Here is a 142,311-nt window from a genome sequence, read left to right as displayed (position 1 = left end):
CCCCCCCCCCGGGGGGAAAAAAAGAGACCCCAACAAAAAAAAAAAAAAAAAAAAAAAAAAAAGACTGATGAACTGGAAGATAGACTACATTATATATAAGTATTCTATCAAGGATCAAGGTCAAATGTTCTGAATTTGATAACTGTGCTATGGTTACATGAGAGACTCTCTTTGTTCTTACAAAACATTGAAATACAAAGGGGTAAAGGAGCCTGATTTATGCAATCTACTCCCAGATTATTAAGGAAAAGATGGAAAATAAAAATAACATACATATATAGAGAGAATGAAAAAGAGAGAAAGAATAAACAAGTGAATGTGGTAAAATGTTTTGTTAAGTGTTGAAAAACATTGAGTAAAGGGAACAAGGGATTTCTCTGTACTATTCTTACAACCTTTCTTTAATTTGGAAATTATTTCATAATAAGTTAAAAAAATCAAATACCTAAGAATAAATGTGATAAAATATATGTAAGACCTCTACACGGAAGACATATATATTAAAACAAAAAACCCTAAATATTTGAAGAAATAAGCCATATTCTTAGATTGAAAAAGTCAATATTGTAAAGATATCAGTTCTTCCCAAAGTTACCTATAGAGTTAATGTGATTTAAATTAAAATCTTAGCAAAATGTTTATGGAAATTAAAAAGCTTATTCTAGAATCAAATGGAAATCCAACGGGCCAAGAAAAGCCGAGAGAGTCTTGAAGAAGAACAGAGTAAGATGACTTACTCTACCAGATGTCAAACTTGATTTTAAAGCTACATTAAAGGAGTGTGATGTTGGTGCAAGTTTAGACGAATACATAATGGAACATCTAGAAGCAGGCTCTCTAGATTAATGACAAAGATGGCACTCGAGTGCAATGGGAAAAGGCGACCCTCCAACGAGTGGTGCCAAGTCAATTCCATATGGGGAAGAAGTGATACCAGACCCTTGTCATCATTCAAAGACCAATTCCAGGCGGGTTTTAGGTACAGCTAAAAGGCAAAACCACAAGGCTTCTCGAGAAGGTAACTGTGGCCAGACACGGTGGCTCACGCCTGTAATTCTAGCACTTTGGGAGGCCAAGGCTGGAGGATCATTTGAAGCCAGAAGTTCAAGACCAGCCTGGCCAACATGGCAAAACCTCATCTCTACTAAAAATACAAAAATTAGCCAGGCATCGTGGTACACACCTGTAATACCAGCTACTCGGGAGGCCAAGGCACGAGAATCGTTTAAGCCCAGGAGGCAGAGGTTGCAGTGAGCCGAGATCACACCATTGCACTCCAACCTGGGCGACAGAGTAAGACTCTGTCTCACAAAAAGAACATAACCGTTATTAAGCTCTGTCTCTCAGCTCCACACCTACACTTCTTTGTCCTGCTTTATAATTCTGGGGCCAGGACTCTTCATTTCCCCCTTGCCGGTTGGCTTCCTGCTAGAATTTGCAATAGGAGCTGCTAGAAAGAGATGGAAATTCAGGACGAGCAAAGTAGAGATGGTCTCTGCACTATTGCCATCACCTGGGCAGCATTCTGGTTCCAGCCTTCAGCTTCTTTCAACAACCCTAGAACCAATCTCATCACAGCCCCTCAGGGCTATCAGCACCGCGGGACAGCAGTTCCCCTTAGAAGACTGAGCCTCCTCGCTGTGAGAGATCCCTTCTCCGAGCTACTAGGTTTTGATACCACCACCCTCTTGCCTTTGCTCCTCTAGTCTTTGAGGCAGTACCCATTTCTGAAGCTATTGTCTCTGTTACCTTAGGGCTCCTGTTTTGGTTTTCAGACTCTGAAACCTATGTGACCATTTCTCTTTATTAGATTCTCTCCTGAAATTTATAGTGTGATTTCTATTTTCCTAACTTGACCATGACTAATACATACACGAATATCCTTATGGCTTTAGGGCAGGGAATGATTTCTTAAGCAGGACACAAAAAGCACTAACCATAAAGGTAATGGTTGATAAGTTAGATTACATTTAAAATATCTAAAGACGGTTTTGTTTTCACTTTTATTTTAGGTTTGTGGGTACATGTGATGGTTTGTTGCATAGGTAAATTCATATCTTGGGGGTTTGTTGTACAGATTACTTCATTGCCCAGGTATTAAGTCCAGTATCTAATAGTTATCTTTTTTTTTTTTTTTTGAGACAGAGTCTCTCTCTGTCCCCGAGGCTGGAGTGCAGTGGCATGATCTCAGCTCACTGCAACCTCCGTGTCCCAAGTTCAAGTGATTCTCCTGCCTCAGGCTCCTGAGTATGGCTGGGACTACAGGTGTCTGCCACGATGCCTGGCTAATTTTTGTATTTTTAGTAGAGATGGAGTTTCGCCATGTTGGCCAGGCTGGTTTTGAACTCCTGACCTCAAGTGATCAGTCTGCCTCGGCCTCCCAAAGTGCTGGGATTACAGGTGTGAGCCACCACGTCTGGCCTAATTTTTGTATTTTTAGTAGAGATGGGGTTTTACCATGTTGGCCAGGCTGGCCTCAAACTCCCAACCTCAGGTGATTTGCCCACCTCGGCCTCCCAAAGTGCTGGGATTATAGGTGTGAGCCACCATGTCTGGCCTAATTTTTGTATTTTTAGTAGAGATGGGGCATTACCATGTTGGCCAGGCTGGTCTCAAACTCCCAGCCTCAGGTGATTTGCCCACCTTGGCCTCCCAAAGTGCTGGAATTACAGGCGTGAGCCACCACACCCATCCCCAAATAGTTATCTTTTCTGCTCCTTTCCCTCCTCCCACTCTCTTCTGTCACGAAGGCCCCAGTGTCTGCAGTTCCCTTTGTGTCCATGCGTTCTCATCATTTTAGCTCCCACTTGTGAGAACATGTGGTATTTGCTTTTCTGTTCCCGCATTAGTTTGCTAAGGATAATAGTCTCCAGCTCCATCTATGTTCCTGCAAAAGACATGATCTCATTCCGAAGATAGCTTTTAATGGATTAAAAGGCAAGTGACAGATTAGGAAAAGCCATTTGCCACTCATTTAACAACAAAAGAAGGACCTTGCATCTGGAAAACATCCTACAAATAAGAGCAGAAAATTGAGTTTTAAAAAAATGAGCAAGACTTCAAAATGTACTTCACAAAAGATGGTATCCAAATGTCTAGTAAACATATGAAAAGACACTCAACCTCGTTTGTCATAGATGGAATGCAAATTAAAATCGTGAAGAGATACTACCACTACATACCATCAGATAAGCTGAAATTAGAAAGACTGGTGGTACCAAGTGATGGTGAAGATGCAGGGAACTGACCTCCTGTCCACTACAGGTGGGAAGATAAATTAGTGCCACTGTTTAGGAAAGTTGTTCAGCACTAGATACCAAAATTGAACACATGCCTACCACCTAGTAATCTCACTCCCATTTACATATCCAATGAAATGACTGCCCTTTTTCAGTGGAAGATGTGTGCAAGAATGCTCCTAGCATCATTATTCATAATAGTGAAAAACTGGAAAAACACACATGACCAAATACAGTAGAATGGAAAATAAACTGTAGTATATTCATACAATAAAATACTACACAGAAATGAGAATCGATCACTGCCTAATGAAACAGTAAGTATGAATTTCAGAATTTAATCTTGAGGAAAATAAAGTCACTGAAAGAGACGTACAATGTGATGTATGTAAAGTTTAAAGTAAAACAAACAGGCAAAACGAAACTATAGTACTTGGGGATACATGCTTAGATGGTAAAACTATAACAACAATCAGAGAAGCCACCACCACATATATCAGGATGGTGGTCACTTCCAGGGAGAGAAAGCGGGTAGCAATTAAAAGGGGGCATGAAGGAGCCTTCTGGATGCTGGCAATGTTTGAATTTTTTAACCTCATTGTATACATCTTTGTTTTACGATAAATTATAGAACCATACTTTACATTTTCATGCTTTTTTTCATGTATGTTGTACTTCACCATAAAAAGATTACAATGTAGACAATAATACACATTTCTTAATCACATTTCTTAGGATGACCGTTAGAATTAAATGAGCCAGGGTGTACAGAAGGCTTTGCTAAGTGCCATTCAGCCAGCACTCATCACATAATGGATATTACTATCTGATGTTCCGCTACTGAGCAATGAAAATAACTATTAATGCTGGGCTGGGAGACAGCAAACTCTAACGAGAGGACTTAAAATTGTTTCTAGTATATTCTCAAAAACCACAGGTAGAGGCTGGAGGTAAGATTTAAGTGTGTTTGCCACAGGTAAATAAATGCCAGGAGACAAGGTAACTACCACAATGCTTGGCACATAAGAGTCACTCAATAATTACTAGCAATATGGATGGATGGATGGATGGATGGATGGATGGATGGATGGATGGATGGATGGATAGATGGATGGATGGATGGATGAGCAGATGGATGGGTGGGGTGATGGATGAATGTAATTATGGGCTGATGAACAAATGGATGAGTGGATAAATTTTTGAATGGATCGATGGGTGGATGGATTGATGAGTAGATGGATGGGTGGATGGGTAAGCAGATGAATGGATGAGTTGGTGAATGGATGGATAGGTGGATGGGTGGATGGATGGGTGTAGATAGATGGATAGATGGATGGGATGAATGAATAAATGGATGGGTGGGTGGATGAATAAGTAGATGGATGGGTGAATGGGTGAGCAGATGAATGGATGGGTGGGTGAATGGATAGATGAATGGATGGAATGAATGAATAAATGGATGGGGTGAGTGGATGGATGGATGAGTAGATGTATGGATGTATGGGTGAGCAGATGAATGGATGGGTGGGTGAATGGATGGATGGGTGGGTGGATGGATGGATGGATGGTTGGATGGATGGATAGATGAATGGATGGGATGAATGAATAAATGGATGGGGTGAGTGGATGGATGGATGAGTAGATGTATGGGTGGATGGGTGAGCAGATGAATGGATGGGTGGGTGAATGGATGGATGGGTGGATGGATGGATGGATGGATGTAGATGGATGGATGGTTGGATGGATGGATGGACAGATAGATAGATGGGATGAATGAATAAATGGATGGGTGGGTGGATGGATAAGTAGATGGATGGGTGAATGGGTGAGCAGATGAATGGATGGGTGGGTGGGTGGATGGATGGATATAGATGAATGGATGGATGAATGAATGAATGGGTGGGTGGATGAGTGTATGGATAGATGAACTGAAACAAGAGTGGTTTTGATGAAAATCTTGCAACCCCAATGGTGTAAATACTTGCTCCATGCAGTTTTCTCTCTGCCCAGAGCTAAACACAACACCATATATGATACAGTGTAATTTTAGGCTTTGTGGTAACAGGAAAGTTGGTGGCCATTTTTGCAGGCCTTTCCATGGTCATTCCTGGCTGTTTACTGGCCAGGGGAAAGAATTATGTCAGCCTGGATCTCTAACCTACCACCAAGTGGGAAGAGAGTTTATTTCACCTACGAATTTAATGTTCTGCCAAGGCCATCAATCCAGGCTGTGGGCAAAGCATGAGAGTAATTTTTCCACTCAGACAATCCCCTACAGGGAGCAGAGGCTAAACTAATGAACATCCAGTGGATATTCAAACAGGAAGAGAAGACACTAGGCTAAGAGCATGTTTTCCTAAGACAGCCTAAAATGACAATCAGTCATCTGAAATGAGGACCACTGAGGCCACAATTTCCAGTCCAGTATTATGTTTAATTGCAGACTTCAGAGTGTTGTTCATTCAAGGGAAACATCCCTAAATTCACCAAGTGGTCCCTATGGTCTACTTAGTGTGGCCTGTCTGGTCCTTAGGACTGGAAACAGAAAAGCCCATTAACTGCACAGGCACATGCTCCTGCCACATGGCACAGGCCTTGTGCATTTCTGTACTTTTTATTCCTGTTATAAAGCAGGACATGCCTGCTCATAAAATCTAAATGTCTCCATGATCCCTTCACCCCTCTTCCTCAATCTGAAACTCTCTTGTAGTAACACAATTAAGAGTTGGGTCTGTTTCCTTCTGGATTTTTTTATGTGCACACCCACATTTCTTTTACAAAAAAAATAATAAGGTCAAAATATCTATGCTACTCAGTAGCCTGCTTTTCTCACTCAGTGCTTATCATAAAGAACTTTCCATCGATGTACTTTGAACTCTATCTCCTTCTTACTGATGGTTGCATAGTAAAGCAGGTCCTCAATCCTACCCGCCGGTCCCTTTCTCATTTTGAACTGTCCATGTCTGGGCTTAGGTGAGCTTTTGCTTTAGGTGTCAATCCCTATAACTCTCTTCTGAGACCTGTCCTTGGGCTCCCAGAGCCATTTTGCTAGGAGGAGCTGAAGGATTACGAACACCTGGCTCCTCGTCTCCAGTGGGTGTAATCTACACTCCAGAGTCCCGCATGGGGATCAGGTGGGTGCCAGACCCGATCTGAAATCACATCCTTACTTGTTCCTTCCACCTCCCTCCCCTGCTTTCCTACTCCTTCAAGAGGCTGTCCTAGGAACTCTTCCATAATAAATCCCATACACAGGAACCCTCATCGCAGGGTGTGTCCGAGAAGATGACCCACAGCATGCAATACTCCATGGCACAGGACACGCCATCATTTACCTAACCAGTCTCCTATTAGTGGACTGTAATGTCTTCGATTTTTCCCATCGCAGACCACTCTGGACACGGGCTGGCACACTAACCCTACAACAGGGTCCTTAACTGCCCTCCACCCTGGCCACTCTTACAAGTCACTTCCATGATCGAATCACTTGTCTGACCTCCTATCGTCATGGTTTAAAAATAAGAATGTAAACATGGCTGCAAGGAACCCACCACCTTTATTAGTGACCATGAACATCAATGACTCAGTGTGCTTGTTTATTTTTCCCAGAGTTAAGTTAGGATCAAAAAGTTCAGCCCACACAACTTCCTGAAGCCCCTTGAGCTCAGACTCCCAGGTAATCAATGGTTGTTGTCACACAGCCTAGATACAATAGGCTGGATCCTGCTGATGTGTTTTCAGATCAGTGACTCAGAAAGGGTCCTACGTACGAGAATCTGGGGTCTCACACAGCAGTGCCTGTCTCTTCCCAACTCCTCAGATGGCCCCAACTAAAGATGAAATTGTGATGATGGAAAGATTTCATTTATGATGCTGCTGTTGGGAACAAATTGTGAGGACGGTGAAAGGAAAAGAAAGAAAAAATAAAAATATGATGCTGCTGTGATGTTTCTTAGGAATTTTAGAAAAGAAAGAGCTCAAAGTAGGTTGAATATTTCTTTTTGAAACGTGAAGCTAAGATATATAGAAATCTATTTGGAACGCTTTTGTCTAGGAAACCTCTGAAAATAAGCTGAACTCTTGCTCTCTGGCGAAGCACCAGAGTGGAGTCTCCCTTCGCACCGTTCCCTTTGCACAGAACCCACCACAGCAATCATCTGAAGCCTGTCTTCCTCCCATGGGTGGATTTGAACGTCCTATCTGAGTCTGAAAGGCCCTCCCATCTCTGCCTACAGGTTTCTACTCACTGAATAGTTTCTATGTGAAGTTTCAGGATTGCAAAATGCAGAAGCTTCATCACGTTAAATACGGCTGGGAGGAGCCACGCCTCATTTTTAAAGCTTTCCAGGGCAATGAATGAAGTCAGACCACTGACAACGGCCACCTTGTGAAAAGGGAGGTGTGGTGGCTGCCACGTTCCATCTCCCACGCGCATGGCAGCCTGGCTGGAGATGAAGTATGCAAAGAAGGTGCTGCAGACCTGAATTTATTGGCACAACCCTGGAACCAGCTGGGGACCGTGTAGAGCCTCAACCCCTCTGGGTACTGTCATGCACATCCTTGGAAGCACAGACTCCATCCTTTTTTCTTTTTCCACCAGGGATGATGAAACTGAAGGCAGGTTCAGTTATCTACACTCCCCCAAGTCCTCGAGTGACCCGCCACTTCCTATCCCAAAACAAAATCCTGCTTAGTCCCTGGGAATTCATGTCCTCTGGTTTAGGAGTACTGCATCAAGCCACCCAGGAAAGGAGATTTAAACCTTCTCCAGAAAAGTACCAGTCCGGATGCTGAGAACAGAAGATAGAGTGGGTTCAAAGGGTACAGGCCCTTAAACTCTCAGGGTTAGAAAGGAACCTAGAGATCAGACTCTGATGGGGCCCGGAGCAGAATGACTATTTTTCTGAGTTTACGTGGCTTACCCCAAACCAGCTCATTAGTGGCAAGTCAGAGGCTGCAGCCTACGCCCCTTGTTCCTGGCCCGGGGCTCTTCCCGCTGAAGCACGTGGCTAATGAATGCTATTAGAAAGACGGCGAGCCCAGGAGGAACCGGGTAAATGTCAGGGCTGCCCTCCCACCCCGCCAACACTCCCTTCCAGGATAATGATGATAGAATGCTGCTGTGACACGTCGCCCGCACACAATGAGGCTGAAGAACTGAAGAGGAGGCAGCTGGGTACTTTTCCATCAGCTTCGCACCCTGCCTATCCAGTCCGCTTCTCTGAGCCTGGACATTGGAGCTTCCCCAGCCCGACTGCTGTTGTTCAGAACACAGAGTTCCCGCTCACACCTTCACACAGCCAACAGCCCTGACAAATTCTGTCCCATCAAGCACATCGTTTGTTTGGCCTGGCAGAGTTCTGGCTACTAAACAAACGAAACAGAAAAGTACACTCTATTCCTCCCAGGTTTACACAATCAGATAAGGGAGACACACCCACTGAAGTAATCTTCCCCGAAAATATATCTTGCATTTTTGCATTATTATGGATTCATTAAAAAAACAAATTAAATTTTGCTTCGCTTACATGGGGACGAGAAAAAAACAGAGATTGGGCCGGGCGCGATGGTTCATGCCGGTAATCCCAGCACTTGTGGGAGGCCGAGGTGGGCGGATCACCTGAGGTCAGGAGTTTGAGACCAGCCTGACCAACATGGAGAAACCTCGTCTCTACTAAAAATAGAAAAATTAGCTGGTCATGGTGGCATGTGCCTGTAATCCCAGCTATTCAGGAGGCTGAGGCAGGAGAATTGCTTGAACCCGGGAGGCGGAGGTTGCAGTGAGCCGAGATCACGCCACTGCACTCCAGCCTGGGCAAGACTCCGTCTCAAAAAAAAAAAAAAGAAAAGAAACAGAGATTGGCCAGGTCCAGTGGCTCACGTCTGTAATCCTAGCACTTTGGGGATATCACCTGAGGTCAGGAGTTCGAGACCAGCCTGGTCACCGTGGTGAAAACCTGTCTCTACTAAAAATACAAAAATTAGCCAGGCATGGTGGCACGTGCCTGTAATCCCAGCTACTCAGAAGGCTGAGATAGGAGAATCGCTGGAACCCAGCACGGGGAGGCTGCAATGAGCCAAGATCATGACACTGCACTCCAGCCTGTGTGACAGACTGAGATTCTTTCTCAAAAAAAAAAAAGAAAAAGAAAAAGAAAAAAACAAAAGAAAATATCATAAGTCAAAAATGCAGTTGAGAACACCTATCCTACCAAACATCATAGCTTAACCTGGCCTCTCTCAAACATGCTGAGCACACTTACTTTAGCCTACAGTTGGGTAAAACCATCAAAGTCTATCTTATAATAAAGTGTTGAATATCTCATGTAATTTATTGAACACTGTACTGAAAGTGAAAAACAGAATGGTTGTGTGGGAACTCGAAGCACCATTTCCGCTTCTACGAAATGCATATCTCTTTTGCATCCTTGTAAGGTGGAAGTGTCATAATCATCCATTGGAGACCTCTATATTTTACCCAACTGACACTGACCCGGGAAATCCCACATAACCACAGCATAAGGGAAGCTTCTGGGAGTCCTCCGCAGCTCAGGTTAACGTGGTCTCTTTCAGCCAGGTGTCATTAGCAGCCGCTTGCCGCAGAGCCACAGAGGTGAGGAAGCGGTACCAGTCTGGACTCTGGAATGCTTGGTGCAGCCCTGGGTCTGCTCCTGGATGCCAGGGTCACCTCTCTGGGTATCCAGAGAATGCTCTGCCCTTCAGGGGGCTGAACTGGTGGCCCAGAGTCCCTTCCAGATCCCTTCCAGAAATTCCACTCTTTAACTCCTAAACATGAAGGAGTACATTGTGGATTAGATTGAGTGGATACCTCAGAAAGGGTTAAAGAGAAAAAAAAAAAAGAGCCATCTGAAAGTAAATGGATGAAAAAGACCCTGCATTCCTCATCACCCTTTTTTTTTTTGAGACAGTCTCACTCTGTCTCCTAGGCTGGAGTGCAGTGGCGTGATCTTGGCTCACTGCAACCTCTTCCTCCTGGGTTCAAGCGATCCTCCTGCCTCAGCCTCCCAAGTAGCTGGGACTACAGGTGCGCACCACCATGCCTGGCTACATTTTTAAATATTTTTTAGTAGAGACAGGGTTTCACCACGTTGGCCTGGCTGGTCTCAAACTCCTGGCCTCAAGTGATCTGCCCACTTCAGCCTCCCAAAGTGCTGGGATTGCAGGCGTGAGCCACCGTGCCCAGCCAGTATATTACCTTTCAGTGAAGGCTTCCTGACGGCTATGCTTTCTCTTGTCCAGGTGAAGTCCAAACTTCCCTCCCAACCCCTCATCCCCCACCAGGCTGTGACCGCATCTCTTTTTCTTTCTCCTCTCTGCACTAGCAGCTGAGGCAGGAGAATGTTGAAATCAAAGATGGTGGGAAGACATGTCTGAGCTCATGTCACAGCACACACCTCCCCCGCTGGCTGTGGGCTGACACACTGTCACCCTGACCTGGGACAAATCCAGCTCCTTCAGGGTGCCACTTCCCTGATGCATGGCCATGGACCTTAGCCAAGCGTGTTTGCGACCTGGCCTGGTAGCTCGTTCACCTCAAAGCAATTGCCCAATTTGTTAAATTTTCAGAGAGCACTTTAGTGGAGAGAGTAATTTGTTTTTCAGCCTTCAAAAGGCAGCCAAGCTTATGAGAAGCCACCTAGGAAGAAAACTACCAGTCAAGCCTTTTCGAAAGGAGCTGTTACAATTTTATGATTTTTAATTACAAGGGCAATAGATGTCAATGTTCTCATTGTAAAAGATACAAATATAGGCCAGGCATGGTGGCTCACGCCTATCATCCCAGCACTTTGGGAGGCCAAAGCGGGTGTATCACGAGGTCAGGAGTTCAAGACCAGCCTGACCAAGATGGTGAAACCCCATCTCTACTAAAAATACAAAAAAATTAGCTGGGCGTGGTGGCAGGTGTCTGTAATCCCAGCTACTCAGGAGGCTGAGGCAGAGAATAGCTTGAACCCAGGAGGTGGAGGTTGCAGTGAGCTGAGATTGCGCCATTGCACTCCAGCCTGGGTGACAGAAAGAGACTCCGTCTTAAAAAAAAAAAAAAAAAAAAAAAATCCAAATATGGAAGTTTATGGAGTAAAACATAAAGGTCCTTTTATCATCCTTCTCCCCCACTTCTCCAAAACTATTTACCTCTATTAACAGTGTGACATGTATCCTTCTAGTATTTTTCTATGCACTGGCATATATACACAGAGAGAGAGACATGAATGGAATTATATGATACAACGATATGTACTAGACATATTTTCAAATATCTGCATATATACGACCTCATTATTTTTAATTATCACAAAGTTTTCCATAGTGTTATACCATATCTTTTAACCAATTCCAAATTGATGGCCATTTGAGTTATATCAGATATTTTTATAATCACATATGGTTATAAATGTGTGTATTATATATATCTCATTCTTTTATGTAAATAAGACACTTCAATCATTTCTAAGTTTGTCCTTATTATAAATAACTTCTTTTATAAGCCTTTGTCTGCATGTATGCCTTGGGACAGATTTCTGGAAACTGAATCAATGAATCAAGAGAGATTAACTTGTTAAAATGAAACACATGCTTAATTATCCAATTACCAATCCAAAAGTATACACTATTGTTAATTCCAAACTACATCAAAAGAAAAAAGTCACAAAGGATCTTACAGAGAAAGTTCTGGGTATCTGTTACCAATTATACCATGAGTTTGGCATGAACCATCTCAGCCATTCTCAGATAAAATAGAGTTGGACGTATGTGTCACAAAAGCCAAAAGTCTCTCCTATAAATACACCAGGATAACAACTTAAGCCAAAGAGTTTTACTTCTGTATTAGCCACTCCGTAGGGGCAGCAGGTTCTTGCAGCCAGTTACACAGATGGTGTAGACAAAGCGTCTAGGCTTTAAAGATGGACAGGCACGAATTTGAATCTATCCCTACAAATCAAAATTTATTCTCTCATAAGGCGCTTTTTTTTTTTTTTTTTTTTTTTGAGACAGAGTCTTACTCTGTCGCCCAGGCTGGAGTGCCGTGGCGTAATCTTGGCTCACTGCAACTTCCACTTTCCAGGTTCAAGCAATTCTCCTGCCTCAGCCTCCTGAGTAGCTGGGATTGTAGGCACCTGCCACCACACCTGGCTAACTTTTGTATTTTTAGAGAGACGAGGTTTCACTATGTTGGTCAGGCTGGTCTTAAACTCCTGACCTCATGATCCACTCTCCTTGGCCTCCCAAAATACTGGGATTACAGGCATGAGCCATTGCACCTGGCCAAGGCCTCTCTTATTCGTCTCCTTCCATCCCAATCTGACGCTGCCCTCCTCTCTGCACACATCCCTCTTCTCCTAAATTTAACTTTTCCTGCCTTGGCCACCAGATTCATCTTCCCCACACACCAGTTTATCCCTCTCTTCCCAATGCCTAATAGGAATAGTTTTGCTTCCAGCTGAAATGTGGAAGGTTGTAACAAACCATCACACCCACAGCTGCAACAACTGAAAAAAGAAAAAGGAAACTGGATAAGCTAACAACGACATATTTTTCAAAAACCTATTGGGAACTATAAATTCAAAGAACTCCTGAGAGAGCAAGGACTTTCCTGGGTGAATGGAAACGGGCACCCTTCCCTGGAGACGACGGCTGAGTCTGGATGGGCAGGTGGTGGGGGCTGGTTCTGCCACAGACTAGGGGAGATGCAGGGACTTTTTGAAGATTCAATGAGATAAAAAGATATCAGTCCAGTACTCTTTCCACCCCATCCTTGCCCTCTGAATATCCAAAGTCTATTTACATTGATTTCAACTTGTGAAATATTTGAGCTGGAAAATATCTTTTGGGTTTTCCTAGTTCAATGATTTCAACCTAAGCTGCAGATTAGAATAGCCTACAGGACCTCTAAAAATACCCATGGGGATGGGGGACAAAGCAGTATCCAAACCAATTAAAACAGAATCTCTGTGGGGTGAGGCTCAGACCTCAGCACTTGTGAAAGGTCACAAAATGATTCTGGTATGCAGCTAAATTAAGAAGCACTGGCTTAGTTCAACCTACTCATACCATCCTGACTAAGGCAGGTTTTAGTCCCTTAGTCCATTTGCCATTTGGGCCGGTTATAACAAGATTCCCTGAGACTGGGTAATTTATTAAAACAGAAATGTATTTTCTCACAGTTCTGGAGGCTGGGAAGTCCACAAGGTGCCAGCATCCGGTGAGGGCCTTCCTGCTGTGTCCTCAGATCGCAGAAGGTGGGAAAGGGGAAGAGAGAGCCAGGCTCTCCATCAAGGCCTTTTATAGAGTGCCTAATCCCATTCACAAGGGAGGAGCCCTCAGGGCCTAATCACCTCTCAAAGACCCCACCTCTTATTACTGTCCCATTGGCAACACCTGAAATTTGGAGAAGACACATTCAAACCATAGCACATCTCTTATATTTTATGTGTTAAACTATTTTATATCATAACCTTTTAACTCCTGAGGGCTCAGGCTATTTTTGGGTCACCCTTGTCTCTTCCACAGCACCCAACATAACACTTTCCCTGTAGTAGAAGTCCAATAATTGTTTGTGAGGTGGTTGGTGCAATATGCTCCCAGGAGATTTAGCCTTTAGGAATGCAGCATCAGGAACAAAATGCTTTTTTAAGTGTTCATATTTTTAAATTGTAAATTGGCAAATAATATTTATATATGGATAGGGTACAAAGTGTTGTTATGATTTATGAATACAATGTGGAATAACTAAATCAAGCTAATTAACGTATATATCACCTCAAATACTTATCATTTTTGTGGTGAGAATATTTAAAATTTACTCCTTTAGCAATTTTGAAGTGTACATTATTATTTTCTATAGTTACCATGCTGTACAATATCACACACACACACACACACAAATATTCCACCTGCCTGAGATTTTGTACCCTTTGACCATCAGCTACACATTTCTCCCATACTCCAGCCTCTGTAAACACCATTCTTCTCTCTGCTTCTTTGAGTTCTACTGTTTTGGATTCCACATATAAGTGAGGACATGCAGTATTTTTCTTTCGGTGCCTTGATTATTTAATTTATTTAAATGTTTTCCAATTCTATCCATGTTGTTGCAAATGACAAAGTTTATTTTTATGGCTGAATAGTACCCCATTTTGTATATATGCCATATCTTCTTTATCCATTCATATGTTGATGAACATTTATGTTGGTTCCATAACTTGGCTATTGTGCTGTGATGAACATGGAAGAGCAGACATCTCTTCAATACAGTGATTTCAAATATTTTGAGTAAGTGCCCAGAAGTGGGATTGCTGGATCATATATTAATTCTACCTTCCCTATTTTGACGAACTTCTATATAATTATTCACAGTGGCTGTACTAATTTACATTTCCACCAACAGTGTACAAGGATTTCCTTTTCTTTTCTTTCTTTTTTTTTTTTTTTTTTATTGAGACCGAGTTTTGCTCTTGTTGCCCAGGCTGGAGTGCAATGGCACAATCTCGGCTCACTGCAACCTCCACCTCCTGGGTTCAAGCGATTCTCCTGCCTCAGTCTCCTGAGTAGCTAGGATGACAGGCATGCGCCACCATCCCCAGCTAATTTTGTATTTTTAGTAGAGCCTGGGTTTCTCCATGTTGGTCAAGCTGGTCTCAAACTCCCGACCTCAGGTGATCTGCCCGCCTTGACCTCCCAAAGTGCTGGGATTACAGGTGTAAGCCACCACACCCAGCCTAAGGGTTTCCTTTTCTCCACATCCTCACCAACACTTGTTATCATTTGTCTTTTTGACAGTAGCCATTTTGACAGGCGTGAACTAAAAATCTCATTGTGGTTTTAATTTTCATTTTCCTAATCCACATGAATGCATTAATGATGCATTAATCAACATTAGTAATGTTGAACATATTTTTATATATCTGTTGGCCATTTGCATGTCTTCTTTTGAGAAACATCTATTCAGATCCCCGGCCCTTTTTTTTTTTTTTTTTTGAGATGGAGTCTTGCTCTGTTGCCCAGGCTGGAATCCAGTGGCGTGATCTCAGCTTACTGCAGCCTCTGCCTCCCAGGTTCAAGTGATTCTCATGCCTCAGCCTCTTGAGTAGCTGGGATTACAGACGTGCGCCACCACGCCCAGCTAATTTTTGTATTTTTAGTAGAGATGGGGTTTCACTGTGTTGGCCAGGCTTGTCCCAAACTCCTGACCTCCAGCCATCTGCCCGCCTCGGCCTCCCAAAGTGCTGGGATTACAGGCATCCTTGCCCATTTTTTAATCAGATTATTTGCTTTCTTTCCGTAGAGTGGTTTGAGAAATGCATTTTTAAAAACCACACATTTAACACTTCAAAACAAGGAGAGAGAATAACATTTCCAAGCCAGCAAAATGAACAACTTTATATTGGCCCAGGAAAACTGGAGGTGAATATATTTCCAGGGAAATCATATCAATAACAATGAAAGAAACGGTCAGTTTTCATTCTCAACAGGCCCTGTTCCACTGGGTCTCTTACCTTTCCGGAAACTGATTGACTCTTCTCTAATCAAGGTGAGTCCAGGAAAATAACAAAGGCATTGGCTTGATGGCCACTTGGCAACCATTGTTACCTGATTTATTCCCTGCTCTACTCATGATGACCTGTGTGATCTGGGGCAAATATTTTGACCTCCTACATGTTTAAACCTCTCAGCCTGAGTTTTTTCATATATTAAATAGGAAAATATACATAACCAGCTCATAAAGTGGTGGGGAAGATTTCATGCGATGCTCTAAGACTAAAACCCACAGCAGGTATTCTAATAGGACCCTTGTTTCTTCTTTGAGACCATTGATTTATTCATTCCCTAGTAGGAAAATCAGGTTCATATGAGAGACCCCTGTCAAGATGAGGAAGGTTCATTAGGAGGGGTTTGAAGGATACACCGTCACGGAAGTGGAATGAAGACGGGGCTCTGGACTGGCCGGGAGAGGAGAGGGAGGGGTTCCTTAGGAGGGGTCTGGAGGATACACCATCACAGTGGAATGGGACAGGGCTCTGGGCTGGTGGGGAGAGGGGAGCCGAGCTTTTCCCTTTCTGAAGGGAGAGCTGAACTCTTGAACCGATTGGATGTATTTTTCCTCTGTTTGGCCTTGGCCTGAACTCGCCAAGAAGCAGTAGGCGGATGGATGTCACTGCCTATTTCCTCCCAATTGTTTTTACAGGCCTACATTTTAGAAGGCTAATTGTTAGAGTCCTCATCTTTCTTCCCCACAAGAAGAGGGCTTTGTTCAACAATTAAATCAGGCTGTCTCAGAGGCAAAGTCTTTCCATTTTAGACCAAGGTTTGGCTCCAAACATAAAAGAAATATTGGCTCTATTTCATTTAACTGACAATGTTTCCTCCCTCAGAGCCTGAACCGAAGTTTTCTACCCAAAAGAAACACTGGCCCCACCGTGATGTATCCTAACATCCAAATACCAGGAGGTGAGATCCCTGGTGGCCAAGCCGAGAATGAAGACAGTCGTTTAGACATCTTGCTTCTGCTTCCAGTGAATGAATGAAGCCAGCGTTGCCCTTGGTTTATCGACATAATGACCTTCATCTGACTTCATTTGGGACTTGTTGCATTTCCGGGTCTGTGCAACAGACCCACAGGGCAAGGGCACCGCACCAGCCTCAGGGTTAGGGATGCAAGCTGTTGCATCTCACGTGGCTTCTTCAGCACCCAACTTGTAAAATGGACATTTTCCTCCAGCGTTCTAAAGCTGCTGTCTAAAGCAATTGTTTAAGATAGGAACAGCAGACACTGGGGATTCCAAAAGTAGAGGAGGCGGTGGGGGAATCAAGGGTACTTTGTTCACTTCTTAGGAGATAGGATCATTGTAAGTCCACACTTCAGCATCATGCAATATACCCACATAACAAACCTGCACATCTCCCCTCTGAATCTAAAATTTTAAAAATATTAATATGTAAATAATAAATAAAATAGGCCGGGTGTGGTGGCTCATGCCTGTAGTCTCAGCACTTTGGGAGGTGGAGGCGGGTGGAATACCTGAGGTCAGGAGTTCGAGACCAGCTTGACCAACATAGTGAAACCCCATCTCTACTAAAAATTTTTTTAAAATTAGCCAGGCGTGGTGGCAGGCGCCTGCAGTCCCAGCTACTTGGGAGTCTGGGGCAGGAAGAATCCCTTGAACCCAGGAGGTGGAGGTTGCAGTGAGCCAAGATCACACCACAGCACTCAATCCTGGGAAACAGAGTGAGACTCCATCTCAAAAAAATTAATAACAATAATAATTAATAAATAAAATAAATAAAAATGTACATCAAGAAAAAAATAAAGTGATTGTTATTGGATTAAAGGATTGTGTTCTGTGCTTTTAATCTGAGTGTAAACTGCTCCAGTCCTTTCTTTGGGAAATTCTGTCCAAATTTCCTTGTGCAAGTTACATGGCAAATTCACTCTGTAAACAGGAGACCCTCAGGAAGCCTGGGCCTAGCCGGGTGAATGGCCATCACCAGAGAGCAACCCAGGGCACCGGGGCCATGGGGAGGAAGTGGGAGGCTGAAGGGGTTGCGTGGAGGGTCTTCGAGAAGAAGGAAGAGGAGGGGGCTTTCAGGAGAGAGAAGGAAATTGTCTTCTTATCGGTTAGTGGTAGCTGCCATATCCGGCATCCTACAGCCTTCCCCCTAATGCTGCTTAGAGCTTCTGACGCCTTCTAGGGCACTGTTTACCCTCTCACTCTTTCCAGGTAAGTAGTTTTAACTGAAAAGAGAGCTACATCAGGCTGGTCTGAGCGCAGTGGTGCTTACAACTAATTGATCACAACCCATTACAGATTACTTTGTTCCTCTCCACTCCCATTGCTTCACTTGACTAGCCTTTAAAAATAAATATAAGGCTCACACTTGAAATCCCAGCATTCTGGGAGGCCGAGGCAAGTGGATCACTTGACCCCAGGAGTTTGAGACCAGCCTGGCCAACATGGAGCAACATGGAGCAGAAATTTAGTCTCTACTAAAAATATAAAAATTAGCTGGGTGTGGTGGTGCACGCCTGTAGTCCCAGCTATGGGGGAGGCTGAGGTGGGAGGATCCCTTGAACCTGGGAGGTTGAGGCTGCAGTGAGCCTTGATTGCACCACTGCACTCCAGCCTGGGCGACAGAGCCAGACCCTGTCTCGATAATAATAATAATAATAAATCAAATAGGCCGGGTGCAGTAGCTCACGCCAGTAATCCCAGCACTTTCGGAGGCTGAGGCGGGCAGATCACAAGGTGGTCAGAAGTTCCAGACCAGTCTGGCCAACATAGTGAAAACCCGTCTCTACTAAAAATATAAAAATTAGCCAGGAGTGGTGGTGTATGCCTGTAATCCCAGCTACTCGAGAGGTTGAGGCAGGAGAATTGCTTGAACTCAGGAGGCAAAGGTTGTAGTGAGCTGAGATCGTGCCACTGCATTCCAGCCTGGGCAACAGAGCAAGACTCCATCTCTAAATAAATAAATAAATAAATAAATAAATAAATAAATAAAAGAGCTAGACCAGAAGTCAAGTTGTTCAGTCCCAGCAGCTGTGACACCCGACCTCGCTTTCCCTCTGTGAGCCTCAGTTTCCCCATCTGTAAAGTGGTGGAGTTTAAACTTGCAGATCTTGAAGATCCCAGCTCCAGCAATCTGGGCTTCTAAGACTAAAAATCTCATTTTATGGTGAGTGTGTGCTAGGAACTGTTTTTCTCATTCATCTCTTGTAAAATGAACTCTTAACTTTCAGCACAATCTTGGGCCATTAATAGGAACTCTCCCTCTAAATTATGAATGAACAAATGAACCTGATTTAACCCAGCCCTTCTCACTTTTACATAACACCCTCTGGGTGATGAGGGCATCTCCAGTCATCCAACGTGCCTATATCCTTAGCTGCCCTTTCTAGCTTCTCATCCCCCCTTAATCCTTTGTAAGCTGTGGATTTAGAAAACCAAGAATTACTTGTCCAGGTCTAATCTGCTTGCAATAGAACTAATTTATTACCGTGTAAGAGAACAGCAACAGAATCTTAGCCCAGATTCTCGAATGGGCTGAGGTGTGCTTTGTAGGAAGACCTGCCCCAAAGCACCTGCTGAATATAGCTTTTCTCGATGCTGCACCTGAATTCTCAGGCCTGCCCCAAATTGGAATACAGTTAGTGTTTTCCTCAAAAAGAATGAGCAGCCAATGGTCCAGAAAGACGATGGTCCCTCCAGAAATTCCCTTCCCCATGGGCTTCACTAATATTCCTGCGGCCTGTGGTGATTAAGCTGCCTGGGAAACAGGAAGTTTGATAGTCACTAAATGGCCTTCACTTCGTATTCCCTGTGTGTGGTACATTCTCAGCCCTGGCAAGCAAGCTGATGTCTGCTCTTCATTTGACAGCCAAACAGCTGAGTCAAGGCCATGCTCTCCCCTCAATGGGATGAGGAAGAAATTGCTGACACCAGCTTTGGGGACAGCGGCTCACACCTGTAATCCCAACACTGGGGAGGCTGAGGTGGAAGGATCACTTCAGCCCAGGACTTCAAGACCAGGCCCCATCTCTACAAAAAATAAAAAAATTAACTGGGCATGATGGCGCACACTAAGTAATCCCAGCTGTTTGGGAAGCTGAGGTGGGAGGATCGCTTGAATCCAGGAGTTCAAGGTTGGAATGAGCTATGTTCGTGCCACTGCACTTCAGCCTTGGGCGACCTAGCAAGACACTGTCTCAGAAAAAAAGAAAAAGAAAGAAATAGCTGACACATTTCACTCCTAAGCCCTGGCAGTTATAAAATGACAGAACAATAATTTCTCTCATACCTTCCCCACTCCATTTGAGGAGATCTGCAAAGTTGAATTAAAGAAAGAGAACAACAGACCCCAGAAGGAAAACGTCTCAGCCTCTATGGGGAGCGTTGCAGGAAGCAGCTGCCTCCACTGACGGCACTAGGGTGACAGTACCCAGAGCCTGCCCAGGGCTGTGTCCTGGTTCCCTTCCCAGGGGAAGAAAGGGCATCTTCAAAGCGAACGCTGTGCGTTTCCTCTTCCTTTCTTCCTCCTCTCTCTATGCTTGCCATTCCTGACTAACTTCATCCATGATGCCTTCTGGGATTTAATAACTAAGTAAAGAAAGTCTTGGGTTAAGTTTCCTTCAAATCTCAGAACTGACAAAATATTCTCAGTATGTTGTCCCAGGACCAGCTGCTTGGGGCGTGCAGCAGTTCCACTTCCAAGGATTACAAAGTGGTTGTTAAAGGGATCTCTCTTTTTTTCTCTAATGAAACGCTCTCTGGAGCACTGGCTTTCTTCACAGCTCTCTTGATTGTCTTGGAACTCGAAGGACCTGAGCATTCCTAGCGAATCAATTAGACATTAGTTCTGGTAGGGGTGGTGCCAAGTCATCCAGTGCTTTTTTATCCCTAATACTTAGAACAGTGACTTGCATATAACAGGCATTCAACAGATACTTGCTGGTATAGACAGCCTCCTCCAAGTCATATTATAAAAGCCTCACTGGAAAAACTAAAACGAGCCCCTTTGGGCTGGTCAGTAACTGAATCTGCTATAAAGTAAATTATAGAAATAAAATGTCTAGGCTGGGCACGGTGGCTCACACCTGTAATCCCAGCACTTTGAGAGGCCGAGGTGGGTGGATCACCTGAGGTCAAGAGTTCGAAACCACCCTGGCCGACATGGCGAAACTCCGTCTCTACTAAAAATACAAAAATTAGCCGGGTGTGGTAGTGGGCACCTGTAATTCCAGCTACCTGGGAGGCTGAGGCAGGAGAATCGCTTGAACCCAGGAGGCGGAGGTTGCAGTGAGCTGAGACCGAGCCATTGCACTCCAGCCCGAGCGACTTCATCTCAAAAAGAGTCTCCAGAGCGAGACTCCATCTCAAAAAAAAATGTTTACAGAATACTGCTTCAGGGCACTACAGTGGGAACAGTTTCACCCCACAGGTGTGCCTGCACATGTTAGAGATCGTGCATAATATAGTTAAGGCACATGAGGAAAAACGAAGTGAGGATGTGGCTGGGCGGAAAACGAGGGTGGAAAACGAGGTACCTGCTTCTGTATATACGGGTGACGGTGTGCCCTGGCCAGGCCTGTCCTGGGCAGGAATATTAAGTGTGAAATATTCTGGAGAGTGGGAGGCAAGGAGTTCATGGAAATCCGAGCTTGCATTGCAGAGACTTAGTTCAGAGACTTAAGAACTCATCTACAAAAGAATGATCATGAGTCCACAGTGGTCTATATAAATGACGGAATAAGTAAATATATAGGGAGAAGGGACAGATTTTCCTTATGAAAGAATTACAAATGATAAGTGTAAAAGGAATAAGGAAAATTGAAACTCACTATTAAGGGCCTGGCAAGGTAGCATATGCCTATAATCCCTGCACTTTGCGAGGCTGAGGCAGGAAGAATCACTTGAGGCCAGTTCAAGACCAGCCTGGGCAAAACAGTGAGATCCAACTCCATAAAAAATTTAAAAATTAAGCAGGACATGGTGATTCACACCTGTAACCCCAGCTACTCAGGAGGCTGAGGTGGGAGGACTGCTTGAGCCCAGGTGTTAGAGGCTGCAGTGAGCTATGATTATGCCACTGCACTCCAGCCTGGGTGACAGAGTAAGACCCCCATCTCTTAAAAAAAAAAAAAAAAAAAGAAAGCCACCATTAGAACACCACAATACAAATAATATCTGCTGCAAGGAAAATACACTAATGGATGCTAAAATTAGAAGGTGAAACTTTCAGGAGAAACAGGGTATTTACATCCCCTCAAAGTATCTCCTTCATTGGTGGTTTTTGTGTGTGGAGATGGGATCTCACTATGTTGCTCAGGCCAGTCTTGGATTCCTGGGCTCAAGCGATCCTCCCACCTTGGCCTCCCAAAGCACTGGGATTACAGGCGTGAGCCACGGCACCTGGGCTGGTGGTGGTCTGAACACATGGCCACGGATTCTTTGATACTGCTCCCTTCAGGAGGTGGAGCTCACTGCCCTCCCCTTGAAAGGGAGCTGGACTAAGTGACTCATTCCTAAAACATTGAAAGTTGAAGGGAAAAAATACCAGCCTGGCAAGAGTTGGCAGACACCACCTTCGCCAAAGATCAAAGTTAACATCCCCAGAAGGAAGTCCTGTGTGACTGTGTCCCCTCAGAGAGGATGTCATGAGAAGGACGCTTCACTTCGGTGGGATTCTCCCCGAAATCCCTAAACTAGACTCAGTCCCATCAAGAGAAAACATGAGACAAACACAAACTGAAGGACATTCTACGGCCGGGTGCAATGGCTCATGCCTGTGATCCCAACACTTTGGGAGGCCGAAGCAGGTGGATCATGAGGTCAGGAGTTTAAGACCAGCCCGGCCAACATGGAGAAACCCCGTCTCTACTAAAAATACAAAAAAATTAACCAGGCTTGGTGGTGTGCACCTGTAATCCCAGCTACTCAGGAGGCTGAGGCAGGAGAATCACTTGAACCTGGGAGGTGGAGGTTGCAGTGAACTGAGATCGCACCATTGCACTCCAGCCTGGGCAATAGAGTGAGAATCCATCTCAAAAAACAAAAAAGGAACATTCTACAACATACCTGACTAGTACTCTGCAAAAGCATCGAGGTAATAAAAATAAAAAGGAAAGAGTGAGAAGTTGTCACAGATTGAAGGAGTCTAAGGAGATAAGGTGACGTCCTGGACTCTGGATCCTGAAACAGAAAAACGGCGTTAGTGGAAAAACTGGTGAGACCTGAATGAAGTCTGCAGTTTTGTTGCTAGCACTGTACTAACCATGTTAACTCTTAGTTTTGACGAGGGCACCATGTTGTTGTAAGATGTTTGTATTACGGGCAGCTGGGTGAAACGTAGACAGGAACTCTCCGTACTGTCTTTGCAACTCTTCTGTAAATCCAAAATTATTTCAGGCCAGGCGCAGTGGCTCACGCCTGTAATCCCAGCACATTGTGAGGCTGAGGCGGGCAGATCACCTGAGGTTGGAGTTCGAGACCAGCCTGGCCAACACAGTGAAACCCCATCTCTACTAAAAAATGCAAAAATTATCTGGGCGTGGTGGCGAGCACCTGTAATCCTACCGACTAGGGAGGCTGAGACACAAGAATCGCTTGAACCCAGGAGACAGAGGTTTCAGTGAGCCGAGATCATGCCACTGCACTCCAGGCTGGGGGACAAAGCAAGACTCCATCTCAAAAATACATACATACATAAAATAAAATAAAATAATTTCAAAATAAAAAGTTTTCCAAAAACCATCTAGTCTAAGCCCTTTCTTGTGCATGTAAGAAATCTAGGAATGCTAACTTACAAACTCCCTGCATCCTAGCACTGAGCATGTGATAAGTAGGAGCTTGGCCTGTTGTTTGCAAAGCAGAAAAGGACTATTGTGAATGTAAGCAAACTTCTCAGTCTGTTTTAGAAAAGGGAGAATGTGGAAACTGGGGATCCGAAAACATTCCCTTAAAATTATCTATGCAAATGTACCCCTTAGAAAGTCTTCATGGTCAGGCACGGTGGCTCATGCCTATAATCCCGCCACTTCAGGAGGCCCAGGGGGGCAGATTGATTGAGTCCAGGAGTTCGAGATCAGCCTGGCCAATGTGGTGAAACCCCATCTCTACTTAGAATACAAACATTAGCCAGGCGTGGTGGCACACACCTGAAGTCCCAGCTACTTGGGAGGCTGAGGTGGGAGAACGGCTTGAGCCCAGGAATTCAAGGCTGCATGAGTCGACATCATGCCACTGCACTCCAGCGTGGGCAACAGAGCAAGACTCTGTCTCAAAAAAAAAAATATTAGAACATCTTCATGTTCTCCAGGGATAGGAAATCCCTGAGGATGCTGTCTGGAAGAGGTAGGGAGTGAAAAACACATAACCTTACAGAACGGACATCTGGTCCCCAAGGTTATGTGAGCATCCTGAGTTATGACCCACTCCAGAAAATCTGTTGTTCATCTGGACACTGACAAACCTCTCCACAGCCCCAGGGACAGGAAACCCTGCTTGCTAATTAATATGCGACTCAATTCCCTTTCCTGTGGTCTGCTGACTCACGCAGGAGTATCCTGGCAGTCTGTGGAGCCCTTAGGCTGTGATGTGGCTAACAGCACCTTCCGGGAGTCTAACAGACCGGGTTTGCCTCAGTTATGGCTGAGCAAAATCAAGCAGGGTCCTTAAGTTCTCCTGGCTACAGTTCCATATCTGAAAAGTGGGGATAACAGTGTCTACCTTGCATTTGAAACGCCGGGCATGCATGCTTAGAAGAATAACTACCGCAGCAGCACTCTCTCTGTGCCAGGAACTGTCAGGCGTGTTTCATTCATATTTAGTCCTCCCCAGTGGGGCAATTCTCAACCCCTAAAGTCAGAAATACCATCTGATGCAGCAGCAATCCCATTACTGGCTATATACCCAAAGGAATACAAGCTGTTCCACCTTAAAGACACATGCACGCGTATGTTCATTGCAGCACTATTCACAATAGCAAAGACATGGAACCAACCCAAATGCCCATCAATGATAGACTGGATAAAGAAAATGTGGTATATACCATGGAATACTATACAGCCATAAAAAGGAATGGATCCTATTCTTTGCAGGGACATGGAAGGAGCTGGAGGCCATTATCCTCAGCAAACTAATGCAGGAACAGAAAACCAGATACCACATGTTCTCACATATAAGTGGGAGCTAAATAATGAGAACACATAGACACATACAGGGGAACAGCACACATTGGGGCCTATCAGAAGGTGGAGGATGGAAGGACGGAGAGGATGAGCAAAAATAACTAATGGGTACTGGGCTTAATGCCTGGGTGATGAAATAATCTGTACAACAAACCCCCATGACAAAAGTTTACCTGTTTAACAAGCCTACCCATCCGGCATGTGTACACCTGAACTTAAAATAAAAGTTTAAAAAAAAAAAAAGATTCAGTCCTCCCAATAAGCCTGAAAACTATGGCATTCCTTTACATCTTTTTTTTTTTTCTTCTTCTTTTATTTTTTGAGATGGCATCTCAGCCAGGCTCAGGGACTGACACCTGTAACCCCAGCACTTTGAGAGGTCAAGGCAAGTGGATCACCTGAGGTCAGGAATTCAAGACCAGCCTGACCAACATGGCAAAACTCCTTCTACTCTAAAAATATATAACTTAGCCGGGCTTAGTGGCACGCACCTGTAATCCCAGCTACTCAAGAGGCTGAGGCGAGAGAATCACTTGAACCCAGGATGTGGAGGCTGCAGTGAGCTGAGATTGCACTACTGCACTCTAGCCTGGGCAACAGCGCCAGACTCTGTCTCAAAAAAATAATAAAGAAAGAAATAAAAGTTTCTCCAAAGACATTTCTCAGGGACTGCACCAGGGGTCCTCTTTAGTCCCAAGGGCTGAAGTGCCATGTTTTGAGGTGAGTCTGGTGTCTTTATGGGGGTTCTCTTTTCACCTGGTCTTAGGAGTATGTCAGAACCTATAGGCTGAAACCAGCACCTTCACAGATTATCTAGACCATCAATTAATTGACTGGAAAGACTGGCTCACACACCGAGAACAACTGAATCCAAAGCCACTTATGCTGTCTTGCAAAATGTGAGCTTAAAATGAAGTTTATAAAACAGTCTTTAGCTGGGCCTGGTGGCGCGTGCCTGTAATTCCAGCACTTTGGGAGGCCGAGGCAGGCGGTTCACTTGAGCTCAGGAGTTTAAGACCAGCCTGGGCAACATGGCGAAACCTCATCTCGACAAAGAATACAAAAATTAGCTGGGTATGGTGGCACATGCCTGTAGTCCCAGCTACTAGGGAGGCAGAGGTGGGAGGATGACTTGAGCCCTGGAGATGGAGGTTGCAGTGAGCTGAGATCCCACCTCTGCACTCCAGCCTGGGAGACAGAGCTAAACCCTGTCTCGAAAAACAAACACACTTTAGAACTCACAAGCATTGTGAGATTCAGATTTTGAAAACTCACAGAAGGCTTTGAATTTATTTTTGTTAATATAATATTTTTGGTTCAAAAAAAGTTACCTTCAATGACATGTTTGCTCACATTTCCTTTCTTCTATAAACTCTTTCTAAGCCTCCTCTCCAAGCTGAATGAACGCCTCACTCTTCACCAGCACATCGTCTGGGTCTAGTCATCCACTTAGTGACAGAGCCCACTGTGGGCCAGGTTTGTATGGACGATGAGGAGGCACAGGGAGCTGCCCTGCTCTCGGAGATCTTAGGCTCAGGTTCAGGAGACAGAGGCCAAGGCAGTCAACACACACAGCGAAAGGCGTGCATGGACTTGGGAGACAGGGGAGTCTTTTTTGGTGTAGGCTTTGACAACCGAATGGGGGTAGGGAGGAAGTGTCGGGGAGAACCCTGGATAGCTGGGGAGACGTCCCAGGGGAGGGAACGGCACTCTCGAAGGCCCTGCGGTGGGTGTACGTTGGCAAGTTCAAGGACCTGCAGGAGGTCAGGGTGGCCGGAGCTGAGGGAGTGAGAAGTGAAAGGAACCAAGCCCAGGCAGCGAATGGAAATGACTGGTGTGTACAACGTCCACCCTCCCCGGCCCCGGCCCTCCTCTCTCCAACAGCATCCACCCGCTTACTGAATCTTCTGTATTTAGTCAGGGACTGTGGACCTAGCCCATCTCTCGGATGAATCTCAGGGCTGCCCCAAAAGGTCACAGAGCCCCTGTAGATCCCCACAGCCTGGCTGGCCCAGGACCTTACGATACATAGATATCCTCTTTGGGAGCAGTCTTTTCATTTTCTGGGTAGTCAGCCTGAAGGCTAGGCCAGATTTCTGTCAAGGCCACTGCTCTATCCCTGCACCTGACACATCTCACGCCATCAAACGTGACTCAGAGCTTGAGGAGGTGGCCTCAGGTTCACCAAAATGCTCTGCCCCATCACACTGTGGCCAGATCACAACCCTGGGAGTCATCTCGCAATGGAGGTGCCAAGTCTTTGCCGCCTGTTCTCTTCACAGCCTGGGCGGCAGGTGCGTAAAGGATGAAGGAAGACTCACTGGCAATCAAGGCTATCTCTGGAGCGTAGCAGTGGGGGGCTCTGGAAAAAATTCCGACCAAGCAAGACGCTGGTCATGCATTCCGGCTGCAGAAGGAACCGCTCCAGGGCTTCCTCCACTCGGCGGGTATGCCACGCTCCACCCTAAACCCCGTCCCATCTGCAAAGATGCAGATGCTGAGGCTGAAAGTGAAATAACCGGCTCAACCTCTGTCAACCAATGAGAGGCAAAAAAGTCATAGAAGCTTGAGTTTTATTCCCTGTAGAAACTTGGAAGGGGGCCAGAAGGGGATGGGGAAGGGCGGGTGAAAGGAACCTAAAATGAAAGATCCCTTCTGTGGTGCCGCTGGGGCAAGAACTGCTGCTGTTTAAAAGGGTGTGGGGAAGGGGTATAGAAGGAAGGGAGTAAAACTGACATAGGGCCAGGCACAGTGGCTCACGCCTGTAATCCCAGCACTTTGGAAAGCAGAGGTGGGCAGATCACCTGAGGCCAGTTCAAGACCAGCCTGGTCAACACGGTGAAACCCCATCTCTAATAAAAATACAAAAATTAGCCAGGCATGGTGGCGCACACCTGTAATCCCAGCTACTCGGGAGGCTGAGGAATGAGAATTGCTTGAACCTCGTAGGAGGAAGTTGCAGTGAGCTGAGATCGTGCCACTGCACTCCAGCATGGGCGAGAGAATGAGAAACTCAGTCTCAAAAATAAAAATCAAATAAAAATTAATAAAAATAAAACATGAAGTCTATCAATTAGAAGAAAGACTGAGACAGCTCATTCTCCCCAAATGCAGGCAGGAGACACTCTGTACTTGAACATCCTGTTGAAGGGAAGATAATGAAGCGGTGAGTTGGCAGCTCCGTGGTGCATCTGCCATAAACACCAATTAAAGACTCTTCTTTCCCCCATGAAAAGACCAGAGGTTCACTTCGTCCATGTATTTCAACCAAGTATTTTATTGGTCTGGCAACTGCAAAATATACAAATTTCTGAAAGGCATCTCCTGTTGGAAAGCTAGCAGAGCTTTATATCCCAGGTCATTAACTCAGACAAATACATAGAACACAGAGAAGTCATAAGTCACACATAGAAGGCTCCCAAACCAATTAACAACAAAACCCAATCTCTACGGCTTTCTATTGTTTAGGCTCCTTATACATATTAAATAAATAAATAGCACATCTGCTATCAAAATAATACAAAAATAAATTTCAAGTATTACAAACGAAAATATCATTGGTGTGGTTCCAAACAGTTTTTCTTCTCTCCCAAAATGAAGAGCTTTGCCCGTGGTCTCAGGACAGAATAAGGAGAGGGGGAAACTCACCCAAAAACAAATAGACAAAGTTAAAAATATTGGTCCCCGTTATTTTTTTTTGTGGGGTGGGGAGTTGGTAAGAATCGGTAGACGCCAAAATTCATGACTGTAGCTCAAACCCACCCCTGCCCCGTCCAACGTCCCCTCAAAAGGCAGGTCACTGGCTTGCAAAGTGGGCAGTGTTCTCCTTTCTGTAGACTCTCCCTCCCTGTCCAGATTCATGTTCCCTCTCTTCCCATCTAGGCCCTTCCCAAACTAAAGGCCCGTGTTAGGCCAAGGCTTCTGTATTTAGGTATTGATTTTAGGTAGTCAGAGGGGAGAGGGGAACACAGCTTTATCAAGCCCCCATCTGTATCGAACTTCAGAGTTGATGTTCAAAGAATGAGGCCTGCGAAGGGGACACGAGAAACTATTCTCGAGAGCAAAGCAACAGGCCTTTCATGTCAAATCGAAAAATACAACCAAGTGAAGCACAATCATGCACCCATGCACGCCCACCCGCTACCCACACACTCTGATGAGACTCAACATCCAGGGAGAGAGAGAAAACTGTGTGAGTCTGGAGTTGCACGGGAATGCAGACAGACATCCTCTCCAGCAGATGCCAGCCAAAGCGGGTGTGATGGGCAGGGAGGGCTTGAATGGTTCAGCGTGAAAATCCCCCACTTGACTGTACGATATCTGAAGCACAGCCTCAGTTCCTACTCAATTCCAACCGGGAAAAAAAAAACATGCATTCTTTAAAAACTTTTCTCGAAAAACAAACAGCAACAGTTCTTCTTGAAAAACAAAGAGCAACGGCTCTTCTTTCCACGCCCAGTTTCAGCTGCCTAAATCCCCCGCCCTCACCCAGGACCTGTCCCTTGAGCTGGGAGGAGGATCTCGGGGCTCACAGCAGAAGGCAGGAAAGAAAAGTGACCTTTGGCACCAGCTTTGAGACGTCCTGAAAAGGGTCATTTGGACAAACTCTGCTGCCTGCCGAGTTTCCAAATGGTTTCATCTGGGCACGAGACCCCCCCCCCGCCCCACCTACCCCAGGGTTTGAGGCAATGACAAGAAACCAACAGGCTGAGACGACAGGTCCCATGCTTTCCATCACCACAGAAATGTCACGGATGCCATGAAGGGAAGGCCAGGACAAAGTCCACTCTTCCGACTTCCCCAAGGCACTGGCAGAGTGCCAGGCACAAGGCAGACGCTCCAAGACAGTGTGCAGGCAGCTCTGGAAGCAGCAGCTGGGAGTGAGGCCTTGCTCGGGCCACTGTCCCCACCTGGGAAGAGCAGGGACAGTAATGCAAGTGCTGGGGAAGGACGCCAGGTGCTTCGCTCCCCACCTTCAGAGGCTCCAAGCCCCCCCAGGGCAACACACCCCAACATCTACGTTCCTGAAGAGAAGGTGTGACGCTCAGGTCACACTTCCGCCATCAAAAAAGTGCAAAAGCCAGCAGCCCCAGGAAAGTGTATCTCAGTTCCCCCCAAGTCCAGGTTGCAGGAGAGAGGGGCCCTGGAGGGCCCAGTTCTCACATTTCAGCAAAATACTTCCCTCTCCCCGTGCGGCCAGCCTGCCCTTGAACATCTTTGGAGGCAGAACGCAGGCCTGGAAGGTGTGTGGACCCGCGGGACAGCCGAAGTGTGGACCACCCAGCCAACTTGCATATCGGCTCAGGGACTTCTTGCACAAGATGCCCCAACCCAACACCTATCCAAGTCCATTCCCATGAAGCGTCTTCCCAGGTCAAGATGCATCAAACAGCCACGTGGAAGTTTTTACCCATTCCTTGACCTTCAGCCACTAGGAGCTTGCCTCCTTTAATTTTAGGATTCTGCCACCAGTGTGGTCTTCCCAGCTCCAAATGTGCCAGGAGATCACAGAAACAAAATAAAATGGCACAGTGTCCCCAGTGGCCTCTTGTCAGGACCAGCACTCATCACTCTCCCCAGGCCTTGTAGGTCTTCGAAGCTGGACACTCCTAGGAAACCCAGAGAGTGGAGGTTGGGACCCCGCGGCTAAAGGCAGGGTGCCAGGGACCCACGTGGCTTTCCGGTGTCCAGCGGCTGAGGGGACACAGAGGGTGCCAAGCATGGTTCTCTTCGGCCAAGGCTCCCCCGCTGCTCCATCCCACCCTCTCCAGAAGAAGTCCTCAGGATACGCTGCGCCTCGGGCAGAGGGCAGGACACAAGCTAAGCTGCAGAAATGGAAACGGAATGGAACCAACACGTCTGCTTCAGTGTTTCCTGGAGGAGTCGGCGCTGCTCCGGGAGCCTTTCATGTTCTGTTTTCAGGAGAAAAGAAAGGTGGGGAGGGAGTCAAGATTTGCAGCTGGCTGGCTTCTAAAGCAGAAGATGCCGAGTCATGCAAGGGAGAATTCTTCCCTCCCTCCATCCCAGACAAAGAACAGGACCTAAGAAAGGTGCTGCCAATCCCACAGGCGGAAGACAGCCCAGGTGGGCCCCAGAACATGACGGAAGATAACCCCAGAGTCTCAGAGAAGGGGCTGGGCGCCAGGCCAGGAGCCCGCCTGGTGGGGGCCGTGTGGCTCCGGGAGGACCATGAGCTACGCAGTGCTAGGCGCCAGGGACCACAGGAGCCTCATGCTCATGACCCCATAGAAATCCCACAAGGGGAACCTCACTGGCCCCAGCCAGGCAGATGAGCCTGGGGCCTCCAAAGACACACAGGCCCCCTCCTCTCAACTCAGCCCACAGCAGAGCCACACTCCCAGCTCCTGCATCCAGATTCTGGGAACACAGCTTGACAGGCAGAACACAGGTGATACATGGAATGGCTGGACATGGTGGGGAGGCCCAGGCAGGAAGCCAGGCAGAGGGGGCTGTCGCTAAAACCCTGCCCCACTTCTGATCACAATGGCCCTCGCAGGGAGTCCCACCCCTAGGGCACTGGCCAGTACCAACTGCCCCCCGAAAACATGTTCCGATATTAGTGGGGAACATGACTGACTGCAGCCACTGCACAGCAGGCCTCCTTCCCCGACCTCCTTCACCTACGCCTCAAAAAACAAGAAAACATACAATGTTTAAAACTATTCTCTCCAATCCTCAGTGTCTCCACCCAGACTGCTCTAAAGACGGTGGGAGAGCCCAGGCACACAGGGCCACCACGGCCCATACCCACCCCACACAGAACTGGGGGTCCGAGGCTGCAGCCATCCACAGGGAGGAAAGTCACAGGGCTGGGCAGCATCAGAGCTCTTGCCCAGGCCTGGGCTGGACTCAGGAACCCAGGTGATGGGTGCCCGCTGGGAGGTAATAGGTGCCTGCTGGGGGGTGATGGGTGCCTGCCGGGAGGTGATAGGTGCCTGTCAGGAGTGATGGGTGCCCACTGGGGGATGATGGGTGCCCACTGGGGGATGACAGGTGCCTGCCAGGGGATAACAAGTACCTGCTTGGAGGTGATAGGTGACTGCTAGGGGGTGATGGGTACCCATTGGGGGTTGATGGGTGTCTGCCAGGGGATGATGGGTGCCTGCTAGGGGGTGATAAATGCCTGCCGGGAGGTGATAGGTGCCTGTCAGGGGGTGATGGGTGCCCATCGGGGGATGATGGGTGCCCGTCGGGGGGTGATGGAAGTGATGGGTGCCTGCCGGGAGGTGATAAGTGCCTGCCAGGGGGTGATGGGTACCCATTGGGTGATGATGGGTGCCTGCCAGGGGATAATGAGTACCTGCTGGGAGGTGATAGGTGACTGCCAGGGGGTGATGGGTGCCATCAGGGGATGATGGGTGCCTGCCGGGGGGTGATAGGTGCCTGCTGGGAGGTGATAGGTGCTGCCAGGGGGTGATGGGTGCCATCGGGGGATGATGGGTGCCTGCCGGGGGATGATGGAAGTGATGGGTGCCTGCCGGGAGGTGATAAGTGCCTTCCAGGGGGTGACGGGTACCCATCGGAGGATGATGGGTGCCTGTCGGGGGTGATGGGTGCCTGCCGGGGGGGGATGGAAGTGACGGGTGCCCGCCAGGAGGGGACAATTCTCTCCAGAGAGCCCTGGGTCCTCATATCTAGGGAGAGCCCCAGCCGGGCTGTGGGATCAGAGAGCAGGGCTGACATTTCCCTCCACATCCGCTGGCTCCGACCTGTCCTCACCACCACCAGCCCACGGCTTCCGGCACCCACAGATGATGGCGATGCAACAATGACAGTGGAGAGCCTGCAAGACCGGGTGACGTCCACGTCCTTCACCCAGGGGCCCCGGCTCAGGACACGTGGGGGGTGAGAGACAGACTAGAAAGGACCTCACGACAATGGTGCTGCACTTCACACCCTCGGCATGGAGACAAATGAGCCCCGCACTGCACGATGGCCAGTCTGCACACAGACCCAGGTGCCGTGACGCGGTGCAGAACGGAGGGACATGCACCCAGGCATTTACCTTCCACGGTTAGTAAGGAGAAAACTTTGAGAAAATGTGACAGACAGTTCGTCTTTCAAGCAGAGTGGGGAAGAGGAAGAAACAGGTTGGAAAAGGAAAAAAAAAAAAAAATCTTTAGTAGGGTTTTCTAGTGTGCATTTGAAATTTTAAAAATGAAGGTTGCATCACAAATGCCAGGTGATCTCTCGATCCCAAGCAGCCGGCACAGCCCCTAGGAAGGCACTGCAGAGCACCGGGTCTGGACAGTCGTTCACCCCCATTTTACTGGGAAACCAAGATCACAGGGGTCAAAAGACTCTAGGCCAGGTGCAGTAGCTCACGCCTGTAATCCCAGCACTTTGGGAGGCCGAGGTGGGTGGATCACCTGAGGTCAGGAATTCGAGACCACCCTGGCCAACATGGTGAAACCCCATCTCTACTAAAAATACAAACATTATCCAGGCGTGGTGGTGGGCGCCTGTAATCCCAGCTACTCAGGAGGTTGAGGCAGGAGAATCACTTGCACCCGGGAGAAGGAGGCTGCAGTGAACCAAGATTGTACCACTGCACTCCAGCCTGGCAACAAGAGCAAAACTCCGTCTCAAAAAAGAAAGATTTCAGGCCACTGCCTTGAGACCCCAGGGGTTTCCCCTTCCCAAGTCTGAGTGTTCCTGCTGCCCCAGAGAAGAAATCCCTCAGGTTACAGAAGGGTATCCAAATGCTGACCCAATGCCAGCAAGCCCAGAAGTCTCCACAGGCCCAGGGCACCAAGTTCCTCCCTGACAAGAACAGCACTGCCGTCTGCCATGCACTTCCTAGGGGCCAGATGTTCTGCTAAGTCCTGTATCTAGAGTCTCATTAGGAAACCTTTATGAAGTTATTATCTCCATATTACAGATGAGGAAGCTGAGGTTCTAGAATTGCTTTAACGTGCCCGTGCCAAGGACAGAGGCCAGGAGGAGTAGAACCAAGACGCAGACCTGGCTCGGTCTGACTTTCATCATAAATTCTGGTCACAGAGCCCAGGTGGACTCCTAGAATCCGATGTGGCTACAATCCTAGACGTGGGGTCACGCACCCAGAATGGATGGGACAATGGGACTCCAGAGTGAAATTCCGACCTGAGTCAGGTGTGATGGGTCCACAGGATGTATTTTTGCTGAGCAGGAGGGATTCTAGCAAAGGCACTATAATGTCAGTCTTGGAGATGGACAAGATCAGCTTTAGCGGGTCGGAGGCTATCCCCAAATGGTTCTTCCTAGTACAAAGATTTCTTTCCTGGCAACATCAGGCCACGGGTCTAACACAGGGGTCCCTAACCTCTGGGCTGTGGACCAGTACCCAATCCATAGCCCATTCGGAGGCAGGACACACAGCAGGAGGTGGGCGGTGGGCGGGCCAGCCAGCACTAACACCCGACTCAGAGGAGCATATATGAACCCTACGGTGAACTGTGCACACGAGGGATCTAGGCTCTGCGTTCCTTCTGAGAATGTAATGTCAGATGATCTGAGGCAGAACAGTTTTATCCCCAAACCATCTCCCACCCTGCTGTGGTGGGGAAAATTCTCTTCCATGAAACGGGTCCCTAGTGCCAAAAAGGTTGGGGACTGCTCGGCTACAGGATCAGGACACGCACAGATATAAAACCTTCAGGCTCCAAATGCAAAGGCAGGTTTCCCACAAGGAGAAGCCCAGGTCCTGAAGTGCTGCACACTGGCCTGGCACATCACAGACACTGGCCCTGAGGATGGAGGGCGTGCCCCCAGAAGCTGGAAGTTAAGGGCAGGCCCACCTTAGGTAAGCAAAGCCTGGCCGTGGGAAGCAGCTGCAAGGGAGTGGCTGTGGGGGGACACGAGGGTCCAACAGCTGCCTATGCCTTGCAGGCTGCAGGGCAGGGGCCTCAGGACAGTGGCAGGGAAAGGTGAACCCTGCTGGAAGCACGGGGCAGTCACTCGGCCCCTCACCCATTAAACGGGGCACTGACTGTCCTTCCGATCTCTCAGGGTGGTCTTAAGGAACGTGGGCATGGGGGACACTGGTATACCCTCTGGCCCTTCACCCCTTCGCCACCAAAATTTGAGTGCCATGCCCAACCTCTCCCGTTTCCAAAACCCAGCCATGCTTTTCAGTCTCAGGCTGCACTCCTCATTACACCTCTCCAGTTTCTGCATAAAGTAGCAAAGGTAACTTAAGGAGCAAAGAGGAAATAAAGGGGAGGTGTGTTTTTTGGGGGGCACGAGGGTGACACTTCATGGTGGCTTGTCATTAAAGTTCTGCGGCAGAAAGGCCTCTGCTCCCGGTGGGGGCAGGATCCCAGAGTGGTGGGAACACAGCCCCAGCTATCCAGGGGCTGCCAGAACTAAGACTCAACCTGAAACTCTGCAGAGAGCTCTGGGAGGAGCAGAGGTGACCACATGGGTTAGAGATGGAAGCCGCACCCACCCCTGGGTGCTCCCTTTCTTAATTAGGCTGACTATGACGCTGAGCAGGCTCCACCCCAGGACAAACGGATCCTCAAGAAGGGCTCCACTTGGAACTCTTTCGGGGCATGGGGGGTCCTCATGGGGAGGGAGAGGCTCAGAGCTCAGGCCCCAGCACACTCCCACTATTCACACAGGTTTGTTTTACAGATTAGGCTCTGAGTAAGTTTTCCTTTCAAAACAAGACACTCCTGGGGCAGGAGGGGGCTTTAGGGCTAATGGCACCTGGCGCAGATGCAGCTCGCCACCGAGATCTGATTCGGAGAAGGAAATGTGGACTTATGCTGAGCCCTAAACCACGGCCATTACAAACCACGACCTGCAGCCCTGAGAGGGTCACGGAGAAGCCAGCTGTCGTGCGGCGGTGTTGGAACACACGCAACCGTAGTGGAGCCACCACCACCTCCTGCACCCTTTTCTAAAAACATCCAGGAATCTCTCCTCCCTGCTCCCACGCCCATCTCCTCCTTCCCCATGAAGACCTCGGATCACAAAACTGCTCTCATCCTCAATATTTTAACAGGCAGGAGGCCAACTGAGCAAGCAGGAAGAAAGCGGTGAAGCAGCAGCAATGATCGGAGAGATACTTACAGACAGGCTTGCCCTAGCAAAGGCTGCGGAGGAGAAGCAGAGAGAGAAGTCAGTCAGGAGGTGCGATCTGCAGGGACGAAGCCCTGCAAAACCCCAGGCCAGCCCAGCCAGCAGCTTCAGACGTCCCTAAGAACCTGGCCAGCCTGAAGGACTGTCCTCCCGACACCAGGGGCAGCTCTGAAGCAGATGGGAGGATGCAGCCCCTGCCACTGCGTCCTCCACGATGGAAGTCTGTGTAGCTCAGGATGTCAACCCCCTTCCCCAGCCTGGTCCCCCCAAGCATCAAAGCAGCGGCCTCTGAACTTCCAAATACAACCGCACATTTCCATCAGAACGGACGCCACAGGGACACCATTTCCGTTCTGCTGGCTTTTCATGAAAACCCTCAGATCTGAGACCTGCCAGGGAATATTTATGGGGGCTCTCCCAGTCCTGCCCCCGTCATGTGGAAAGCTAAGGAGACTGAGGGCCTGGGAGGAGAAGAATCTAGGCGATTACATGCTGCACTCATGTTAGTGTTGAACTACCACCAAAGCCAGGCCTCCAGGCTTCCGCTAATCAAAGCCACCTCACCGTGTCTACGTGTCCCCACCACGTGCCCGACACTGGGCCTGATGCAGGGCACGAATCCCCCCATCTGATCTGCATTCTGCACTGCCACTGTTCCCCCATTGCCTGGATGAGAAAACTGAGGCCTGCAGAGGTTAAGTGACCTGTGGAGGCTACGGCATCTCGCAGGTCACATTCCAGACACCACCAGGTCTAAGGAAGTCTCGGAAAAAGCGGGAAGAGGGGGCAGACTGAAGAGGATGCTCAGAGCCGGCAACAACATCCGGCTCATCCACAAACCTGACCAGACGCTGCACTAGGCTGATTTGTGGGGCCAGGCCTGGTGGGTGGAGGTGGGACAGACCCTTGGGTGGTACCTGAATTTGAGCCCAGAAATTTCTACATCTCACATACTTGCAAGGGTTCCTGGCTCTAAAGGAAAAGACCAGTTTTCTGAAAACAAATCAATGTCTAATAACCAAAATCTTCCAGCCTGTAACCTTCAAAACTAATGCACCCAGCCTTGTTTAGGTTTCTCACTACCGCTGGGATAACCGTGTTATTTATGGGAGAAAGTGGCCACTCTCTTTGTTTTAGAAATAACCATTCACGAATGTGAACGGGTCTTGGACATCTCACTCTTCCTTCTGCACTGCCTGCTTCTGCCCTGTAAAGACCCCATCCTCAGAAAGGAGGCGAACGCAGTCACAGTTGTCACCAGCAAGGAGAGTCCCCGGGGCCTCAACTTCGGAGGGTGCTTCTCATGTTCTCCCTCAACACACACGTGTGTGCACATGCCCCCGTGACACACGTGCACAGACACCTACAACACACACATGCACACCCACACACACACCCCCACGCATTCCTGCAAACACACACGCAATCGCAGATCTGCGGCGTCACACCCGGCATGCGTCCCCCAGGCAGGAAGGAAAGGGGAGTGCACTGACTTGTCCGGGCAGCTGCGTGGGCACCTCCGGGGGCAGGCAGCTGGGCAGGGCGGCCGAGGTGGAGGCCACATGCTCCTCAAAGCTGTTGATGCGAGGCTTTTTGGTGGGCTCGGGGCTGGCTAGCGGGGTGACACTATTGCGTCTCATGAGCGGGTTAGGTCCCTTCTTTGCATCCTAAGCAAGACAAAGACAAAAGAGAGAAAGGCGACAGTTACAAAGAAGGGGAGGAAAATTAGCCCCAACAAAGTTTATCTGCTCCTGGATTTTAGGGAGGCAACAAGACTGACCGAGGGGAGTGGCCGGGACCATGGACCAGGGACCGCGGACCAGGGACTGTGGACCAGGGACCACAGACCAGGGACCACAGACCACGGACCAGAGACCACGGACCATGGACCAGAGACCACGGACCAGGGACCACAGACCAGGGACTACGGGCTGCTGAGTGTGTGGCAATTCCCCAGCAGCAAGAATGGGGGTGATTCCCTCCCATGCCCCTTCCTCGGATGGTTCCAAAGGATTCCCCACACAGACAAACACGGTGCTTGCAAAGCAAGGAGGGAAAGAATGATAATCACAGCAGAGCATGAGGTCGGAGAAAAGAGCTTGGCTTCCAGCCTCTCTGAGAGCTGAGGACGGGCATCTAGGAGGGACAGGCTGGGCCTGAGGCTCCCAGGATGGGGAGGGGAAGGCACCTGTGCTGACTGCCTTCCGCCGACCTGAGGCCATCTGTACTCCACAAAGGGCACCCTGGCTCGGGATGGGGCACGGAGGCTACAAAACCAGCCTGGAGACCAAAGGGGCAGAAACCTCGCAGCAGGAAGCAGGTTCTGCCGGCCAGGACCAGACCCGGCCCTCCCACGGGAGGGACAGCGTGATGGGGTGCGGGCCTCCAGCCTCAGAACCAGGGTCTGTCTCCGTCATGGCCCTGCCCCATTCCCTGCAGGGAAGAGCTCCAGGACCGGCTCAGGCCCAATCCCATAGCTGGGGCAGTGGTTCCCTGACCGGGGCTGTTGTCATATGGCTAAAGGCAGGACAGCATCCAGTGACCCACATTCCGAAGGGGAGGGGGTGATAGGGACCAAGGCGGCCAAGGGACCCCGTCCTCTCTCAGGTCAGCCCACCAGCCAGGCAACTGCCAACGACTGGGCAGACACCTCATCCCTTCATGCCAAAATCTGACGGCCAAGCTTCTTGGGACAAGGACAGTCACCTGTTTTGGGAATGCCATGATGGAAAGTCACGCTCGGTCTAAGAGAAAGGTCTGACTAGTACTAGCAAAGTGTTGTACTTTTGGCAGCCTGTACACCGTGAATTCAAACTCACTTTCACAACGCACATCCACCTGGGCAGAGGTCCACTCTACTCAGTCAGAGGCAGCCTGGCCCACCTTCAAATGTCAGGCCTCCCCACAAGGTAGAGAGCAGCCGCACGGCCAGGCCTCGAGGTCTCCCGAAACACCTGCCCACCCGCCATCCCCCAGGCCTCCGCTCTCCACGCCACTCCTCTTTTAACACCGTGTTCTTGGCGGTTCTGAGCCTAATGACATGCGCGTGGCGGCGCTGACCTGCTGCTCCTGTTTGAAACAGTAACTCTGGAGACTGAAAGCACGGGTTTTAGCTGCCAGAAAGGAAAGGCACCAAGAACTGTGCTATGCTGATGTTAAAAGAGAACAGAGGCTGGGCACAAAGGCTCACACCTTTATCCCAGCACTTTGGGAGACTGAGGCAAGAGGATCACTTGAGCCCAAGAGTTCAAGACCAGCCTGGGCAACAAAGCGAGACCCCCATCTCTAAAAAACCGAATAAATTAAAATTAGCTGGGCATGGTGGTGCGCACCTGTAGTCTCAGCTACGCGGGAGGCTGAGGTGGGAGGATCGCTTGAACCCAGGAGGTTGAGGCTGCAGTGAGCCGTGATTGCGCCACCGCACTCCAGCCTGGGGAACAGACTGAGACCCTGTCTCAAAAAAAAAAAAGAAAAGAGAGAGAACGTATCTTCCTCACTAATATTCACATCTTGAGCTCAGCAGAAATGGGAAGAAGAGAACACAGGAAGGAAGAAAAAAAAAGAAAAGGCTACAGAACAGATGGGCAGAAACACAGAGGTGCTGAGGAAGGCAACCAGCAGACCCACGGCCACATACAGGCCAGCACCTGCAGGCAAGCGGCCCTGGGGCCTCCTGAGCACCCATCACCCACCAGGGCTATCGTGTGATGATGGCCAGGATGAGGCTTGGGGCCTCCACTCACCTCTGACCTCTCCCGGTGCGTGCTGACGGACTCCACATTCAGATAGATGGATTCCACACGGCAGCCTGGAGGGCGTGGGATGGGGGCAGAGGAAGCTGCTGTTAAAGGGACAGCCCCGCTTACAGCCCACGGCCACAAGAAGCTGCTGTGGCCACCTTCAGGGGGATAGGGCTTGGCAGGGGTTGCTACTCACCATAAGCGACAGGCGTCAGTTTCAGGACAGTGTGAAGAGGGCATTTCAGGTAGGGCATCTCCTCTGAAATGGAAATTGTACACCCACAATTAGAAATGAGACACAGCCAGGCGTGGTGGCTCAGGCCTATAATCCCAGCACTTTGGGAGGCCAAAGCAGGTGCATCACCTGAGGACAGGAGTTCGAGACCAGCCTGACCAACATGGCAAAACCCCATCTCTACTAAAAATACAAAATTAGCCAGGGTGTGGTGGCATGTGCCTGTAATCCCAGCTACTCAGGAGGCTGAGGCAGGAAAATCGCTTGAACCCGGGAGGTGGAGGTTGCAGTGAGCTCATGCACTGCACTGCAGCCTGCGCACACAAGAAACTTTGTCTCAAAAAAAGAAATGAGACATGAGGGTGGGGGAGGCATAGAAAGACCTCTATGGTCCCCCCACAAGGACCCTCGGAAGCACTGTCGGGCCGGGGCATCTGTCCCCAGCCACAAGCTGCCCCGGGCAGCAGATGGCCCCAGAAGAAGACTAGCCCAAAGAGCACCATCAAACCAAACCAAAACACTCGCCCTCACAATGACTTAAGAGTTGGGAAAAAAAGTCACTCCCAAACAATGTAGGTCTGTCTAGGGATTCAGCTGCAATGGATTGGACATGCTAAGACTTAACATTTCAATCTGATTGTCAGAGTTTTCCGGGCTGTTTGTTCCTTAGAGGGTACTGAAGAGAAGAGCAGCCCCTACCCCAAGACAAGACCCTGGGATGTGTGGAGCCGGGGGTGGGTCTCGGGGAGCTGTTTATGAAGCAATGAAGTCCCAGGCATCAACCTGGGCTCCACAGCATTTCCCGAGGGCTTCAAGGAAGCACTGGACAGAGAGGACCTGAAGCAGCCAGGAGCTGACACCTGTGCCCTTCTCCTAACACCCCATGGCACAGCAGCCAACACAGGACAGGCCACGGCAGGTCTGCGGCTGACCCCTCGAGTGCCAGTCCCCTCCTCCCTCCATCCCGGGACCGCGGCCTGCCCGAGGTACCTGCGCTCTTATCCAGGAAGTAGGCCAGCAGGCAGCGCAGGACGGCCTGGTGGCAGATGACCAGCACGTTCTCCTGCCGCTCCAGCTCCATGATCACCGGCTCCAGGCGCTGGACCAGGTCCTGGTAGGACTGAGCACAGAGGGCCGGGCCCACGTGAGCTCAGGGCACTAGGGAGGGGCTCTGCTGCTGGCCATGGCCTGCATCAGACCGGCCAGAGAGCCATGTAAAATCAATCACCCATCATCAGCAGTGGTTGAGAAGCGGCAGGGTTTAACGTGGACTACTGCTCAGCCATCAACAGAGTGAAGCCCTCCCCCGCTCCCACACGGGGGAACCTGGAAAACCCAATGCTGTGTGAAAGAACCGGGCCCAAAGGCATGCGTGGCATCTGATTCCATTTACATGGAATGCCCAGAATAGGCAGATCCAGATGCAGGAAGCAGACGGGCCGGTGCCGGGGCTGGGTGGGGCAGGCGGGAGCGGCTGCTAACAGATCTGGGTTTCTTTGTGCAGCAAGGGAAAGGCCTGGAGTATGTGGTGATGGCTGCACGGCACTGTGAGTACGCTAAAATGCACTAGATCATAACTTTAACCTGATGAAAATGGTCCATTTTATGTGATGTGTATTTTCTATCAATTTAAAAATGTAAAAAGCAGCATAAGGGCTGTGACTTTAGAAAAAGACCAGAAAAGGCTCTCTGCTGTGCTAACCAGGGCCCCGGTGTGTAAGGCCCGGTCTGAGGCCAGAGGACAGTAGGGCAAGAGGCGTGAGGCACGACACTGCTCAGCAGGGCACGAGCAGGGAGGACACACCCGGGCAAGGAGGACACACCCGGCCTAGGAGGATCCCATCTGTAGAGGAGCCAGCAACATCCTCAGCCACAGCCACCCAGGCACCGTGCTTGGGGAGGCACAGATGCTGCCCAGGGGATGTAGAGCCACCCCTCCTGCCAGCCTGCCCACCACCCTGCCCAGTAGACCATCACACACCACCTTCCTCCTCTCCCACACGGTTCTAGGTCCCTAGGGAAAAATATCTCATTTCTGCTTATGGGAAAATGCACTTCTCCCCAGGCTGTTAGAAGGTTCAGTTTGGGGGGACTCAATTCCGAGGTGGAGGGTGTAGGAGCCCCCAGAACCCACACGGAAGCGAACTCCCTGGAGGGGTGGCCCAGCCCTGCACAGCAGTGGCCGTGTGCGCTGGGGTCCCTCAGCCCGCCCCGGCCTGCGCTGCGCTCACCTCCCCGGTGGGGTAGCGGTAGTAGTACTTGTCCTGCTCCCGCAGCGCGTACTCCTCAGGGTAGGTGTCCCTGATCTCCTCGTAGGTCAGCTCCTCACAGACGCCCTGTGGGGACACAGTGGTCACTCAGGGGAACAAACCACAGGGGTGTCTAGGGCCTCTTGGGAAGCCGTCCCATGCCCGCCTCCCGGGACTCACCGCGTCGATCTCATTGAGCGCCTTCCACTGCTCATACGGCAGCCGCAGCGCCTCGGCCGTCTGGATGGTGCTCTTGAGCTGGCTGGTCCACACGCGCAGGTCCTTCAGGTTTTGCTCCTCCACGAACTTGCTCAGGGCGCTGGCAAACTGAGAGGTGGTGGAGAGGAGCCACTCATTCCAGATGCCTGCAGCTCCTCCAAGAGCCAGGGGCTGGAGCAGGCAGCCCACGTGGGGCTGTGCGCTACCTGCTTACACCGTGGGGGCCCCAGGCCACTCGGACAGCCACAGTAGCACACACCCTCCCCAGAGACCAGCCTCAGCTCTTCCTGCGCCTCCCCTTCCTAGTGCACAATTGCTCACACATCACACACATGTGCAGAGATACACACACCACACACAAATACACACACACATACATACAAAGTAACACAAAGACACACACACACACAAAGCCACATGGATAGGCATAGACACACACACACACAGAGATGCACACAGATATGCATAGCGACACACAGGCACACACAGATAACACACACAGCAGGCATACCAAGTAGCAGCAGCAGCAGCGCACACCTCCCCGCCCACCCTGCAGACCCTGCAACCGCCCTGCAGCCAGAACGGCCCAGGCCGCAGCACACCCCGCACCTTCTTGCCCCGGCTGGACAGGCCCGAGTCGCCCCCGATGCGGCCCTGGAGGTTGTGCTCGTTCTCGCCGTGCCGGCACAGGTAGATGGTGCGCGGCTGCACGTGGATGTTCATCAGGTAGTACACGATGCGGCTCTGGATGTGGTCCTGCACCCGGTTCACCAGGAACCTCCGGCCCACGTCAATCACCTTGATCAGCGACAAGTCCCTGCAGAGAGACCCCACCAAGGACCACAGCTCAGGCCACTGCCCACAGCAGGACGCACTGGCCTGGCCCGGCCGGTCTCCAGAAGATGCGTTCCCCAGGGAACAGCAAGGCAGGACTGTAGGCCCCTCCAGAGCACAGACCGAATCCTTCTAAGGGGCAGAGCATGTGCGTGCGGCAACTCTCTCCCACAGCTGGCGTCTGGCTGTGAGACTGGCTTGCCTCCCAGAAAAGGGGGAGAAAAAATAAAGAAAATGGAGATAAAAAGAAAGGGGCCTATGCGTGGCTCATGCCTATAATCCCAGAACTTTGGGAGGCTGAGGCAAGAGGATTGCTTGAGTCTAGGAGTTCAAGACCAGCCTGGGCAACATAGCAAGACCTCATCTCTACTAAAGAAAAAAAAAATTAGCTGGGCATGGACACCCACACCTGTAGTCCCAGCTACTCAAGAGGCTGAGGCAGTAGGATTACTTGAGCCCAGAAGTTTGAACCTGCAGTGAGCTATGATCATGCCACCACACTCCAGCCTGAGAGACCCTGTCTCTAAGCAAGTAAGCAAGTAATAAGTAAGTAAGTAAGTAAATAAGTAAATAAATAAATGGAAAGAAAGTAAAGGAAAGAAAAAAGAAAGGAACTATCAGAGGGACAGTAGCAAGATCAGCCTTAACTCTATGTTGACTTCCTGTACTTCTACAGTGTTCAAAATATTCCCACTGAATATGGTTTGTCATCAAGGATTGTTTTTAAAAGATATTTTCAAAGAGAATTGATAAAGGTATCCAGCAGCTGTGTGTGAATCACCTGAGGCCAGGAGTTCAAGACCAGCCAGGGCACCATAGCGAGACCTCATCTCTACAAAAAAAACTGTCTTAAAAAAAAATTTTGTTTTTAAGGTATCCAGGAGCAAATGCTTTGTGGGAACATCAAGAATGCAATAAGAACTCTCATGTGGGTCTGCGGAGACGGCCAGCCATGGGAATCACCTGTCGCATTTGTCGGGGTCCAGGGGCTGGTAGCTGGCTTCATAGCAACTGATCCTCTTCATGAAGTCGTCCATGGCTTCTGCGGAGTTGCAGTCTTTGTAATCCGGGCTGGAGATTTTAACTTCCTGCAACACCACAAAGGGGCGGCTGATGAATCACGCGGGAAGGCTTTCTGCCGAGATTAAGCAGGATTTGGGGCTTTCAAAAGGGGAGCGCACAGAAGCCTCAGTACAAAGATGAGCCAGCCCAGCATGTAAGAGAAAGGGGAAAAAGATCCTGGGGGCTGAGTCACAGCCTGATGTTACATGGGGAGGATTCCCTGGGGAGATGGAGAACTGCAGCCGGAAGGACAGAGACAGGAAACCCACGGGGATTCCATAAAGAACACCTCTGAATGCTCCAGCAAGTCAGGATCTGTCCTGTGCCGGAGTCACCGCCAGACAGCCTGGCGCTGAACTCAACCGAGCTCCACGTGGGCACCCGCAATGCTCCCCGCGCCAGGAGGAGGCTGCTGGTTCTAAGGTGCGCTCAGGAGTTCCCAGAGATGCCTCTGGCCTTGTGTGGCTTCTCCTCCACCCCCCCACCACCCGAGGCAGCCCCAGTGTGACCAGTCTGTGGTTAACTGCTTCTCCAACTAGGGCTGTGCCTGCTCCTTTGCAGGGCTCGCTCTCCCAGGCAACAACACAGGTCTACCAACACCCACGGTGGCACAGGCCCCAGAAACCAGGTGGATTTTAGGGAAACAGCATTTCTGAATGCCTGGGCTCTTTTTCTCATCAACCACTGCTGTCACTGAGAGGCAGCCACTCTTCAAAGACTCGAGTCAGTGGGCAGTTGTGTCTCTGTCCTGGCACAGAGTTTCAGCTAGGGAAGATGAGAAAGTCCTGGGGATAGTGTGTGGCGGTTGCCCAACAATGCGAATATAATTTGCTGCTGAACTGCGCATTTAAAAAACGGCTAAGATGGCGGGGTTTGGTGGCTCATGCCTGTAATCCCAGCACTTTGGGAGGCCAAGGCGGGCAGATCACTTGAGGTCAGGAGTTTGAGACCAGCCTGGCCAACATGGTGAAACCTCTGTCTCCTCTAAAAATACAAAAAAATTAGCCGGGCATGGTGGCACACGTCTGTTATCCCAGCTACTCAGGAGGCTGAGGCAGGAGAAATGCTTGAACCCAGGAGGCAGAGGTTACAGTGAGCCAAGATCGCACCACTGCATTCCATCCTGGGCAACAGGAGACTCCATCTCAATAAATAAATAAATAAATAAATAAATAGAATGGTTAAGATGGTAAACTTTACATTATGTATATTTTACCACAATTAAAAAAAAAATCTAAGTTCACAAATGCCTGGATCTACAAAGCTGCTTTGAGATTTCATCAGAAAGAGATTTCTGAACACGGCGGGTTGGGGCAAATGATTATCTGTTAGTGGACAACCAGACAAATGCTAAACTCCTTGCTAAGCACATCGGTGACCGCTCACTGGGAAAAATGACTTCACAGCTGCACCCTGCGGTCAACCGAGGGGAACGAGGAGTGCCGAGCCCAAGAAAGGTGGCAAACCCTCTGTTTAGGTGATTTCCTCGTACTCTGAGCCTCCTCCTTTGCACCCACTGGACAAATCTAAACTGACTTTTCACAATTCAAATAGCCCTTCCTGAAACAGGAATTCATTTCCTAAAGATATCTAGAAATACGTCCACCACCGGGGCTAACACATCTAGAAGTACGTCCACCACCGGGGCTAACACATCTAGAAGTACGTCCACCACCGGGGCTAACACATGCTTAGCATCCCCTCTAAAGATGCAAAGATGCCAACACCACAGCGTCCCAGTGCACGTTTTCAGAACTGCTTTTCTTTATAGAATTGTCATATTCTAATATGTTTAAGCTGAAAATTGTCTCCAACACAGGGTGGCGGCCTGTAGTAAGTCTCCATAGTAACAATTCCTGTTTATATATATTGCTATCAAGTGGCAACACTGGAGAAATTCATCAAGTTATGATGCCAAGTGCCCTCAGTTTATCTGGGCAAGCTCCCGTGCACAGCACAGACAGGAGGGTTCGTGGCAGGTTCACGAGATGCATCGGCAGGAAGACAGTCTTACCTCCCAAACTTAGGGGGCTGCTGAGCCCTACGGACTCTTGCCACTGCCCAAGCATTCTTACCTCCCGGAGCCGTCAAAGCAAGCGACCCGCTGCTGCCTCCTGTCCCACTGGGGGCAATGAGATGCCCTCTGCCCCGGCAGCCCAATCACCACTAGCTGTCAGTCACCTGCCACCAACAGAAACTACTCCTGTCTCCCTGAATTATTTCCTACTTCCCATCCAAGCCTGCCCACTGCCCTAGATGGAGCTAGTCCCTCACAGGACACGTCTCTGGGTTAAAAACGGCTCTGTAGGTCTGACCTCCCAATCAACAGCCAACTGGGGGCTGCTCGTCCTAAGCGCTCAGCTGCGCTTCCGAGCCAGACCCAGTCCCCCACTTCCTCAGACTGTAAACGTCCTTGTGGTCTACACTGCTGCAGGAGCCTGGGGTTCCCGGCTGTCTTACCATGATATTGGAGGCCACAACTGTAGGGTCGTCACACACGGACTCGATGAAAAATGCCTGGCGGAAGTGAGGTGGGGATATTAGAAAACAAACACCATGAAGGACCAACCTTGCCATCACTGCGATGTCATCGTCCGGACAAGGTGGAAGCACGCCACCCACCAACTCCCACAGACAGGAAAGCCCACCTCCTCACTGCCACCTCCCGCCACCACCCCTCTGGAACACCCCACGGCCCCCAAGAGCCCTACCACACAAAGGCCCTAATTTAAGGCCGCAAAACGTGGGCAGCAGGAGAGGAGGGACTGAGCAGACTCAGGCTGCTTCCTGAGGCCTTTTCCTGTCTCCCGAGCCCTCTAGCACAACACAAGACGCTCAGCTCACCTTAAAGTCATTTTCTTTGGCAAAATGAAGGATCATGTGTCTCCTCTCTCTGGTAGTATTGGTGGCATCGAAAACCTGATGTGGAGAGCAAAGGGCCAAGAAGAAGACTCTAAGTTTGAGTTTAACAACGTTTACCAAAACAGCAAGGATGCCAGGCCCATCATCTCCAGCAATAAGCCCCAAAAGCGCTTCAGGGGAGCTGGTGCCTGCCCACAGTCCTCCCCAGGGCGCACCCACGGGGCAGGCCTCCCCCAACTACCAACAGCACTCAGGGGTGGTAGCATGGGGGGAATACCCCAAAAGCAAACAAGCAAAACAGTAATGTGCAATGGGACAGTGTACAAGGAAGGGCCAGTGGTCCTGTGGGCCACCCAGGTCCTGCCCGCCCTGGAGGTGGGGGACTGGCCGCAGAGGGTGTGGGTCCCTGAGTCCATCCCACATCCGCTTTCCTGAGCCACTAGGCTGCCCTGGTCCCCTGCTTTCCTCCACCCTCAGGGCCAGAGGCATGGGTCTCGGTACACGCCAGGCCAGTGAGGACACCCTCCTGGGTGGGACTGGACACTGAGCCAGCTACATTCCCTGGACTTACCGCAATTTGTCCCCCTTCTTTCGCCAGGTAGCTTTTGACATCTCTCAAGGCAGCTAAGGCACACTGCCTGGAATGCACAAGAGATGCCAAATGTCAGCGCTAGTGCATCCGCTGGGGCAGCCCAAGAAACCCCCGACGCACCCCGACAGGCAGAGTAACTGGTGGTTCCATTCTACACTGCTCAGCACTGGGCAGGCTGGCCAGCACCCCTCAGGCCCAGAGGCTACCAACCTGGGGCCCTGCACAGGTGGCTTCAGGCACCCTCGGGAGGTGGTGCTGGCGCCAGGCTGCACACGGGAACCACTCCTGGGGAGCTGCTAAGAAATGGCTGCCCAGAGCCACCCACAGAGTTGCGCTAACTGGTCTGGGGTGGGGCCTGGCATCAGGGGTTTTAGCATCCCCCAGGAGACTCCAGCCCATGCAGCCGGGGCCAAACACCCTTGCACTGGGGTTTCACAATCAACTCGCACTTAACAAGAAATCCTTTCCAAACATAAACAGACACTCTCGGCAAACAGGACTTGTTAATTCTCAGTGAGGGTGCTTCTGCGGCTGTCCCAGTGAGGGTCAGCTCAGTGAGACCCTCAGGGAACAGATGAGAGCAACCTCAGAGGGGCAGGGGAGCTTGCTCCCACACTGCACAGCCCTGAGGGCCACCAACAGGAGCCACCCTGCAGGCCGGCTTTCTCTGCCTCCTACAGAGCCTGGCTCGGAACAAAGCAAGCCGAAGCCGGCAGCCCAGCCTTACTCTCCCGGCCCAGCCTCACTCCCGCGGCCCAGCCTCACTTCCCCGGCCCAGCCTCACTCCCCCGGCCCAGCCTCACTCCCCCGGCCCAGACTTACTCCCACAGCCCAGACTTACTTCCGGACTTTCATGGCTTCCTCATTGTCGGGGCGGAAGAAGTTGTAGGAGCTGTACTGCTTCACAGCCTCCCGGCGATATTCCCCGACGTTGAAAACTGTGGACGGGAAAGAGGAGAACAGCCTGGATGATTGAGCAGGAGGAAGGGGCCAACTCACACTGGGATCGTGGGATCGACCAAAGGCAGAGCCACCCAGCCAACCACGCTGACTGAATGAGATGATACAACATGGAAGCAATGCCGGCACCCAGTCCTGCGCTACCCTCAACTCCTGAGGACAGCAGGCCACAGGCAGCCCGGCTTCCCCAGTCCAGCTGCAATGCTCCTGCCACATGCTCTGCAGCGCTGTCCCCTCCAGCCAAGTCTACAATCCCAGTCTCATCCCAGTCTCACGATATCCTAAACCAGAGACTGACACTGTGAAGATGGGTTGGGGGAGGCCCCAAGTCTAACAAAAATAGGGACAACACATTTCCACCAATGGTATCAGAAAGTGAGTGGGGTCTCACACCCACTGCCAGATCTAGGTCAGCCCTTCTGCTGGTGCAGCCGCCAGGGCCAAGGCCGGGGGAATGTGTTCCATGGTTCCTGGGCACTGAGCTGGGCACAGTGGGGATGGTAAACACAAAAACCATGCCCTCAAAAGAGGGGCGGGTGGGAGATGAGCAAGGGTTAAAAAATAACCAGTTGGGTACAATGTTCACTATCTGGGTAACAGTTCACTAGAAGCCCAATCCCCATCAATATGCAATATACTCAAGTAACAAAGAGGCACATGTACCCCTAATCTAAAATAAAATTTAAAAAACAACAACAGTGCCTATCCACCTATCCACAAGATGTGCACCATCTAGTTGGGAAGACCAAGCAGAGATTCTTAAATGCATCATCTACAACAGCGGTCCCCATCCTTTTTGGCACCAGGGACCCCTTTCGTGGAAGACAGTTTTTCCATGGACAGGGAGGGGCTGTGGGTGTATGGCTTTGGGATGAAACTGTTCCACCTCAGATCATCAGGCATTAGATTATCATAAGTGGCACACAACCTAGATCCCTCACATGCCCAGTTCACAATAGGGTTCACTCCTATGAGAATCTAATGCCACCGCTGATCACACAGGAGGAGGAGCTCAGGTGGCAATGCTTACTCACTGCCACTCACTTCCTGGAGCCCGGTTCCTAACAGGCCACTCACATAGCAGTCCACAGCCCGGGGGTTGAAGTCCCTTCATCTATGGTATGCAGTGCTTAGGGCCATCAGCAGAGGAATGTTAGCTAGGACTGAGTGCCACAGGAATGTAAAGGACTGAGGTGGCCGGAGATGGTTTTGAAGGAGGTGAAATTTGAGTCAGGGCAGGATTTAGGGGAGTGGGAAAGAGAATGGCCAATGAGGAAAAAACCCCAACAGAAGAAGGGTGTACACACAGTGTGGAGGAGGACCCAGCTGCACGGGAGGCAGGATCAGACTCCCTGACCAGGGGACAGATGTGCCCAGGGGTGGTCCTGCCTGTGAAACTAGTAACTGAGCTGGAAGGTCAAGTTTTTGCATTTGCAGGGGACTGGCCTCAAGACCCAGCCTCACCTTTTGTGGGGACGCCAATCCAGTTGAGGTAGCGAGTCAGCTTCTTGGAGATGTAGGTCTTGCCCCTGGCGGGGAGGCCCACCATGACGATGACGGTGGGGGAGTTGGTCAGCTTTGGCCCACAGGCTGGAAAAACAAGCAAGAGGGTGTGTCATGGACCAAGTGACCGGAGAAGAGGAGCAGAGGCCACGCCCAACAATAACCCTGAAGAATTTCACCAAAAATGTTTTTGAGACAGGGTCTCACTCTGTTGCCCAGGCTGGAGTGCAATGGCCACCAGAGGTTACTTCCGCCTCGAACCTCTGGACTTAAACAATCCTCTGGTCTTAGCTTCCCCAATAGCTGGGACTACAAGTGTGCACACCACCATCCCTGGCTAATTTTTTTTATCTTTGTAAAGATGGGATCTCGCTGTGTTGCCCAGGCTGGTCTCGAACTCCTGGTCTCAAACAATCCTCCCAGAGTGCTGGGATTACAGGCATAGCCACCACACCCAGCATTCATTGAAATTTTCATTTCATCTCCCCATCCTGCAGTCCCTGGCATTGTACCAGAGAGGGACCAGGCAACCCTAGTGGCCACAGCCCCCCAGCCACTCCCTGTCCCTCAATCCTGCCTTTAGGTTCTACTTGGCAAAGACAGTCCCAACACCAAATTCCCGAGCTGATACACACAAACCCAGCAGGGAACCAGTGACTGACACCACAGTGGAAGTGGAAATGCCCCTGCGGGTGGGAGGAAAGGACTGCTCTCGCCAGGGAGGGTGGGGCTCATAGTCGAGAGGGTGGATTCCAACACAACAAGGGGACAGAGCAGGGGTCTGGGGCCCCGGGGTCAAGAGACAGAGAGGCCCACCATCAATACCCGAACCTCCACATAGGAGGTATGGGCAGCATTTCTAAAAAACAAAAATCTTTAAAAACGTAATTTCTAAAAGTAGGAGTTTACAGCCAGGCACGGTGGCTCATGCCCATAATCCCAGTACTGTGGGAAGCTGAGGCAAGAGGATCACTTGAGACCATGAGTTTGAGACCAGCCTGAGCAACATAGCAAGACCCTGTCTCTACAAAAAAATTAATTTAAAAAAAAAAATTAGAAGAAAATGAAAAGAGTTTATCAAATGAAAGTAGGTCAGGGAGGCAGAATGCTAAAATTACCCCAGTGGACAGGTAAATCCTCCACGCCTGAGCCTCTCGCCCTGTCTGACCCCCTCTTCTGGTGCCAGGCTCGGATGAACGCTGGGGTACCGCCAAGGGAAGGGACGGTATGAAGCCTCAGGAGGGGCCGCAGCTGTCTCCAGGAAACCTGGATATGCTCTTGCCCGCCAGCGCCCTCCTGGCTTCCATGGCTACACAACGGTCTCGGCATCTCAGTAAGACAACACAGCAGGGAGCGGGGTTTTGCTGGGTTTCTCAGAAAGCAGCCAGAAGCCCCTGCTCTGGAAGCCAAGGACCGAGTATCTTCCCGGCTATCGCCTGGCCCCGAGAGTCTCAGGCAACTCCCGCATCCTGCCGACATGCAAGCTCCAGGGCCAGATGATACCCGCCAGCTCCCGCCTGGGCGGCACTGCCCAGCGCCCACTGCCACGTGGTCAGCCTGGCTGTCCTCACCACCCCCAGACACAGCCCACATGGCCTGCAGGAAAACCTCTGAAAGCTGCACACAGAACCAGGCAGACGTCAGACTGGACAGAGGCCCTGACGTCCGAAGTGAGCAGGCTTAGGCTGTGGAAGCCGCCCGCCCTCAGATGGGCAGTGGCTCAGGGAAGAAGCCCCTCTGTCAGCCGGATCCCCCCACAGGGCTCCAGACTGGAGTCAAGGTCCAGGATCTGCTCCTAGGCCTGGAGGCGGGGACGGGGAGGCAGGCATGAAATGTCGGGTCTTGGTCCCCTCCACGCTATTTGGAGACCATTAGTGGCCTTCTCAGCAGGCAGAGTGAGGAGACAGACAGGCTATCTGCGGATGTGGAGACGCTCAGGAGATGCTAAGAGCCCTGGGCTGGCATGCCCTTGGTGTCCAGTGACCTAGAACAAACAGTTCCTTGAAAACAGACGCTTTTCATTGCCCAGGGTGAGCCGGGCATCCTGAGCACGTAAGTGGAACAAACAAGCACAAAGCACCCAGGGGCTTTCTTGTGTCCCCAGGAGCACACAGAGAGATGGTGGCCTCCCTGAAAGCCAGTGAGGCACACCCCAGAGTGCCCAGGGTCATTCTGGCAGCTGTAGCTGCCACATCAGAAAAGTGGCAGCAACTCCTTGGACACAATACCCATCCACTGACTCCTCCCCCAGGCCAAGGGGCCCTCCTGGTCCTACCCGGTGTCCCCACCGCACCGCTGCTCCTAAGGACACCCAGATATGCAGAGACCGATGCACACACATACTTTCAGCTGTGCACATGTGCAGAATATCTCTGTCAGAACCACGCCAAGGAAGCAGAGGCTGATTGATTTATCCAATAGAGGATTATGTCTACACATTAACCATAGAAACAAATATCCTCTGGCAGTAGACATTTAGGGAGGGAAAAACAACAACAATAAAGAAAGCAGAGTAAACACCATAGGGCAGAAGTTCAGACTGGATTTCAAACCCAAATAAACCGCCCGTCCCTTCTTGGCAAAGCAGAGCCATTGTGCCTATGCGCTGGTTTCTCGTACAGTGAGATTCAGAGAGAGGGCGCCAGAGGTGTTTGCAGCTGTCCCTCCCTTCGGACACCCACCACTGTCTTGGACAGATGAGGTAATCACAAATCCTCACTAAATCTTTGAGTCTTACTTTCCAACCCCAGCCCCTTTGAAAACCTCATAGCACACCTCATGTTTCCAATTCTGTGACCCTCAGTTTCTTCTTCTCTTCTCAATGGGCCTTTTTAGCACCAAAAAGGAGACACCCCCACCTGCCTCATCACCCTCCCTGGCAAGACACAGTGATTAGAAAAGATAGGTATTGGCTGGGCATGGTCTCCCACCACTTTGGGCAGCAGAGGAGAGCAGACCACCTGAGGTCAGGAGTTCGAAACCAGCCTGGCCAACATGGCAAAACTCCGTCTCTACTGAAAATACAAAAATTAGCCAGGCTCAGTTGCAGGCACCTGTAATCCCATCTGCTGAGGCAGAAGAATCACTTGCATTCGGGAGGCAGAGGTTGCAGTGAGCTGAGATTGTACCACTGCACTCCAGCCTGGGCAACAGAGCAAAACTCTGTCTCAAAAAAAACAACAAAAAAATTAGAGTTTAACACAAGATTTTCCAAAGAGTAACTGTGTGTCTCATTTCATTTTATGTAAATGTTTAATATTTTAACTTCTTTTTCACACACACAAAGTTTTGAAAGTTGTGAAACTTAAATGTATTTAGATGTGGACTTTATATGCCAATTGAAACATGCCTGGGGGAACACAGATGTCACTGCGTTACAGGGGAAGGAAGCAACTGTGTAAAGACCCTGGGTAACAGACTAAACACCCGAATTGAGTCTGGGGGACTCATGCACAAAGTATTGTCGTGGTTATGACCATGGCCACTTGGGCAAATCCTCCCAGAAAGTTATCAAGTCCCAAGCACAGAGCTTCGATTCTGCAAGGTTGTTACGTTCACGACACGCTCGCTCGCTGGGCACATGTACCAGGTGCATGCACTGTGTACCCGTGAGACAGAGGCTACTTGGGGAAGACAGGGTCAGCGTGGCTGAGTAGTGCCTTTGGGCCAATGTCTACAAGCCCGCAGTACCATTAGTGTACAACGCAGATTGCCTACTGGGGCCCGTTCCCTGCAGTTAAACGTACACAGGAAGTCAAAAGAAAACTGAAGGCTGGCTGTCCAGCTGTGGGATACAGTGACACAAGGAGCCAATTATGGAAGGCAGCAGCCAGATGGATGGTGAATCCCTCACCTGGACAGTGAGAGGCTGGCACCCCTGGGTTCCTATTCCTGCTCTCCCAGCTAGATTAAGTTACTAACCTCTCCAACGGTGTGCAGTGCGCAGACAGACAGGCAGCGGCCCACACGGCCTGTATCCCCCACTGACTCAAACCCTAACACAGAATGCATCCCCAGAAAATAAACTGTAGGGGTTACCCAGGGATGAGGCAGGATTTCTCTAGGACATCACCCACCCCGCTTCCTTAAGGTAGAACACCATCAGCCGGTGTAACTCCCTACCGAGATGAAAGTCTATCTGTATTTGAGTACCACATCCACCTTTCTTCAGACTCAATTTCCTGCGGTGTCTATCTAAATCCTGAGCAAAGACAAGCTAGCAGTTTGTCTCATTTCACTGTATTTAAGAGGAAAAAAAAAAAAAAAAGGCCAGGTACAGTGGCTCACGCCTGTAATCTCAGCACTTTGGGAGGCCAAGGGGGCATCGCTTGAGGCCAGGAATTCGAGACCAGCTTGGGCAACATAGCGAGACCCCATTTGTACAAAAATATTTTTAAAACTTAGCTGGGCGCAGTAGCACATGCCCACACTCCCAGCGACTCAGGAGGCTGAGGCAGAAGGATTGCTTGAGCCCAGAAGTTCGAGGCTACAATGAGACATGATTGCACCATTGCACTCCAGCCTGGGTGACAGAGTGAGACCCTGTCTCAAAAAAGAAAGTTTGGTGCTTTAAAAGGCTGTCTTTTACCTGTTGTTTACAACCCTGCACTGGCCTGATCAATACCCCATTAGCTCCACTGATCATGGCAACTTCTGATTTAATGCCAAGTCCCAAGCACTGTCTGAGGACTCAGCCCAGTACCCAGGATCCCTCAGAACACAGAGGCTCTTGAATTTTAGTGATGAAGAACAGAAAGAAAAGTTAGACCTTGCCAGTCAAAAAGGTACTTCCTGCCCATTATGCTGACTCACAAATTCAATAAGTCGGCAGGAGTTACGGGATGCATGCGAAGGAAGCTACAGGTTTTGTAAGAAACATTTACCACCACATTGATGTAGCAATAGGGCATCCCGTTAATGTGCCTCCGAGGCAAGAATATAATGCAGCTTATCGATATAGTAGTTTTTGTTTTGTTGTTTTACTGTTCTTTGTCTATAAAAAGCAGTGTCCTAGACACCCTCCTTCAGCAATAAACCTCAGGGAGGCTGGGAATGGTGGCACATGCCTGTAACCTCAGCACTTTGGGAGGCCAAGGTGGGAGGATCACTTGAGGCCAGGAGTTCGAGACCAGCCTGAGCAACATGGCAAGACTCCATCTCTACGAAAAAAATTGTTTAAATTAGCCGGGTGTGGTGGTGCACACTTGAAGTTCCGGCTACTGGAGAGGCTGAGGCGGGAGTATCACTTGAGCCCAGGAGTTGGTGGTTACAGTGAGCTATGATCGTACCACTGCCCTCCAGCCTGAGTGACAGTGTGAGAATCCGCCTCAAAAATGAATAAATAAATAAATAATAAACCTCAGGGGACTCTGCTGCAGACCCCCAATGAGAAGGCCCCTTGTAAAGATGGCAACAGGTTTAGGAGAAAGAAAACCCACCCAGCTGGGCCTGGTGGCTCACGCCTATAATCCCAGCACTTTGGGAGGCTGAGGTGGGTGGATCACTTGAGGTCGGGAGACCAGCCAGGCCAACATGGTGAAACTCCGTCTTTACTAAAAATACGAAAATTAGCTGGGCATGGTGACGCACGCCTGTAACCCCAGCTTCTTGGGGGACTGAGGCACGAGAATTGCTTAAAACCTGGAGGCAGAGGTTGCAGTGAGATCACACCACTGCACTCCAGCCTCAGTGACAGAGTGAAAAACCATCTCAAAAAAAAAGAAAGGAAGAAAAACCCACCCAATGTCCCAAATGCCATTAGAGAATTAGGGGAGGGTGTCAGGAAAGATACCGAATAGAAATACCTTCTTCCCTCCATTCCAGTAAGAGATAAATGTGACTACATAAACAGACAGACACCACCACCTGAAATAAGGATGTGTGATACCCAGGTTGCAGATCTTGTTACAAGAAGGAATGTGTCTGAGACTAGACCCCAGAGCCACACAGGAGAATGCCAGCAGTGGGCGGGACAAGAGAATTAATCCCTGGGCTTTAGCCAACCTCCCACCCTCCAGCTCTGAATGATTCTGACAGGGATTCTTAGGCAAATCTCTCACTGCGTGCGAGACGTGCAGGTTGATGGGGTCTAACGGATCAGGAGCCAAGCCTGGAGGGAGAACGCCTTGGTGCATGCTGATGTTTCTCAAGATCACAACTGAACTGATGCCTACCCATCTCAGAACCCTGGAAGACATGAGACACTCCTCCCAGACCCACGGGCATACGCATACAATCACATGTATTTACATACATGGGACTAGCCTCCGTTACAGTTTACAAAGTGCTATAGATATAATACTTGTTTTATGCAAAAGTTGTTTCTGCATTTGGCCTTGCCCAAACCTCTCTGAGGATTTAAGAGCTGCATTCCACTCCACTTACAGGTTTTACACAAAGACAAGAGAACCATGGGCCATGCCAGTTCAAGCACATCTGACAGGGCTGGGCAACACACCTGCAGCCCCCAGTCCCGGGCTACCTCACCAAGAGGGGGAACAAGATCTCTCCTGAGGGCTACCCCAGAATCCTGAAGTCCAGCAGGGTGGATCTGCTGACGTCTCCACCCAGGGCACACCACGGGGGTGGGTGTGGGGAGAGGGGCAAGTCTGGATGAGGCCGGTGATTCAGACCGGGCAGGGCTCCAGAAGAGCTGTCAAGTCCCGCGGAGGACGTCCTAAGAAACGTGGTACCCGGGCCACCCTGCCAGCCGCCTGTGTTCACGCGCCTTCGGATAACCTGAAGCCACCTGGAGAGTTTGCACCTGGATCCCACGGTCACTGCTCAGGCTACGACCTGACCTGGGCAAAACAGCAGCAGGCGGCTCCCTGTCCAGTCCATGGGTGCTAGGGCGCATTACCTGGAGAGGCAGCGTCGCCTCTCTGCGCTGCCCACCTGCTCTTTTCCGCGGCGGCGCTCCGCAGCTGAGGTGGAGCTCGAGGTAACCGTCTCCCAAGCGATCGCAGGGTGGCAGGGGGAGACCGGCGGGGCGGGGCAGGGCAGGGCACTGCCAGCCAATTCCGAGCACTGGGGAGTGCGTGCGCCCGGGCCGCGTGGAGCAGCGCCAACTGTGCACTCACCAACCCCCCCGACCCTCCCGAAAGCCCGGGGCACAGGCGTGGCTCAAGGTGGCTCTCCTGGCGCCCCCAGCACTGGAGATGCGCGGAAGAGAGAGTGAAGAAGAGAGAAAGAGTTAAAAGCAGAAAGAAACACAGAGTGGGAGACGAAGGAGGTAGAAACAGAGAGAAAAACAGAAACATACATGTCGAAAGAGAAAACAGGACAGAGAAATAGGTTCTTAAGTGAAGCGAGGGGTCAGGAATGCATAGCAAGTGGGATGAGGAGATGGAAACAGGATGAGAGAGGAGATCGGACCGTGGAGAGGGGTGGAGGCGTGAGCGGCCGGGTCCTTGGGTTGAGCTCCGGCCGCGGACGCCCGGTACGGGGGTCGAGGACAGGGATCGCGGAGCATGTGGATCCCCTCACTCGCCTACCCAGGCGCGCGCGTTCCTCTGTCTCGGCGCATGCAGCCCGGCCCCGCGCACTCGCCGTTTCCGGGCCGGCGGGGCATCCACCGGTACAGGGCTACAGCGCCCCCGCCGCCCTGCCGAGGACGCGCAGCCCGCGGCCTCCGCCCCGCCCCGCCGGCGCGACCCGCACGGGCGCGCCCCCCGCAGAGGGGCGTCAGCACAAAGCCGCCCCACACAATGGCCCGGCCCAGCGCAGCGCGCCCTGCAGCCCGGCCCCACGCAGCTGCACTCACATCTGGGCAACGAGGGCCGGTGGTCCACGGGCACCCAGATCTTCTGCACCCGGCTCTGGGTCAGTTCCAACGGCATCTTCGCGGCTGTGCCCGACGGCCCACTTCCCAGGGCGGAGATCCCGACGCTGGCAGGAGAGCGGCCGCCGACCCCCGGAACAAAGGAGGAGAGGGGGGCGTGCGCCGGCGCGCGGCCGGGCGTTCCCTGCGCTGCCAGGGGAAACGTGCTTTGGGCTAAGTTCCGGACCCTTGCCGGTGCGGGGCTCGACGTGTGCTGCGAGGGGTGCGACGCTGGGGATGCCCGGCACCGCCGGCTCGTCCGCTCGGAAAGCTCTGGGATGCTCGGACGCAGTGACAGCCGCACTCCCGCCACCAGGCCCTGCCGCTCGCCTCCTCTCCGGCTCGGCTGGGATGCCCCACGCACCGCCGGCTTTTAAAGAATCCGGGCTGGCCGCAGACGCTCACGTCAGCCTCGGGGCGGGCCGCATTCCTTGGGTCCCAGCCCCCTTCCACGTGGGGAGGAGGGTGGGCGAGCCGGGAGGCGGCCTGCGGGCTCCCCCTGCGGGCCGGCGACGGCGGCGCACCAGCTCCTGCCGCCCAGCCCTGCTGAAGGTCCTGGCTGCTGTTATCCCCTCGTCCCGTTGTCCCTTCGGGACGTCTGGCGCAGCTTCCCCGAATAATTTCGGCCCCTCAACTCAACTGTGCTAGCCGGGAGGAGAGCAGCGATGCAGTCCTGCCCAGTGTGGACCGTGGACCCCGACCCGAATCCCTTGGGAAGTTGCTTAAAGTGCATCCTACCAGTGCAGCTCCTTTAGGGCCGTGGAGCCCTGATACTCCGCATTCCTAACACGCTCTGCGGGGCAGGCGCTGTCCAGGTAAGGACTTGGGCCAGGCTGCCCCCTGATAATACTCGTGAGCCCATCCCCCGCCACGACCCGGACCACCCGCGGAGAGGAAGCTTCCTTGACCCTCCTGCCTCACCCTGTCCACTTTGCTGAATCCCTTAGAAACCTGGACTTGAACTGAGCCTTGCTCCCCCTGCCCTAGCCCAAAGACTGGGAACCTTGAGAGGCCTGCGATGCTGGGCACGAGGAGGGGGCGGGAAAGCCCCAGGGAGCTGGACTGAAGTGGACTGGGGCTGGGGGCAGCTGGCATCTGGTTTTCACACTCACCATGCACACCATTCAATAAACCTTTATCGCCCCGAGTAGAAGAATGAATAAAACCAGACCCATTTCGATCTGCAATTCATTACCGAAGTCGCGGGAAAACTTGGGGGCGGCCCCTTATTATGCAGACTCCTAAAATTAACTCCATTAACTCCATTATCCTGCACACCCTGCAGCTCTGCCTCCCCACTTTTTGGTGTATGCGTGCCCCGTCTCCTTTCCCGGCCCTCACAGTTTGCACCAGCTCGCGACTTGTGACGGTCGTGCAGTCAGTCAGAGGCGTGCGGGGAAGATCTGGGCTGCTTTTGGTGGGGAACCGCCGCCTGCACCGGAGCACGACATGGATGTAATTTTTGCAAACGAAGCCTCAGTACAGGACCTCTGCGCCGCCTTGCAGAGAGGTGCACACTTGGCGCTGAGGCTGGGCTGTGATTGGAGGGAAGGCGGCGCTTGCTGAAATCTACACGGCGGCGGAAAACTCTGCGCAGAGGCTGCCACACGTCGCTCACGTCCCGCATGCTCCACAGGGAGGGCGCCCGCGCCCAGGCGGCGACCAGGGCTGCTCCCGCCCCGCGCGCCCGCCCCACCCGGGCCTCCACTCCTCCCGCCCCGCCGCCTGCCGAGGGGCCCCGGAACGCGCAACATCTGCCACCTGGCCTGTGCCCCGCCCCCCACCCCCCGCCTCGACCCCCACTCCGGCACCCCGCCCCGCGCGCCGCCCTCTCAGAGCCCCTGTTCCCGCGACAGCTTTGCTGACGGTCTGGTTTCCGCGCTCTGGCGGCTGTTCAGAAACCCGATGCGTTGCATTTAGACTTGTTTTCTGCAGTGGGAGCACATGCCAGAGGCGACACCCTAAACGCCCAGGGGAGAGTCCCACTCCACTCCTGAAATAAAAGCTGACCCGAAGAGGGAAACAGCAGGCAGCGAGCGCCCGCGCCACCGGGACGAGTCCCCGCCCTGGGGTTCGGGGGGATCGGGGAGGGCTGCAGGCTGCGTGCGGGGAGAGCGGCTGCACCCCTGCAAAGAGCGCCCGCGGTTCCTGGGGAATGACGGTGCACCTGAGCGCCCGCTGCTTGCCCACCAATTTTGCACACCTACAGGCCAGGCAAGCGGACCAGGGGGCCTTCTTCCACACTCCCTCCAAGCTTGCAACACATTGCTGGTTTCAGCTCACAGGGAGAGCAGAGAGATGGCGTCTGCCCCAGCAGAGGCACATCATTAATCTCTTGACCTAGATAACGCATCTGACAGCCGTCAGCTCTTAGGGCACAGGAAGTTGATGTCCCGGAGGTCCAGCTGAACTTTCGCAGACTGGGCACTTTTCCTTAAGGCGTTGCGAGTCTAGAGGGAAGACTACGTTCTTTCCCATTCGGCTCCTACACTTGCTATGCAGCAGGCAAAAGGAAGTTACTCAATCCCCCTCCTGCTCCTTACATCTAAGTGCAAACTGGGAGTGCGTGGGAGCAAGGACGAATGCACACTTGTTTTTGGTTTTGTTTTTTTAATGGCCAGCTAGAACTCCTGGCAACCTTTACAGCCCCAGGTAAGTTAGGGTAGAGCCCTCATGAGAGATGAAACTGCTTCACTACAAAATCACTTAGGAACAATCCAACTGCAACTGTATTCTGGTAATTTACTGGTTCCGAGTTTACTAGTTTGGACATCCTCCTAACTCCTTCCCTAGCTCTACTAGTACCCCATCTTCACCCCAAATATCCAACTACGGCTTCGCCAACTTCCCTGCTCCTAACCTATGTATCACAAAGGCGGTCCTTCAGAAAACACCCCCAATAATGTAAACGTTCCTCTAATACGATGATTCTTTTACAGCTACAATAACACCAAGGCTAGCGCAGATTGATGATTTCTCCTCGGTCATTGTCTCGGTCATTGTCCTAGAACCTATGAAAGATACAAGGAAACTTCAAGACTACCTAGTCAACCCCACTTGCTTTATGGGAAGAAGTAAAGGGAGTTGAGATTAGAAAAGTCAATGAACCAGGTCAGAGATCAAGAAAGCAAGCCAATTAGGAGCAGGGTTTGTCGGGTTTTTTTGTTTGTTTGTTTTTGTTTTTCCCTTCTACTTGACACAGACGCAGATAGATAGCTCCCTAGGAGACTCATTATAGGGCCACCCTAACCCCAGGGTGCTGAGTGGAATCCTAATTCAGCAGCTGATCAGGCTGATTCAGACTCACCCAGAACAACTGAGCTGTTTGGGAAGGAAAGATCAGAGAAGGACCTTCCGTGAGTAGAATGAGACATTAGCAGGGCAATTATTGAAAATGATCCTGGCCGGTGCAGATCCCAGCACTTTGGGTGGCTCAGGCGGACAGATTGCTTGAGCTCAGGAGTTAAGAGACCAGCCTGGGCAACATGAAACCCCATCTCTGGAAAAAAAAAAAAAAAAATTAAATAGCTGGGCGTGGTGGCTCCCACCTGTGGTCCCAGTTATTTTGGAGACTGAGGTTGGAGGATCACCTGAGCCCAGGAGGCAGAGGCTGCAGTGAGCTGTGATCGCACCATTGCACTCCAGCCTGGGTGACAGAGTGAGACCCTGTTGCGAAAAAAAAAGAAAAAAAAAAAAGTGCCTGGTGAAGTGCTCACATAGCTGAATTCACTGAGCTCAGTCCAGCCTTGAGGACAGTGGAGTGGTTTTTCTCCAGGATCACCTTTGTTCCCACACTTCTGTGCCAGCCAGTGTCATCTAACTCCTACAAGTGCTTCCAAATGCTGCTGTAACAACAAACACAAGCAACCGCATTTCCGTGATCCTGTGCCAGCCACAGCCAGGTTAAAACGTTTAAACCGAGCTAGGACCTACCCACTGCCCAGAGAGAGTGAGAGAGGTGACAAGCAGGGCAGGCTGGGAGCAATCAGAAGTTGCTCATTAGACACCAAGAGTCACTATTTGCTCCTGTGAAAAATCCCATGTATGAGGGAGGGAAGTGAGACACCAAACAAAACACTGAAAGCAAACCCTTCCATCATCACCAGCCAAAGACACGGGAGGGGGCTTTTATTTCAATAAATTATTTGTAACTCATACATGATTGGGAACAGAGACTGAGATGATCCACACAATGTCACATCAGGGATTCGAAAAAACAATTCATAGCATGCACATAGATGTTTATACCAGCTTTATTCATAACTGTTAAAATATGGAAACCACCAAGATGTCCTTTGGTAGGTAAATGGATAAATAAACTATGGAACATCCAGACAATGGAATATGATTCTATTCTAAAGAGAAATGAGCTATCAAGTCATGAAAAGACACGGAGAGGCCAGGTGCGGTGGCTCACGCCTGTAATCCCAGCACTTTGGGAGGCCAAGTTGGGCGGATCACTTGAGGTAAGGAGTTTGAGACCAACCTGGCCAACATGGCGAAACCTCATCTCTACTAAAAATACAAAAATTAGCTGGTTGTGGTGGTGCACACCTGTAATCCCAGCTACTTGGGAGGCTGAGGCACAAGAATCACTTGAACCCAGGAAGTGGAGGTTGCAGTGAGCCAAGATTGTGCCACTGCACTCCAGCCTGGGTGACAGAGCAAGACTCTGTCTCAAAAAAAGATTATTATTTTTCTACAAATATCATATACTTTTTTCTCCAATCTAGTGGACTTAGTGTCTCATTAGGTGGGTGTAAGGAGGATACGCAGCACATAGCCTGGCTCTGGGTGAAGTGACTCAAATTGCTCAACTTAAGTCCCAGCAAACCCTCCGGTAAGTTTCCATTTCCCTCTGCCCCGACCCTGTCACTCCATCTCCTTTAGGCATTTCTTTTTCTTTTCTTTTTTTTTTTTTTTTTGTTAACACGGAGTCTCGTGCTATCGCCCAGTTGGAGTACAGTGGTACCATCTCGGCTCACTGCCACCTCTGCCCCTCACATTCAAGCGATTCTCCTGCCTCAGGCTCCTGAGTAACTGAGATTACAGGCTTGCGCCACCATACTCGGCTAAATTTTTTTTCGTATTTTTAGTAGAGATGGGGTTTCACCATGTTGGCCAGTCTGGTCTTGAACTCCTGACCTCAGATGATTTATCTAAGTAAATTGTTCCAGAAAATAGAAAAGAATAAAAGCAACTCTAGTCATTTCTGAGGCTAGCATAACCTTGATTGGTAAAACAGAAAGTAAAAGAAAAGGAAACTTAAAGTTCATTTTATTTATGACAGACAGAGCTATAAGATTCCTATGTAAAATATTAGATGGTGAGAGCCAACCATATACAGTTGACCCTTGAACAACACATTTGAATCACATGGGCCCACTTACTTTCTCCTGCCTCTGCCGGCTCTGAAACAGCAAGACTAACCCCCTCTTCCTCCTTCCCAGTCTACTCAGCATGAAGGCAACAGAGATGAAGACCTTTATGAGGATTCACTTCCACTTTAGGAATAATGAATATGGTTTCTCTTCCTTAAAAAAAAAAAATTATAAAAGATGTGGAGGATGGCTTGGGCTTTTTGTGTACTTCTCAAAAGTTTTAAGATGTCCTAATTTATTGGTCAAGCAAAAGAAGAAGAAAAGAAACACAGTCACGTGTTGCCTAATGATGGGGATGTGTTCTGAGAAATGCATCACTAAGCACTTTTGCATTGTGCAAACATCACAGAGTGAACTTACACAAATCTAGATGGCAGAGCCTACTACACATCTAGGCGACATGGTACAGCCTGTCGTTTCTAGGCTACAAATCTGTACAGCATGTGACTATGGAATACTGTAGGCAACTGTAACACAATGGTAGGTATTTGTATATCTAAACATAGAAAAGGTACTGTAAGGCCGGGTGCTGTGGCTCGCGCCTATAATCCCAGAACTTTGGGAAGCCAAGGTGGGTGGATCATCTGAGTTCAGGAGTTCGAGACCAGCCTGACCAACATGGTAAAACCCCGTCTCTACTAAAAGTACAAAAATTAGCTGGGCATGGTGGTGGGGACCTATCATCCTAGTTACTCGGGAGGCTGAGTCAGGACAATCACTTGAACCCAGGAGGCGGAGGTTGCAGTGAGCCGAGATAGCGCCATTGCACTCCAGCCTGGGAGACAGAGCAAGACTCCGTTTCAAAATAATAATAATAATAAAAATTAGAAGTACAGTAAAAATGCAGTATAAAAGATTAAAACAAGTCAGGTACGGTGGCTCAGGCCTATAATCCCAGCACTTTGGGAGGCTGAGGTGGGGAGGATTGCTTAAGGACAGGGGTTTGAGACCAGCCTGGGCAACACAGCAAGACCCCATCTGTGATGGTGAATATTGAATGTCAAGTTGATTGGATTGAAAAATGCAAAGTATTCTTCCTGGGTGTGTCCATGAGGGTGTTGTGAAAGGAGATTAACATTTGAGTCAGTGGACTGGGAGAGGCAGAGCCACCCTCAGTCTGGGTGGGCACCATCTAATCAGCTGCCAGCATGGCCATAGCAAAAGGAGGCAGAAGAACGTGGCAAAACTAGACTGGCTGAGTCTCTGAGCCTACATCTTTCTCTTGTGCTGGATGCTTGCTGCCCTCAAACATCGGACTCCACGTTCTTCAGCTTTGGGACTCTTGGACCTTTGACCACAGACTGAAGGCTGCACTGCTGACTTCCCACTTTTGAGGTTTTGGGACCTGGACTGACGTCCTTGCTCCTCAGCTTGCAGACGGCCTATTGTGGACCTCACCTTGTGATTGTGTGAGCCAATACTCCTTAATAAACTCCCCTTATAAATACATCTATCCTATTAGTTCTGTCCCTCTAGAGAACCCTGACTAATCCACCACCTCTACAAAAAAAATAATACAAAAAATTAGCTGGGTGTGGTGGCAGGTGCCTGTTGTCCCAGCTACTTGGGAGGCTGAGGTGGAAGAATCGCTTGAACCCGGGAGGTGGAGGTTGCAGTGAGTTGTGATTGCGCCACTGCACTCCAGCCTGGGCGACAGAGCGAGACCCCGTCTCAAAAAAAAAAAAAACAAAAAGGCAAGCTCACGAGGCAGCACCCTGCCCGCGCTGTCTCATGTGCCTTGGCTCTCAATATCTCTCCCGCCCTCTCCCCCAAATAGTGTTTATCCTTACGAAAGCAAAAGAGGAAGGCGAGCCAGAAAGCTTGATTCTGGAAAATTCCTTTCAAAGTCTTGAAAACAAGGGGCCGGGTAGAGTAGAAAAAAAGCAGGATGTTGGAACCTGCAACCGTGCCACATTAAATAGTGACGGGCCTCACCTCTCCAAAGGAGACCAGCATCTGTCATGAGAATAAGTGAATGGAAAATAGACGGAGAAACTCACATATCACACCACCTTGGCTCTGCCAGAGTAGCCAGTACAGTAGCCCGAATTCTCCCTTCTCTGCCTCACCACACACAATGGCCCCTAACTCCCACCTACCTTCTCCCACAAGAGAATTCTGCAGGGAGCCCCCCCAAATACTCTCTGCTGGCAGTTGTGATCCTCCTGGAAGCGAACCACGTTTATCTGCATTCTCTTACCAGTTTGGTTGGTGACTCAGTGTCCCCGGGTGCACTGCCAAAACCAACTTCTAGAGTCTGAGTCCTGGGCCACAGTGACCCCATGCAGACGTGGCCAGCCACCCAGGAGGCATGTCGGGGATGCAGGGGCCCTTGGACACCTGGATCTTGCTTGTTTTCATGCTAAGCCATGGAACTGTGACCTAGAACACGAGTAGCTTTGTTTCTTGCCAGACAATTTCTCAGTATTGTGCAGATCCAGACACAACAAGATGAAGAAAACTCTAGACGTTGGTGAGGCCCAGATAAACCAATGGAACAGCCCTGGGCAAAACCCCATTTGGGGTAGGGGAAACATGGCCATGACTAATCCCTAAACCATCCCGCCCCATGTGTCCTGTCCAAGGGTCTTCTATGACCCTGACACCACCTTCTTCCAGATCATGGATGGAAAAGGAACAGGAGGCGGGGTGCAGTGGCCCACGTCTGTAATCCCAGCACTTTGGGAGGCTAAGGCAGGCAGATCACTCGAGCTCAGGAGCTCGAGACCAGACTGACCAATGTGGTGAAACCCCGTCTCTACAAAAAAATACAAAAATAAGCCGGGTGTGGTGCCTGTAATCCCAGCTACTCAGGAGGCCAAGGCAGGAGAATAGCTCGAACCTGGGAGGTGGAGGCTGCAGTGAGCCGAGATTGGGCCACTGCATTCCAGCCTAGGTGATAGAGCAAGACTCAGTCTCAAAAGAAAATAAAAAAGAAAAGGAACAGGAGCAGAAGCCCATCCTTGCCATAAGAAGAGTGTTGGTGTTCTACGCCCTTCACAAAGTGAAACTCTAAGTTCTGCACTAAGCAAACTGTACAAAGGGTAAATCAGGTGGTCACTCCAAGGGCCTTGAAAGCTCTCAGGCCAGCTTCCCACTGAATCCACAAACCCCTGTTGAAAAGTCCTATGATCCTCAGCTTGAACCCCTGGCTCTTTGGCTCCAAGCTGTTTGCTCCATTATTAGATGACACTACTGGCTAAAAAGGCGTTGCTTATACTGAGCTGAGCTGATCTTCCTGGAACATACTCCCTTGTCTCTTTCTGTTGCTGGACATGGGGTAAGCCTACACCCCTCCTCCAACAACAGGTGCTCGCCCTCAAATGTTTGAAAGCAGCTGTCACGTCCCATTGAAGCACGCATCCTCCAGGCTAAGGAGCCCGCTCAGGGACTTTAGCGCAGCAGAAACATTGTTTTCAAGAGTCTGTGCAATTCACTAAAGAGTGAATTCATCTTGTGATGTCAAGAGCTGAATTAAGCAGGGACTCAAAAGCAATTCCAGGGAACCTCTGCATATCTAGGTTTAGAGAATCAATCGTGATGAACCAGGCTTGTCTTATCTCCAAAGCTTATTCAATAGAAATGGGAGGGCAAGACAGTGACTGCAGTGTGTGGCTGGGGACATTGTTTGGGAGTTAGGAACCCCAACCCGGGTTCTGATCCTCTCTACACCTTGTCTAGACCTCTGCTCCCTTATCTGTCTAAGCATCTCTTCCACTTCCCAAATGGCAGACACCAATAGTTCCCATTGCTCTCAATGAAATACAAATATTAATAGAAACCTGCGAGTAATCATTAAGTTGACTATAGGCAACTTAGAAACAGGGACAGCTGTTCATCTTTGAATCACCAGATCCTACCACAGTGTCCGATACGGAGAAGGTGTTCAATCTATGCTTGCTTGATGAATGAATGTTTACATTTGCAGCAATTCAACTCATCGATACATAATCCCTTTTTGTTTTGTTTCTTTGAGACAGGGTCTGGCTCTGTTGCCCAGACTGCAGTGCACTGGTACAATTATACAAACTCTAGTGCAGCTCAAACTGTCCTCCCACTTCAGCCTCCCAAGTATCTGGGATTATGGGCGCATGCCACCACGCTCAGCTAATTTTTATATTTTGTTTTTGTAGAGACAGGGGTCTCATTATGCTGCCCAGGTTGGTCTCAAACTCCTGGCCTCAAGCAAATCTCCTGCCTTTCAAAGTGCTGAGATTACAGACATAAGCCACCATGTCCAACCTCAATATATGATCCTAAGTAGGAGCGAGTACTGGCGCACATAATAAGCTGGAAGCAGTTTTCCTAAATCCTGCAGGGCTCCGAGGTGGACAGACAGCCATTCATAGTAAAACTATCTGTAGAATGAGAACAGCAGCCCCATCTACCTCAAGAGGTCATTACGAAGACCAAATTGGATATAAGCAAAAGCACTTTTGGAAAAACTATGAAGTATTAGGTTAACCAATCCCTAGATGAGCACTTTTTGTTAACTGTGCAAGCCCACCCCAGATGTCTGAACAGATTCCCTCTGCTCTTGGCTGCTCTATGATTTGGTCTTCACCCCTTGGTTTCCCCAGCAGATCAGTGACATCCCCCAACATACACACACACACACACACACACACACACACACACACACACACACACGGGTGAGGGGGAGAGTCAATGTCAAAACAACGGAGTTTCCTAACCCAGGACTGGGGAGAACAGAAACTGGAACCCAGATCACATTCTGCTGGGTATGGGAAGCGTGCCTGGGTGACCCGCAGGGGCCAGGCTCTGTGTGGCAAGGCCAGCCCATGAATGCCGTGTAGACACATGCTGTGGAGCAACCCTAGGCTGGCAAGCCACAGCTGGCACCTCTCCCTGCTCTGTTCCCCTCACAGTTCTGCCTTCTCCCAGGGGAAAACATTCTAAAAATAGAGCCAAATCAAGCCAAAAAAAAAACAAAAACAAAAACAAAAAAAGAACGGGCAGGTTTTGGACAGCAATGCTGGCTGCTGACGAGATGCTGGGAAACCTCCCGGCTGGGCTGGATCAATGTGTAGGGTTCAAATGAGAGAATGGGACGGTCTGTAATCACCAGTGTTGAGACTGGATCATGTTCCCTTCTGTGTACTCCTCCTCAGGAAGCAGTGTGTGTGTGTGTGTGTGTGTGTGTGTGTGTGTGTGTGTGTCTACTGGGGAATGTCATTGATCTGCTGGGTAAATCAAGGGGTGAAGGCCAAATTATAGAGCAGCCAAGATCAGAAGAACTCTATTCAGACATCTGGGGTGGGCCTGGACAGTTAAAAAAATGCTCATCTAGGGATTGATTGAATACTGTTTTTCCAAGAGTGCTTTTGCTCATATCCAATTCGGTCTTCATAAACTCATATATCCCCAGGGAACGGCGACCAGGGTGTCCGAGCCACCTGCAAACCATCCCTGTGAGAAACGGCTAAAGAACAAGACGGGAGAAAGAACAAGGCTGTGAGAGGAGATGGAGACACTGACGAAGGCACGGGGGTTGTCCTGCATCGCGTTGCTCCTGTGAACAGAAACCAGATGCTGATTTGAAGGCAGAAGGAGATGCCTTCCCTGTACAGTGGACAGCGGTGGGCCAGAGAGATGGCAAATGCAGCAGCCAGATGCCTACCTGTCAGAACCATCCCAGAGGGACTTTCCCAACAGCCGCAAATCAGACTCGCTGGCCGCTGACTAGTCCTGCACATAAGGATCCTGTGATTCTAGGCGGGGCCTGAGCCCCCATCCCAGCTCTGCCTCTCAGCAACTCTGTGACTTTGCACAACACACTGTTCTGCACCTCAAGTTCAGAATGATCTCGGGGTTCTTCTCTGTGTAAAAGTCTCTGAGTCTAAAACTGCTATATTAAGTGAAACTGCTAATGTAACAGTTAGGCATACATTTGACCCACTTGCGTAGTCCAGGGGCTAGGAGCCCTAGATTGGGTGGGACATTCCTTCGTCAAGACCCTTGGTATGCAATGGGTCTTGAGCAGTCCCTGCTGGTGGGGATGCAGAGTGTGATATGGGGTTCACACCCCAAGTAGAAATAGTTCTGTTTCAATTTCTAATTTCTTAATCAATCAATGTATTTTTAACAAATGTATCTTTAAATAATCTTCCTGTGACAGCCTTCAGTGTTCGGCCACTTGACAGCTTGAAACAGATTTAATCTTTGTTATTTAGTATGTCATGTACACCCATAATTGATCACTGTTGAAAGACAGGAAGCTGGCTGGGTGTGGTGGCTCACTCTTGTAATCCCAGCACTTTGAGAGGCCGAAGAAGTGGGAGGATCACTTGAGCCCAGGAGTTTGAGACCAGCCTGGCCAATATGCGAAACTCCATCTCTACAAAAACTACAAAAATTAGCTGGACATGTTGGTGGGCGCCTATAATCCCAGCTACTCAGGAGACTAAGGCACCAGAATTCCTTGAACTGGGGAGGCGGAGGTTGCACTGAGCCAAGATCACACCACTGTCCTACGGCCTGGGTGACAGAGCAAGACCCTATCTCCAAAATAAGTAGAGACAGGAAGCACAAAAGCTCCTGATGTTGAAACAGAAGTTAATGGGAAGATGATGTGGATGTGTCAAGAAAGACACGAGGCTATTCTAAAGGGTTCCCCACTGGCCAAATCTGGTACAATCTGTTTTGTTGTGTTTTTCCTTGTTTGTTGGTTGGTTTGTTTTTGTAGAGATAGGGTCTCACTATGTTGCCCAGGTTGGTCTCAGATTCCCAGCCTCAAGCAATCCCCCCTGCCTCAGTCTCCCAAAGTGCTGGATTATAGGCATGAGCCACTGCACCCAAAATCTTGTACAATGTGAACACAAAATGAACACTGATAGTAATAGACTATAACCTGGAGAAACACAGGAACCCATAAACCCACTCAACTGTGGACACAATGAATGAAGGAATGTTTGCAGGAGATGGGAAAGCTTTTCCTTAGGGTAGAATCTCAACAAATAAGTATAGAAGGAATGATGGCATCTGTGGGTCATCCCTGGGTAATCACTGCAGGAATAATTGTTTCACACAAGAATCACCAAGCGGGTGGAAGCTTGATAACAAACAAGATATTTGCAGCTGGGCGTGGTGGTTCACGCCTGTAATCCCAGCACTTTGAGAGGCTGAGGCGGGTGGATTACTTGAGGCCAGGAGTTTAAGACCAGCCTGGCCAACATGGTGAAACTCCATCTCCACTAAAAATATAAAAATTAGCTGGGCGTCGTCGTGGGTGCCTGTAATCCCAGCTACTCGGGAGGCTGAGGCAGGAGAATCTCTTGAACCTGGGAGGTGGAGGTTGTAGTGAGCAGAGATCGCACCACTGAACTCCAGCCTGGGTGACAGAATGAGACTGTCTCCCCAAAAAAAAAAAGTTAACCTCACCATCACCAGTCTAGTCTGTGACGGGCACATCACTACCACTCAAGCATCCCTGCCAAACACACAGAACTTAAAGCTAATTAGAAAGAAGAAACAGATGGACCCAAGTTGCGGGACATTCTAAAAAATAAGTGACCTGACTCTTGAAGAGATATGTGCACACCTATGCCCATTGCAGCATCATTCACAATAGCAAAGAGGTAAAGCAACCAAAGTGTCCATCGACAGATGAATGGATGAGTCAACTGTGGAATTTACAGACAATTGAATATTAGCCTTAAAAAGGAAGGAAATCCATCACAGCTACACCAGAGGTCAACCTTAAGGACATTTTGCTAAGCGAAGCAGGCCAGATACAGAAAGAAAAGCACTGTATGATTCTGCTTACACAAGGTCAATACAACAGATTCACAGAAACAGAAAGCAGAACGGTGGCTGTCAGGGGCAGGGGGTTGGGGAAATTAGGAATTGTTGTTTACTGGGCGCAGAGTTTCAGTTTTATAAGATGACAAGGTTCTAGAGATCTATTGCACAATGGCGTGAATATACCTAACACTACTGAACTGTACATTTAAAAATGGTTGAGATGGTAAATTTTGTGTCATTTTTATCACATTTTAAACTTTTTTTTAAAAATGTTTTTAAAAAATCAGTGCCTGCACTTTTCAAAAATACAAAGGCCACGAGAGGCAGGAAAGAGTGAGGACACACTAGATGATAAGCTTGTGAACCTGGAGGAAACATTGGATCACTCAAAATGTTGTTCTTGATTTTGCTAAAGGTAAAGAGCGGTAATGGGAAAATTGGTGAGACCTGAAGTTTGCATATTCGATAACAGAACTGTATCAGCGTTGATATCCTGATTTCAATCATGATACTGCTTGTTTTGAGGAAATACAGCCTGAAGTATTTAGGGGCAAAGGGGCATCATGTCTGCATCTCTCAAATGGTTCAGAAAAAAAATGGGGGGCAGGCGCGACGTGTATTTCTGTCTGTCATCACACACACACACACACACACACACACATCCATATAAATATATTTTCTCTTCTTCTTTATGAGACAGATATATATATGAGTATATATATGTAGGTAGGTAAATGGATGGATAGCTAGATGATAGATAGATAGATAGATAGATAGATAGATAGATAGATAGATAGATAGATAGAAATGGAGAGGGAAAGAATGATAGAGTCAAATGGTAACACTTGCAGAATCTGGAAGAGAGTGCTATGGGAACACTTTGCACTAGTTTTGCAACTTTTCTGTAAGTGTGGAATTATTTCAAAACAGCTAAAACTCAAAAACGTTAAAGTTCATGAGAAGTATAAATGGTAATAATTCTGCACATTCACCTCAAAAGGATGATCCTCAGTTTTGGAAGGTGCATATTTCCGAGCAAAATTCTTACCTTTTTTAAACCCATCTTAGATTATGGCAGCTAAAAATTCTTATTTTGAATCAACAATGAATCAAGACATCACTAATATTTCAAACACCAATGCTGAAAGATAACAACAAATACATCTAATTTGACTTTCCATTTGCTGACAACAAAAGACCTGCCAAACGTGCAATGAGTAATTTGTAGAGACGCAGCCTAGAGTAGTTGCCTAAACTTCTCCCATCTCATCACTTACTGTACACGAGACAGCGTAATATACACCACACTGCACCTTTACACTATTTAAATACCAAACTACTACTGGCAGTAAGAGGAAGTGAGAGAGAACAAAAAGGCACTTGGCCTTTTCACTTTTTCTTTTCTTTTCTTTTTTTTTTTTTTTTTTGAGACAAAGTATCACTCTGTGGCTCAGGCTGGAGCGCAGTGGTGCAATCTCAACTCAGTGCAACCCCCACCTCCTGAGTTCAAGCAATTTACCTGCCTCATTCTCCCAACCAAGTAGCTGGGATTACAGGCACCTGCCACCATGCCCAGCCTTTTTTTTTTTTTTTTTAGTAGAAACAGGGTTTCACCATGTTAGCCAGGCTGGTCTCAAACTCCCGACCTTCAGTGATCGGCCCGCCTTGGCCTCCCAAAGTGCTGGGATTGCAGGTATGAGCCGCTGCGCCTGGCCGCCTTTTCACTTTTGAGACAACTTTCCAGAAGTCCATCCCGTACTTCCACACTGGTCTCCCTGGCCAGCTTCAGTCCTGGCGGCACACCTCCCTGCAAATGCACGGAGGCAACGTAGCCTCTCAGCTGGGCAACTGCCTGGGATTCTGCTACTGAGGAAGCAGGGAGAAGGGGTATTGGGGGATGCCAGCAGTCTCAGCCACAGTATCTTCTTCCTATAACATGCTTTTTCAACAAGCACCTTCTAAAAGACAGCCTTTTATTATAAAAAGAATGAAAAAAGGCTAGGTGCAGTCGCTCACGCCTGTAATCACAGCATTTTGGGAGGCTGAGGAGGGAGGATGGCTTGAGGCCAGGAGTTTGAGACCAGCCTGGGCAGCATAGCAAGACCCCATGTCTACAAAAAAATGAAAAAAATTTTAAGAGTGAGAAAAGATACTAGACTTTGCAACCAGACAAGACCATGATGTTTATACATTTAATCTCCAATCCACATACACAATGCCATTCTTGAAATGATCTGTGAAAAATTCAGTTTCCCTTGATAACTAAATATCATGTAGTAATAACAAAAGAAAGGTGAAGCTGAATTTCACTTTATGTGGGGGCACTGTTCACTGGTATACCTGCGACCACTCCACAATGCTCAGCTGAATGAACCTTGATTGGCTAATGGAGGGAGACGGAGACCCCCAATTTCAGAAAAAGTTATCTTCCATTCCATCCACAGGAATGAGGCGTCATTGGGCCCATCTACCCTCTTTGCTGAGGACGCGACATGATGTGGTCATGTGATTAGTTCCACGGGGTTAAGCCACTGCTGGTCCAGGATCCAGTACCTTACAGCCAAAAGCATCCCTAACTGTGAAGTATATTATGAATATCATTAAAATTCTAACTTTCTAATTAGAATATTAATAATAAAATAAAAAACAAAATAGTTTTATTTATAATCATTTCTCTATCATATACCACCGAAACCACCACCAAACACCTTCCTATTCTGGCCTTGCTGTATCTCTGACAGCCAGGGTCACCAGCAGTTCTACTGGGGCCACCAAGGTTCCTGCTCTTCCCTATCAGCAACACTTTATACCACTGGGAGATGGGCTCGAGTTCTTAAAACTGGAGGAGGGGGGCCGGGCACAGTGGCTCATGCCTATAATCCCAGCACTTTGGGAGGCTGAGGCAGGTGGATCACCTGAGGTCAGGAGTTCAAGACCAGCCTGGCCAACATAGCGAAACCCCGTCTCTACTAAAAATACAAAAATTAGCCAGGCATGGTGGCACACACCTGTAATCCCAACTACTCAGGAGGCTGAGGCAGGAAAATCGCTTGAACCTGGGAGGCAGAAGTTGCAGTGAGCCGAGATTGCACCGTTGTATTCCAGCCTGGGTGACAAAAGCGAAACTCCATCTCAAAAAAAAAAAAAAATTGGAGGAGGGAAGGAAGTACTGATCTGGTATAACTGGGTGAGGGCCTGAGTGCCAGGTAGTGACCTGGCTGAGCCCCTGGCTGGACCACAGATCCAGCAGCACCCGGTGGAAAAGGGGCGAGACCAGAGGTGAGCCGATGGGAGACCCTGGCGTCCCTCTGCCGTCTCCTTGCCCCGGCGGTGGCCTGTTTCTATGGCGTGCTCTCTTTATCCTTGTCAAAACGTGTTTTCAGAAAAGAATGTGACCCTCACTTATGTGAAGTTATCAATGACTGATAAACAGCTTAGTGGCTAACCCTCCTGCCATTGTGAGTAAGCGGATGAGCGGAACCAGCTCAGAACAGCCCACCCCAAGGGGCCTTGTAAAGAGATTATGGAGGGAGCCAGCAGTTCTTTCTGTAATCCACCCCCAGCAGAGGGATCAAAGGAGAGGAGCAGGGAAAGAACTGAGAGTCCTTGTGGGCAGAGAGCGATGTGTCTCAAGGCCACAGAGGCCCTCGTGCGGCATGTCGTGGTCACCCGAGTGCTTCTTCCTCTAGTGTCCTCATGGAAATAACTGGGTCTCCTGGTGATTTAATCAGGGTTTTTTGTTTTTGTTTTTTTTTTGGTCAGGTTTCAATAAATTGAGATCCAGGCTAATTTGCTAAATAATCTGGGGAGAGAAAAAGAGTGAACACGGGAAGTTGCTGGCTAAGTCTGACCATGATGGAGATCAGGGGTTCCCAATACCCGTGGCACATAAGAGCCACGAGGGAGGCCGGCAGACTGCCTCACCCCTATAACCCCAAAACTTCGGGACGCCGAGATGGGAGGATCAACTGAGCCCAGGAGTTTGGGACCAGCCTGGGCAACATAGCTAGACACTCTCTCTTAAAAAAAAAAAAAAAAAAAGGCCAGGCATGGTGGCTCACACCTGTAATTCCAGCACTTTGGGAGGCCGAGGCAGATGGATCACCTGAGGTCAGAAGTTCAAAACCAGCCTGGCCAATGTGGTGAAACCCCCATCTCTACTAAAAATACAAAAATTAGCCAGGCATAGTGGTGGGAGCCTGTAATCCCAGTTACTCAGGAGGCTGAGGCAGGATAATCGCTTGAACCTGGGAGGTGGAGGTTGCAGTGGGCCAAGATCGTGCCTTTGCACTCCAGCCTGGGTGACAAGAGCGAGACTCATCTCAAAAAATAAAAAACAAAAAAAAGAATCACCAAGGAACTTTAAAACTACCCATTGTGTCAACCCCATCCCAGACTGATTAAATGAGAATTGCCAGGATGGGGCTTTTGGTGGTGCAATGTTTGAAAAGCTTCTCCAGGCTGGATGCAGTAGCTCACACCTGTAATCCTAGCTTTGCTGGGCTGAGGCAGGCAGATCACCTGAGATCAGGAGTTCGAGACCAGGCTGGCCAACATGGTGAAACCCCATCTCTACTAAAAATACAAAAATTAACCGGGCTTGGTGGTGGGTGCCTGTAAACCCAGCTACTCTGGAGGCTGAGGCACAAGGATTACTTGAACCCAGAAGGCGGAGGTTGCAGTGAGCCGAGATGGCGCCACTGCACTCCAGTCTGGGTGACAGAGCGAGATTCAGTCTCAAAAGTAAAATAAAATAAAAAACAAAAAGCTTCTCCAGTGATGTTCATGCCTATCATGTAAAGATTCCGGCTTTTGAAACTATATATACATATAATTATTTATATATTATATATGCGCATATATATACATATAGTTTTTTTTTTTTTTTTTTTGGACCAGGCTGTTCTCGAACTCCTGACCTCATACGGCCAGGCTGGTCTCAAACTCCTGACCTCAGGTGATTCACCCGCCTCAGCCTCCCAAAGTGCTGGGATTACAGGCATGAGCCACCACGCCAGGCCAGATTCCAGTTTTCGCCACCATCTACCATGGTGCCAGCTACATGCCCAGCCTCAGGCTGGGGTTGGGGCACCTGACTGCAAGTATTCTTTTCCTTGTTGAGGAAATGAGAGACAGGTGCACAGGAAGCGATTAGTAAACAGAATCCTAGTGGAGCTGGAGGTGTTTTAGAGATAATTTGTGAGCAAAAATAAAATAGTCTAGATTCTAGAATAAGCCAGCCCCAAAGTTGGCATCGTGCTGGGCCTGCGGCCTTTTCTCCTGTGTGGCTTATGATGAGCCATTTGGCAGCTGTTAAAGGTCTTTGTGTTTTGTTTTTGAGAATGAAGAACTGGGTGGATCTTCTAAAAGAAGATTGGATAAATTCTTAAAACGCTAAACTACTAGGTAGTTTCCAGAGAAAATCCCCTGCAACTCCAGGGAGAGCAGAGGTATGACACAAAAGGACCAAGTCTCCTAGGGATGGGGCTGGGGCGTGTGCGGGGTGTGGCTGTGCACTGTGTCCTGGAGCCAGAGACCCTGCTGGGCACCGCCCCATCCGTGTTCTGAACCTGTGGCGACAGGTGGATCTGCGGGGCCCCACGGTCCTTCCAGCTGACCCTCTGTGAAGCAAGTGAGGACACTGGGGGGCTGGGAAGGGCACTGCCCTGTCTGGCGGAGGCTCGGCCGTCTGCCCTCCTGTCCTGGCCCTGACACTGGACTGGATGGTGAACTTCACTGCATTTGGATGTTGCCCAGCTAAGACAGGGAAGCATCGGTCCTGCCCCCTCCTCCAGCTCCCCCTGGCCCCACACCCAGTCTCTGATTCTCAGCCTGGTGTGGCACAAGCCAAAGGAGAACGGGGCCTGAGACTGTAATCCCAACACTTTGGGAGGCCAAGGCGGGCGGATCAGTTCAGCCCAGGAGTTCAAGACCAGTCTGGGAAACATGGCGAGACCTCGCTGCAGGGTGTGGTGGGACACAATTGTGGACCTAGTTACTTAGGAGGCCAGGTTGGGAGGATCACTTGAGCCTGGGTGCTCAGACGCCCAATCTAGACCTCAAGGGGGGTGTGTGTGCGCGTGCGTGTTTGAGTGCATGTGTGTGTGAATGTTGGGGGGATGCAGACACAAGAGAGAAGGGGGGTGGTGAGAAGCAGGCTGGCCTTTGCCCAGAAAAGCCTGGTGAGGGATTAGAGAGAAAACTTGGGGAGACAGGCAGGAAGAATCCGCCAAGACTGAGGAGGCCGGAAACCAGGAACCTCAGCTCCAACTCATCCTTTGCTTTTTGTTTTCTTGTAGCAAAACATACATAAAATTGTCCATTTTCCCCATCTTTAGCCACACAGTTCAGGGCAGAAAGCACAATCACAGTGTTACACAGCTATCGCCACCATCCAGCTCCAGAATTTTTCCATCTTCTCCAATGGAAACGGTGTCCCCATGTAACCACCAGCTCCCCATTCTCCCTCCCCAGCCCCTGGCCACCTCCATCCTACTTTCTGTCTCTATAAATATGATTCTTCTAGAGACCTCAAAAGAGTGGAATCACGCAGTATTTGTCTTTTTTTTTTTTTTCTTTTGAGACTGGGTCTCACTCTGTCACCCAGGCTGGAGTGCAGTGAGTGGCACGATCTCGGCTCACTGCAGCCTTGAGCACCCAGGCTCAAGCGATCCTCCCACCCTGGCCTCCTGAGTAACTAGGCCCACAATTGTGTACCACCACACCCTGCAGTGAGGTCTTGCTGTTTCCCAGGCTGGTCTTGAACTCCTGGGCGGAACTGATCCTCCCGCCTCGGCCTCCCAAAGTGTTGGGAGTACAGGCGTGAGCCACTGCACCCGGCCAGTATTTTGTCTGTTTATGTCTAGCTTATCTCACACAGAACATTGTCTTCAGGGCTGATCTATGTTGTAGCACATGTCAGCATTTCCTTCTTGTTTAAGGCTGCATAATATTCCGCCGTGTGGATGAGCCACATTTTGCTTATCTGTTCATCCCTCCATGGAACTTGGGTTGCTCCCACCTCTTTGTTACTGTGAATAATGCTGATGTAAACACGGGTGTGGGCTGGGTGCAGAGGCTCATGACTATAATCCCAGCTACTGAGGCTGAGACTAGAGGATCACTTGAGGCCAAGAGTTTGAGATCAGCATGGCCAACAAAGCAAGACTTTCTCTCTACAATACATTTTCTTGAAATATTAGTCAGGTGTGATGGCACACACCTGTAGTCCTGGCTGCTTGGGAGGCTGTGGTGGGAGGATCACTTGAGCCCAGGAGTTTGAGGTTACAGTGTACTATGATTGCACCACTGTACTCCAGCCTGAGTGATAGAGCCAGACTGTGTCTCTAAAAAATAAATAATTACAAATGGAAACAAAATAGAACATGGGTGTGACAAATATCTGTTCTAGTCTCTGTTTCACTTCCAAACTTATCTTTTAAAGATGTATTAGTTAACGGTAATGACTGGTTTGCTGTTAATAAATATGTGGGCTGTTAATAAATATGTTCGGGGCTCTCAGCTCTGAAGGCTGTGAGACCCCTGATTTCCCACTTCACACCTCTGTATTCCTGTGTGTGTGTCTTTAATTCCTCTAGCGCCGCTGGGTTAGGGTCTCCCTGACCGAGCTGGTCTCGGCGTCTTTCTTTATATTTTCCTGTCCTTTGTACAATGAGCCTGTTGTTAATGTTATGAAAGAATATGACATTGTCCCCCTCAATCTGATTGCTTTAAGCCTGACTGTGGAACCTGAGGTTCATGCTGTCATGGAAAGCAATCACTCATTCATTCCTCCATCCATCCATCCATTAAAAATAATGCCAATAACAGCATTTTTTTTTTCTTTTAGAGACAGGGTCTCACTCTGTTACCCAGCTGCTCACAAACTCCTGGGCTCAAGCAATCCTCCTGCCTTGGCCTCCTAAAGTGTTGGGATTACAGGCGGGAGCCACCGAGCCTGGCCTACAGACATTTTTAAAACTGGTTACTCTGAATGGCTGAATGCTGCAAGTCCAGCAATTCGACTCAGGACCCGACTACCACCTGGATCCTATCACCAGGATCGACCTCACTGGGCGTTTGTCAGTGGATGCTCCTGGTCTCGAGTTAGTTACATGCTTGGGTGTCACTCTGGGGCTCAACGGTCATCTCACCACTTATCCCCTGGGAACAACCACTCCCTCCCCACTTTGGAGCCAGCAGCCTTTGGGGAGCGTGGGCTCTCATGGTTTCTGTGCCTGGCGGAATGTCCTATAATCCTGGCATCTGCATGCTCAGAAAACAGGGTCCCCTTCCCATCTGAGCTGCCACAGCCTTGGCACCTTGGTTCACCAGTGCAACACAGCCTATGATGATCCAGTTGAAGGGAGACGGGTTCCTCCTCTTCTCCCCTCTTGCCTGCAGTCCTCCTGGGCCTCCACACCTGCCCTTTGACGACCCCCGTGGACGGCAACATCCCCCCACAGGAGAGAAACCCTTCTGTTCATTCCCGGGGGGGCTCGCTGGGGAACTGCCTGAGCGATCTATTTTACAGCCTCCCCCGTGCTCTATTCCTGCCCTTGCAGCTGGGGGCTGTCCAGCACAGAAGGGAACAAGCTGTTAACTGATTAATGATTTTAAAACTTTGAGAGAAAATAAAGGATTTGGATGAATCCTTTATTTGGATTTGTATGGCTCAAAAGCAGGGCAGCGCCGACGAGTTCGGGCTCTTGCTGCCTTCACCTTCATCCGCTGCTCTCCCCCGGAGGGAAGCCACACTGCCAGGTTCAAATTCCAGCTGCCCCTTCCTTCCCGACTCACACGCTGTGTGACCTCGGACCATTAACTGAATTTCTCTGTGCCCCACTTTCTCCTCCAGTAAAACAAGGCAGATAAACAGAGCTCAAGAAGCGTTCACTATTTTTCTTCTCAGCTGTTAAATGAATACCAGCTCCCTTCTATTGAATACAGCAGGCGCGTGTTGGGCACTCGGAACTCATTGCCTTTCATTTTTAGAACGACTCCACCAGGGAGATAGTACTGCTCTTCCAGAGATAAGAAAGCCGCCCCAGAGATGAGATCACCTGCAGAGGACCCTGTGCTGGGGAGGCTGGTAGAGAGACGGGAACTGGGCCAGGGCCACTTCCCAAGGGAGTCAGGCCTCCAAGGTAGAGACCAGTGCGCTCTGTCCCGGCTCAGCCAGGCCACTCTCCAGAAGCAGAAGGGCCCGTGCCCACTGGGGCCGAGGGGCAGGCAGGGCTGGACACACCCCAGGCCCTCTGCCTTCAAATCCCCCCCAGTCCGTGCTGCACATGATGGGATGGCTCTGACAGCAGTAAATCCTTTCAGATCAACTCGAGGCCGAGATGCCCACGCTGGCCCCGGGGAAAATAACGCCCGGCTGCTCCCGTCATCTCCACGGCCCACAGCATGCACCGAGGGAGGGCAGAAGGGACCAGTGGGGCGGACTCTGTCCACCCCCGGAAGCTCTCCAGCAGCTCTGGGTCAGTGGCTTCACCTCCCTGTGGTGACCCTGACCCAAGTCCCCTCCAAGCCCAGCCTTCACGGCCTAAAGCTCACGCCCGAGCTTGCAGCCTCCTCTCCTGCCTGCGCTTCCCCTAAGCCCATATCAGCCGCACGTCCTACGCCTCCTTTGCTGTTCTCTTGTTTCTGGTTGTGCCTCCCCAAGAGGACAGGGCATTTTTGTTTCTGTTGCTGATGGACCCTGGAACCAGCCTGGCCCACGGTAGGGGCGTCCCACACAGTAGTCAGGTGGGTGAGTGGAGGAGGAATGAATGAAGCTGCACACGTCAGTACGTGCCCAGTGTCACAGACAGGCCCAAAACTGGGGCAGAGAAGCTGGGCAGATAAAGCCTGCCTGCTCCCCACAGCTCGGGGTCACTGGGCTTCGGATTCCCAAAGGTCCTGTCACCACCAAGACTGGGGCCAAACCAACACCTGCAGCCTGAGGGCTTCCTTGGGTGCCTTGGCTCCCCCATAACCAGGGTCTTCATGCCAGCCCTGAACCAGCACCCACCCTCTTGACAGGCACCCTCACAATATCCACTCTCACCTGTGCACCTCAGGTGACCACTCACACCCATGTGTCCACCCTCACACGTCCACCCCATGTGCCCACCTCAGGTGTCTACCCCCTACACGTGCACCTCACATGTCCACCCCACATGCTCACCTCAGGTATCCACTCCCAATGTGTCCAGCCCATGTACCCCAGGCCGTCAGTGGTGTATACCATTTCCCAAGTTCCCCACCTTATCCCTGCATCAGAAATGTCCTGGCCAGGCACAGTGGCACAAGCCTGTAATCCCAGAACTTTGGGAGGCCAAGGCGGGTGGATCACCTGAGGTCAGGAGTTCGAGATCAGCCTAACATGGTGAAACCCAGTCTCTACTAAATACAAAATTAGCTGGGGGGGGTGGTGGGCGTCTATAATCCCAGCTACTAGGGAGGCTGAGGCAGGAGAATCGCTTGAACCCGGGAGGCAGAGGTTGCAGTGAGCCGAGATCGCGCCGTTGCATTCCATCCTGGGCAACAAGAGCGACACTCCATCTCAAAAAAAAGAAAGGAAGGGAGGAAGGGAGGGAGGGAGGGAGGAAAGAAAAGAAACGTCGCACAAACTCCATTTTATTGACCTCCGCTGTGTGTAAGAGAAAAGCAATCTGCTGAGCATTCTAAGACAGGAACGCCCGTTCCAGTCAGCAGGCAGGCTGTGAATTTTCACCCCGACCACTATGAGGAAAACCACAGAAGCCAGTCAAGCCTACCCCATTAGAGTTCACTACAGAGCTAAGGAATCCGTCACACAGAAACCATTAGGGAACAACTCAGTGCTGAACCAGGACACTGCATGACCAGGAGAACCGGAAGCCACGGGATCCGAGAGGCTGGCCTGGGAAATCAGGCCCCAGTGCAAGAAGCTCGACTCCCACAGCGGGCAGCAGTGGGAAGCCAGGCGCTGCCACCCGCATCCTGGAGCCCAGCGACAGCCGTCTCCTCTCCTGTCCGGAACTCACTCGTGAGTCCCACCAGGTAGCATTTTATGCTCAGATTGCAGGTAAGGGCTTGTTTGAAGACAGGGTTCTGTGGCTAGGACAGATCTGAAAACCATGATCCAGTCCAAGCCATCAGTCTTCCAGAAAGTGGAACCGCAGACAGTTTGAGTCACTCACAAGTTAGGAGCAGCCAGGACTAGGCAGGGCCCAGGATTCCTGGCACCCAAGTCACTTTTCAAATAAACATATTATTGAAATATAACATGGAGGCCGGGCATGGTGGTGCAAATCTATAATCCCAGTGCTTTGGGTGCCCAAGGCAGGAGGATTGCATGAGTCCGGGAGTTCAAGATCAGCCTGGACAACAGAGAACTTAAAAATTAGCCAGGCATGATGGCACACACCTATGGTTCCAGCTACTTGGGAGGCTGAGGTGGGTGGATCACTTGAGCCCAGGATTCGAGGTTGCAGTGAGCGGTGATGGCCCCACTGTACTCCAGCCTGGGCAACAGAGGGAGGCTCCATCTCTTACATAATTAAATAGGTAAATGAGAAGTATAGAATACGTTCAAAATGCACAGCTCGACAATCCTCACAGGAAAGCATGCCTACGCGACCCCAGCCATCAACCAGGTCACTACAGAAGCCCCCGTGCCCCTCCCATCACCACCTCAAGGGAGCCCGTGTCTTGACATCGGACACAGACGATCTGCAGGGTCTTGAACTTTCTATCAGTTCTACTTGGCCTGGTTTCCTTCCCTCAGCACTTTTCCCGTAAGATTCTTCCACTGTGTCCCTTCCTGCAATCGCTGGTTCTTCTTCATCCTTCTGTAGTATTCCACTGCACGAACACCACACTTTATTTCTCCACATTGATGGAACACTGCATTCTTTCTGCTTTGGGGCTCTCACCCTTTGGGGCGCCGCAGTGAACATTCTTCTGTGCACCTTGAGTGCATGCGTCTATGCCAAGGCGGGGGCTTCCTGGATCCTTCTGTGTGCAGATGCTCGGCTCTGGTCAATGCCGCCAAGATGATTGTATGGATTTCTACTCCGATAGGAGAGTTCCTGTGAGTCACAGTCTCACCAACATGTGGTCTTTTTTGTGTTAGCCACTCTAACTAAAACAGGTGTAGAGTAGTATCTCACTGTAGCTTTAATTTGCATCTCTTGAATAATTAGGGAGGTTGAATGGCTTTCTATGCTTATTGGCCATTTGGGTAGCCTCTTTTATGAACACTACCAAATGCAGAACTGGGTTCCCATGCTAAGCTTTTTTTAGCTTACTTGGTTTGGATTTTGTTTTGTTTTTTCTTTCTCTACAGTGACTTTGTTGATCTGGACAAATAAGAACAACACTGTTCCCGGATAAGAGCCGAGGCCCTCAAGCCAGACGGCAGGTTCCTGTTGCAGCCCTAGAGCTCCAGGCTACTTAGCACCTGCGGTGCCCCAGCTGTGCCATCTGTCAAACGGGGATGACGACAGCACTGTGGTCCCCACACTCAGATGAGTTCCCACCTACAAACACTGCAATCCATGCCAGGCACATCCAAGTGCTCCCTGCCTCAGGATATTTACTGTTATGCCAACACTCTGTGTACCTGAAAGTGCCCACCAAAGTGCCATGATGGAAAGGAGGGAAAGGAGAGAGGGGACGGAGCAAGACCGAGAGATGCAATCTCAAAATTTTCTGGTCATGATGGCCATTGAAATGACAACCTCATATTCTCTCTACTTGTGCATGGGAAGCAAAGAGGGGGTAAAACTGAGGTTTGAGGAGAGAAGCTGGGGACAATTTAACTTTGAGAGAAAACAAACAAAGCAGTCTGGGCACGCTGGCTCACGCCTGTAATCCCAGCACTGTGGGAGGCAGATGACCGGATCACTTGGGATCAGGAATTCGAGACCAGCCTGGCCAACATGGTGAAACCCCATCTCTAATAAAAATACAAAAGCTAGCCAGGCGTGATAGCGGGAGCCTGTAATCTCAGCTACTTGGGAGGTTAAGGCAGGAGAACCACTTGAACCTGGGATGCCGGTGGAGGCTGCAGTGAGCCAAGATCGCGCCACTGCACTCCAGCCTGCATGACAGAGCAAGACTCCGTCTCAAAAAAATAAAAATAAAATAAAGAAACAAAATAGAAGCTATTCCTGAGGCCCAGGGTTTTTACACACACAGGGACCCCAGAGCTGCCCCCAGCAGAGCCATAGGAGGGCTGCACTGCACCGAGACCGCAGGGCCAGAACCACCAGAACACACTTTCCTCTGGGGCTTCGTTCCCTGGCTCTCACCCTGCGCCAGTCACTGGAGCTCCACAGTCCAGGGGCAGCACGTCCAGTGCCACAGAAACAGAAACAGGCCTGGGTCCCCCCAGCCGTGGCTCTCACCCTGCGCCAGTCACTGGATCTCCACAGTCCAGGGGCAGCAGGCCCAGTGCCACAGAAACAGAAACACGCCCGACAAACGAGCCCCAGCTCCTGGCTTTCCCGGCGGGGGCCGCAGGCAGCTCCAGGCCTACAAGCCCAGGTCAGCCTAGGCCACGGAATCTCTCGCTCCACAGAACTTGAGCCGATGCCTGCGTCCTGACTGCTGGTGTGACGTGGCCAGGCAGGTGCGGGGGCACCGTGCGGCAGACGGAACGGCACTTGTTTATTGTTTACCGGACAGGACTCCTCTAAGAACTCCTGTCCTGGACGGATAAACTAGGCTGTAAGGCTGGACGGGAAAGGTCACGATGTCTGCTTCTCCTGGTAAACAGGCCTGGGTCATTGGCATGAAGGGACCAGCAGATCTGTGCCAGGAGACCAGAACGAATCACAAGAGATCCAAGCCTGTTACTTTACAGAAGAGGAGACTGAGGCTCAGAGAGGTCAGCAGAAAAAATACAGGCTTTGGAGTAAGGAGCACCTTGTAAGGACTAATGACTCCTTTTACTGGAACTTGCCTCTTCAGGCCGCTCCAATCCCCACACCTGGTCAGTCCCCAAATCCCAACTCACATCAGGTTTCCCACACACATAATCTATGTTCTTTCCGTGCCTACTGTCCGTTCGGATTAAACTCTAAACGCTGCACCTGGACCACAGGCCCTCACTCCCCATCTCCTCCCCCCGCCTCCCATTCCTATCCACTGTGCATTCCGCCGAGAGGGGACTCATCTTCCTAAAACAGTAAGTACTTTGGTTCTCTTCTTCCTCTGCTCAAAAATGATCACTGGCTCCCTACTGCCACTAAGACCAAGTTCAACTTCCTCAGGCTTCACGGAAGGTCCTCTGCAATGAGGCCCCAAGCAACCTTTCCCCTCCTTCTCTTTCCACCCCTGCAGCTGGTCTGCTGCTCTCCCAAAACATACCTTCCCGCACCCAGCCCCCCCAGATCTCTGGAGACCCAGAAACCCCCTTGCCTCTGTCTACTCCCTCCGTGTCTACTGACATCCCTCCCTTGCTGTTCTCTGAGCATTTACTTTCTGCACTACCTCAAAGACTTGTGTGCACCTTTTCATGTGAGCATACATAGGTGGGGGAAGGCGTGTGTGTTTCCCTCCACACCCTAAGCCTCTTTAAGTTTGTACCTTGTTCTCTGCATTCAGCACAACCCCTAGCTCAGCTCCTTCACAGGAAGCGGTGCTGTCACCATATGGAGAGGACACACAAAAGTTGCACACAGGTGGAGAGCCTCTTCCCGAGTGCCCCCTTCAGGCTGAAAGGACAGCACTGCCTGGCCCCAGCAGCTGAGGACTGCAGGCCACACCTCGACCTCTTGTGGGCTGCTGGCAAACACAGACATGACCACAAGCAACGGCTGTGGTGGGACAGTTTCTGCTGTGGAAATGCCCAGGGTGAGGCTCCAACTCTGCCTAAATAGTCAGGGAGGGCTTCCTGGAGGAAGGTGTGAGGTAAGTGGTAAAGGAGAGTTCCCGAAGTAGACAAGTAGGGCACAGTGAGGACAGAACTGAGAGAGAGCAGACGTCCCAGGTAGAAGGACACGCAGGCCAAACCACGAAGGGAACACAGATCCTGTGTCAGGGGATGCTGGGAAGAGCTAGACTACTGCAATGGACACTGGCCTAACAGGAGGTGAAGATGCAGGAGATTAGCATGGAGCGGCCTGCTTTCAGGACAGAGGACAGATGCACCCCAGCATTCCAGTCACAGGAACATCTAGCTCTGTCCTCCCTGGACAAATTGCCTGCCTTAGGTGAACATTTTTTTTTTTTTTTTTTTTTGAGATGAAGTCTCGTTCTGTGGCGCAGGCTGGAGTGCAGTGGCACAATCACAGCTCACTGCAGCCTTGACCTACTGAGCTCAAGAATCCTCCTGCCTGAGCCTCCCAAGTAGCTAGAACCACAGGTATGTGCCACCACACCCAGCTAACGTTTTACTTTTTGTAGAGACGGGGTCTCATCATGTTGCCCAGGCTAGTCTCAGACTCCTGGGCTCGAGCAATCCTCCCACTTGCCATTTGCAAGCCCTGTGGTCTTGGATAAGTCACTTAATCATTCAGCACCCCGGTTTCCTCATTTGGAACATGGTAAAAAGAACACTGGCCCCGTGGAGTTGCAATTTTAAATAACAGTGTTTAAATGTGCTTTCTGAACGTTTGCTCACACGGGTCACAGTGTCACCGAGTGACAAGTGTGCGGTCAGGAAAGGCCAGCAAAGTATCCTGTCTGCCCAGCTCAGGGTTACAGCAGAGGAACTGCACCCAGCTTGGCCTCCTCTGCTCCAAAAAGCGCGCCTGTGCGCCTCCCTCACCTCCCTGGAAAGGAGCATGCTTCTCTCTGGCTGCACCAGCACCTTGCCCTCCCCTGATGCAGGCTGCAGAAGCCGTGGGACCAAGAAGCAAATCAGTACCAAGAAGCACAGCCACATGCCTGATGGGAACTGATCCCAGCAAACAAGTGAGCCAGCGGGGGTTTCTCGCAGTCCCCAGGGTGTTCTGAGAGAATGCGTCAGAGCATCTGCCCCGGACACCGGTGGTTTTCGGGTTTCCCTCCATGACTAAGACTCTCAATGGAGTACTGCGGCAAAAGAGGAAAAGCACCAAATCATGCTTTCTGAATCAGCCCTCCAGCTGCAGAACTCTGGGCTCCAGCCAGATCTACGGAACAAGAATCTGCATCTGAACGCCTCTCCAAAAGACTCCCAGGCATTTGAGTTTGAGAAGTGCAGGCTCCCTCCCGACTCTCGTGATGACTCTGAGCTGAGATATCCAAACCTTTTTTTTTTTTTGAGTCGGAGTCTGGCTCTGTCACCCAGGCTGGAGTGCAGTGGCACAATCTCGGCTCACTGCAACCTCTGCCTCCTGGGTTCATGCCATTCTCCTGCCTCAGCCTCCTGAGTAGCTGGGACTATCGGCGCTCGCCACTACGCCCGGCTAATTTTTTGTATTCTTTAGTAGACACGGGGTTTCACCGTGTTAGCCAGGATGGTCTCGATCTCCTGACCTCGTGATCCACCCGCCTTGGCCTCCCAAAGTGCTGAAATTACAGGCGCGAGCCACCGCGCCCGGCCAAAACCTTTTCTGATCACAAACTACTACTCCCACAACCTACTTATCTGTATCTAATATACATGTGCTACTGCACGAACACATCATGTACATGATAGAAATTCCACATAAAAAATAGAAATCTAGGCCAGCAGTGGTGGCTCACACCTGTCATCTCGGCACTTTGGGAGGCCAAGGCAGGAGAATCTTTTGAGTCCAGGAGTTTGAGACCAGCCTGAGCAACACAGAGGGATCTCATTTCTACAAAAAATAAAATTAGCCGAGCATGGCAGCACATGCCTATAGTCCTAGCTTCTTGGGAGGCTGAGCTGGGAGGATTCCTTGAGCCCAGGAGGTTGAGGTTGCAGTCAGCCAAGATCGTGCCCCTGCACGTCAACGTGGGCAACAGAACGAGACAGTCTCCAAAAACAAAAAGAAAAATTTTAAAACATGAGTTAAAAAATAGAGAAGGGCCAGGCACGGTGGCTCACATCTGTAATCCCAGCACTTGGGGAGGCCAAGGCGGGCAGATCACCTGAGGTCGGGAGTTCAAGACCAGCCTGACCAGCATGGAGAAACCCCATCTCTACTAAAAATACAAAATTAGCCAGGCGTGGTTGCGTGGTGGTACATGCCTGTAATCCCAGCTACTCGGGAGGCTGAGGCAGGAGAATCACTTGCACCCAGGAGGCAGAGGTTGCAGTGAGCCGAGAATGCGCCATTGCACCATTGCACCATTGCACTCCAGCCTGGGCAACAAGAGCGAAACTCTGTCTCAAAAAAAAAAAAAAATAGACAAGAAAGACTTTGTAATATTTCCTTCCTGCAAGGAGTAATCCTTTTGCCCTAAGGAAGGGCCTGAGGTGTATCCTGTCTTCCTAGCTGCTAGATTAGGCAGAGTTCCCCTGGGGACCTGTCATCTTCCTCTTCCTGAGCTTTTCTTTTTTTCTAACCTTTAATCTCTTTGTACTTTATCCTTGGGCTTTTCTGAAAGCACTTTCTGTCCAGCCCTTGCCATTCCACCCCAGCCCAACCTAGCTCCTCACACAGCCCCCAGTGGCTTTCAGCCACCACCTCCACCTCCATACACTGTCTCCACCTCCATACACTGTCCCCACCTCCATACTGTCCCCAACTCCATACTGTCCCCACCCTCTACTTTTGCTCCTGGTCTTTCCATTTGCACCTCAATGGCCCCATGGATTTCTGTGGTTGAAAGTTTCTAGTCTGGTTTAAATTTATTTTTACTTTTTAAACTTTTTGTAGGAAAGAGGCCTCACTATGTTGCCCAGGCTAGTCTCAAACTCCTGGCCTCAGGCAATCCTCCTTCCCAAAGCGCTGGGATTACAGGCATGGGCCACTGCACCCTGCTGTAGTCCAGTTGATACTTTCGTCTTCTATATTTCATTTCTTAGAGGAACAAGAAAGAAAACATAAAGGAGAGGTGGGGGAGGGAGTGAGTCTGGAAGGTGGTTTCTTTAATGTTGAAGCAATTAGTGTTCTCTCTCGTTTCTAGATTACCAAACGATCCAAAAAGTTACGCAGGGTAAATATTGCTTCTAGACACACCATCACCTCTGTTTTGGGATTAAATACCTATTTCCAGAATTCTGGTAAATGGTAAACAAGGTTCTTTTGCTTAAAAGGAAAACCATCGTCTTCATTAAAGAACCACGGGGTGGGCCCAGGCATGTCCTCCCACCCCCACTTCAAAATAATCACAAACAGAAGTTCCAGAAATTCAATGCAAAAGAAGGTCCCAAAATGTTACTAATTTAAGGGAACTGCAAATAGGGAACAGAAAAAGTAAAGCCTTTCCAGAGAGCAAGCCCAGCGCACTCCCAATGTTTCAACCTTCAGTATCCTAGACACAGAACCAAAAGGAACCTGGGAAAGGTTTGAGGAAATGCGCATCCAAGACATAACAACATTACAGAAATGTAAAACCAGGAGTCAGGCAGAAGCCAGTCCTTCCCCGGTGCTCAGACCCTCCCGGCCACTACCATATATATAGCTCAGGGCTGGGATTTCACCCTGAGACATAAATTTAGAGTTCCAAATTCTGAGTGACTTTTAGAGATTCCGCATGTTTGTAAGCCTCTAGAGAGCCCAGGAGACATCACTGAATTCTTTTTTTGTTGTTTTGTTTTGTTTTTTAGTGGGTCAGGTTTATTATTGTTATTACATAAATACAAATAGACTTGAAAAAAATTCCAGGGGCTTTTCTTTTCTTTTTTTTTTTGTGACGGGGTCTTGCTGTGTTGCACAGGTTGGAGTACAGTAGTGCGAAGCTCACTGTAGCCTTGAACTCCTGGGCTCAAGCAGTCCTCCCGCTTCAGCCTTTTAAGTAGCTAGGACAATAGGAGTGTGCCATGTCTGAATAGTTTTTACATTTTTTTGAAGTGGGGAGGTGGTCTCGCTATGTTGTTCAGGCTGGTCTTGAACTCCTGGCCTTAACTGATCCTTCTGCCTTGGCCTTGCAAGGTGCTGGGGTTACAGACATGAGCCACTGCACCTGGCCTTCAGTGGCTTTCTGACTTGTTTGATCAAGACCCAAATTAAGAAACACACGCCTATATTAAGGTAGCATAATACTGAATAGAAAGTATCTAAATACGTTGCATATAGTAAAAATAACTATTGTTTCTTGAAATGTTTGTTTCAGTTTGGTATCTATCCTGTCTGTCAGTCCATATATTAGGGTTCTCCAGAGACACAGAACCAATAGGGTCTGTTTATGTGTGTGTGTGTGTGTATGTGTGTATGTGTGTGTGTAGTTGTATTATAAAGAATTGGCTCACCTCATTATGGAGGCTGGCGGGTCCAAAATTTGCAGCATGAACTCCTGGAGACCCAGGAGAGCTGATGATACAGATGCAGCTTGAAGGCAGTCTGCTGTTGAATTCCCTCTTGCTCTGGGAAGCTGGTCTTTTTGTTTTATCCATTGTTTTTTCAAGTGATTGGATAAGGCCCGCCCACATTATGGAGGGTGGTCTGCTTTACTCAGAGTTCTCCAGTTGCAATGTCAGTCTCATCCAAAACATCCTCCAATTTGACATGTAAAATTAACCATTGCAGGCCAGGCGCGGTGGCTCTCTCCTGTAATCCTAGCACTTTGGGAGGCCAAGGCAGGCGGATTGCCCGAGCTCAGGAGTTCGCCACGGCCTCCCAAACTGCTGGGATTACAGGCATGAGCCACCATGCCCGGCTTAAATTCATTCTTGAGGGAGAGGCAGGAAAGACTGAGGAGCTGCAGCAGAGACATAGTATATTTTGGAAAAGCCCCCAAGGTGGTTAAGATGGACCCTCTCCCCAGACTGGAAACCTCTGCTGTTGCTAAGGCTCTGACCCACGTTATGTATCCTTCAGAGATATTCTAGGCATGGCAGTGGCTTTCTAACTTTGACAGATAAGACATGTTTCGCCTTATGACTTAGTATCCCACATGCAATGGCTAATTTTTCTTTTTTTTTTTTTTTCTTTTTGTAGAGATGGAGTCTTGCTCTGTCACCCAGGCTGGAGGGCAGTGGCACGACCTTGGCTCACTGCAACCTCTGGCTCTCAGGTTCGAGCGATTCTCCTGCCTCGGCCTCCTGAGTAGCTGGGATTACAGGCGCCCGCCATCACACCCAGGTAATTTCTTTTGTGTTTTAGTAGAGACAGGGTTTCACCGTGTTGCCCAGGCTGGTCTCGAACTCCTGAGCTCGGACATTACTGAATTCTTAGGCAGTGCTGGACACACTCTCCCTGTTCCTTAGCCACCTGCCTCCACCATCAGCGTAGCAAGTTCACGCCCATCTTATCCGAGGAGAACCCTCGGGGCCTGAGGAACAGATGCAACGGCCCAAGATCACCGTCAAATATCCTGGGGGAAGTGAGTCTACTCTGCATTTATGGGTGACGCCAGTCTCCTACCCACACCCCGACAACTCCATGGTGGCCCAGGTCTCAGCATTCATGCCCCTTGCTCACTAAAATTAAGACCCCCACCCTGCTTGTAGCCACCAGAGACCCAATCACAATCCTCCCTGCGTAAACACCGCATGTTCTCACTCCTAGGTGGGAATTGAACAATGAGATCACTTGGACACAGGAAGGGGAACATCGCACACCGGGGCCTACTGTGGGGAGGGGACAGGGGGAGGGATAGCATTAGGAGATATACCTAATGTAAATGACGAGTTAATGGGTGCAGCAAACCAACATGGCACATATATACATATGTAACAAACCTGCACGTTGTGCACATGTACCCTAGAACTTAAAGTAAAAAAAAAAAAAAAAAAACAGAAAACATGCTCTCCCCCAGGTAGGTGCACCTGCCACCCAAGCAGATCCACTGTGACAAGAAAGTGTAAGAAGGCTAGGCGCGGTGGCTCACACCTGTAATTCCAGCACTTTGGGAGGCCAAGATGGGTGGATCACCTAAGGTCAGGAGTTCGAGACCATCCTGGCCAACATCACAAGACCCCGTCTCTACTAAAAATACAAAAAATTAGCCAGGCGTGGTGGCACACGCCTGTAGTCCCAGCTACTTAGGAGGCTGAGGCAGGAGAATTGCTTGAACCAGGGGAAGGTTGCAATGAGCTGAGATCATGACACTGCACTCCAGCCTGGGTGACAGAGCGAGACTCTGGCTCAAAAGGGAAAAAAAAGAAAAGTATAAGGAGTGGGGACTTTTATATAACTTTTAGGGGGACAGGAAGGAGAGGCACTCAGCGAAGGACTTTAGGAGGCTGTCTGGGCAGATGGATTCTATGGAAGTGCCTTGAATACGTCAGACCACTAGAGCTGCCTCGCTCTTACTGCCCGCACTCACCCACATTCACCCCCAGGCCTGAATGTTAAGGGCTCAAACAGACTTGCAAATACACTCAGCACCTGCGAATGGGCAGCTGCTGTGCGGACCATCCCATCCCATTTTCTGGCCAGTTAAACTCATGCATAATGGTGGTAGCAACAGCCAAGTTGTCATTGCTGGGCAGAGAGTTCCTTTAAGACAGGAATCATAAGGCCCACTTAGGAAGCGCTCTGGACTATAATAGGGTCTCCAGTGGCCACAAGCAGGGTGGGATCCTGATATTCTACTAGGCCATGTAGAAGCCTTTTGTGCTTAGCTGCTCGTGTAATCCTCACAACTGCATAAGCTTGACACATTAGGGAACTGAAGCTCAGAGATGTTTGGGAAATTCTCCAAGGTCACACAGCTACTCAGTGGCGGAGGTGGCATCAGAACCCAGGAAGGCTGACTGAAGCCACCGTGCTGACTTGCCCCCTGGCATCCTCAGCTGCCAGCCTGAGGCAGACATTCTAGGACGGCTCATGAATACAAGCATGGTCAGGGTGGGTGGCCAGGACCCTCGCTCAGCAAGTGGGAGCAAAGTGGACGATTCCAGGACTCACTACCTCATCTTCCACCAGCCTCCCACCGCCTCCAGTCACCCCTACCTAAGCTGCCTTTCTGTATGAAAATGCTGGGGTTGGAGAGTGGGGCAGGCTAGGGAAGGAAGACAATGTGATTTAACCTGTCCCTAAATTGTTAGATAGCATCTCTGGAGTTAAAGATCTCAGCTATCAATTAAAATGCAAACTGAGCTACTATCTATCATTTAGAGATGACGTAGATGAAGAATCTGAGGATGTGACTTAGAAGAAACCAGGAAAGACCTAGGGACTTAGCAAGAGACAAAGGACCAGAAACAGGCAAAGAAACAAAATTTCACCTTCCCTACAGTGTCGCTCAGGGCTGGGCTGGCTACCTCCATATTCAACTCCTTAACACCTGAGGGCAGAGGAGAGGAAGAAGACCAAAGTTTAGGATGAATAATCCAGGAGATCCCTTGAAAGGAAGAAAAGAGGATTATCAGAGATCTCTTCTGGAGCTCCACAAACTGCTCGGAGCAGAGAGGCCATAAGATAAGGGTTGCTGCCTCAGATAATCCAATGGAGGAAGAAGGTTTGGCTGGTAATTTTCTGGCTGGGTTCTTGATAAGAAACTGTTACCACATCTGCTAGACAGGGATCCAAGAAAAACAAGATACTGTCTCTTTATACACATTCCACAGCTCTTACCTTCTCCCAAGAGATGTTAAAATGGCTTAAAATGTGTTAAAATGTGACAATTTAATAAATGTGGCAGAGACAAAAAAAAGACTCCTAAAGTGTTCCTCTCTTCAGAGAAAAGTATGAAACTATTAATTAGGCAAATGAATCCAGGAGCTCAGAGACGGTTACCCTGTTATGCATCCTCACTACAGACTCAGTATCAGATGGACACTGAGGGCCGCAGAGCTGAATGAGACCAGCACAGGCGTTTTCCTCCCGACTTCTCAGAATACTGTACCTGGTACTACCTGGAAGGTTGAAACGTACTCGGGTAAAAGTTACTCACTCCTCCAGTCCTCAGCTCTTCCTGTGTGAGTCCTACAGATGGCCTTGTCTAGGCATATGGGGTGGAGGGGAGGAGGGTCAGGTTTGCAAAAAAGAAAGGCTAGGAGGCCAGGCAAGGTGGCTCATGCCTGTAATCCCAGCACTTTGGGAGGCCGAGGTGGGCGGATCACCTGAGGTCAGGAGTTCCTCACCAACATGGAGAAACCCCGTCTCTACTAATACAAAATTAGCCGGGCACAGTGATGCATGCCTGTAATCCCAGCTACTCGGCGAGGCTGAGGCAGGAGAATTGCTTTAACCCAGAAGGGAGAGGTTTCGGGGAGCTGAGATCACACCATTGCACCCTAGCCTGGGCAAGAAGAGCCAAACTCCGTCTCAAAAAAAAATAAGGAGAAGAGGAAGAGAGAAGGGAGAAGGGAGAAGGGGAAGGAGAAGGAGAAGGAAAAGGAGGAGGAGGAAGAAGAGGAGAAGAACAGGGACTAGGAGAAGTGGGAAAGGTGGATGGCAGTGGAATACCGTGACCATGTTTGTTAAACTCAAAGTCATGATTATTCTTTTAGCAAGTCCAAGGGCATCTGTGCCCCTTGTTAAAGGGGCAATGGGCCAGAAACAGGTACTACTCAAGATCCAACTTGCTGGTGAGATGGAAGGCTGCCTCCATCTGCGAGTAGCCCTGGCATTCTCCTCTGACCAGTGACAATCTCCCTCTTCCCCTGAAGTAGACAATGACAAAGCTCAATAGGGCTGGACAAACCCTCCAGTCCAAAGAAATCAATCAATACACAAACACTTTATTACTTCATGAATAATTGCAACATCATTGTTCACAAAGTAACCCATTCCACTAAAATAGATGCATCAGGTGGAAGGAGGAAGAGACTCAGAAAAAAAAACTACTGAGCCGGGTGGTGGCTCATGCCTGTAACCCCAGCACTTTGGGAGGCTAAGGCAGGTGGATCACTGGAGGTCAGGAGTCTGAGACCAATCTGGCCAAAATGACGAAACCCCATCGCGGTAGCTCACACCTGTAATCCCAGCACTCTGGGAGACCGAGACGGGTGGATCTCTGTACACCTGAACTTGTACCTCTGAACTTAAACATTTACAAAAAAATACATGCATCAAGAAAAGGCAAGGCCTTTGGAGTCTGGCAGACGAGACTTCCCATCTGAGCTCCACTATTCTCCCACTAACATAGGTAAACACCTGGCTCCAGCAGAGAACGCCAGACATGTTCATCCCTGCCTGGCTCTGTGTAACTGACCTGAAATTCTCCACCTGGGAAAAAGTCTGTTTTGTGCCCAGAGGCAGAATGAAAAGCCTAGCCTCTTCCTCATAAGGAAGTTGTGGGGAAAAGACAGAGATCAGATTGTTACTGTGTCTATAAAGAATGCATAAGAAACTCCATTTTGCCCTGTACTAAGAAAAATTGTTTCTGCTTTGAGATGCTGTTAACCTGTAACTTTAGCCCCAACTCTATGCTCACAGAAACATGTGCTGTATTAAATCAAAGTTTAATGGATTTAGGGTTGTGCCTTGTTAACAATATGTTTGCAGGCAGTATGCTTGGTAAAAGTCATCGCCATTCTCCATTCTCAATTACCCAGGGACACAATGCACTGTGGAAATCCGCAGGGACCTCTGCCCAAGAAAGCCTGGGTATTGTCCAAGGTTTCCCCCGACTGAGACAGCCTGAGATATGGCCTCATGGGAAGGGAAAGACCTGACTGTCCCCCAGCCCGACGGCCTGACAGCCCTAAAGGGTCTGTGCTGAGGAGGAGTAGTGAAAGAGGGAGGCCTCTTTGCTAAGAGGAAGGCTTCTGTCTCCGGCTCCTCCCTGGGAATGCAATATCTGGGTGTAAAGCCGAATATTCCCATTCGTTCTATTCTGAGATTGGAGAAAGCCGCCCTGTGGCTGGAAGCAAGATATGCTGGCAGCAACACTGCTCTATTACTCTTTCCTACACTGAGATGTTTGGGTACAGAGTAACAAATGTAGCCTACGCGCACATCCAGGCACAGTACCCTTCCTTGAACTTATTCATGATACACATTATTGTGCTCACATGTTTCCCTACTGACCTTCTCCCCACCTGTTGCCCTGCTACATTCCTCCCACTAAGATAGTAAAAATAATGATCAATAAATACTGCGGGAACTCAGAGACCAGCGCGGGTGCGGGTCCTCCGTATGCTGAGCGCCGGTCCCCCAGGCCCACTGTTCTTTCTCTATACTTTGTCTCTGTGCCTTACTTGTTTTCTCAGTTTCTCCTCCCACCTGACGATAAATACCCACAGGTGTGGAGCAGCTGGCCCCCTTCAAAAGTCTTTCAAATACTTCCAAACAGGAGTCAAGTGTCCCCCGTCCTGCCATGGCTGGGTTAAACATCCCCAATTCTTCAACCATGCCTCATGAGACTTATTTCCTGACCCTTCACCGGTTCACTCACTCTCCCCAAATTCACTGCAGGCCCTCTTCGTGAAGATTCAGATGGAGCCACAGACCCAGTGCATACGAGGTCCTCAGGGGGTCTGGGTCCCATACCATACCGGGGGATAGGAGCGGTCCCCGGGGGCTCAGAGAGCTTGGGCGGCGCCTCCACCGCAGACCCGCCCCGGTCCCGCATCCTCCCGCGGGGAGGGGGTGCGCCGTCCACTTCTCCGGCGCCCTCAACCCAGAGGGAAAGGGGCTGCGCTCCCGAGCCGCCCCGCAGAGTCCACACGCCTAAAGCCTTTCTAGTCTGTTTCCTCTTCCGCGGCCTGCAAGCCCGCCGCAGCCCCACCCAACTCCGGGACTCGCAAAAACACCTGCCGGGCCTATTTCCTCTCGGGTATTATTTACAGCCGCTCCCAGGCCTTCTCGGAAAACATCCGTTGCCGGGAACACAACCTCAAAGCCCCAGGGCGCAGAGGACCCAGCGCCGGATCCACGCCTAGCTCACGAGCTGGACAGTCGCCGCAGGGCAGGCTGGGGCGGCGCGGGGCACGCCGGGAGGGTGTGCGACCGCACGTGAACGCGGCGTGCCGCACGGCCCAGGAGGGGCGGGGCGCGCGCTGACCGGCTCGTGTGCCGCGGGCAACAGCCAATCCGAGCGAACCATCCCCAGGCCACGCCCCTGCCGGTTCCGCCACGCCCCCGTCGGACCTGCAGCTGCTCCTGGGGCCAGGACCAAGCTGGCTTAGGCGTCCGAAGTGCACCCGGGAGGGAGCAGGCGCGGGGTGCAATGGGGGGGTGGGGGCGCGCACCGTGCCCAGAGCGGGGCTCCCGGGAGCTGGTGTCCCGTCTGGCCCTCCCCCGACCTCCCAGCTGGGTCCCCCCGCCTGCCCGCCCTGTCTCACCGCCCTCAGCACAGGGACCTGCCTCTGTCCCCACGACGCCAGGCTCCAGGTGTATCTAGGACTAAAGGGTTGACATCCAGTCTATATAGGGTTGTGGGGGGTTACCTTAAAAGTTCCTTTTTGTTATTAAAAAAGTAATATACACTCGTGCAATGATTGAGAACGATAGAAGGAACCTAAAATATTTGTGGGGGAGCTCCCTTCCAGACTCACCCGTCTCTGCAGATATTTTTTTAAGCCCCGGGAGGCTTGGTTTTGGCCCCCACCTGTGCACTGCATGTCTGATCTCCTATTCCGTGTCATCACACATAGGATGGGGGTCAGAGGTTATCACGAGGAATTTTATGTTGCTAATGAGTACAGCCAGTAGCAAAGGAGATTCAAGATGAAGACAACATTGCTAGGGAAAACACAGAAAGCAAATGAAAGATATAATTATGGGACGGAGGAAGGAGAGGAAGAACTCTGTGCTGCTGGACTGGAATAACTGATCCGTTTGAATTTACAATTTTAAAATGTTTCCCAGCTCCATCCGTGGAAAAGGCCCTGGAAACACGGACACTCCGGTAGCAAGAAGAGGCACACAAAAGCCCAGATCCAGCCTTCTAAGGACCATCCTCCACTGAAAGTCCCCAGGGCTCCTTGGAGGAGTGGCTGATCCCAAGGCCGAGACTGGGGAGGACACAAGGAGCCTGGAACAGGAGCTAAGACAGAGTTCAAAAGCTGAAGGGACGTGTCAAGGACACAGCGGACAGCCTGAAAGGGTTCTCAGCCAAACTAGGAGTGGCTTGAGCACCAATTGAGTATGTCAGGAATGGATTCTAACACATGCAATCATAATTTTAAAAATCCCCGAGTCCACACTGGTACTATTACTACTATTAATAATGATGATGAAATTAAAGCTAGAAAAAGGGAGGATGGGCAGGAAAGAGCTTCTTTACAAAAGGATGCCAACTAATAAATGTGGAAGGAATGACAAAAGTGGTAAATAGCCATTTTACGGACACTCTGATAATAAGTGTTTCAATCAAGAATCATCAATAGACGCTAAAACTATTGAATAAAAGATTATTCCTTGTATATACATACCCAAAATAATTGAAAGCAAGATTTCAAAGAGATATTTGTAGACCCATGTTTGCAGCAGCATTTTTAACAACAGCCAGAAGGTAGAGCAATCCACGTGTCCATCAACAGATGAGTGGATACACAAAATGTGAGTAAACGCGCAGAATATTACTCCGCCTCAAAAAGGATGGAAATTCTGACCAATGCTACAACATGAATGAGCCCTGAGCACATGATGCTAAGTGAAATAGGCCAGGCACAAACAGACAAATATTGTAAGATTCCATTCACATGAGTTCCCTAGAATAGTCAGATTCAGAGACAGAAAGAATGGTGGCTGCCAGGAGCTGGGGATTGTGAAGAATGAGAGTTATTGTTTAATGGGTGCAGAGTTTGAGTTCTGCAGGATGAAAAAGTTCTAGAGATGGATGGTGGTGATGGTTGCACAACACTGTGAATGTATTTAACACTACTGAGCTGTATACTTAAAAATGTTGAAGATGGTAAATTATGAGTGTATTTACCACAATTAAAAATTTTTACATTAGAAATTAAAGACCACCCTGGGCAACATAGTGAGACCCTGTTTCTAAAAAATTAAAAATTAAAAAATTAGCCAGGCATGGTGGCACGCACCTGTAATCCCACCCGCTCGGGGGGCTGAGGTGGGAGGATCGATTGAGCACAGGAATTCCAGGCTGCAGTAAGTCCTGATGGCACCACTGCACTCCAGCCAGGGTGACAAAGCGAGATTCTCTGTCTCTCTCTCTCTCTATATATATATATATATGCATGTGCATATATATATACGTGTGTGTATATATGTATATATGTACACACATATGTGTATATATACATATATCTCTGACTCAAGGACATGACAAAATGAAATGAAATAATACATTTTTAAATTTTTTATAAAGATTATTGGGAACAGGATATTTTATTCACACTTTGTGAGTGATTGCAAAGGAGCCCTCCACAGATAATTTGTTAGTTACAAATGGGAAAAGTTAACTTTACAAATGACCCAAACAAATGGGATCCTCAGATTGCTGTTGAAGTGTCACCTTATCACCGCTCCAGGCAGGGGGAACTTGCAGAGGCCCTGAGTCATGAGTCTTAAGTGTTTGAGCAACAGAAAGAAGAGGCTAAATGAGGTCGGGCGCCGTGGCTCACGCCTGTAATTCCAGCATGTTGGGAGGCCAAGGCAGGTGGATCATCTGAGGTCAGGAGTTCAAGACCAGCCCGCCCAACATGGTGAAACCCCGCCTCTATTAAAAATACAAAAAAAAAAAAAAAATACAAAAATTAGCTGGGCATGGCGGCAGGCGCCTGTAGTCCCAGCTATTCGGGAGGCTGAGGCAGGAGAATTGCTTGAACCCGAGAAGCGGAGGTTGCACCATTGCACTCCAGCCTGGGCTACAAGAGTGAAACTCAGTCTCAAAAAAATAAAAAAAAATAATAAAGAAGTTAAAAAAGAGGCCAAATGAATCAGGGTTAGGAGATGACTGGAGAAATGACCTGTTGTTTCTCTTTTAACTTCTCATTTTGACACAATTTCAAATTTAGAAAATTTTTAAGTAGTACAAAGAATCTCTCCATATATCTTCACCCAGATTCACCAAGTATTAACATTTTACCGTATTTGCTTCATCCTCCTTTTTTTTTTTTTTTTTTTTTTGAGACGGAGTCTTGCTCTTGTCGTCCAGGCTGGAATGCAATGGCAGGATCTCACCTCACTGCAGCCTTCACCTCCCGGGTTCAAGCAATTCTCCTGCCTCAGCCTCCTGAATAGCTGGGATTACAGGTGCGTGCCACCACGCCCAGCTAATTTTTTCAGATTCTTAGTATACAGGGTTTTCACCATGTTTGCCAGGCTGGTCTGGAACTCCTGACTTGAGGTGATCTGCCTGCCTCACCCTCCCAAAGTGCTGGGATTACAGGTGTGAGCCACCGCGCCCAGGAAGCTGCTGATCTTGTAACAAGTCAAAAGGGAAACTCTTCATTCTTTCTTGCTTTCTGGACCTCCAGTAGAGAGGATGTTGGAGCAATCACAGTCCTCGCTTCATCTCAGGCTCTCATCACTGTTGCCTGAATGGCCCTCTTTTGTATTTGCTTGTTTCATATAACAGACAACTATGACTTCATCAGCCAGTTGACATCTCAATTACTGACATTAAGTGACATGTATTTGTATGTTCCCCCCATCCTCTGCTTCTGCCTGCCTTCAAATGGAAGTAACCATTATCCTGAATCTTGTAAAAATGTATAGTTTTATTATGTATATATCCTAAAAAGCATTGTTAGAGTTTCAGTTGTTTTAATTTTATTTTAAAAGGTATCGTAGGCTGGGCATGGTGGCTTATGCCTGTAATCCCAGCACTCTGAGAGGCTGAGGCAGGAGGATTGCTTAAGTCTAGGAGTTCAAGACCAGCCTGGGCAAGATGGCAGACCTTGTCTCTATTAAAAAAAAAAAGAAAAAATTAGCCAGGCATGGTGGCACACACCTGAAGTCACAAGCAACTGAGGAGGCTGAGGTGGGGGGATCACTTTGGTGACAATGCAAGACCCTGTTTCAAAAAAAATAAAAATAAAAAGTACCTTACCATATGTAATGATTTTGATTTTTTTGTTGTTGTTGCTGTTTTGTTTTGTTTTGTTTTGTTTTTTCCAGATGGAGTTTTACTTTTGTTGCCCAGGCTGGAGTGCAACGGTGTAATCTTGGCTCACCGCAACCTCCTCCTCCCGGGTTCAAGCAATTCTCCTGTCTCAGCCTCCCAGGTAGCTGGGATTAGAGGCATGCACCACCACACCCAGCTAATTTTTTTGTATTTTTAGTAGAAACGGGTTTCTCCATGTTGGTCAGGCTGGTCTCAAACTCCTGATCTCAGGTAATCCACCTGCCTTGGCCTCCCAAAGGGCTGGGATTACAGGTGTGAGCCACCACGTCTGGAGCTTCTTTTCCTTTCATTCTTTTTTTTTTTTTTTTTTTTTAATTGAGACAAAGTCTCGCTCTGTTACCCAGGCTGGAGTGCAGTGGCACGATCTCGGCTCACTGCAACCTCCGCCTCCCAGGTTCAAGCGATTCTCCTGCCTAGCCTCCCAAGTAGCTGGGATTACAGGTGCCTGCCACCACACCCGGCTAATTTTTGTGTTTCCGGTAGAAACAGGGTTTCACCATGTTGGGCAGGCTGATCTCGAACTCTTAACCTCAAGTGATCTGCCCACCTCCGTCTCTCAAAGTGCTGAGATTACAAGCAAGAGCCACTGCGCCTGGCCTGTTTGGGGATTTTTTCATAGTCATCAACAATATTGAGAGTTGCTGTCTTTTGGGTGTAGTTTATTTATAATATTGCCTTGTGTGAATATACTAAGAATAATTTATCATCCTGTCAAAGTGCATTTGTGCTATGTAAAGGTTTTTCTATGAGAGTGCTGCTATGAACATGACTGTGTGAGCATCAGCAGTACTAGGAGTGGTACTGCTGGTTTCAGAGTAGGGGAATGTCTTTTTTTTTTTTTTTTTTTTTTTTTTTGAGATGGAGTCTTGCTCTGTCGCCCAGGCTGGAGTACAGTGGCGCTGCGATTTCAACTCACTGCAGCCTCCACCTCCCAGGTTCAAGCAATTCTCTTGCCCCAGCCTCCAGAGTAGCTGGGACTACAGGTGTGTGTCATCATGCCCGGCTAATTTTTTGTATTTTTAGTAGAGATGGGGTTTCACCATGTTGACCAGGCTGCTCTTGAACTCCTGACCTCAGGTGATCCACCTGCCTCAGCCTCCCAAAGTGCTGGGATTACAGGCGTGAGCTACCGCACCTAGCCAAAGTATATGAATTTCAACTTTACACCAAACAAAAGACCAAACTGCCTCCAAGGCATTTGTACCACTTATAGGCCCACCAGCAATGTGTGAGGGGCTTTTGTGGTCCACGTTCTGTCGCCGCTGAAAGCCATCAGACTTCCTCATTTCTACCCGGCATACAAAGTGAAACGTGTCTTCATTTTGGTCTCAATCTGCATTTTCCTGATCACTAAAGAGGTGAAATTTCTTTATTTCCTTTTGTTACACACTGCCTGACTTTTAAAAGGCTTTACCAGTCATTCAGTTATTGCTCACAGAAGCCAGAGAAAAGAACACAGCCACAGAGAAACAATGGACTGCCTGCTTACTCAGTCAAGTCAGTTTTTCCGTATCGTGGATTAGGATTTACTGTTATGCCGTGTGTTACATGTTACTCATTCAAAATAATGAAGTTTCCAAAGTTTTATAAGGTTGAGAAATCGATTTCCTATAAAACAGTCATGATAACATAACCTTCCGCTTCACTGAAGTCACAATGAAAAAGCCTTTCTATAATCCAGGATTTGAACAAAAGATGATTTCAGCCTGAAGTGGCTTCCCTTTGTCATACCCCATTTATAAACAGGACCCGGGAAATGCTGTGACAACAGCAGACGGGATTCTTGGGGGACCACATGCTGACTCATTTCTTATAAACGGATGACATTCAACTTCTAGAATGTTTTCACAAGAAAACACAGCTATTTACAGATTCAGATTCCTTTGCTGTTATTATGAGGCAGCAAGTTGATGAGAAAATCCTTGTTTCCATTTTCTAATAAGTCTGGCAGAATTGCTTTTTAAAATTTTTTATCATTTATTTTTATTCTTTTCAGACAGAGTCTCACTCTGTGGCCCAGGCTAGAGTGCAGTGGCACAATCTTGGCTCACTGCAACCTCTACTTCTTAGGATCAAGCGATTCTCCTGCCTCAGCCTCCCGAGTAGCTGGGATTACAGGTGCCTGCCACCACGCCCGGCTAATTTTTGTATTTTTAGTAGAGAAGAGGTTTTGCCATGTTGCCCAGGCTGGCCTTGAACTTCTGTACTCAGGTGATCCACCTGCCTCAGCCTCCCAAAGTGCTGGGATTACCGGCATGAGTCACCACACCCAGCTCGGATACTTTAAAAAGAGAATTTGAGCCATGCACGGTGGCTCACAACTCTAATCCCGGACTTAGGGAGGCCAAGGTGGGCGAATCACGAGGTCAGGGGTTCAAGATCAGACGGGCCAACATGGCAAAACCCCATCTCTACTAAAAATACAAAAATTAGCTGGGCATGATGGTTGAGGCAGGAGAATCACTTAAAATCTGGGAGGCAGAGGTTGCAGTGAGCCGAGATTGTGCCACTGCACTACAGCCTGGGCAGCAGAGCAAGACACCATCTCAAAAAAGATAAATAAAAATTAATTAATTAACTTTAATTAAATAAAAAGAGAATTTGCTTTTCTTTGGAGGCTGGGCATGGTGACACATGCCTATAATCCCAGCACTTTGGGAGGCCAAGGTGGGAGGATCATTTGAGCCCAAGAGTTGGACACCAACCTGGGCCACACAAGGAGACTTTGTCTCTACAAAAAGTTAAAAAAAAAAAAAAAAAAAGCAGACTGTGGTGGCACACACCTGTGGTCCCAACTACTCAGGATGCTGAAGCAAGAGGATTGCTTGAGCCTGGGAGGTGGAGGTTGCAGTGAGCCATGATCGTGCCACTGCACTCCAGCCTGGGAGACAGATCACAATCCTGTCTCTAAAAATACACACACATACATGCATGTATATATGTACATATATATAATATCTCTTCGTTGGGAGCTAAACAATAGGTAACACACGGACACACAGGATGGAATAATAGACACTGGAGACTCCAAAAGGTGGGAGGATTGTAGGGGGCTGAGGGTTGAAAAACTGCCTATTGGGTAGGATGTTCACTATATGCATGGAGAAAATCTGCACTAGTATCTCCTAAACATAAAAACATTTTAAGAAAGAAAAATATCTTCCAAAGTTTCAAGCCAGTAGCCCAGAGCCCTAAAGCCTACTTTCTCATTCTTTCTTTTTGTGTTCAAACACGAATGAGGTTTTAAAATCTATTTTTCTAAAATGAGGCCATCTAACTTTCAACAAGCTTCTGGCATGAGGGTTAGCTGGAGGTAGGGGTGACCTGACTGTCAAGGTTAAAACCAGGGAAATCTGGACAAACCAGGAAGAGCCGGTACTCTGATTTGGAAGCGAACCCGGTCAGCAGGTGCCTGGGTGGAGTCTGTTCAGGAAGCCTTCCTGGAGTGCGGGTTCATGCTTCCCCCTTACAATGGAGCCCTTGACATTTATGGAAACGGAGGGAAAGACAGACACTTGGTTGGCAATTGTGTAGTATTTACGTGAAAACACTGGGAGAGTGAAAAAACTCGTAAGTGCTTTTCTCCCAGCTTGGAAGAGAGCATGCTCAGTGCCCGGAGTAAACCCCTCAGAACTTTTCGGAATTCTTTGCCGGTGGGGATGAGCATCAGCCCCCATTGTCCAAGTCATTTTCTTCTTGAAAGGGCTTTGTCTGATGACTGACCCGGGGCATAGTGGACTTTTCTGGAAGGCTGCTTACTGGGTCCCATCCTTTTGAACCATGGACAGAAACAGAGCTGCTCAGGGAGGTCACCGTGACCTCCTATGGGCCACTCACAGCCTCTACCAAAGACGGGGCCTGGAGGAGGTGCAGCTGCTGTGGCAGTGCGGGCTCTCCGTAGCTCACTACAACCCAGGCCTCGACCACCTTGGCCACCTCGCTCCCAGCGTCTCCCCAGATCAGACAGAAGGCAGCTGGGGGAAGCCACCCATGATTCACTCTCTCTCACCCTACAGCAAATCCATCTAATCCCGCCGCCTCTGCCTCCTAAATATATTCAGAATCCAGCCACCCCCAACACCACCCTGATCCCAGCCACCTGCAGCAGGCCCAGAGACTCCCACCTGGTCTCCCTGCCTCCCCCACCACCCCACAATCTGCTCGCAGGAGAGCAGCCACACGTGGTGGAGACATTTGATGGTATCACGTTAATTCAGCCCACCAGGCACGGTGGCTTGTGCCTGTAATCCCAGCACTTTGGGAGGCCGAGGTGGGCAAATCACTTGAGCTCAGGAGTTCAAGACCAGCCTGACCAACATGGTGAAATTCCGTCTCTACTAAAAATACAAAAAAATTAGCTGGGCATGGTAGCGTGCACCTGTAATCCCAGCTGCCCGGGAGGCTGAGGCAGGAGGATCACTTGAACTCGAGAGGCAGAGGTTGCAGTGAGCCAGGAACGTGCCACTGCACTCCAGCCTGGGCAACAGAGCAGGACCCTGTCTCAAAAAAAAAAAAAAAAATTAATTCAGCCCGCACCTCCACCAAAACCCTCCCAGGCCTTTGGGTCTCCAGGTGAGAGGCCAAACAAGGCCCTACCATGGCAGATGAGGACCTGCTGAGCCGCCACTCCCTTCCTAAGCCTGCATCCACCTGGCTTCCACCCTTATCCTGCAGCAGCAGTGCTGGCCTGCAGGTTCCTCCCGCACTCAGCCGCTCTGGCCACCGGACCTTTGCCTCGCACCTCCCCATTTGGACACACTCCTGAGCCAATGGCACTGTCTGCTGTCTCACTCCCCTCAGCCTCGGTCCAAATGTCCCCTGGAGTGACCATCCTGTGTGCAACCACAATCCTCCCTCCCTGTCCCTGACTCGCCTTCTTTTTTTTTAGATGGAGGCTTGCTCTGTCTCCCAGGCTGGAGTGCAATGGCGCGATCTCGGCTCACTGCAACCTCACCTCCCAGGTTCAAAAAATTCTCCTGCCTCAGCCTCCTAAGTAGCTGGGATTACAGGCGCCTGCCTCCACACCCAGCTAATTTTTGTATTTTCACTAGAGACGGGGTTTCACCCTGTTGTACAGGCTGGTCTCGAATTCCTGACCCCAGGTGATCCGCCAGCCTCGGCCTCCCAAAGTGCTGGGATCAGAGGCATGAGCCACCATCCCCAGCCCCTCTCCCTCCTCTTTCCTGAGTTATTTTCTTCTTGGCATTCACATCCATTGACACATGCAGCATTCACTGCTCACCAGCCCAGGGAGGTCACCATGACCTCCTACCAGCCACTCAAAGTATCTACCAAGGACAAAGCCACGCAGGCTTACCCCATTCACACGGAAGCTCCACGGCCAGGGTTTGTCTGTTTTGTTCACTGCCGCAGCCTCTGCACTTACACCCGCCCCTGGCCTACTGGGTACTGCTGAAGGACTTAAGAGCTTATGGAAGTGACTTCAGTGACATCACAGATGAGGGTAGGCACCCGCAGGACAGGGCAGCCCATCGGCCTTTCAATTGCATTTCTTGCTTTTCTTTGTTCTTCTTTCTTCTTTTCTTTGTTTTTTTTTTTTTTTCTGAGACAGAGTCTCGCTCTGTCACACAGGCTGGAGTGCAGTGGCACGATCTCGGCTCAACACCTTCTAGTTCAAGCAATTCTCCTGCCTCAGCCTCCCGAGTAGCTGGGATTACAGGCACCCACCACCACGCCCAGCTAATTGTTTGTATTTTTAGTAGAGACAGGGTTTCACCATGTTGGTCAGGCTGGTCTCGAACTCCTGAGCTCAGGTGATCTGCCCACCTCAGCCTCCCAAAGTGCTGGGGTTACAAGCATGAGCCACCGTGCCCAGCCTCTTCTTTCTCTTTTTAAAGACAAGGTCTCATTCTTTTGCCCAGGTTGGAGTGCAGCGGTACGATGAAGGCTCACTGCAGCCTCAACTTCCCAGGCTCAGGCAATCCTCCCACCCATCCTCCCAAGTAGCTGGCACTACGGGCACATGCCTCCACACCTAGCTAAGTTTTTAATTTTTTTATTTGTAGGGACAGGATCTCACTATGTTGCCCAGGCCGGTCTTGCTCTCCTGGGCTCAAGCGATCCTCCCACCTCAGCCTCCCGAGTAGCTGGGACTGCAGGTGTGTGCCACTGCACCTGGCCATACACTTCTTGCTTTTCTACTGAATTTCCTCAGCTACAAGATCTGCAGCCCTCCTTTATTCGTGGGTTCGGAATGTTCCTTGTGCAAACGTCCCAGAGAGATTTGGCCCTTGCGGGTGGCTAGTTATCGTGATGCTTTCCACCCTCCTACCAGACGCTACCTCCCCCCCTGCCTGGCTCCGGAAGCCTCCATGGAGGGTCAGAGGCTCCACAGCAGTGTGGACGGGTAAAGCCCCCAGCAAGGCTTCTGCCTCACTTGGACCACCCAGAACTTGCCGCAGGACGTGACTCACACTGGAGCCTGGTTGCAGGAACTGTTCCAGGCATCAGTTCCCACTGCAGAGCTTGGGAAGGGAGCTGTCCGGCTCCCCAGCCTCTGCAGTGGGAGCTGATGCCCGGAACAGGCGTCTCAAAAGTGTGGGTCACCACCCATTAGTGGCCTTGAAATCAATTTACTGGAATAAGACCAGAATCTTTCTTAATGAAATGGAACAGACTAGAAAACATCAGCATGTACAGTATTGTCTGAGGTTAAGTATTGTTTCAGGACATTTTTTGTCTAAGCATCAAGGCAGAAACTATCAAATCAGAATTTCTGGGGCATCAGGTTTGTTTGTTTTTTTTTAAGCTCCCCAGTTAATTCTAACGTGAAGCCAGGAACAAGAGCTGCGGGAGTGCGTTTCTGTCCTTCTGAGAAACAAGGCGTCCCCACCACGGCTGTGAGCCAACGCCTGCCGCCCGACAGTCACAGCACCATGGTGCTGAGGACCGGCTTTCCCTGAGGTCCGCCTGCATCCAACAGGTCTACCCCATGCCTAGGCAAGACCTCCCTCTTTCTCGCTTCCTTTTGAAAGTCCACACTTCTCGGGGAGGGGAGAGGGTACCCTCCCGACTTCCTGCTCGCCCCTGCCTGCCTGATTGGAGCTTTCTCCACTCCCATGGCCGGACGAGCCTCGGGGACGACCTCAGCAGCCTCAGGAGGGGACTTCCAGAATCTGATCGCCAGGGGTCAGTATCTCAAGCAGACCGTCACGACACCAGACCAACTCCACCCTAAGAAAGCACAGTTGTCAGTCACCCCTCAAACAGAGGTAGCACTCCAGTGTCCTCACCAATGCAAGGGGCCACGGCCTCTGGGAAATCTGCTTCCTGCTCCTCTGGCTGAGGACTGGGGCATACAGGACCTCACTTTCTGACAAGTGAGTGTTGAAGCCTAGGCCAGGGGGAAGTGTGCTTTTGAACTGTCATGTCAGAGCACCTTCCGGAGCCACAGCTGGAGAGGCTGCTTGCGGAAGCGCCAGGATGACCAAACCCTCCACTCTTCAGACACCTTGTGGCTGTCCCAGCCAGAACCTGTGACGTTCCTGGGGCCAGGCCCCCTAGCTCAGACCCCCACACAAGATACCACCAAGAGTCATGCACACTGCCAGCAGGGAGCTACAGTGAGTGGGACGGTGTTCCACAGACCGGGGCTCCCTTCCTGTGTCTGTCTCCCTGCTGTCCTGGCCCACCGTCTCAGCCACCCAGCTGGGAATCTTGGAACTCTTCCTCTGCAGTCATGAATGATAGGCAATTTTTGCTTTTTATTGTTGTTGTTGTTTTGAGACGGAGTTTGGCTCTGTCGCCTGGGCCGGAGTGCAGTGGCACCATCTCGGCTCGCTGCAACCTCTGCCCCCCAGGTTCAAGTGATTCTCCTGCTTCAGCCTCCCGAGTAGCTGGGATTACAGGTGCCTGCCACCATACCCAGCTAATTTTTCATACTTTTAGTAGAGATGGGGTTTCACCATGTTGGTCAGGCTGGTCTCAAACTCCTGATGTCAAGTGATCTACCCGCCTTGGCCTCCCAAAGTGCTGGAATTACAGGTGAGAGCCACTGTGCCCAGCCCCAAGCTGTCTTAATAGGAGAGAACCTAGAATGTGCATTCAAGAGCTTAGATCCCAACACGGACATTTTTTGGACAATAAATTTCAGTCCTGGAGTCAAAGCCGAAGGAGCACGTCGCCTGGAGAATTCAAGGTCATGGCCTCTTCATTTGCCACTTGCCTGAAAACGTGGCCAGCCTGACCTGGAGGTGCAGGGAGATACCTGGCCACGTGCCCAGGACAAAGTCTTTGAAGGACAAAGGTGCAGGCGGAATTCCTTTTGCTTCCTGCAGTCGACTTAGCCAGGAAGGCTGAGGGGCTGGAGACTCAGTGTGTGTGACAAGCATCCAAGCGATTAGGAAGCACAGATCTCCAACTGGAGAGAATCTTAGCTCACCCTCTTCTTTGACAGATGGGTAAGCTGAGGCCAAGTGCTCTAAGTGGCTTCCACGAAGCGCCCAATCATGCAGCCTGCGGCATGATTCCTACCGCCTGTGCCTTCCTGCTTGAGCAGCTTCCGGAACTGTCCCCTGCAGCAAAGGATCTGTAGACATGACCACAGTCCTGCATAAGGAGCAAAGCAAATGGTCTCCGTGTGCAGATGCTCAGAAAGCCATGATATTGAGGGCCAGGAGATGGCGGGTGTTATGAAAAGACTTGAGGCTCTGATTGCCTGGGTCCTCCCCACCCTTCCCATGCTTCTCCTGTGACTTTGTGGTTCCCTTCCCCGTGTTCATTTTATCCAGTTTCATCTACGTACAAATACTGCGAAGGACAGGAGGACACAGTGTGATTGGGCTTCAAGCCCGAGAGGCGTCCATAGCAAATGCTGAGGCAGTAAGAAGACCACCGTGTCAGTGCTGGCTGCTGGGACCAAGATGAAGATGCAGGCCCCACCCTGGGAACTCCCAGTGACGTGGGAAATTAAAGGACAGACTCGCAGGGGCAGAGAAATACAATGCGTGCTTGGGAATTGAGGAGATCTACAGTCCTGAGGACTTAGGAGCCCTTGGTATTTTTGGATCTGGGGCTGGACTAACCAGCGTGCAGACAGTGTCCATGCTTGCCGCCCTGGGTGGCAGTGGTATTTAGAACTTGATATTTGGTATTTCTAAAAAGGAGCCAAATGATGACCATAGTGAAATTCAGGAATGTATTCATCTTCCCTACATTTATGGCTGGGTATTGTCTTTATTTTAAATTACACATGGGGGATGGCCATCATCTTTCAGCATTCAGGGTTTATAAGGATTTATTATTATTATTATTTCCGAGACAGTCTCGCTCTGTCGCCCAGGCTGGAGTGCAGTGGCCACGATCTCAGCTCAACGCAACCTCCGCCTCCCAGGTTCCAGTGATTCTTGTGCCTCAGTCTCCTGAGTAGCTGGGATTACAGGTGCCCGCCACCACGCCCAGTTAATTTTTGTATTTTTAGTAGAGACAGGACTTCGCCATGTTGGTCAGGCTGGTCTCGAACGCCTGGCCTGAAATAATCCTCTGACCTCACTCAGCCTCCCAATGTGCTGGGTTACAGGCATGAGCCACCACGCCTGGCCTATAAGGATCTTAATGTGGCTCTGCAACTATTCATTCCAAAAGAAAATGACAGATTAACCAAGTAGAAGAATTTATGAAACACTTGCTACCACCAGGTCCAATATAAGCATGAGGTATAGACCGTAACTCAAATAGCTCACCAAGTTACCATGCAAAAAGCATTCTGAGAACGAATGAGTGTTCTGGTCTAGTTATGGGACAGGATATACCTGCAAGAGCTGCTATGTGCATAGAATCAGTGGAAAAGGGGACAGAAAAGGCATGAACTTAAAAGGTGTGAAGAGACATCCACACCCCATGTTATTGCAGCACTATTCACAACAGCCAAGACATGGAATCAACCTAGGTGTCCAACAACAGATGAATGGATACAGAAAATGTGCGTATACACCATGGAATACTACTCAGCCATAAAAAAGAGTGAAATCCTTGGGATGGAACTGGAGGATATTCTAGTAAGGTCACACAGTGCATTTTGAGAGTTTGTTTGGAGGTTCTAGCAGAGGAGCACAGTTACTCGTATGCCCTTGACCGAAGACGGGTCCTCCTCTATCGGGGATGGTGGTCCTCTTGGACCAAGCACACAGCTTCAGGAGGGATGCACATGGAGTGGTGAGGGAGGAAGGGGACACCCACCTAGCCAGCTAGATCAGCCAAATCAACCCTGGCAATCACGGGGGTGACAGATGTCACAGCCAGATTGCCCTCACATCCCACACAGTGCATTTTATATCTTATTGGTTTTGTTTGTTTGTTTGTTTGTTTGTTTTGAGAGGGAATCTCACTCTGTCACCCAGGCTGGAGTGCAGTGGCGCAATCTCAGCTCACTGCAACCTCTGCCACTGGGTTCAAGTGATTCTCCTGCCTCAGCCCCCCAAGTAGCTAGAATTACAGGCGGCCACCACCATCTGTGGCTAATTTTTGTATTTTTAGTAGAGATGGGGTTTCACCATGTTTGGCCAGGCTGGTCTCGAACTCCTGACCTCAGGTGATCCACCTGCCTCGGCCTCCCAAATGTTGGGATTACAGGCATGAGCCACCGCACCCGGCCTTATTGTTATTTATTATTAGAACTTTCACCTGCTATTCCCTTGCCCCTCTGAAGGTGGAATGTGCAAGAATCCTTGGAACACTGCTGTCTGAAGACATTTTTATAGGATTCTAGACTTGAGAAGGACCTCAACAATTTGCTCAAGACTACAGTCTCTTAGCAGAGCCACGCCTCCATCACCTGAGATGAGTCACCGTCTATACCATCTATCTTATTTATTTATTTCTCTTTAGAGAGACAGGGTCTTGCTCTGTCACCCAGGCTGGAGTGCAGTGGTGCAATCATAGCTCACTGCAGCCTTGAACTCCTGGGCTCAAGCGATCCTCCCACGTCAGTCTCCAGAGTAGCTGGGACTACAAGTTCACGCCACCACCCCCAGCTGATTTTTGATTTTTTTGGTAGAGAGAAGGTCTCATTATGTTGTCTAGGCTGGTCTCCAATTCCTGGCCTTAAGTGATCCTCCCACCTCGGCCTCCCAAAGTGCTGGGATTACAGGCATGAGCCACCACGCCGGCCCATCTATTTGATTTTTAAGGAGAGAAGTTCTTGCACAGGAAGAACTGCCCCAGCGTACCTCCATTGTGGTTCCCAAAGTTAGTCATGATATGCATGACTTTCCTCTCCATGTCCAGCTGAAGTGCTTCCTGCCTCCTTTTCTTCTCATGAATTGCTTTTATGTTTCACATCAAGATAGTAACTTCTCCTTCGTCTAGACAGATTGGCCAAAGACGCAGACCTTCCTCCCACTCTAACCACCATCACCCTGGAGACCCACAGGAAGAGCTGTGAGCCCTGAACGCAATGCTTGCGGCATCCTTCCCCAACCTGGGCCGCGACTGCCACTGCCAGCTGCTGCTTCAGCCTCGCGCTGAGCATAGGGACACGACCCAGATGCAGCCATCACCCACCTGATACGGTTCCTGCCTGCCATGTGCCATACACTGCAGTCCATGTTGGACAGGTGGAATATGAGGTCTAAGTCCCTCTGGCTCCGTTCGAGCCAGCACCATGGCACCAATGCTACCACAGCCTGTGTGACAGTCCAGGAGGTCAACCAGTGCCACACCTCCTCAATGCGGAGTTCAGCCTCCTCAGGTGGGGCCTCCTACTGAGAGCCACTCTGCACTGGCACTTCTGACTCCCCTCCCTGGCACTTGCTGGAGAGCACAGAAGGTGGGCTCCTGGGAGGAGATGCCATGTCTTTCTGTTCAGCTGGTATCTGGCGTGTCCTGGTGCATAGCAAGTGCCCAGTCTAGAGAATGAATGAATGACGTGGCATGCAACCAGTCACCTTTCGCGTAACTACATTCAGTAGCTGTCCGCTAGTTCCTCCCGTAAGTGAGGGACAGGCCCAGCACCTAAGACCCTTGGTTGCTTCTCTGTTGTGCCCTGAAGACCCTCTCTCCTCCAAAAGGGAAACTCACCCAGCTCTGTGTCCCAGCAGGCTCCCCTGTATGGACCGCCCCATCAGACTCCCCTGTATGGACCACTCCATCAGGCTCCCCGGCCCTCTGGCTGCCAAAGCCGAGACACCAGAGAGAGGAAGGAGTGAGGTCTAGGTGGGGATTCTCCAGCTCCCTCTCTGCAGGCTACACACTGCCTGCCCCCTCCGACAGAGGCCGCAGTCCCTGTCAGGCTGTCCCTAGTTTTGGCTCTGCCGCTTGACATTTTAAACCTCGAGGTGCTAATGCCCAGGGCTCTGCACTATCCCTTAAGGTTTTCCTATCTCCTACCCAAACCTCCCCATCATTAAACTCCTTGACTTGTCTGGTACCCGCCAGGCCCCTGACGGAGCTGATCCCAAAGTCTGAAGCTTGTCAACAGGCAGAAGTGCATCCTGGGGAGGGAATCCGCAGCTGTCCCTGTTCGGCTTCTAGCCGCAAAGGATGCCTTCTCCAGATGGCTTCTCTTGGTTTCGGGAGGACGGCAGCAAAGTCTTTTCATTTCCCAATTTTTAAATTACTTTTCTGAAGAGTTAACACATTCAGATGGCTCGAAGATCAAAAAATACAGAAGAGTAGCTGCACTGGCATCTCCTGCACCTGCCAACAGTGCAGGGTTGAGGTGCCGTGCTGTCCCTCACAGGAGGACCTTGTCTCCTCCAGGCAGCTTCAGACCACGGCTCAGCACCAAATCCAGCAACGGCCTGGCTCCCTGCAGTTCCTACTTGCTGTGTTTACTTCTAAGTGAGAGCTCCCATCTGCAACTGGGGAAGCTCTGCCTAGGTAAAGCCTCCAAGAGCCTGTGCCCTGGCTCACACCAGCGCGTCTGGACAATGCAGACAGCACTTATGCCAAGCAAGACTGTTTCTTATACCCTGGGACCCCCGGAAGGAGCATCTGCCAAATGGAAGGACAACATTTTCCTCTTCATGCAGCAAGGTCTCTTCAGATTAAACAATAACAACAATAACCAACAAAACCAAAGCTTACCGTGGTTGGCAGTTTGCAAATGTTTTGTCCCGTGTGCTCTAATAATGCACTAAAATACGTTGTCATAAAGCAAAATCTTCGCATGCAAACAATACATTAGCAGCTTGGCTGTGTAATACCTTGCCGCATAAGGCACCCTTCTGAGCGCCCTAACAAGTCAAACAGAATTCTGTCCCTTTTAAGAGTTTCCCAACCAGAGCCCACATCTACAAAAGTGGGCAGAAGTGATGAAGTCAGAGATAAATGACTGTCCCCTGCAGTCAATGAGTGGGGGCGGGGGGGAGTCGGGGGGCGGAGAACTCTGAGAGCCTCCAGAGAACCCAGAGTGTCAAGGTGGCCGCATCATGCCTGGATTAATGGAGACACCGAGGACAGTGGGCGTGGGACTAAACGTGCCCAGCTGACGGAGGAGTGGCAGAGCCCCTGCTTGCTGGCTGTCACCTTCCTTCTGGCCACCCTCCCCCATCTCCCTACCCCAACGGGACAGGAGAGTCAGCAGCCACCCCCTTCACCGCCAGGAGCCCACGCTGATACCTAGGCACCCTCTGTTTGAAAAACAAGTCCAGTACAACCTCCAGGCAACGGTAGCACCAAGCTGGCCGTGCCTCTGAGTTATGAGAGAAGAGAGGCAGGAGGGTGAGTGGGGCGAGGGAGAGACGGCACGGCACAGGCCCAGTGCCCGGAGAGGCCAGGCTCCCAACGCCCCACCCGACCCCACCGGCCCACCCCCGCACCCCCACCCACCCCGTCCGCAGGAATCACACAACTCTGATTTGAAAGTCAAATCGAGGCCCCCCTCCCCACACTTCTGCAGCTCCCACTTCTCTCCCGGGGCTTTGAGCTGAGAGTGGCCCTGGGCTCTGGGCCGTGCTGGGCCTCCAACCACCCGGCCTGTAAACCGGGGTCCAGTGCGCTGGGAGCCCCCCGGCGCGGGCAGGGAACATGAGGTAGCTGGGCCTTTCTGGCAGTCCTGGCACGCAGGGCGGAGAAGGCAGAGGGTAGCCCCTGCAGGAGGGGGCGGGCCGCGCTCATCAGCTGGCCGGGGTTTGCTTTTCTAGGGACTGCTCCCATCCTCACGCGGCCGTCCCTATCCAAGCGCCGGTTTTGCCCAGGAGGCAACTGAGGCTGGGCGCTGAAATGACTTCCCCGGGGTCAGAGGGCGAGAGGGGCAGAGGCGGGACTCAGGCCCGAGCTGCCTTCCTCCCGCGCCGCGCTGTCCCTCTCCGTGCCCCCGAGCGCACCGCGCCCGCCCCCAGGATCCCGGATCCCGCCGCCCTCCGGGTCTCTCCGGGTCCGGGGCCCTGGTCTATCCGCGGCCCGGGGCTGGAGCGCAGCGGGAAGCGGGAATTCGCTGCAAGTGCCGCTCCCGGCTCGGGCACGTGGTGGCGGCCGCGGAGTCGCCAGAAGGGACGCGCGGGTCTGGAGGAGACAGCGTGGGTCTGGAGGGACAATGCGGGGCTGCAGAGGAGACGCGAGGCCAGAGAGGAGATGCGGGGCCAGAGAGGAGACGCGAGGCCGGAGGGGGACGCGCGGGGCCGGAGGGGACACGCGGGGCCGGAGGAGACAGGGAGGATCTGGAGGGGCATGCGGGGCCGGGGCGCAGCGCAGGGCGGAGGGAACAAGGTGGCGCGCGTCTCGCTCGGCCCCAGCCGGCACCGCCGCAGCCCGGGTGCACAGCGCTTCCGCGCCTGGCGAGGACCCAAGGCTTGGGTACCCACAGGCGGCCGTGCAGGTCCCCGCGCGCGCTGGGGGCGTGGGCCGCGTTACCGGGACTCCTACCTTTCCTGAAGGGCATCGCGCCGGGGGCGCTCCCCGCGGGGCTGGCCCGCAACACCCAAACAGGACGACGTCCAGGCGGCAGCCCCGCGGCTCGGGGCGCCTGCGGGCGGCGGGGCGGGCGAGGGAGGGGAAAGGGACATATTTGGTCAAAGCCTGGCGCGTCACGGCGCGGAGGAGGATCCGCGGCGAGGCAGGAAGCGCGGGGCGGCGCCAGCCGTGAGCTCCGGGTGCCCTCGGGCTGCAGGGGGAAGCCGGGGCGTGGGCCGGGCCGCCCTGTCCTGCCCAGTTCCCCCCGGTCCCGCAGGGGCGGCCCGCAGCCCCCCAGACGCAGAACTTGCCGGCCTCGGAGCTGCCGCCTGCCTTTGCGGACTCCATGGAGCAGGGGAAAACTGGTCGGGGAACAAACCAACTCCTTTTGCGCCTTCAGGTTGCTCCGAGCCATCCTTCCCAAAGGACGGGACTTGGGGGAATTCCATCCCATTTTTACTTTTATGTCCTACGGGCACTGGGGACAGGCTCAAATCACCAGCTGACTCAAATTGAACAAACTGAAATTGTTTAATTTTTTCTTTTTCTTTTTTTTTTTTTGTTTGTGTTGGTTTGGGTGTGTGTTTTGAGACAGGATCTCACTCTCGCCCAGGCTGGAGTGCTGTGGTGCGATCATAGCTCACTGCAGCCTCGACCTCCCCAGGCTCAACCTATCCTCCCGCTTCAGCCTCCCGAGTAGCTGGGATTACAGGCGTGAGCCACCGCGCCCGGCAAAATTGAAATTAACTGCTGGCTGGAGGGAGCACCCCAGAAACTCGCGTCTTTCTCTGGGGGCCTCCCCACTGCCTCGGTTTAACCTCGACCCCGCCGCGTCCCGCCGGCTGCGTTCTCTCCACCGCACGGGTCACCGCCTGACCGACTCCCTATGTGCTTATTCGTGTGTGGTGTCTATGAAAGCAACCATTTTTTTTTCTTTTCTTCTCTCTTTTCCCAGAGCCTAGAACAGTCTCTCACGCACAGCTCAATAAATATTACTCAATATTACGTCTCTTACTCAAGGGAAGTAATAGTGCGACTTAAGAAACGGACATACGGAAATGCAGGGAGTCACCTCCCAGCACCACTGACCTTGCCTCTGCAAAGGCCAGCATCTGAGAAGATGCCTTTTATTCCTTCCAAATGTCTAAAAAGCAGGCCTTCTTTGGAGCCAGTTAACAGTTAATTGTTGTGAAAAGTGCTATTTTCAGTTGCACTTTGAAAAAAAAAAGATGTCAGGAGCAAATCTCCTGATCTCCTGATATTTAAAACACCCATGCAGATATCAATTGGCCCGCTTTCCATGAGGTGGCAAAAATCATGCAGGAAAGGTACAGCCAGTAGGTGTGGGTGGTTTGTTGTTTTTTTTTTTTTTTCCTTTAATCTTTCCTTAATCATAATTTGCTTCTTAGCCTGCTATCGTTCATGGGTAATAGTCCAAATTCCTCCCTCTTTGGAAGGGAGATGACGCCACGGGGAGGAAGCCACTGTGGAGTGGGACGGTGTCTTGCCAGTTGTCTTGGGACACAGCTGCTGGTAGAGCCTTCAAAACAGATCCTGCTCATGGGCCAGGCTACAGATCGGGTCCTGAGCCCTGACTTCAGCTTCTGTGCCACTGCCTTTGCAGGTGTGAGTGTCAGCGGAGCAGGAAGAGGGGGAACAGAAGGGTACCCAAAATCCAAAGTTAGGCATAATCGTCAGCTACCTCTGTAATATTCCCTGCCATAATTGCAATGGCAGGTGGACCTGGACTTAGCTCCATGGACTTACCTGCTACAGAAGGCAAATTTTGTCCAAGGCCAGGGGTTCCAGATAAAGCGTGTGTCATCCTGCCTGTATCAGACTCACCACCACCGCTGTCGTAGTAAGGCCAGAGCACATGCCCTCAGAGGTGGATGGTGCTGTGGCTGGATACTTGGTCTTTGGTCCTGTTTTCTGGTCCAGAGCTTCTAAAACCCTTGGGATCTCCAGAAGGATGAGTGTTTTTTGGATGTCAATGGGAGGACTGGGCAGCTTCAGGATGGGAGCTGGGAGCTGGAATTAGTCAGAACTTTCGGCTCAGACCTCTGACCTTTGGGGAGGGGAGAGGGGCTGGAGATTGAGTTAATCACCAATGGCCAGTGATTAATCAATCATGCCTCTGTAATGAATCCTCAAAAAAATAAACAAAAAAAAAAAACCCCAAACGACAGAATGTGAGCCAGGCACTGTGGCTCACGCCTGTAATCCCAGCACTGGGAGGCCAAGGTGGGTGGATCACTGGAGGTCAGGAATTTGAGACCAGCCTGGTCAACATGGTGAAACCCCATCTCTACTAAAGGTACAAAAATTAGCCAGACATGGTGGCAGACCCTTGTAATCCCAGCTGCTCAGGAGGCTGAGGCAGGATTATCGCTTGAACCCGGGAAGCAGAGGTTGCAGTGAGCCAAGACCATGCCACTGCACTCCAGCCTGGGTGACAGAGTGAGACTCCGACTCAAAAAGAAAAAAAAAAAAAAAGATAGAATGGGGAGAATTTCTGAGTTGGTGAACACATGGAGGTGTGTTGGGAGGGTGGCAGGCTGGAGAAGATCGGGGAGCCCCTTGGCCTTCACCCCCCTCACCTCATGCTAAGCATCTTTTCCATCTGACCGTTCTGAGTCCAGTGCTTTATATTAATAATGAACCAGTACCAGTAAAGTGCCTTCCTGAGTTCTGTGAGCTGTTCTAGCAAGTTACTGAATGTGAAACTGGGGGGATGGAGGGGGGAGTGTAGGAAACCCCCTACTTTGTAGCCAAGTTGGACAGAAATATGGGTACTCTGGGCTGGAGCCAGGAGGCTGGTGTCTGAACTCAGGGCAGTCCTGAGGGACCGAGCCTCAGAGCCTGTGGAGTTAGTGTCACATTTGAATGGAATCGTAGGCCACCCAGTTGGTGTCTGGAGAGTTGGGGAACTGGTTGTCGGTGTGAAAAAAAAACCCACGCACTTGATGTCAGAAGTGTTGTGAGTAAAAACAGGTCAGACTGATGTATTCTGATCTCGCTGCTCTGAGTTCGTTTGAATCCTGTGTAGAAAAAAAAAAAGAACATTGGAACTCGTTACTGTCTTGTTTCTGTTCCACGTTCAGATAACCGTGCTCTCAGATTTTTGTGGTTGTTTAATAATCCCTGGAAACATTTGTTCTCTCACTACCAACCAGAGTCAGCCAATTATGATTGATGTCAATGTCAAATAATTCAAAGAGTGGTTCTGTGTTGTCCTTCGCAGAAGGCGAAGCCGCCGGGCAGGAACGGCTGCCTCTGCAGATCCATGCGGCGATAGTACAAGGCAGAGGGTGTTGGATTTGCTGAGCCATCCGGGGTTGAACAACAAACTCGCCACAGCCATGCTGCTCGGGGAAACGGCGGGGATTGTGGGCACGGTCCCTCTGGTTTTCAGACCTGGAGAAAAGATCTGAAGTAATTTTAAGTTGAGGCTCTATTCCCAGACCTGTCAACAATATAGTATGAGTCCCAGAACTGAGTACTTTCATTATTACTCACCAGACTTTCAAATGTGTCTGCTGACATCTCCGTGCTCAGTCTGCTGGACTATTGATGTGAGCACTGCTCTGCTCCAAAGAAGCTCTTAGCACGTCCCAGTGGTGTTCAAAATCTAACCCGATCTCAAGGGTTCGTGAGGAAACCAAGGATTGCCCGGCCAGGCTCAAGTCTTCCTCATCCTTCTTCCTTCTGTCATCATTTGAGAATGGTCACCGTAAGTGGCATGATTTGGTAACCGGAGGTCCTGAGCACAAAGGTTCTCAAGCCTGAACAGATATCGGAACCACCCACCAGGAGGGTTGGGCACACCGATTGCCAGCCCTTACCCCAAGTTTCTAACTCAGTAAGTCTCGTGGGCGTGGGGGGCAAGAATGCCCATTTCCAGCATTCTAGGCGGAGTCCCAGGTGATGCTGACCACTATGCTGCTTAGTTCAGTCCACTACTTCTTGATCACACCTGAGAGCTGAAGAGAAAGGAGCGACTTATGCCTGCAGGTGACCTAGGGTAGGGACCCCAGGGCCCCAGGGACTTCAGACCCATTATACAAGGACCCCTCCCTGGGCAGACCTACCTGCAGATGAGCTCTCAATCCTGAGGTTCCTGTGGCCAGGGCAGGGGGAAAGGGAGGTGCCGCCTTCCTCCCTCACGTCAGTGCCCAGGCTCCGGGGACCGCAGGTGCCGTGGCCACAGCTTCTGGTTGTCCTCATTGCAGGAAGAAAAGGGCTCCTTCCTAGAGTTCTCTGCAGTTCGTAGGCTGACGGCTCCCATGCTGTCTCAGAAGGGAGGGTGACACTCAGTAGGAGGGGATCTGACACTCTCTACTCGGAAACTCCTGCCTGCAACAGCCTCTCTGGCCGTGTGTTTGCATTTTGGGCCTTTCCTCTCTGATGATAGAATGTACGGCTTTGTCTCCCATTCCCAGCAAAGGAATTCCAGGCCTTGGGAAGCATGCTGGGATCCTTTGATGCGGGCTGGGACGCTGGCAAAAAAGAATGTGTGTGAAGGAATGCCGGGGGCAGGGCCAGCTAGGTCCACGGAGTACTTGAGGCCGATGCCTGTCCTGTCCACGCCCACCTGAGGCCTGTGCCACATCCCCAACATAAGAGTCCAGAGCCCACCCCCAGGCCTCTGCCACATCCCCGATGTGAGAGTCCAGAGCCGTTCCCACTGCCTGGCTGTCCCCACGCCACGGCCCACGTGTGGTGCAGCTCCCCCGCCTCAAGCTTCCCATCTCCCTGGAGTTTGCCAGAAGGCTGGGGGTTCTGGGATGGGTCTGAGTCCCTGCTGGCTCCCTTCCTATGCTGTGTGAAAAATGCTCTTTGAGCCTCAGTGTTTTGTTCACGCAGCACAAGGAGAGCTTAATAAATGGGTGCTTCTGTTGTTATTATCGTCAGTATTATCATTATTATAATCATTATTATATTAACATTATCTTCATCATTATGATCATTGCCATTATCATCATTATTGTTTAGCTGGGAGCAGGGCAGGGCTGCTTTAACTGCCCCAGGGTAGTAAATAGGAAGCTGTGGTCTCCAAGAGGAGTGAGGAGAAGGGGGCGCCTGGGTGGGCACCGCTGCTGAGAGAAACCCCACCTACTGGGGATGGGTTCCTAGACCATTCCTGTGTGTGTGTGCACGCACATGCATATGACTGTGAAAGGATTCATGATCCACAGCATCAGAGAGAACCATGAACATGGAAAGTAAGTAAATGAAGCCGGGCGCAGTGGCTCACACCTGTAATCCCAGCCGTCTGGGAAGCTGAGGCAGGTGGATCGCCTGAAGTCGGGAGTTTGAGACCAGCCTGGCCAACATGGTGAAACCCTGTCTCTACTAAAAATACAAAAATTAGCTGGGCGTGGTGGCATACGTCTGTAATCCCAGCTACTCAGCAGGCTGAGGCATGAGAATCACTTGAACCCAGGAGGCAGAGACTACAGTGAGCCGAGATTGCACCATTGCCCTCCAGCCTGGGCAACAGAGCAGGACTCTATCTCAAAAGAAGCAAGAAAGCAAGAAAGCAAGCAAACAAGAAAGAGAGAAGAAAAAAAGAAAGTGGCCGGGCGCAGTGGCTCACGCCTGTAATCCCAGCACTTTGGGAGGCCGAGACAGGTGGATCACGAGGTCAGGAGATCGAGACCATCCTGGCTAACACGGTGAAACCCCGTCTCTACTAAAATTACAAAAAATTAGCCAGGTGCGGTGGTGGGCGCCTGTAGTCCCAGCTACTCGGGAGGCTGAGGCAGGAGAATGGCGTGAACCCGGGAGGCGGAGCTTGCAGTGAGCCAAGATTGCACCGCTGCACTCCAGCCTGGGCAACAGAGCAAGACTCCGTCTCAAAAAAAAAGAAAGAAAGAAAGAAAGAAAGTAAATGAGTGCATCTACCTCCCAGGTCTTGGTATTCTGAATACCATCCTACAATTAAAGGAACCAGGAGACCTCAGAGGGTTAGAGGGTTAGGGCGGGAAAGCACAAGATGAGCCGGGAGCATCTGTGGTGCCCCAAAATGATGGGGACGTGTCCCAAAGACACCAGGGCTGACCTGAGGGGGCTCTTCTGGGACAATCTGAAAAACAAAATAAATTATGGTAGTAGACAGATTGTGACCCATGGAATTAAAGAAGAATCTTAAGCCCATACTGATTTAAATAAATAAATGAATGAATGAATGAGGGAAGAGAGAAAACTTTTCCTTACAGTAAAATTCCAACCAATACATGTAGGAGGAATCATGGAACTAGCAAAATCACCATTTGGCAAATGCCACAGTGTACTTGTTTCAGGGAAGAATCATCAGTGGATGTTAAAATTAGTGGGCAAAATATCATGAGAAACAGGATATGGACAGACTCAAAGCATCTCCCCACCAGATAATTATCCATTACAAAGGGGAAAATGGTAACTTTATAGGGGAGAAATCTGGCAGACCTCACCAGGAATGGGCGGAATCAACGTCACGTCCTTCCCGACATGGTTCACAGAAAAGGATACCGAGTCACATCTGTGGTATTCCTGCCAAAAATGCATACGCTGAATCTAATCACAAGGCAACACAAGACACCTAAAATAAGGGATGTGCAACAAAATACCCAGCCAGGACGTCCTCAGAAATGTCCAAATCACGAAAGACAAAGTGGGGTGGAGGAAGCTTTCCACATTCAAGGAGACTGAAGAGACACGATGACCAGCAACCGCACTGGGGGACCCCTGGACTGATCCTGAACCCCCAAAAGGATATTCATAGCACAGTTGATGACATGCAAGTTAATTATTTTTAATTTATTATTAGAGAGTTATGAATTCTCACATTTTGATAATTGTGCTGTGGTTATCTGACATTTAGGGAATCTGAGTGAAGGATAAAGTCATAAGTCATTTAACCACGAGGATACATTCTCAGATTGGCCAGGTACAGTGGCTCATGCCTATAATTCCAGCACTTTGGGAGGCCAAGGCAGGAGGATCACTTGAGGCCAGGAGTTCAAGACAGCCTGGGCAATATAGCAAGATTCCATCTCTACCGGAAAATGTTAAAAATTAGCTGGGTGTGGTGGCAGTGCACGCCTGGAATCCCAGCCACTCAGAAGACTGAGGAGGGAGGATGGCTTGAACCTGGGAGGTTGAGGCTGCAGTGAGTCATGATCATGCCATTGCACTCCAGCCTGGGCAACAGAGAGAGACGCGAAAATCTGTTTTCTTTCACTAAAACAGTATGCTTAATTTTCCTGATTTGCTGTTTATACAGTATGGTCCTCTGCTCCACGCTTAAAATGAAAATCTGTAGGAAACATCGCCTTTCTAGATGAAGCTGAGATGGAACAGCTCTTGTTCTACAGGCAGGGCTGTACAGGCTCTCACCACACATCTCTGTCCTCAGGAAAAGCCTGTGCTGAGTGACCAGGAGTTTCTTGTCACTGCTGCATTTTCTTCTTCTTCTTCTTCTTCTCCTTCTTCTTCTTCTTCTTCTTCTTCTTCTTCTTCTTCTTCTTCTTCTTCTTCTTCTTCTTCTTCTTCTTCTTCTTCTTCTTCCTTCTTCCTCCTTCTTCCTTCTTCTTCCTTCTTCTTCTTCTTCCTTCTTCTTCCTTCTTCTCCTTCTTCTCCTTCTTCTCCTTCTTCTCCTCCTCTTCTTCTTCTTCTTCTTCTTCTTCTTCTTCTTCTTCTTCTTCTTCTTCTTCTTCTTCTTCCTTCTTCTTCTTCTTCCTTCTTCTTCCTTCTTCTCCTTCTTCTCCTTCTTCTCCTCCTCCTCTTCTTCTTCTTCTTCTTCTTCNCTCCTCCTTCTCCTCCTCCTCCTCCTCCTCCTTCTCCTTCTCCTCCTTCTTCTTCTTCTTCTTCTTCCTTTTATTTTTTGAGACAGGACTGTTGCCCAGGTTGGAATGCAGTGGCATGATCACAGTTCACTGCAGCCTCAACCTCCTGGGCTCAAGCGATCCTCCCATCTCAGCCTCCCAGATAGGTGGGACCACAGGTATGTGCCATCACGCCCAGCTAATTTTTTGTATTTTTGGTAGAGACGGGGTTTCACCATGTTGCCCAAGCTGGTCTTGAACTCCTAGGCTCAAGTGATCTGCCTGCCTTGGCCTCCCGAAGTGCTGGGATTGCTGGGATTACAGGTATGAGCCGCCACACCTGGCCTCATCCCTGAAGCATTTTCTGCCGCGTCTTAGGCTGCACTGGTGACATAATCTAGGGGCTGCCACCCCTCACAGCTATGTGACTTCATATGCAAGCTCCTTGGCCTCACTGTGCCTCAGTTTCCTCATCTGTAAAGCGGAGACAATAACAACACCTACCCCCAGGGTGGCTGTGAGTGTTACATGAGATACTGAAAAAGAGGAGGTGCAAAACAGAGGCATGAGTTGTTCAAAGTCAAAGAACACAATGAGGGAAGAATTAGTCATTTCAGAACTGGAATGAATCTTACAGCTCATCTAAACCAGATGCCCCATTTTACAGAGGAATGCGGCATCTGGAGGCTAAGTGACTCGTGCAGGTCCCCCAGTAGCTGACGGCGAAGCTGTGATTTCAGACCCCCACTTCGCTCGAGCAGTGATGGGAAGCTGCTGACTCCAGGCTCCGGCAGGTCAGCCCGGGGTGCAGGAGGCCGCTCCTGGGTTCCTGCACAGCAGCCGCTGGAGGGGGGCTCCCCCTTCCTGAAGCTTTGAGAGCTGGGGTGCTGAGCACATTCTTGGGCTGTTGGGTGACACCATTCCCCTCTCTGAGTCCCCCAAAGGAATGGCTGTGGCTTCCCACACTTACAGGGCTTCCTGTATTATTAAATCTCTGCTCTTCGAAACACCCACAGTGGTATCTCTTGTTCCGACTGGACCCCAATCGAAACAGATGGAACACAAGGAAAAGAGCCCGGGATTTCAAAGTGAAACCTGCTTTTGCCACTTACCATCTGTGTGGCTTTGGGTAAGGCATGTAACTTTTCTACCTTAGTTTGTCCATCTGTAACGTGGGCATATTCATACTTCAGATTAGGTCTATAGAATAGACATTTCATCAAGGTTGAATTTTTTATGTGATTATATAAGTGAATATCTTTCTTTGTAGGAGTAAATGGGCTTGATGTTCATTTGTAGGGGTAAATGGGCTCAGATGGCTCAGAAAAAAATATGCACTCGCACGTGACACACACACAGAATTATTTAGCAAATACATAGACAACTGGTCAGTGTGGGAGAAGGGGATCGAAGTGTTTTTCAGTTTGAAATTGCTTCAAAATAAATGCTTTCAGGACTGGCACGGTGGCTCATGTTTGTAATCCCAGCACTTTGGGAGGCCAAGGCAGGCAGATCACCTGAGGCCAGGAGTTCAAGACCAACCTGGCCAACATGGTGAAATCCTGTTTCTACTAAAAATACAAAAACTAGCCAGGTGTGGTGGTGCGCACCTGTAGTCCCAGCTACTCAGGAGGCTGGGGCAGGAGAATCACTTGAACCAGGGAGGTGGAGGTTGCAGTGAGTCGAGATCGCCCCACTGCACTCTAGCCTGGGCAACAGAGTGAGACTGTGTTTCTAAAACAAACAAACAAACAAACAAACAAAAATGCTTTCAGGAAGGAAGAGACAGATATGCTCATTTACATCTACTGAACTTTCAATAAATGTGCAGTTTAATGGAGGGGATGTTTGTTTATCTTCTATTGCTATGTAGTGTTCTTTAAAACACACACACACACACACACACACACACACACACACAAATTTTGTGGTTTAAGCCCCATCCCTTCATTAGCTCCCGATTCTGAAGGTTAGAAGTCACATTGCCTGGCTGTGGCTCTGCACAGACCTCGCCCAGCGGAGATCCAGGTGCTAACTGGCTGAGTTCTCATCGGAAACCTCTGGAGAAAACTCCACTTCCCAGCTCCTCCTTGTTGGCAGAATTCAGTTCCTGTGGAGTGGGAATCAGGTCCCCATTTCCTCACTGGCTGTCAGCGGGGTCACTCCTAGAGGCCACCCTTGTTCCATGACACCTGGCTCCTCTTTCCACGGGGGCAAGGGCAGGTTGGGTCTTTCTCATGCTTTGAACACTGATGTCTTCTTCCGGGTCCTGCAGGAGAAAGCTCTCTGCCTTAAAGGACTCAGGCCCCCAGCAGTCTCCCATCTTACGATCCGCTCATGGGGACCTTAATTCCATCTGCACAGCCCCTCCCGGCAACTGCTAGGTCAAAGCCAAGCTGAGCACCTGGGGGGAGGCGCACACAGCAGCAGGCTGCTGGTGGGGGCAATGGGCTCCCCAGGGCCCCATGGTCCGCCTGGCCCGGCCCTAGCACAGCTGGTGTGCTGTGCGCACCCTTTCTCTCCTGGATCATCCTCCCCTCAAAACGCAACTCCTACGTGCTGCCCTGGCTCTGGGGAAATGTGATGAGTTATGCTTTCTCCTCCACTCAGCCGAAGTTTCAGACATCAGGATTTCTCTCTAGGGAGAGGCTCTTTTCTTCTCTGTGGTGATGTCCCCGACAGAAGAAGAGGAGCATTGTGTTGATTGTCCCACCGTCCTGGCAGCTCCACAACCAGGGGAGCAGGGCAGTGCCCAGGACCAACAGGTCAGGCAGCCACCCCTTCCTTCACAAGGACGAGAAGTCGCAGGGAGGCTGCAGAGTCGGGGGAAGTCTCTTGCCAGCTGTTCACAGAGTCACTTGGGGCCTCCACAGCCCGCTGAGCCAAGGACAGTGTCACACGGGTGATGGAGGCCCTGAAGACACCAGAGCCCTCAAGCATGCTCAGCTGTTCCCTGTCTGCCTGCTCTCAGAAAGTCCAGCCCCTGACAAATATGCAACAGGCCTTTTTTTTTTTTTTAATGTTACAGAGAACCTTCATATAATTTTCCCATAGCATCCTGACAAACTCTTGATTCAAGCAGAGGCAGCGTTCACCCATTTCACTGCCGACAAAGCTGGCCTCAGCCAGGGTAGTGACTTGCCCTGATTGCTGAGCCAGACCAGGGGCAGAGCCCCAACCCCAGGTCTCCTGGCCAGTGCTGTGTCTCCTCCCGCCTCCATCCTCGTCCGAAGGTTGGGATGTCACAGTCCTTGGAGGCTTGCTTAGCTAGGAACTGAGGACCTTCAATCTCAGGGTACTGAGTCTTCATGACCTGCGTAAGGCGGAGGAGCCTGGCTGCCTCTTTCCCAGAAATCAGTCTCGGTCTCTAGGGCCAAGTGATTGCTTTCTACTGCATTGCGCTCCTGGAACACGCTGCTGTCCTCTGCAGAGGAAATCAAAGTCATGGTGACTTCAGATTAATCACATAAGCAGAGAGAAAAGGGATTCTCTGTGGTGGGGTTACCCTTCGCCTGTAATAAGGACGCTTTAGAGGCCAAACTAAACCAGGCAGGAGAGCCAGGCCGTTGGGGTGGGGCTGGGCTTCTGCTCCGGGCACGCCCTTCCTTCACCTGTTTCCTCACCTGTAACATGTAGGCCATGTTCATTAGTGGCCAAATGTGAGGAGCAAATGACTCTTTTTTTTTTTTTTTTGAGACAAAGTGTCGCTCTGTCGCCTAGGCTGGAGAGCTGTGGCACACTCCCAGCTCACTGCAACCTCCGCCTCCCAGGTTTAAGAGATTCTCCTGCTTAACAACATAGATTCTCCTGCTTAACAAAACAGATTTTCTCCAGCTCAGGCTGGAGTGAAGTGGTGCGATCTCGGCTCACTGCAACCTCTACACCCCAGGTTCAAGCGACTCTCCTGCTCGGCCTCCCGAGTAGCTGGAATTACAGGCATGTGCCACCACGCCAGCTAATTTTTGTATTTTTAGTAGAGACGGGGTTTCACCATGTTGGCCAGGCTGGTCTCAAACTCCTGACCTCAGGTGATCTGCCTGCCTCAGCCTCCCAAAGTGCTGGGATTATAGGCGTGAACCACCACGTGCGGCCTGTGCCCAGCCTATTTATTTATTCTTAACTTTATCTTTTTTTTCAATAAGACTTTTGCACTCCTACATTTATTTATTTTTAACTTTTATTTTAGGTTCAGGGATACATGTACAGATTTGTTATATAGGTAAATTGTATGTCACATAGGTTTGGTGTACAGATTATTTTGTTACCTAAATTATAAGCATAGTACCCAATAGGTAGCCTTCTTTATTATTATTGTAATTATTATTTTTAATTTGAGGCAGGGTCTTGCTCTGTCACCCAGGCTGGAGTGCAGTGTCATGATCACAGCTCACTGCAGCCTCTACCTCAGGCAATCCTCCCACCTCAGCCTCCCTAATAGCTGGGGTCATAGGCATGCACTCTCACATCTGGCTAATTTTAAGTTTTTGTAGAGATGGGGTTTCAGTATGTAGCCCAGGCCGGTCTCAAACTCCTGAGCTCAAGTAGTCTGCCCGCCTCAGCCTTCCAAAGTGCTGGGATGACAAGTGTGAGCCGCCGCGCCTGGCTGATAGGCAGCTTTCTGGTCCTCACCCTCCTCCCACCCTCTACCCTCAAGGAGGCCCCGGTATCTGTTGTTCCCTCCTTTGTGTCCTTGTGTCCTCAGTGTTTAGTTCCCACTGATAAGCAAGAACATGCGGTATCTGGTTTTCTGTTCCTGTGTTAGTTCGCTTAGGATAATGGCCTCCAGCTCCATCCATGTATAACTTTATTTTATAATATAGAAAACATTGAACCGCCATTGTTAAGGAAAACTTTGATGCTGTTCCTATTCAGAAATTTACTTATTTAAATGTCCTTGAATTTTTTTTTTTTTTTTTTTTTAAGACAGAGTCTTTCTCTGTCACCCAGGTTGGAATGCAGTGGCGTGATCTCTGCTCACTGCAACCTCCACCTCCTGGGACCAAGCGATTTTCCTGTCTCAGCCTCCTGAGTAGCTGGGACTATATTCGCGCACCACCATGCCTGGCTAATTTTTTGTATTTTAGTGGAGACAGGCTTTCACCATGTTGCCCAGGCTGGTCTCGAACTCCTGAGCTCAGGCAATCCACCTGCCTCAGCCTCCCAAAGTGCTAGGATTATAGGCATGAGCCACTGCACCTGCTGCCTTAAAATTTTTTTTTTTTTTTTTTTTTTTTTTTTGAGACGGAGTCTCGCTCTGTCGCCCAGGCTGGAGTGCAGTGGCCGGATCTCATCTCACTGCAAGCTCCGCCTCCTGGGTTCACGCCATTCTCCCGCCTCAGCCTCCCGAGTAGCTGGGACCACAGGCGCCCACCACCTCGCCCGGCTAATTTTTTGTATTTTTTAGTAGAGACGGGGTTTCACCGTGTTAGCCAGGATGGTCTCGATCTCCTGACCTCGTGATCCGCCCGTCTCGGCCTCCCAAAGTGCTGGGATTACAGGCTTGAGCCACCGCGCCCGGCCGCCTTAAAATTTTTAAACTGCATTTATAATATTAATACTTTATACTTTTAAATACTTCAATTTACTCACAAGCATTCTCAAGTGCTTAACAACTAACTATAGCGAACCTCTGGTTTTCTTAAATGTTCCCATACTGCCTACAATCTTAATAAACTGGCGTTGAATATCTGAGTTTAAATCACAAATCTACATCAATTACCCAATTACATATTTTTAGTTGTAATCAAGAGGCCGGTCCATTCATTGCATTTAAAATTACAAGTTAAAATATGCCACATTCTCTTAAAACAGCAACTTCTTAAAATATCAAATACGTACAGATCACCTAAACGTAACCCCAAAATATCAAAAATAAGAGTTTGTTTCATGCTTCTCTGTGTAAACAGACTTTTCCAGGCTTAAGAGAGACTTACCCAGTAAAGAAACAATGACGTCATACCAGCAAGTCTGGGGTCCCGTCCCAAGGAACTGAAGTTGCTTGTTGACCAGGACACCCCCTGCTCAGGACCTAGAATTGAATTCTTGCCTGTAAAAGGGACAGAAAATACGGAGGCCTGTTGGAGCTCTTATAACAGGAGCTCCTGGCCCCCCACGGGGAAGGGGTCCCCACCACTCTAGTTTCCAGACCTACTGACTTTCCTTCAAAGACCACAGTGGCCTCAAAGGGTCAAGAGCCCACCTGTGCAGGTGCCTGGCTGGTTGGCTTGGGACATCCCTGGCCCAGTCACACCCCAATTCAGGTGACAGTCCAGGAGCTGTCAGCAGAACCCCCTCCTGGGAGTGTGGAGAATTAGCGTTTCTCTACCCTTGCCAGAAAGCAATCTCAGTTAGTGCAGATGCGAGAAACCCACATCATCTTTCTCTCCCCATGGGGGAAGAGCTAGCTTTATTAAATCTGGTGTACAAATTAGTCATCACTGTCATTCCAGCTAAATCGAGGTCAGCTTTCTCCCGATTTAGACTGAAATTAGCAAAGACCCTTCTGGTCTGACAGTCAAATGGGAAGGGAATTGTTGGATCGCAGCACAGAGGTTGAAGGTGAGAGGCTGCAGGGATCTGCAGGGTGCCCTGCGCTTCTGTTGCAATCTTTTTTTTTTTTTTCTTTTCTTTACTTTTTCTCTTTTTGAGACAGAGTTTCACTCTTGTTGCTCAGGCTGGAATGCAATGGCGTAATCTCAGCTCACTGCAACCTCCGCCTCCCAGGTTCAAGTGATTCTCCTGCCGCAGCCTCCCGAGTAGCTGGGATTACAGGCAGGTGCCACCACGCCTGGCTAATTTGGTGTTTTTAGTAGAGATGAGGTTTCCCCATGTTGGCCAGGCTGGTCTGGAACTCCTGACCTCAGGTGATCTGCCCGCCCACCCCCCCGGAATCCCAAAGTGCTGGGTTTACAGGCATGAATAAACCACTGCGCCTGGCTCTCTGCTGCACTCTTGATGCCACGTGCTGTACTCCCTGTCTCAGAGAAAGGAAAAATTTTTTTTGGTCTTTCCCTAGAAACCAAGAAAAGTAGGCTAATCAGGCAAACAAGTGGTAAAGATAAAAGACTCCCCCGCTCCCCACTGACCCACCCCACACACACTCTCACACACACTCTCACACACTCTCACACACTCACACACACACACTCACACTCTCACACACATACACACACATTCACACACACACGCTGTCACACACACTGACACACACACTCACACACAGTCTCTCACATGCACATTCACACATACACTCACTCTCACACACTCACTCACACACACACTCACACACACTCTCACACACTCACACACTCACACACACTCTCATACACTGTCACACATACACACTCACACACTCACACACACTCACACTCACACACACTCTCACACTCACACACACTCTCACACTCACACACACTCTCACACACTCACACACTCTCACACACTCTCACACACACACACACTCACACACACACTCTCACACACTCACACACTCTCACACATACACACACACTCTCACACACTCACACACACTCTCACACATACACACACTCACACACACTCTCACACACACACTCACACTCACACACACACTCTCACACTCACACACACACTCGCAGTCACACACACTCACACACACACACGCTCACAGTCACACACACGCTCACAGTCACACACACACTCACACATACACTCACTCTCACACACACACACATTCACACATACACTCACTCTCACACACACTCACACACTCACACACACTCTCACACTCACACTCTCACACACACTCACACACACTCACACACTCTCACACTCACACATACACACACACACTCTCACACACACTCCCCCAGGTCCTAGCTCTCCTCCTCCTGCCCCAGCAGCTGAGCCTGCAGCCCTCCCTGCTCCCACTCCCACCTCAGGGGCTTGGACTCCTCTGCCCTCTGCTCACCTTCCCCATGGCTGCCCAGTCATCCCCAACTGGCAACATTCACTGCGATGGGAAGGGCACAGGCAGCTCAAGACTAAGTCGTTTCAGGAAGATGGGAATCCCCCTGTTCACACCACAGAATGAGGTTTCCTGTGTGCAAAGGAGGAGGAGGGCTGGGAAGAAGCCGGAGACAGGAAGGAGTGACGTGCAAATGATATAAAGAGAAAAGACACTTCTAAGTCATCAAGAACAGAATGCTAAGAGGAAAGAGATCTGTACTGGAAAATGAACGACTTGGATTATATGGAGAAATTTTCTGAAAGTGAAATCTGTTACAAATAGATTTGTAACGGGCATGGTGGCTCACACCTATAGTTCCAACACTTTGGGAGGCCGAGGCAGGCAGATCACCTGAGGTCAGGAGTTCAAGACCAGCCTGGTCAACATGATGAAATCCTGTGTCTACTAAAAATACAAAAATTAGCCAGGTATGTGGTGCACACCTGTAATCCCAGCTACTCGGGAGGCTGAGGCTGGAGAATCACTTGAACCAGAGAGGCAGAGGTTGTAGTGAGCTGAAATCGTGCCATTGTACTCCAGCCTGGGTGACAGGACAAGACTCTGACTCAGAAAAGAAAAACAAAAAACCAAACCAAACAAACAACCAACAAAACAAAACAAAGAAAGAAAAAGAAAAAGAAATGGCTTCTGGGATATAGGATCTGCAATGCGTGAAACCACAGCCCAGCTTTCTGTCCCAATCTCCCGTGCTACCGTCCTCACCCCTGGCTGTCCAGGCCCCTCCTAACGGCTGTGTGTGAGTGTGTGTAGATACCACACAGATTGTGTGTGGCTCTGCATGTAGAAGTTCAGGCATCAATAACAAGACTGCTGGAATTATTTTGGATAGGGAGGCCACCTCAGTGCACCCCAAATCTCACCCCCTGGGAAGATCACTAAGTTGAAACCAGTGTTGACTGAAACAGGTTCATCAACTTCACCTGATGGTTTTTGCTGATGGGTTAGAATCTTATCTCTCGAGTGTGTTTGCACACTTCAGAAATGCTTTCGGCTACATGTAAATGAGAACCTGACTCACGGAGGCTGAAACACATTGGGATTTGTTTTTCTCACAAAACAGGAAGGTCTGCAGGCAGCAGCAGTTAATCCTGCTTTGGAGGCTGAATCATGTCAAGGACAGCCTCTGTAGCTCCCGCACCCTCTTTCCCAAGGCTGCAGCCAGGCTGCGGTAGTGGCAGGCATCACGCTGCATTTGGGATTCGGGCAGCAGCATATGTCTCTTTAATCCGGAAGGCTAGGCACTCCCAGAACCCCCTCCGCGCCCCCAGTGGATGTCTGCTTATGTCTTCTTGATTAGCTGCAAAGTGGTGCTGAGAGAGCGAGCAGCTGGAATGTTTCTGAAAAATTAAATACAAGAAAGGGTTTGGGAATGAGAATCGGGTTGGACTTTTCCCAGGTCAGCCCCAGTGCACCTCTTTCTAGATAACACACTGCTCCCACCAAAGGCTTGGAGGACCACCCTCAAGACCACCCGAGCCATGGCATCCGACTGCCCGAGTCCTGCGTCTCCAGATGACATGCAGGTGTCCCCTTGGGGTCCAGAGGGAGCTCCTCGTGATCCCACCAGCTACAGCCCAAAGACAAGTAGTCCACCATCAACACATCGAACAAGGAATGGTGGAAGAGGAAATAGATCATTGCAATAAAAATCCCCCTTCAGAAACTCAGGGGATGGGAAGACACAACGAGTCACACACGAGATCCCGCTGAAAGGAGCAGTGAGGTCTCCCTGCCCTGGCGATAGAGCGAGCTCCCCAGTGAGCCAGCCTGGCACCTCGTGTCAGACCTTCCCACTGACTTCCACGATCTCTGGGAGGGTCCTCCACGGCCTCATCTAAGGAGGGCCCAGGGCAGGACACGCTTGATGGAGAACGTAGGGTTTTGCGATTCGGTTCCTGAGTATGGGTTCAGGAGCTGCAGATGGCTTCATGGCCTGAACAGACAGGAGTTACTGTTAGCCAGCCTGAGGGCTTCTTTATTGTTGTTTTTGAGATAGGCTGTCACTCTGTTGGCCAGGCTGGAGTGCAGCAGTGCAATCATAGCTCACTACAGCCTTGACCTCCGGGGCTCAGGTGATCCTCCCACCTCAGCCTCCTGCGTAGCTGGGACCACAGCAGGCACGTGCCACTGCACCCAGTTAATTTAATTTTATTTTTTTAGAGATGGGCTCTCACCATGTTGCTCAGGCTGGTTTCAAACTCCTGGGCTCAAGTGATCCTCCCACCTTGGTCTCCCAAGGTGCTGGGATTACAGGAGTGAGCCACTGCAACCTTTGGTTTCTGGGACAATGTAATTACCTTACACAGTTGTAAATTCCTGGTCTATTCTATTTGGTCGCATGCTTGAGCAGCCACAGCAAAGGCCTTCTCTCCACACATCATCCAACCTAACACCTTCCCTCTCCCAGAGGCTGGCCCTGGTGACCTGCCCACCTCCCCTTCTGTCTCCTGGAGGCTGGCCCTAGTTGCAGGAAAACAAGCTCAGGGCTGCCACTGATTCTACATTATGGCGAGTTGTTTAATTATTTCATTGCATATTACAATGTAATAGTAATAGAAATAAAGTGCACAATAAATGTAATGCGCCTGAATCATCCCCAGACCATCCCTCAACCCTGGTACGTGGAAAACGGTCTTCTACAAAATTGGTCCCTGGTGCAGAAAGGTTTGGGAATCACTGTTTTATGCTACAGCTTTAGTGTCTAGGTCTCACAAGAGGTGAGCATGAAACTGGTCATTTACCACCAAGTAGGACCCTGATTTTCCAGGCTGAAGGAGTTGGGTCCCCGCCCCACCACTGGACCTCCTCTTAGGCAACGCCCTACATTAGTGTCTGTTCCCTGGCACCACTGGCTTTCAGATACCAAATTCCCTATCCGTTAGGTATAGGTCTGTTTTTTGTTTGTTTTTGAGACGGAGTTTCACTCTTGCTGCCCAGGCTAGAGTGCAATGGTGCGATCTTGGCTCACCGCAACCTCTGCCTCCTGGGTTCAAGCGATTCTCCTGCCTCAGTCTCCCAAGTAGCTGGGATTACAGGCATGTGCCACCACGCCTGGCTAATTTTGTATTTTTAATAGAGACAGGGTTTCTCCATGTTGGCCAGGCTGGTCTTGAACTCCTGACCTCAAGTGATTTGCCCGCCTCGGCCTCCCAAAGTGCTGGGACTACAGGCATGAGCCACTGTGCCCGGCAGGTATACGTCTATTTTTAAGTAACAGAAACCCCAACTTACTGTGACTTACCAAAAAGGGATTTCTGTTTCTTGTAGAAGTCAGGGTGAGCAGTCCAGGACGGGTGCAGAGGCCGGATAATGTTCTATTCCCCCCACTGCAGTGAGCTGGAGTTGCTCACGGTCTGAGCCCTCCCCTGCATCTTCAGGCACCGGGCCCCAGTTCAAGGTTGAAGCCGGGAACACAGAAGTCGCAGCAGCAGCGTTTTTTCTTGTACCAAGAAAATGAAAGCTTTCCCCAGAAGATGGAGATATTTCCACTTTCATCTCATCAGACAGAAGGATGGCACTTAGGTGCTGGGGAAGTGAGAAATTTGTTTCCTGCAGAAGGGGTTTCCCGGAGAAGGGCTGGGGATGACGGGTCACCAGCTCAGCGAGGTCCACAGCGCTGCCATCTGGGGAGGAGGAGAGGGCCTCTGCCAGTCTGCAGGGCCTGTTCAAAACCCCCTGAGCCTGGGATATTTAAGGTGCTTCGTACCTGAGTCCTTACAACTCACTCAGAGCAGATGGTTTAGACAAGCACAATCCTGAAGGAACTGAAAACACTTTGCTAAATAAAATGAATGATTGCAGATTCCCAAGACTAACTGAAGTTCTGTAGGTGGGCACAAAGTCGTGGCTTTGCTGTCTGATGGAGGACGCACAGCGGTCGTCTCTGGCTGGGTAGACTGAGACCTGAAGACTGAGGGACTTAGGACCAGCGGTGCCATCCAGGCCTGGCTGCAGACGGTGAGTCGCTCTGCCGCTCAAGGATCGGGCAAACTGTGCGAGCCAGTGTTAACTTTTGAAGTTTTGGTGTGGATGAGAGTATTCAGTGGCTTCAGTGAGGGGTTCATGCTTTGGAATTAAAATTTTTTTTCTTTTTTTTTTTTTTTTAATTTGAATCCTCAGTCACCAGATTTTTTTTTGTTTTGTTTTAATAAGGCTGTAAAAGCCAGAAAGGGGGGAAAAAATAATATATTTTCTCTAAGCTCTGAATGTGCGGGTTTCTTGGGCCAAATTATATTATACCTTCCTTTGTTTACTAGCATTGTTGTTTACATATTTTAGAATCATATTTGTGGCTTTTTGAATAGGATTTTGCGGTATCTAATACTTTAAACAAATTCTCATACTGCCTAATAGTAAGCACTTAATAAATTCCTCTTCAATGGTTAACTTCAATGCTATAAAAATATATACTTTCCTGAATGTTTCTTACTCTATGTAGTTAAGTACAGAGGTGGCATCTTTCAGTACTAGAAAAAACAAGTTATATCACTATTTCCTCCTTATCTAATATTTCCAAATTCGTTTGTCTCAAAAAGAAGTTCCCGTCACGCCCAGGGAAGATAATTTATCCAGCACAGATCAGCTCACTATGGGCCACAAAACAGCTCAGCAAATCTGCTGGCACCGCCCCGTTGGAAATGTTATTTCAGTCTCTGGAAACAAGTTCTGGGTCTGCCCAAAGGATTGTCATTAGTGGGAGGGGACTCGCTTCTCGGAGTGAGAGGCTGTGTGGGAGAGCAGTGGGAAGCCTGAGAGGACATGTGAGCCAGAGGGATTATTTTTGTCATAAAACATGCTTTGTCCAAAGGCTTGGAGGAAAAAAGCACTGGCTTGATTTCTGCACAGTCATTGTTGTTAAAACAGCACAATTGGTGCCATGCAGCAGAATGTGAAGATTCCATATCATCCTCCTTGCAAGGGTGAAGGTGTTCGTAAGCTTTATATGCCAGTGTCCACTGTGAAGGCCAGAAGGCATTGGCGACTTTTTTCTTTTCGAGACAGAGTTTCACTCCGTGACCCAGGTTAGAGTGCAGCGGCACAATCTCGGCTCACTGCAGCCTCCACCTCCCAGGTTCAAGCAATTCTCGTACCTCAGCCTCCCAAATAGCTGGGATTACAGGCACATGCCACCATGCCAGGCTAATTTTTGTATTTTTAGTAGAGACAGGGTTTCACCCTGTTGGCCAGGCTGGTCTTGAACTCCTGACCTTAAGTGATCCAATATTGTTGAGCCGGATCAGTGGGTGTTAGGCATCAGAACTGCCCTTGAAGGCTGGTGTGGTGGCTCACACCTGTAATCCCTTGCACTTTGGGAGGCCAAGAGGGGAGGATCACTTGAGCCCAGGAATTCAAGCCTGGGCGACAAGAGCAAAACTCTGTCTCAAAACAAAAACAAAACAAAACAAAAAACTGCAAAAAAACCCAAAACAACAAGAAAAAAAACAAGAGCTGAATGTGTTTCCCTTTGGAGAACGAGACTGGTGGAGGCGGAGTGCTGTTTTGATTTATGAGTATTTGAAGAACTTAGTTGATTTTATAATTATGTGCGTATATTATTTTGACAAAAACTAAAATTAAATAGGAATACCAACTGTAAACCTACTTTTCAATCCAAATTTTGGTAATAATTATGCAAAATTCAGTTCAGAATGACTTAATCCAGTTGCACCCTCATACAATACCTTTGTATACAGCAGTCATCCGGGAGAGTTTATTGTCACCATCAGCTTAATTCTGAAGCGATTCAGCATCAATGATTGTTACTTAGTTTCTTATTCTGAACCTAAGTACAGTATTGCAAGTAACTGCAAAGCATGTCTGCCAAATTATCAGACTTTTATTCCATTTGTTCCTTCTGCTTTTTTCCAAGAGAAATGAGTAATAAAGTTCCCTTAGCAACCCCCTTCTTGTCAACCCACTTCCTCCCCTCATATGAAACCTGGTTTCAGCAAGCTAGGGACCCACATGGGTTTGTCACGAACCCATCCATGGCTAGACACTGTCTTAGCTTATCAGAAACCTTATATGTTCGCTGCTTAGACTTGAGACTTAAGTTGTGGGAGAAAAATGCAACAGGAAGAGAAGGGGATAATAGAGATTTAATAGGAGGTATTTAAATACTGTGTGAGAGTACAGAGGAGGAAAAAAGGGTGGTTACTAAATAAAAAGACCCAACTGTTATCAAATCTGCAGCTTGCTGATACCCTAAGACCATGTTTAAAAATATATTGACCAGGTGCAGTGGCTCAGTGCCTATAATCCCCACCTTTTGGGAGGTCAAGGCAGGAGGACTGCTTGAGTCCAGGAGTTCGAGACAAGCCTAGGCAACATGGTGAAACCCTGTCTCTACAAAACGTACAAAAATTAGCTGGGCATGGTGGGATGTGCCTGTAGTCCCAGCTACTCTGGAGGCCGAGGTGGGAGGATTGCTTGAGCCCAGGAGTTCGAGGTTACAGTGAACTATGAATTTAATAATCTTGACATTTCAAAATCTTTACAATATCTCGCTATAAATAAAGTAACGTGTACAGCTCCATCATTTACATAAATCTAGACCCTTAAGGCTCTGGTCAGGACTCAACCACCTCTACACTTTAGTGCCTTAGATCAGGGCTTGGCCAATAAAAGAGAAAAGAGAGAGACCAACCCAAAAAGAAACTGACTAGTAAAAGTCCCAGAAAGAGAAATACAGTGAAGGAAGGGGGGTAAATTATTAAAGAAATATTATGAGAAACATTTCCAGAATTGAAGGATTCGAGTTTCTAGATTGAAAGAGTTCATCCCCTGGCCAGGCACAGTGGCTTATGCCTGTAATCCCAGCACTTTGGGAGGCCGAGGCAGGCAGTTCACTTGAGGTCAGGAGATCCAGATCAGCCTGGCCAACATAGTGAAACCCTGTCTCTACTAAAAATACAAAAATTTGCCAGGCATGATGCGCATGACAGTAATCCCAGCTACTTGGGAGGCCGAGGCAGGAGAATTGCTTGAACCTGGGAGGCGGAGGTTGCAGTGAGCCGAGATCACACCACTGCACTCCAGCCTGGGCGACAGAGTGAGTTTCCGTCTCAAAAAAAAAAAAAAAAAGAGGGTTCATCCCCAATGCCCACCATGCTGAATGAGAAGAGGTCCACGGCATAGTTGTGAAACTTCCAGACAGTGGTTCCAGAACCTTCCAGAGAGAAGAAAAACAGGTCAGCAAGAAGGACACTGACTTTACCAACAGCAAAACAAGAAAATGAGAATGTAGCAATGCCCCCAAAATTCTGAGGGAAACTGGGTTTTAATCAAGAAGTCCACATTTAGTCAAACTAGCAATTCAGCATGACAGAATTATGATTTTTGTGGATGGTGGCGAGTGCCTGTGGTCCCAGTTGCTCTAGAGGCCGAGGTGGGAGGATCACTTCAGCCTCGTAGTTCAAGGTTGCAGTGAACTATGACCGCGCCACTGCACTCTGGCCTGGGCAACGGAGACCCTCTCTCAAAAGAAAAACAGAGAAAGAAAAATGCCGAATTAAGATTTTTCAGACACGCATGGCCTAACAAACTCTATCTCCCTTGTATCTTTTCTTAGGAAACTACTTCAAGACAAGCTCCACCAAAACTAGAGAGGAAATCAAGAAGATTAAGACACAGGATCCAGCGCAATGCTCCAGCACAGGAGAGACAGAGAGAACGTTGGACAATCCACTGACTTCCTAGAAAACAGAAGAGTGGGCTGGGCATGGTGGCTCATGCCTGTAATCCTAGCACTTTGGGAGGTTGAGGTTGTTGGATCACCTGAGATCAGGAGTTCGGAACCAGCCTGGCGAAACCCCATCTCTACTAAAAATACAAAAATTAGCCCAACGTGGTGGCGCACGCCTGTAGTCCCAGCTACTCAAGAGGCTGAGGCGGGAGAATGGTGTGAACCCGGGAGGCAGAGGTTGTAGTGAGCCGAGATCGTGCCTCTGCACTCCAGCACGGGCGACAGAGAGAGACTCCGTCTCAAAAAAAGAAAAAAAAAAAAAGAGACAAAGTTTGGCCTTCCCATGCCCCCCCGCCCCGCCCCCCCGCCCCACCCCCCACCCTCCTATTCATTCTTTCAAGTTAGGCCTAGGGCAACATTAAAAAGCAAACCTGTAATCAGTATTTATATGATACGGCATTTTGTGTATTCGTTTCAGCTGAGTCAGTTGTATATCACGGTTAATTACCATTATTTTACAACTTTGGAAAGCCCCTTATCTTCCCGCTCCCGTGTGGACCAGGAGTTCTCCAGGCCCCTGTATGGCTGTGGACCAAGACTTCTTTCATCGTCACCTTGGGAACTGCTTTCCTCTCTCCTACTTTGGGTTCCCTATTTCCCCAAGTCAATGCCATCATTTTCTGGATTTACTCTTTCAGTTGTAGCGAGTTAAAGAGTGAATTGAGATGAGGGAGGTGGAAAGTAAGTACAGCCTCTTCTTCCGAGACATCTGCTTAGGAAGAGAAGGAAGGAGCCTCACGATGATGTATTTAGAAGCATGGAGGCAGAGACCAGCAGCAGGCCAGATAAAAAGTGAAATGTAGTTTCCGCGGGGGAGGTATGCAGCTGGGGACTGTTGTTTCTCAATTATGGGGCTTGTGGTGCCAATAAACCTCGCATGAGTAGCAACTCAGCAGGCCCAGGATACGTGTTGGAAGGAGAATAAGGGAAGGGGCAATTCTCTAGGCCGCGGGGAGAGCATGAGCAGAAGTCACTGCCAAGGCTCCCACCACAGGAACCTAAGGGGAAGGCACGGCTCAGCGAGGGCAGTGAGAACGCCCCAGCTTCCAAGCAGGAGTCTAGACATGGTAAGGATTGTGTATATGGGAGCGGCTTGAACAGCTGAGGCATTGCCTTGGAAGATGAGAGGGGTGCAAGGTTTAAAGCAGGGAGCCCAGGGGGAGCCCACGGACCTACTCCCAGGAGATGAGGGGTCAGAAATGAAGGCGCTCCGCTGCGTTATCATGAAAGATGGAAATGAAACAGAACCGGCAGTCCCCAACTACAGACTGGATCTAGATAGAAGGGAAAGTGAGGAATCGAGGGTGATTCTTGCGTTTCTGAGTTAGATGACTGAATAGATGATGCTTTCGCCAATTCAAGAGTGTTTAGCAGGAGAGCTTGAAAGGGAAGAAGTGAGTTAAGTTTGGGACATGTGTTTGAGGTGCAAAGGGGATAGTCAGGGGATGATGTCTAATAGGCACTTGGATACAGATCTGAGGTTTGGTAAGGAAGACTGGCTGAGATTCAAGTATGGGTGAGCCACAGAAGAAACCCAAGGCCAGGGCAAGGAGAGAAAACCACATGGGAGGAGGTAAAGGGTGAGCGATACAGGGAGGCACTGGCAGGGCCTTGGTCTCCATCCTCAAGGGGCCTTGGTCTCCGTCCTCAGGAAGGGAGTGGTTACCAGCGTCAAGTGCCATCAAAGGTCAGGAGACTCACTGCACAGCTCTTAGCTGAACTATCGAGGAGGCCTGGTGGAAGCAGAGGTCTAATGTGTGGTCGACGCAGTCCTCATTCTGCAAGTGTGGGCTGAGTGGAAGAGGCAGGCAGAAGCAAGGAGGTGGGGGCGGGACGTTGGGATTCTCTGAGAAGAAAGAATAGGGACACGAGGGAGTTGGGGAGTGGCTAAAAATTCAAGGTTTGACCTATTTCCATTAAAGATGGGAGAGATTTGAGGAAGTTTATATGCCAGTACAGAGAGTTTGAAAACAGGAGAGACAAAAGGACAAGTCTTACCACGTAATCCAGCAATCACACTCCTAAGTACGTACCCCGCTAATGTGAAAACATGTCCATGAAACACCCGCACATCGATGCTTATAGCTTTATTCATAGCTGCCAAGAACTAGAAGTGATCAATATGGCTTTCAATAGGTGAATGGATAAACATATGGTGGTACATCCGCACGATGGAATAAAAAGAACGAGCTACCAAGCCACAAGATATGCATGCATCTGACATGCACATTGCCAAGCAAAAGCAGCCGGTCTGAAAAAAGCTGCATGATACGTGATTTCCAATTACATGACATTCTGGCAAAGGCAAACCTATGGACAGCCAACACATCAGTAGTTGCCAGGAATGCAGGTGGGGAGGAGGGTGGAAATTTCACTACATAGATGAAGCATAGGGGATTTCTTAGGGCTGTGAAGTCATCGTGTGATACTATAAAGACGAATACAAGACTTTTTTTTTTTTTTTTTTGGCGACAGAGTCCCTCTCTGTCACCCAGGCTGGAGTGCAATGGCGCAATCTTGGCTGACTGCAACCTCCACCTCCCGGGTTCAAGCAATTCTCCTGCCTCAGCCTCCTGAGTAGCTGGGATTATAGGTACGCGCCACCGCACCCGGCTAATTTTTTTTTATTTTTAGTAGAGACAGAGTTTTGCCATGTTTGCCAGGCTGGTCTCAAACTCCTGACCTCA

At 49.9% G+C, this 142,311-nt stretch overlaps 1 protein-coding gene across 4 annotated transcripts; it reads right to left on the bottom strand.

Annotated features, from left to right (window-relative positions):
* Nucleotides 1-28,199: 28,199 nt before the first annotated feature.
* PFKFB3 (6-phosphofructo-2-kinase/fructose-2,6-biphosphatase 3) lies at nucleotides 28,200-116,249 on the bottom strand. Of its 4 annotated transcripts, none has more exons than XM_025395722.1 (15): nucleotides 116,038-116,249; nucleotides 50,248-50,373; nucleotides 48,665-48,761; nucleotides 47,803-47,869; nucleotides 47,214-47,288; nucleotides 46,830-46,886; nucleotides 44,271-44,395; nucleotides 43,083-43,290; nucleotides 42,435-42,581; nucleotides 42,237-42,341; nucleotides 40,996-41,125; nucleotides 39,967-40,029; nucleotides 39,774-39,838; nucleotides 37,524-37,697; nucleotides 28,200-30,854 (listed from the first exon to the last, which is right to left on the bottom strand). In XM_025395722.1, the coding sequence occupies exons 1-15, from the start codon at nucleotides 116,051-116,053 to the stop codon at nucleotides 30,807-30,809; spliced, it is 1,503 nt and encodes a 500-aa protein (XP_025251507.1). In that variant the 5' UTR covers nucleotides 116,054-116,249; the 3' UTR covers nucleotides 28,200-30,806. The 4 variants fall into 4 exon arrangements, with proteins under 4 accessions (XP_025251507.1, XP_025251503.1, XP_025251504.1 ...); XM_025395718.1 differs by lacking the exon at nucleotides 116,038-116,249 and adding an exon at nucleotides 114,607-114,855; XM_025395719.1 differs by lacking the exon at nucleotides 116,038-116,249 and adding an exon at nucleotides 58,049-58,506.
* Between the last annotated feature and the right edge of the window lie 26,062 nt (nucleotides 116,250-142,311).

This window comes from Theropithecus gelada, chromosome 9, assembly GCF_003255815.1.
Source record: "Theropithecus gelada isolate Dixy chromosome 9, Tgel_1.0, whole genome shotgun sequence".
In the NCBI taxonomy this organism is placed as follows: Eukaryota; Metazoa; Chordata; class Mammalia; order Primates; family Cercopithecidae; genus Theropithecus; species Theropithecus gelada.
The sequence above is the reverse complement of the archived record's forward strand: the minus strand, read 5'-3'. Positions and strand labels throughout refer to the sequence as shown.

Bases quoted from the DNA above. Each gene is read 5' to 3' on its own strand.
- PFKFB3 (XM_025395718.1), bottom strand. From the start codon at position 114,724: ATGGGGGAGGGTGGCCAGAAGGAAGGTGACAGCCAGCAAGCAGGGGCT. The intron at 39,839-39,966 runs GTGAGTAGCAAC...CACGCCCTCCAG, and splicing joins ACTGACGCCTGTCGCTTATG to GCTGCCGTGTGGAATCCATC. The intron at 37,698-39,773 runs GTGAGTGGAGGC...TGTCTTGCTTAG, and splicing joins CGCACCGGGAGAGGTCAGAG to GATGCAAAGAAGGGACCTAA.